We start from the raw sequence: 116513 nt of genomic DNA on the forward strand, positions 1-116513 counted from the left end.
AAATAATTAGATGTTTAAAAAAAAAAAAAGTTCTTTACTTACCAGCTTAGAACTGATGGCAGAAACGGTTTTAATTTTTTTTCAAAATTTTCTGGAATCAAATGATCTGATTTTGAGAATTAAAGTATTTTCAAAATTGTTCAAAGACCGTAACAAAGTTTGTTAATAAGGCTAAAGTACATATTCTGCTATGCTTGCTAACCTGCAATAGCCAATCTTCACATTAATGTTTACCTGTATTCTGCTGAAGACCGCTAAATGCAACAAATCCTGTAAAGTTTAACTCCTACTCTACTCTATTCTATTCTTTATACTCTAAAATAATAATAATAAAGTAACCAGGAAAGGTACATTCATATTCATCTGGTTTTCAAGTGTCTTAACCCAACATCCAGGGGTTGTTACTTTTACCCAAGTTAATGGTACTCATTTTACCTACCTCGGAAGGATGAAGGGCTGAGTTAACCTTGCCGGGAACCTAAGGGTTGAACAGATTCTACTGAGCTAACTCATCAGCATGTATGTTCTAGTTCTCAGTTGCATGACACGATTCTATACACACATTGTTTTATAAAGTGTGTGTGTGTGTATATATATTTATATTACACTGCTTTAGCATGTCACTACTTGATTTTATAGATGAGTATAGAACACAAATTTATTTTTTTCTCGTTTGGTGGCTGTCTGATTATATCCTATATTACAGTTTTCTGTTTGTCAGTAGAAATTATTACAGATCACTCTTAAGTTTGTGTAGATTTACGTTCTGCTTAAATTTATATACATACAGACAGACAGCAGGAGGGGAGGGAAGAGACATGATTTGTAATTATTTTTACCATTCCTGCACAGAGATATAAGGCCTGAGTGTATCATGCTCTCTATTGCGTGTCTATTAATCTCCCTGCCTAAAAAGGAATAAATGTGCAGTTACTGAAGTAAAAATGAGATATGATCCAAAGGTGCATGGCCTGAGCCTCAGAGGCAGACTGTCATGTCAAATCTCTACACCAAAAAAAAATTCCTAATAAATACGGTTACTGCATTACACCCTTGTTTTAGCAAACAATCACAATAAAGTAGAAGTAAAAATAATTTCTAAGTTGTTTATATGTACAGCAAAAAAATGCTTGCTGTTCAAGTGCAGATCCAGAACCCAATCTTGGGAAGGGCACTGGTAGATTTAAAGAAACAATACAGGCACAATAACCACTCCAGCACCTTGTAGAACAGTTTAACAACTTACCTGGGATCTGCTGGGATAAGGGCAGTAGTGTGTAGTGTGTATATGTGGGGCGGTTTGTGCGCAAGGGTACAGTGTGTTTTATGGGGGGGGGAGTTCTCATTCATAAATATTTATTTTTTTATTTTTCATACACCCCCCCCTTTCTGTGCACCTTTGCCTCGGAGGGGGGACAGTACTAATCCCTGGTGGTGAGAGTGAACTCTAGCAGCTTCAGGTTAGAGTTCACTCTCGCAAGATTAGAGCTCCATCAGGTCTTCTCTCCTACCCTGCCCACTGCAGCATTGCACTGCTAGCAGGCCGGAGTGGGAGATCTCTGATCTTTCCTCCGGTCTTCTACAGCCAGCAGGAGAGAGGGAAGCACAGTTCCCGGTGCTGTGGTCATAGCACCAGAAAAATATCTCCCAGGACATTGTGGCACACAGTTTGTCTGAGCCCTGATTCTGATGATGTGATCATGGAGTTTGCAAGCTTGATAAAGGCCTTATTTGCATATCAAAATGATTCCACCCACAAGGGCGATACAAATCCAAAATGCAGGTCAGCGACCTCTGGGCAAGAAATACAACCCCAGATGATCATTTCAGTTTTGTTGGGGCTCAGCAGTGAGGTATAGCCAATACTCTCTCTAGGCACAGTGAGAAAAGGGCCCACATCTGGATTACCCTTTAACCTTACAAAGAGAGCGAGAAACTGTGCAAGAGAATACTAAGAACAGGCAACAGCTCATGGACAGGCATAGTGAGCATGTGACTGTCACAGAGAAGCAGTTTCTGAACTACAGTAAAAATGTCCGATGCTCCATTGGTTGCCTGAGTGGCTCATAACATAGGAAGACTGCGTATATTTTGGAGTGACTTAAGCTACCAAAGGAAATTCACACATTTTGTTTTGATCTTTAAAGTGGTGCAGTTGTAACAGTGGATTATTCACCAATGGAAGACTGCTGTGGAATACACTTGTTTTCACTGTGTCACTCTGACTGCACACTTTTAGAAGTTTGCACCACTGCTCTTCTCCTACTCGTTCTGTCAAAGAGAGCTGAACTTCTAAGTGCTCCTATCAGTCATCGTATAGTAGTGCTGTTTAAATCAGAACATACAATTTAATCTTATTGTGTCAGTAACTGATTTCACAGTTTAGGTATTACAGGTGGTCCTCGTTTTGCAACCTAGCTGTTTTAGGATGGCTTGCACTTACCACCCTACGAGAGAGCTGGTAATTAGAGGGATTCCTTGATTTGCTGCATTCATCTATGTTCTGGGACATTTGCCCGAACATAGACAAACGCAACAGAGCAGGGAATCCCTCTAATCTATGTTCGGGGAAATATCTCTTGTGCGTTCGGCTTTGTTTGGGGAAATGTCCCTGAACACAGACATGCGCACCATAGCAGGGAATACCTTAAATCTATGTTTGAGGAAATTTGCCCGAACATAGATTAGAGGCATCCCCTGCTCTGGTGCGTTTGTCTATGTTCGGGGAAATTTCCCCGAACATAGACAATCGCACCAGAGCAGGGAATCCCTTAACTCCTCACTTACTGACCAATTAGTTCTTCAAGCAGGTCGTAGGAACGGAACCCGGTCGGTAAGTGAGGAGTACCTGTATTCAGAAATTACACAATAGCAGACGAGAAGAAAGTATTTGGAAATATACAAATACTTTATCGTTTTATAAATGATCGAACACATACTTTAATATATCTAGAGATAGTATTGATGTTTTACCTTTTCAAATGCTCTGCAATGGTTTGAAGTTATATCGTGGGATGTGACGGAATTGATCCAAAACAAAAGACAATAAATTTATGTAACCATCTTTAATACCACAGACACGTGGCATATCTAGATTGGATACAATCTGCAAAAACAGGTTCTTTTTTTTTTTTAAATAAATATATACTATTGTGGATTTCTCTTGTATTTTTCATAGGCAAACTCTTCGTCGTGCGCACGATCATTACATAATCCAATAAAATCTATTTCCAGTTGAAAAGGTCCATCTGCCTTGTCACCAAGAGTTAATCCCAGAGCTGAAATCTAAAACAAAGTAAAACTATGAAGCAAGATCTAAAAACAATTAAAATCTTTACAAACGTGGCATTTTAAAAAACAAAGTATAAAACGACAAGCTTTAAATGCTATCTTTAGCACTATACATAACAGAACATGTATTCCACTATTATTTCCCGTGTTTTTCTTTCCTTTTTCTCCTCTATTGTGCAACCTCAAGTATATATTTGTTTGTTTTTTTCCTCCTCTCTCTCTCTCCAGTCAATCCACACGTACACCTAACTTGGTTTACAGAAAATGTATTAGTACTTACAGTTATTTTCTTTTCCTGGTCATAAGCCATGGCAGCACAACAATGAGTAGCTCCTCCCTATCCCTAATGAGACAACAACCTAATAAAAAAAAAAAAAAAAATTTGTTTCCAGCTATATCCCTGAGCGGGATCTTTGTGCTACTATGACCTACGACCAAGAAAAATAAAATTACGGTAAGTAGGGATATGGCTTCTGTTTTACTGGCCATATACATGGCAGCACAACGGAAGGTAATGTCCAAACAATAACAAAGGGAGGGAGAATTAATACACAGACTCTGAAATTACCAAATCACAAAAAAAACCTATGTATTTCACCATTCAATAATGACGAACACTTGTACCAGAATAATCAAATAAATTACCAACTCTTAAATCTAATTGGTCATGTCTGATGAAGATAACAGAGGCCCAAAAAGCTGCTCTTTTTATCAATACTGAAGAAAACCTAGATGAGGCAGCGCATGAGGAAGAAAAGAACCTGGAAAATGAACAATTAGTCTATCAGGAACAAACACTCCTGAGCCCTGGTGAGCCTGACGAAAATGGTTGAAACAATACACTTAGCAATAACTAACTAAGATGCTGGAGGTCTACCCTTCCCCATAAGGGATAACAACGTTTTTGACAAAGTATAATAAAATGATCTGTCAAAGTAGAACTAAAACAGATCAAGACAAAGGTATTACATTCTCAACTTTCATCATTAAGAAAAAATGCAAATTGAAAACCACCTTGAGACAAAACTCAGGAAAACATCTGAAATAACATGATATATGAAAACAGAGATCCTTAGAAGAAAATACTCTAGAAAGAAAATATATGCCTGTCTGAAGTCAAAGTCCCCAGTAGAACCATGATGGTGAGAAGTACAGAGACATAGAATCCAAAGACTCAAAGTGATATGTCTTCAGAACCTGTACCATAGATTTTATCTTGAGTTTGTGTATACTCAAATATCTGTAGGGCCTGTGAAAAATTGAATTAGGTTTAGGTAAAGAAGCATTTCTGTGCAAGAAACAGATGGGAATAAATTCCGACAATTTTTCTGTCCTGGAACTCCCAGAACACCTTGTCCTGAAGGGTCAAAATAATGCTGGAAAAATAACTCTCGCTTGAAAGATAAGGTACCTATGGATTATCCTTCTCTGATAGAAGACTGATCTTTCAATTCTCTCCATGATTATAGTATCTGTTATCCCAAAAGGAAGGGTAGTTAAAATATTTTTGGCTTGAAATGCTCTTGGGGCAGAAAAGCTTTATTCCCTTCTGCTGCTCTTTGATGCATACATCCATGTTTGCCAAACAGCATATCACCTAAAATAGAAGAGGACAGTGACTGATCTTTGAAGATGCATCTGTGGACCAAGATCTAATCCAAGGAGCAGTTCAAGCAGTGGCAGAAAGAGCCATGTTACTAGGTCAAGTATAAATCATATCAACTGAAGCCTATGTGGTAGACACCAACACAGCTCAATCCAGCAACCTCGCGATGATGGGAGGACCTGCTTCTGCTATAACTGGTATCTTGCTAAAACTATACAATGATAGAAAACCAGAGGTTACTGCCACTGCAGGATGAAATCTTGTGCCAGCTGCCACAACAAGATTAAAATCCATACAGCCTCACAGAAAACCTGCAATATCCACAAGTAAAGCATGCTGGCTAACTTTACCACTGCAGTGTCCAATCAAGGTCGAAGTCCAATAAAAAACACCAACAGTGTTTAATAATGAAAACTTGAAATTATCCCTTGTGCGTAGAGCTTTTCCTCTGTATTAGACCATTTGTCTGGAATAAGGTCTTATCATATTATGAACAGGGAAAGCTGCTCTTTTGAAATTGAAGGCTCCTTTCCGAAGATTCCCATATAGTCAAACATTAACATGAATCGGAGATAAAATGATCCCCACAAACAGGATCAAGAGAATCAGTGGTAGACTAAACATTCAAGTCTGAAGAAGAAACCAGTTCCATGAATACATCTTCCAATAGATCTGTATGATGACTTACCTTGAGGACATACCAACAAATCATGGTACCTTGACCTCTGCACACTGCTAGAAGCAACACATCATGCCTCAAGTAGGGAAAGATGGGCAGGCTGCTCTCAAACAGTCTGCGTAGAGACGCTTTCCCTCCAAGGCTCTCTTACAACCAGAGCCATTAGCTCTTCCTTTAGAAGAACCGGACAATTTCTTTCCCAGAGAGCGATCATAATCAAACTCTTTTGTTAAAATGAAGACAGGACTCCTATAGTGTGACCGTCTGTTTAAAGCAGACTAATCTAATTCATATCGGCACTCCTGATGATAAAACGTTTGAGAATAAAACCAGCCTTAACCCCTTAAAGGGAAACTCCAGTGCCAGAAAAACGATCCGTTTTTCTGGCACTGGAGGGTCCCTCTCCCTCCCACCCCCCAATCCCCGGTTACTGAAGGGGTGAAAACCCCTTCAGTCACTTACCTGGGACAGCGGCGATGTCCCTCGCCGCTGTCTCCGCCTCCGCGACGCTCCTCCTAGTGATTACGTCAGCCGGTGGGCGAGACTAATCTCGCTCACCGGCCGAGGAGACCTAATGCGCATGCGCGGAAATGCCGCGCATGCGCATTACGTCTCCCCATAGGAAAGCATTGAAAAATCATTTCAATGCTTTCCTATGGGGTTTTGAGCGACGCTGGAGGTCCTCACACAACGTGAGGACGTCCAGCGACGCTCTAGCACAGGAAACCTGTGCTAGAAACTAGGAAGTGACCTCTAGTGGCTGTCTAGTAGACAGCCACTAGAGGTGGAGTTAACCCTGCAATGTAATTATTGCAGTTTATGAAAAACTGCAATAATTACACTTGCAGGGTTAAGGGTAGTGGGAGTTGGCACCCAGACCACTCCAATGAGCAGAAGTGGTCTGGGTGCCTAGAGTGTCCCTTTAAGGACCAAGCTTCTGGAATAAAAGGGAATCATGACATGTCACACATGTCAGGTGTCCTTAAGGGGTTAAAAGAGTCCAAATGAAAAAAAAAAAATTTAAGTAAAAAAAGGGGAATATGCCTTCGAAACCCTTACCAAAATGATGTAATTATAAAAAAAGCTTAAAAGTAACACCTAGAAGGAAATATTCAATTTTAGTGCTTAAAAAGGGCACTAATATGTAATAGATAACGTCATTGTGCTCGGAGGAGAAAACCCCAACTGCTCATGCACGCATCAGCCAGTCTTCCCAAAGCAATCCAGACGATGCCCACCCGAATGGCACCTTCTTAAATGCAGAACGTTCGCGATTCCGATTGGAAAGTGTCCACCTCACCCAGGTGACCTTGTTCTCGCACTTTTTGGAGTCACAGGGGAGACGTGGACCAACCAGGACTTGGGTAACTTTATAGCCCTATTGTGGTTTCTACCTTTATCCCCGAATAGTGCATTCCTAAGTCTATATGTACACTTGACCTAAGCTAGCTTCTTGAATATTTGAGTACCGCTGGAATACTGACCCAGCTTGTTTATTGTATTTCTGTCTGTTATCCTGACCTTGGCTAGATTTTTTTTTTAATTTTTTTTTTTCGTCTCTGTTTCTTATGTTAAGTCCAGCCACTCTTCGGCCTGGTAATACATCTATTTTGGTCTCTCTTTTTTGGGTTCCCATTTCCTGAGAGTTTGGATATCCTTCTCGTGACAGGTAGATTCTGTCTGAAACAGAATTTGATGATAGAAGTAAACTTTATCATAACACTATAGAACTGGTTCTGGGACAGGAGTTTTTTTTTTATTAATCTTTTTAATGATTTGCTTATTACTATTACATACCTTGTCTAGCAGTAATGGATACTGCTCATCTTGTACTCTCCCTCGACTTGATAGGAAGAATTTGGAGAACGGTATCTGCCAAAAAGATTGAATTAATGTGAATAACAAACAGGAAATGAAAGTACTCTTTCTGAACAACCATAAATAACGCAGCAGGCCTGATGTTCACGGAGCTCGAACACAGCTTCTCTTTGCGCAGATAGCCCCAGAATTTTAATGCCCTACAATACATTAAACCAGCAAGTTTGATCACTGCAACACATTTTACCCTATGGAGATGTGCAAGAAAGCTCTGCAATCAGTTTGTCGAGGTTGCGAGGTCGGAGCTTGATTGCAGGGGGCAGACTGCAATGTGGCTTAGCAGAGCAGGCAGGTGGTTGCTCTCCTGGCTTAGCAGGGACCTGGTATTACATTTGGAAGCATCACACATTTTCAATCTGTGCTGACTACCTGCCACAACCTAACAAGTCTAGCTTTCTACCTTAGAGGTTATTCTTGAACATCTTATACCGAAATCAATGAAGACTAACAAAGAGATGCAGGACTTGCCATGCCGATTAGGAGCTACCAATCATCCTCAACCATATGCAGAAAGAGCAAAATATTGCTCCCTATAAACATTACTATTCATTTTATGACATGCATCTCCCGCATAGGAACCAAGAATAAAACATTTACTTATACTGTACTCTTTTTATTCTACATTGTATTCATTTCACACATTCCAGTAGAATTTAGGACTCCGGTTCTTAAATAGTTTGTAGTATTTGCACAGTTTGTCTTCAGATATTGATAGTTTATAATAATAATAATAGACAGCCAAAGAATCCTATATCTTCACATTTACATGCCCTAGAGCAGGTCTAGGCAAAAGGTAGATCCCCAGATGTTGTAGAATTACAACTCCAATAATGCTTAGCCACAAATTAGAATATCAATGCACCATGGAAGTTGCAGTTCTACAAGACCTAGGGATACCTTTTGCCCACCCCTGCCTGGAGCATGGATGCATTTTCTAGTTACTATGGCAAGTTTACGGATTATTGTTGATATTTTGAATATGAACACAATACAAACAGCCAGGACCTAAGAATGGTTACAAGATTATTAAAATTATGTTTGGTAGCAGCTTTAAATACAGCTGCCCAAATTGACTTTGTTTAGTCAGTAAAAGCCCAGCTGGAGATATAATAATGATATGGAGATAAATTGATGGGCAATATAAAAGGCATTTATAAGGATCACAATATATATTATGATATTGCTTACATTGCATTTTTTTGGATACCACTGGAAATAGCATAGAGACAAAATAATATATGGTCACGTGCAGTAGTTGTGGTTACAAAAAACTGGTTAAGGTGTGTGGCTTGGAGGCCGAGAAACATGGCGGCATAAACCTGAAAAATGGGGAAAAACCCATTGTGCATCCCACGCTGCTAAGCCCGCCGACACAGCTACGGGGGCTCCGGGTTCTTCACCCCGCAATTACCTGCTAGGCCCCGGCGGACCTGGCTTCACATGCCTCCAATGAATCCAGGGCCTCAAGTACCTAGCACCCATCCTCCCAGAGCGCCAAGCAATAGAAGAGCCCCACATGGGGGCAGCTAATGCCACCACAGCGTATATGGAGACTTGATCCCACTGGATCCTATCCACTGCAGCAACAGACTTCACAAATCAATTACAATAGCAACTTCACCTGACGTCACCAGGCTTAGAAGGGGTAAAACAACCTTACCGGGTACTAAATAACTTCCACCCTGCACCCACTCTATGAGACTCCCCAAGCACTGGGGTCTGCAACCATTGATCTAAAGTCAACCTCCCTGTAAGAGCCACGAGAGATAAGCTGACCCAAAATTCTCACCATAACAAAGGGGCCATAAATGCCATATTCATCAGTTATTAGAGGGTACTGCCTACTAGTGTCTATATGCTATAGGACCTGCGAGTCCAACATGCCGATGTATGCCTATTAGAGCATACATTTTTCAGTATGATCGTTGATACACAAGATTAATTGGATCTGCGCGTCTTTACTGAAGTTTTCTTTCCCAAAATGTTTAAAAATATTCAATAAAAATATATTTACAAAAAAACAAAACAAAAAAAAAAAAAAGTGGTTAAAAGAGGTTTGGCGAAGGGGCGTGGCTAACCGCGGAGCAAGATGGCCGCTTGAAACCTTGCTCCGGCATCAGGGCACCTAATCTAATGCAATCCTAACCACACAAATAGCATCCACCACTATTTTCTAACAATGTCTCAGTCCAAGAACAAGAGGAGCTCGGCGAAACCGGACAAGCTAAATTTTTTTAACCAGAAATCATCTCCGGCGTCTCCGGCGGAGCAGGCCTCAATGGAGCCTGGGATCTCCGAAATGGATGATACCGCACAAGCTACTACTCGAGCGAAAACGCAAGACGCATCACAAATCACAAAAGCCGACTTAAATGCGGCCTTGGAACTTCTCTCTAACAAGCTCGTCACCACATGGCAGCACACGGCGGACTCCCTACGTAAGGACCTACAAGAGCTGGGTAAGCGGACGTCGCACATGGAGGATAAATGCGACGAATTCGCTACGGCCCACAATGACCTGGCCACAAATGTGGAACGGATGGCCACAGAAATCAGCAGACTGGAAGACAAGCTAGCGGACATGGAGGATCGTTCACGGCGAAACAATCTCCGTCTGCGCGGAGTACCAGAAAATATCGCGAATGACGAACTACAAGCCTATGTGAGAAACCTGTTGCACGCTCATGCCCCAGAGATACCGGCAGACATGCTGCTAGTGGACAGGGTACACCGCATACCAAAACCCCGGCACCTTCCACAAACCGTGCCTAGAGATATATTACTCCGAGCTCATTATTTCCATATCAAGGAACACATATTAAAGAATAGCAGAATGCGAGCAAAACCCCCAACGGAATACCCCACAGTCAGAATTTATGCAGACTTGTCGGCTGCCACTTTAAAGAAAAGGAGGGAATTCTCCCAAGTAACCAACACGCTGCGGTCGCAGGGCATTCGATACCGTTGGGGATTCCCCACTAAATTAATAGTCACAAAAGATGGCGCCACGACGGTGTTAAACAACCCTGCGGAAGGAGTGACGAAACTGCTGGCCTGGGCCCTGCCGGTGGAGCCGATGCCCACTACCACAAACCAAGCCGGCACGCTGAAACGGGACTGGGAAAAACCTCATGACAAGCTCTAAACCGGACGACTACTGGTCTAAGACCATTCATTCCCTTCTGAGCATGGACACTGAGAAGCAACGTAATAAAAGAACATTATGACATTCACCAGCTTCAAATACGAGTATAAGAGAGACCCATATGCACGGCGACTCGATGTGGAGTTAAGTTTTTTTTTTTTTTTTTTTTTTCCCCTTGTTACCTGGTCTTCCTTATGTGGCTGCGAGACTCCGGATCGGGTCTTCCCGCCATCACTGTGACGAAGCGTGCGCAGAGCAGTGACACATCGCGGGGGGGTCCGGTCTGGACTATTAGCCGAGGAGATATACCCTGAGTTCAGCTACTCGAGATCGCCTCCACAACCTCTGTTTTGGGCAACCGGACACCTGGAACATCACTCTCATTCGGAGAAGAAAGCAAAGCTTACCGGGCAAGTCACCCGCACCATGAACGGGACTTTGAACTTTGCTCTACAAAATGACAATGCTCACTGCTCCTGCCCTACGGGTTCTATATGTCCACAAGGTAAAGGGGACCTGTGACCCAGGCCCCTAGTTGAATGGATTATATTATATGGTAGGAATGTTATGTAGAGAGCTAAATGGAGGGGGGAGGATGTTAGTGATAGGAGTAGTACTTGGACCTCAAATGAGTAAAGTTACTTGCATATATGTTAATGTGAGGATGGGGAAACTGCATGACAAATTGTTTATAACAAGGTACGCCCAAACTGAGCCGAACACGAGTCGCCACCCAGCCGCGGAGGCAAAAGGTTAATTGGGGTTTCTTGACAAGACATATGAATCTCTGAGGACTATATGAGCCCTCTCCACACTGGTGTTAAATGTCAAATGAGACACTATATAACAAGGGTATATATTATGGTGGATACACCCCGATATGGTACAATAGGTGCCCAATAGCCACGTTATGGTAGAGAGTTCTCTCTTTCATCCCCCAGATGTGGTACACCCACATTTTGTCTCTACAAGAGACACTCTGTATATAGTTATAAATTCCCTCCCCAGTTCACACCCCCCTCCCCACATCTCTAGGGATCAGACACACAATCTACCAGGGTCAAATCTGAAACAAACCCAGGACCACTATTTCCTTATGTTCACAGGGCTAATATTAACTGGGCTAAGGCCCTGCCTCACTTGTCTGCCGAGGAAAATATTGCAAAGGCTCCACCACCAGTATGAAGGGGAAAAACAGTTAGATACCATACTATCAATACCGCAATGCTCTGTACCTAACTACAAATGTTGAAAATAATGTCTATTAATGCCCGAGGGATAAACACACCACACAAAAGGAGGCTCCTTCTAGAAGACGCAAAACGCACTAAATCAGATATACTGTGTGTGCAGGAAACACACTTTGTACATAACAGAGTTCCTGCATTTGCGAACAAAGAATACCCTATACAATATCACTCCACTAATTCATCCAAGTCAAGAGGAGTATCGTTACTCATTCATACCTCTATCACATTTGAACTCTTACATCTTAAAAAAGACACGCAAGGCCGTTTTTTAATTGTACATTGTAAAATTAATAATGCTTTATACACGTTGGTGGGGATATACAGCCCTAACTCAGACCACAGAAATTTTCTCCAGAAAGTATTACATAAAATTCCCCAGACATACCCCTCCTCCACAATTCTGTGCGGAGATTTAAATCACATCTTACAACCTAGACTGGATACCACGCAAACAGCTGACTCCTCAAGGTGCAAAACATTGAGCAAACAGGCCGCGACGTTAGTAAAAATTCTTATGGAACACAACCTATATGACGTGTGGAGAACGCAACACCCGAACGACCGGGAGTTCACCTTTTACTCCTCGGTACACAAAACATATTCTAGAATAGATTTTATATTTGTCTCAGGAGATCTATTGCCGACCGCATTAGGCAGCGAAATAGGTAACATAGTTTGGTCGGACCATGCACCGGTAATGGTGTCCCTACCAGACCAATTCCAGTCCCGAGTAACCTCGCCGTGGCGCTTAAATGAAGCTCTCCTACACGATCCTGAATTTGTCACTAAACTTACTGAGGAACTTGAAATGTTCTTCGATATAAACTACACTCCTGAGGCTTCCATAGCCACACCGTGGCTGACGCATAAAGCCTTTATTCGAGGTCTTCTGATCAGCCAAGCATCCTTTTTACATAAACAGGCGAAAACACACTACTTAACACTCATGAGACGCCTCAGGGAAGAAACGTACACACAAATAACAAACCCATCAACGTGCACTCAGCAGAGCATAGACCAAATTAAAAAACAGTTAAATGATATTCAAGTCCACACGTCAGCAACTATATCCCACAGACTAAGACTCCGCACATACACACAGGGGAATAGGGCAGGAAAGGCTCTTGCAACCCTCATGCGGCAGAAAAGACTGAACTCAAAAATACCGTTTCTCATCAACCCAATAGGAAATAGGGTATATAACCCCCAAGACATAAACGATATGTTAGCAGACTACTATGATAAATTATATAACCTCAAAAAAGATGGTCACACATATCAACCGCTCCCCTCGGACATTGACACCTTTTTAGCAAGCGCAAATACACCACAACTCTCACAGATAGACCGGTCCTTCTTAGAGAAACCCATTACTCAGACCGAAATAGCCGGAGTTATTAAGACCCTCCCGAAGGGGAAATCCCCAGGCCCAGATGGCTTTACCAACGCCTATTACAAAACCTTCTCTCATGTCATAACCCCCTTTTTAGAAACACTCTACAACGAAATCATCCAAACAGGCAAAATACCGCAAGAAATGTTGTTAGCTCATATAACCACTCTCCCTAAACCTGGGAAACCACCCCACAAATGCCAAAATTTAAGACCCATCTCGCTCTTAAATACAGATTTAAAAATACTGGCCAAGATCTATGCCAATAGATTAGGTACACTTATACCCAAACTAGTTGGGGATGATCAAGTGGGGTTCGTACGGGGCCGGCTGGGTTCAGACGGGACTAGGAAACTGATTAACATCCTCCACAACATTCAAATATCGGGAGAACCCAGTGTGGCATTGTCACTAGACGCGGAAAAAGCGTTTGACAGGCTACACTGGGGATACTTGACGGCAGCGCTGAGGAAGTTTGCCTTCCCGGAGAATCTAATAACACTGATATCTGCTTTGTACGACAGCCCCACAGCGAAAATAGCCAACGGTGGGTTCACTTCTAAATCCTTCCAGATCTCCAATGGGTCAAGACAGGGTTGCCCACTTTCCCCACTTCTGTACATATTGGCACTAGAACCATTAGCACAACGTATAAGAGACTCACCAGACATAAAGGGGATAACAATAGGGGGGAAGGAGCACAAAATCACACTGTTTGCCGATGATGTGATGCTTACCATATCGAACCCCGGAGAGTCCCTGCCTTCTCTTCAACACATGCTAACAAAGTTCGGACAATGCTCTTACTATAAGCTCAATGTTAGTAAGACGCAAGCCATGGGCATTAACCTCACGACAACCCAACTCACTAATCTACAAAATAGTTACTCCTATGACTGGAGACGGGACCACTTAACGTTCCTAGGACTTCACCTCACGCCAACGACTAAAAAACTGTATAAAGCAAATTATCTTCCGCTACTCAGTAATATCAAACAACAACTACAGGGGTGGAAAGGTAAATATGTTTCCTGGACAGGCAGAATAGCGGCAATAAAAATGATGATATTGCCCAAATTACAATACCTATTCAGGACACTCCAAATTTGCTTACCAAAGGTTTTTTTCACTGAAACCCAACGCTTGCTTAATAGTTATATTTGGGGAGGTAAGCGATCCAGAGTGGCAGCCACCACCATGTATAAGCCCTTTAAAGAAGGGGGGATGGGAGCTCCAGAAATATTAGGTTACTACACAGCAGCCCTCATGAGTACCCTCATAGGAACATTCCACCACATCACGATGCCACCATGGCACCAGATTGAAAGGGTAAACACCGGTGGATTGGCATTGCAAACCCTGGCTTGGATCCCCAAACATCAAAGACCAAAAGCCATTCATGTCTGTCCCACGACCTCAGCTACTCTCACAGTATGGGACAAATATGTACTAAAACACTACCCGGTATCATATATTTCCCCAGCATTGCAAATACAAGCACTCCAGGAACTTATCCCTGGATTTGACAGTGGCCTGTGGCAAAACCACAGAATTAAGTGTCTATCCCAGATCATGCCAGAAGGCCGCCTACTACCCTACGAATCGCTCTCTGAAACATTTAGTCTACCTAAAAGAGCATATTTTACATATTTACAACTGCACTCATGGGTGCGGAAACAGACCATGGAGGGCAAAACGCACAAACAGGGAACTCCCCTGCCACCACTAGAGAAAATTTGCGTAGCTAACCAGCAACCACAAAAGCTATTCTCTATTTTATATAAGCTAACCAGAATTCAAACACTACCTAAAACTTTACCCTTTGTGCGAGCCTGGGAACGTGACTTACACGTGAATATATCAAATGAAACCTGGTTAAAAATTATACAGGCCCATAAACATCTCACACTTAACACATCACATGTAGAGACGAGTAGGAAAGTACTCTATTGTTGGTACATAGTTCCACAAACGCTACACAAATATGATAAAAGAAAGTCCGGGAACTGCTGGAGGTGTTTTAAAGAACCCGGTACGATGCTCCACATATGGTGGACGTGTCCAAAATTACAACCCTTCTGGGAAGGCATCTCAAGCATTATTAGGAAATCCATAAGTTATAATATACAGTTTTCCCCGGAAACATTCCTATTATTAGCACTACCTCAAGACCTACAAAAAACAGACCTATATCTCCTTTACCATATCATTATTACAGCTCTCACATCCATAAGTAAAATGTGGCTAAATGCAAACACCCCAGATCTTGACAAGTGCTTAGATATGGTGGAAATCACCAAATCCTATGAAATTGCCGCACGGCAGATGAAGAAAGGGAAACAGTTCTGGCAGGACGCATGGGAGAAATGGGACGCCTGGAGACAGGCATCCAAAGGTGTAACTCACTAGGAGTCCCGACTGGAATACGTGTCCCTGATGGAAACTTGACCAACAACCCCTGATACTCTGGCCCTTCTTCTTTTACCCCCCTCCCTCCCCCCCCCCAACACCCCACTGTTACTTACTAGTTCATTTTATAATAGATAACAGAACACTATTAGAGTATATCATACAGTTCGCACAAAGTTATAGGAGAACGATTTGACTTTCTGTTGATCACAGACTTAAAACCCGGTAGCTGTTAGCTACTACAGTGTATGCGATATACCCTCTTGTGTAATTAAGTCTTGTAAGGAATGTGTGCATGTATTTTGAACCGATTTTATGCAAATTTGAGAAAACTGTTTCAAATTGTTCAAATATGTTCTGAAAATGTGTAAATTATTGAAAAACCTAATAAAAAATATTACACAAAAAAAAAAAAAAGAGGTTTGGCTATGATTTATTGTTTTTTTTGGGGGGGGGGGGGGGGGAAACTGATGACATTTAAGGATTGTGGATTTATAAAAATGTCACCAGAAAGCCACAGTTATGTCTGCAGTGGCAAAATGTTTAAGAGTGCATGCAAACTTGGGCTATAGGTTATTGTGTTAAGCATAAAGGACTACTAGTATTTAAAAATGGATACTATAGGCATATAATAGCATCAGGCTATTAACCCCTTAAAGACACATGCCATGTGTGACATGTCATGATTCCCTTTTATTCCAGAAGTTTGGTCCTTAAGGGGTTAAGCTACAGTTGTTTTTGTGCCTATAGCATCCCTTATGGGCTTATAGGTGTTGCCAAATAATTGTAAAAGTAGTTGCAGGCACTTCTGTGCCAGAAAGAGATCCGTTCAGAAATCTAAGCATTCGACTCAAGTATGCACAAAAGCTGACGTTACTTTTATCCCCTTTTTTTCTACTAGTACCTTAACATCCTCCCAGTATGGACCTCCTCTTGTGTACAAAAAGTAGCTGTACAGATCATCTTTCTGGTTGGTGAAGTAAGTGTCATGTATGACGTTTACCATCCAGGGACGTCCATCACCGCGAACACGCAAATGCAAGGTGTTAAAGTTTGACCAGTCGTAGCACAACTTCCGATAGAATGCTCCCTGTAACACAACCACATGAAGTTGGTCATTATGCTTCGCTAATACACAGAAATACCTCTAGTGTATAAATGCTAAGTGTTTAAAATGGGAGTGTTTTATATTGCAGTAGAAAATCACCAGGGGCATTGCACACAGACCAATTTATTGCGATATGAGTGCCTACAGTGTACTTTCAAAGTCAAGTATTATATATAGAGAAAAACCCTGTCTGTGTGCGTTTATATTATTGTAGAGCTCTCTGATACATAAATACACAAGCACTTAGCGTTGCTAGAAAAGAGGATATGACATAAGGATACACTTTCTAGTGAAGAATGGTCCCTCCACAAAAGAGAACACAAACAGGTAAGGAGGTATAAGAGCACACTTTAGTAACAAATGTAATGGACACTCACTCTCTCCCTATATCTATCTATCTATATATATAGTTGATAGTTAATACAATGTTAAACAAAAATCTGCACATCAGTCAATCCATAAGACTTCCCACAGAAATCCCAAATCTGCAGTGATGTTACTACCGCAAAGGATTCTGGGTGGGCATATGCAAATTAGTTTAACAATGAATCACATTTTTGCCTCATTCCATTTTAAACATGGATTCCTTGGCGTCTGTTTTTACTGTATACTACACACACACACACACACACACATTATGTCACACTGTGGAGCATTTTGTCAATTCCTGTGCAAAAATTAAATGTAAAAAATCCCCAATTCAATTACAGTTCCAACTCTGTGATTGCAGCCTAACATTTACAATTCCTTAATCAATTCCTAAAATTCCCTCTTTAACAAGTGAAACCTTCTAAGATCTGCAGATCCAAGTATTGGTTAAAGCTATAAAAGACTTTGGAAGGAATTAGAGAATTGTCTGTGTGAGTTAATGTGTGAAATGTTGCATTATTTTATGATAATTACATTTACATGAAATAACATTTCACAGATTTTTATTTGCGAATATGCAGTGAAAATGATTAATATTCTCCCAATCTCCCTAAAAATGTCATATGGAAAAATATATTTACATTTTTTTTTTAAACTACTTGTTTGCCATCCCCACCAGTTTTTTTTTTTTTTTTTTTTTTTTTTTAAAGGTTGTAAACCATACATACCATCAAAGGTTTAGACCTTAAGGCACAATAGCCACTGTATCTTGTTTCCCCATCTCGGGGCACTTCACTATTAAGGGTCCCATAAAAAAATGCAGTTTGGTTGTTCTTTCCAAGCTTTATGTATGTCCTGCTTTTTCCTCCTATCTCCATGTCTGAGGTCACCGACCATTTCTCCAGATCCTCTGGGCTTCTGAATTCCCACACCACGGTGGTTTGTTCTTCGAGCACTTCCTTCAAGGGTTTTCCACCAGGGCCGGTTGCAAGATCTACAATTTCTTTCTTCAGCAACCCAAACTGTTTCTTTAAATTCTGAACCCCCTTTTCAAAATTGAAATCGATTTTTTGCCAGGGAGGCTTGTTATCTGGTGGAAGACCAGGCCTACGGTAATTACTGCTGTGATGCTGTGTAATGTGACAATGAGAAGATGGGAGCAGCTTTAAGCAGATTGCTTTTGTCCAAGGGGATGTGCTATTGAAATTCAGCCTGTGAACCATCTTTAAGCTTGAAGACATTATGGTTGTGCTGCTGAGAGGATTTAAATCCTTCCCGTCAGTAAGAAACAGAAATCGGGTTTTAATGCATTCTCCTGCATGCAAAGCTGAAAGAAAGAGGACATTTTAAAAGATATACTAAGTATACATAAATAATAAAGGGGAAAAAAATAACACAAAACATATACAGGAAATCAAGTGACTGCTTAATAGTACTCTAAACGAGGGCTTGACAAATTTGCTTGGAATCTAGGAGCCAGCTAAAAAAAAAAAGCATAGGAGCAAGTTATTTTTTTTTTTTAAACTAACAATGCATTAATTTCAATTACAAAAATACAATTGTTAAAAAGATGCTATAGTCAACAGAACCACTACAACTTAATGTAATGGTTAGGTTGTTTATAGCCTGTCCCTGCAGGCTTTTCAATCTAAAACACTACATTTTCCGAGAAAAGGAAGTGTTTACATTGCTGTCTAGTAACACCTATAGGGACAGTCACTCAGACGGCCAATAGATGATTCCTAGATCAGCATCTCCACGCTCTGCATGAAGGCATTGAATGTTCCCAATAGACATGCATTGATTAAAGGAAAACTCCAGTGCCAGGATAACAATCCGTTTTCCTGGCACTGCAGGTTCCCTCTCCCTCCCACCAACCAATCCCCAGTTGCTGAAGGGGTGAAAACCCCTTCAGTCACTTACCTGAGGCAGCGACGATGTCCATCGTCGCTGCCTCCTCCTACGCGCCACTCCTCCAACTGACTCCGTCGGCCGGTGGGCGAGACTGATCCCGCCCACCGGCCAAGGAGACCTAATGCGCATGCGCAGCGATGCCGCGCATGCGCATTAGGTCTCCCCATAGGAAAGCATTGAAAAAAGATTTTCAATGCTTTCGTATGGGGAATTGAGCGACGCTGGAGGTCCTCACACAGCGTGAGGACGTCCAGCGACGCTCTAGCACAGATAATCTGTGCTATGAGTCAGGAAGTTCCCTCTAGTGGCTGTCTAGTAGACAGCCACTAGAGGTGGAGTTAACCCTGCAAGGTAATTATTGCAGTTTATAAAAAAAAAACTGCAAAATTACACTTGCAGGGTTAAGAGTAGTGGGAGTTGGCACCCAGACCACTCCAATGGGCAGAAGTGGTCTGGGTGCCTGGAGTGTCCCTTTAAATGCATATCTATGATGCTGATTGGCGCAGCCATGCTTGCTCAGTAGCCTCCCAATGCTGTCCTAGGGGAAAGCATAGGCTCAGCTGAAATTATCAAGATTGATATGTCCACAATAGAGGTGGGGCCAGTCACGGTGAGACCAGCATGGTGTGGGGGGAAGAGGTGAGTAAAAACACTTCCCATTCGATCGGAGGGCAGCCAGTCACATAAACAGACACACTCACTGACACACACTCACAGACAGACACACACTCTGATACTGACACACTCACAACACACAAATTATTGTGGGTTTTTTTTGTCCACCCTGCCTTCCTACCTTTGGAAGAGTTGGAGTGGAACCATTCTCTGGGGTCCAGTGTGGGGCTGGGCTGTAATCTTAGGGGTCTTCTCCCTCGTACGCTGTTTAGTGATGCTGGGGCCGGAGTTATGTCATATTCCGGCTCATAGCATCATTAAAAACAGAGAAAAGCAGGAACATTACAGCTCCCTTGCCGCCTCCATTCTCCCTCAGTTGGCTGAGTGCTGAACGGGCTGACAAACACCAGCTCCCTGGAAAAAATGCCAGGGCCACCTGGGATTTTTAGATCCCTGCGCTAAGCAGCATAACCAACTGGAGCCCACTGTAGTACAAAGCCAATGAAGAATGTGAAACTGCTCTAGCAATACTGATAAAACTGGTAAACCCGTAGGTACCAATGTAAGTGTCCAACCATTAAAGCAACACTCCAATTACCATAACCACTACAGCAGACATTTTAGAATGGTCTGACTTATTACCTAGCGTTCACCAGGAGCTTCTCACCGCCTCTGGTACACTTAATAGAAAGCTGCAAGCTACTGCTTAGGAGATTCATTTAGATCACCTGAGCTAAGGCCTGCAGTGCAGGGCTTGCTAACTGGCTGGGATGGTTAACTGATCCCTCTCAGTCAATAAGTTAAGCCCTGCACCACTGGGTTTAGCTCAGAAAGAGAACTTTTGGCTGTCTGTCACATTTAGTGGAGTAATTCTAAAACTGTTCAACTACTTACATAGGGGTGTGGGTGTCAGGGTAATGCTGTAGAACGCGTTGCAGTGGTGCTCTTTAAATCATTCACAACACTGACCTGGAAGAGCTTTATAATTTAATAAACACAATGAACCTAACCTCTGCGAATCAGACTTTTTCATAAGTTAGGGACCCATGCCAGGAGACTCTAGTCAACCTAATCAATACACTAGTCCAGGCATAGGCAACCTTCGGCACTCCAGATGTTTTGGACTACACCTCCCATGATGCTTTGCCAGCATTATGGATGTAAGAGCATTATGGGGGATGTAGTCCACAACATCTGGAGTGCCAAAGGTTGCCTATCCCGGCTAGTCTGTAGTGGTTGTGATGCTTAGACTGGCCCCTCTAAAAAGGGATCATCTCTTTTAAACCTGGGAGGATGCCATCCCCCCAATCCCATTTAGCTTACTAGTTTAAACGTGGTGTGACAGATCTTATAAACTGCAATTTTAACCATGTTTTGGAGTATGTTTGATGAACCCTGGTATCCCGAGAATCTGCAGAAGACATACGTTGCACCTTTTTCCTATTTCCATCAGCAGTTTAAATACTTAGCCTGAGTCTGACAGTGCCTATCTTTAAATTTGGTTCATACATTTGGAATGATTAATATTCTTTGACATCCATGTATGTAAACTGCTGCAAAAAAGGAGGCGGTTTGGAGGTAAAGAGAACCTGTCACTAACATGAGCTTTTACAACACAAATGTATGAAAACTCCCTTTAACTTTATGTTTATGAATCGTTTAGTTGAACAATTTTAACACTTGGCAGGGTTTATAGAAGATACACAATAGTTGGATTGAGAACATCAGGAGAGCAAGGACTGGCTACAAAATACTCAAAGAAAAGAAAAAAACACTTCCTGGTTTCCAGGGAAATGATTTGTTGCAACCATCCTGAATAACTGCATTTATTTACTTTTAATTTACTGCAGTCCCAATGTATTAACTCCCTGGCATTAAACAAGACTACAGTTACAGTTCCTCTTGTATATTAACAAGACATTAACTCAACAGGGAGGTCAACAAGAAATATAGATTTATAATCATTCTAACAAATGCATGTTAAGGTTTTTAAAACAATTTCCATTAACACCTGACTTGCCATGCACACAGAGACATACATACAGTAAAGTTCGCAATTTACATGCTTTCCAATGGCATTGAACTACTTGTCCTTCCGGTGCACCGTCTTAATCATTCCTCCTACCATTTCCGGCGCAGCAACTTTTAGTGTCCTCTGTCTCAATACCCTCCTCTCCAGTTCCACCTCTTTCAGTTCCGCTCAATGTGCCTCTATCAGTCATTGTGTGTACTGCATTGTAACGGGTCTGCCTACTGTCTATTATTAATTAGTGCTTAAAATATGCATTGAAACACTGTATTTTTAAGCATATGTTATATCCCTTAAAAAAATACTTGTTTTTTTTTGTTTTAAAGAGTAAAAGGGTATTTTTTTTTTAATTTTGTTATCCAGTTACAAATATCTGCAAAGCACAATACACATAGTACACATTTTATAGATAGTTCATAATTATCGTAGGAGGAAAAAGAGGGAAAATAAATCAGTTGGTATCACCACCAACAGTAAGTAGCAATGTCTTTAAAAAAAATAATAATAATAATTATGTATCTAGCACAGAGCTCCACAGAGCTAAATGTTATAGTTTATGTGGAGCTCTGTGTTTTATTGCTGCTACAGTGCCACCTCATTTCTCTTCCCATTATGCATCTCTCTCCTCATCACTAGCACCCGTCCCCCTCTTCCCATCACTAGCAGCCATCCCCCTCTTCCCCATCACTAGCAGCCATCCTCCCTCTCCCCATCACTAGCAGCCATCCTCCCTCTCCACCCATCACTAGCAGCCATCCCCCATCTTCCCATTACTAGCAGCCATCCCCTCTCTGTTACTAACAGACATCCTTCTCTCAAGCCTATCACTAGCAGCCATATCCTTCTCCCCCCCATCAGTAGCAGCCATCCCCCCTCTTCCCAATCACTAGCAGTAACCCTCTCTTCCCCATCAGTAGCAGCCATCCCCTCTCTCCCTCTCATTACTAGCAGCCATCCCTCTCTATCCCCCTATCACAAGCAGTCGCCAGCAGCCCCCCTCTCTCCGCATCACTAGCAGCCATCCCTCTCTCTCTCCCTCACATCACTAGCAGCCACCTCTCTCTCTCTCTCTCTCCCTCTCTCTCTCTCTCCCTCTCTCTCTCCCATCACTAGCAGGTATATCACTCTCTCAGCACTCTGTATGTCTGTTTCCAAATGTATCTGTATGCCTGTCTATATGTCTCAGTATGACAGTATTACTGTGTATGTATGTCTCTGTATGCTTTTGTTTGTATGTTTATTTATGTTCGTGTCTGTTTGTCTCTATATAACTGTGTCTGTATGTTTAAGACACACAAAGGGGCAAAAGGGGGTAAGACATTCAAAAGAGGGGATATGAAACACTAAATGGGTTAAGAAATTCAAAAGTGGGGTTACGAGACACACAGGTGAGGACACAATAATTTTTTTTGGAAGGGGGTGCAGAGGGGGGGAGCGCGGCATGTGTCTTCGTCTGTGTAGCCAAAAATTCTCGCCCCGGCCCTGAGTCCCTGCAAATTGCAGGTCTGGACTGATAGTGGGCCCTAATGTGCCTTTAACTTATTTTCCAGGCTGTTACAGTCTGAGGGGAATTCAGGAGGGAGGTGCTGGGGGCTGGAGATAGGTATTGGGGGCTGCTGCTGGGGGCCGGAAGGAGCACTGAATCTCCCTTTCCGAATTCCCAGCAGCTTTACGAAATACAAGCCAAGGTCAGGGTAACAGAGAGACAGCGAAAACGAGAACTAGCCAGAGTCAAGTACACGATAATAATCAGAAGGGCAAACAAGACAGGCAAGGGTTAAAGAGAAACTCAGAGTCAGGAAACAAAGCCAAGGTCAATACCAGAATACAATACTAATTACAAAGAACGCAATAAAGTGTACTTGGGACAGAAACCACAATAGTGTACAGTATCTAGGGCCAGGTAAGTTTAAATATGTTTATGTTTAATTTGGTTGGTCCACGTCATGCCTGCGACCCCAAAATATGTATGAATGGAGGTGCCGGAATGACGTGGATGGGAGCTGACCGCAAGGAACGTGCTCGGAACGTGCTCGGAACGTGAGCAGCGTTGTGGTGGAATCTCGGTAAAAATAAATTTAGTAGGCCGAGATTACCACGTGGCATGTGTACGTGCATATGCTGACGTATCGATCAGTTGGTTGCACGAGGCAAGATACGATCAGTAGTGTACGGAGCATGTGCAAGAATACAGGATATAGTATTCCCCTCCTCCATTGTGCTGGACAGGCCATGCGGTCAAGCAGGAAGTTAATTCTTATTTGTGTTGGTTGGTCAAGAGAATGTGCGGGTGGAGCTTAATATGGGAGGAGTTATGTGCCTATATAAGGAGCCTGCACTATTGTCCGGGGCTCAGAACTTGCTGTATTTTGGTGACATTAGTCCCTCTGAGTCCCGATCGGTGATCCAATAAAGAATCTCTTCCTTCCTGAAGAAACCTGTGTCCATCTCTCTGTGCTTCGCTTCCGTCAGTTTCTCCGGTATCATTTGGTGCATTGGCCGGGAAACTCATCGTTCAACGGTAGCTGAGAGGCAGAGGCGTGAGACGGTCTATCTTTGCCCACGTTCTCTACGGCTGCACCCCTGAACTTCTGCGTGGACCTCCCTTCGTCTCGGCGCCACTGGTCTGTTGTCCAGGAGATCATCGGCCTCTACGTAAGAAGTGCTGGGGTGTCCCCGTCGATGAGTGTGAACTCAGGTTCAGGAACGAGGAGCTAAGACAACTGCTGTTTTAGACGGCAGACCCACTAGGGGTATACCGATTGTGCGGTAGGCCCATAAGGGGTTATTTGTGTATGGAATCTGCCCCCTCTGTCGGAGGGAAGGAGCGAAGGCGCACCGCTCAATCGAACGCTCTTTAATCAGACCGTTTGATTTGGTTAGTCAGGCGGGGTCCTGTGTAAATAGCCCTAGCCGGACACCGGTGTCTTGTCTAGACTAGCGTTCTAGGGTGTATATTACGTTCGCTAGGTCGGAGGGACCGGGAGACTAAGCGGCGCCTGTGTAAATTCGGTTCGCTAGCTCTCAACCTATCTTGGCTAAGTGGGAAGGCGTGTAAATTTGGAACCCACTAGACTTTTGATAGTAATCGACTAAGAGGCACCTGTGTAAATTCGGTCCTCTAGCTCGCTATATGTGGTGCTTGGGCAGTGTGGCTAACCAAAACGGGTGTACATAGTTTTAGGTAGTCCATTCAAGGTACTGGCCAATAGTTTAGTTGGGAATTGTAAATGTGTTAACGATTGTTTAGTAAAGTGTATATCTTGTTAGATAGCGCGAGCTCAGCCGTCTAGCGAGAGTGTTAATAGTGTGTTGCTGTATTATAGTGCACGGTACCATAACCCTGTATATTTACTGACACTGTATATAAGTACTAATAATTGTCGTCCATTGCATGTTTAACACCATAACCACTAATAATTGTATTGTGACCTTAACTTGTGCTTTGACCTATGCTAACCGTACTGTAACCGCTATTTGTAAAAGACGATGTTACTGGGGTGTGTTATAGACGGGTAATTCGTATATAGAGAATTATAGCGTGGGTGACTGTATAGTTTCGCCAAAGGGCATAATATTGATTATCTAGTGACTGGTGTAACAGCTGTGTGTGTACGGGAATTCCCTGAGTGTTTATTGTGTTATTGTGTACGTTTCACTTGGTAACCGTACCACGTGGTGCTGTTGCCAGAGGAAACGGGTGTGACTGTTGAATAGTACGCGTGCATAGTATTCGTTGTCAATGACGTTCCATTGTTAAGTATGGGCGCGTCGCAGTCAACGATTCCGGATCCCTTAGGTTGTATGGTAAAGAATTTTAAAAAGGGATTCAAAACCTGTGATTTTGGGGTTAAAATGTCTCCTGTACGTTTGGTCACTTTGTGTACTAGGGAGTGGCCTACTTTGGTTGCGGCATGGCCGCCACGTGGCAGTTTGGATCCAACTCTGGTACAGCGCTTACACGTGGCTGTATCGGGTAGGCCAGAACTTTACGGACAGTTTCCTTATATTGACTGTTGGAGACAGGCCGTAAATGACTCGCCAAAATGGATCCAGACATGCCACGAGGAGCAATGTCGCCTCATGGTGGCTAGGACTTGTTTGTCCACTAGGACTGGTGTTAGGCCCATTTTGGACACGCCCCCTGAGTCCGAGATCCCTTTACCGCCCCCTTACTTTCCTTTAAGAGGAAGTGACGCAAATGCAGGAAGTCCTGCAACCCTCCCCTCATTGCCCTCATCCACTTCCGCTTCCTCCTCCAGTACAGAATCCACCCCCTCTCGTACTAAATCTCCCCTTCCGGAATCAGAGCCAACCCCCATTAGATCTGAATATCCTGATTTGGCGCCACTTCAGACTTCCGGTCAAGCTTCTTCTAGCTCGACCCGAAGTGTTTTATTCACTACCTTTTCCCAAAACCAAGCTCCCACATCCTCATGCCCTATCTCTCCCCGACCGGAACCTCTAACTGACGCCCCTCTACGTAGCCCCATACTAACCCGACAACTGACCGGTACCCAACAATTAAGACATTACCAGATGCCTCTTCGTCTGAATCCTGGGTCAGCCTATATCGATGCCGCAGGTCAAATGGCACATGCTGACCCAGTCTTCGTATATGTCCCGTTCACGACAACCGATCTCTTAAACTGGAAGACCCACAATTCCTCGTATACTGAGAAACCACAAGCTATGACTGATCTGTTCACCTCAATAGTTCAGACACATAACCCGACATGGGCTGATTGCCAGCAGTTATTAATGACTTTGTTTAACAATGAGGAAAGGACAAGAATTAATCAAGCAGCCATTAAAGCGCTAGAGGATAAAGCCCGTGCTTTGAATCAAGCTAATCCAGCAGCATGGGCCGCAACACATTATCCCAACACCGATCCCGACTGGAATGTAAACGGTGCTGATATGGTTCAACTCAGAGCCTATAGAGACGCTATAATTGCTGGCATGAAAGCCGGAGGAAAGAAAGCCATTAACATGTCGAAGACAGTTGAGGTGATTCAGAAAAGTGATGAAGCGCCCAGTGTCTTTTATGACCGATTATTGGAGGCATACCGCTTGTATACCCCCTTTAATCCGGAAGACGCAGATAATTCCCGAATGGTGAACTCCGCCTTTGTCAGCCAAGCTTACGGAGATATTAAGCGCAAGCTACAAAAGTTAGAAGGGTTTGCAGGAATGTCCATCACCCAACTAATGGAGGTAGCGCATAAAGTATATATGAACAGGGAAACAGAAAGTAAGAAAGAGGAAGAGCGCAAGATGCGTAAAAAGGCTGATATGCTAGCGGTAGCGATCGCAGGCGTAGATAGACGGGGCCCAGATAGAGGCGATAGTAGATGGAATAGGGAGCCTTTGAGTAGGAATCAGTGCGCGTATTGCAAGGAAGAAGGGCATTGGAGGAACGAGTGTCCGCAAAGAGAGCAGTACGAGAGAGACCAACCCAGGGCAGGTTACGGAAACTTTAGAGGCAGAGCGAGAGGTAGAGGAGGCCCCGGAGGGAGTAATGGTAATAGAGGGAGCAATGGGAACAGAGGAAGTGTTAGGGAAGATAGGTATTTCCCAGCAGCGCAAAGGTCCCGCGATAGAGAAGGTAGGGACTTTGTAGGATTGGCTGACACGGTCATGGAGGACTATTGATACCGACCGGGCTCCATCCCCCTTGGTCGAGCGGAGCCTATGGTCGATGTATCAATAGGGGGAAAAAGGAGTGCGTTCATGATCGACACTGGTGCTGAACATTCGGTGGTGACTAATCTAGTTGCTCCTCCATCTGGAAGGACTATTACTGTGATAGGAGCAACTGGAAGAAGTGCTGAAAAACCGGTTCTTAAAAGTCGACTCTGTACATTGGGAGGCCACGTAGTAAAACATCAATTCCTTTATATGCCTGAATGTCCAGTCCAATTGCTGGGACGTGATATGCTATCTAAATTACAAGCGCAGATTACGTTCCTACCAAACGGAACAACATCCTTAAAGTTTAATGGACCTTCAGGTATTATGACATTATCCGTACCAAAGGAAGAAGAGTGGCGACTTTATACAGCGTTGACTAGCCAAAACCCTAGGAGTGATGAGTCCTTATTCAACATACCAGGAGTTTGGGCAGAGAACAACCCACCAGGACTGGCCCGCAATATTCCACCTATTAAAATCGAACTAAAACTTGGGGTTTATCCAGTGAGCCTAAGACAATACCACATCCCGCAGAAGGCTAAGAAGAACATCCAATCTTATCTGGATAAGTTCATACGGTATGGTATCCTAAAATTCTGTACTTCCCCCTGGAACACCCCATTGCTGCCTGTTCAAAAGCCCGGTACAGATGAGTATCGACCTGTGCAGGACTTGAGAGCAGTCAATGATGCGGTTGTTAGTATACATCCAGTCGTGCCCAATCCATATAACCTGCTTGCTTTAATTCCGGGCGGGGCTACTTACTTCACAGTCTTAGATCTCAAAGATGCCTTCTTTTGCCTCCGAATTGCCGCAGAAAGTCAATGTATTTTCGCTTTCCAATGGGAGAACGCTGTAACGGGCTCAAAACGCCAAATGACCTGGACAAGACTGCCCCAAGGGTTTAAAAATTCACCTACCCTATTTGGTTCAGCTCTAAGTCAAGATCTACTGGATTTCGAGTCCATCCCAGGAGAGTGTGTATTGTTACAGTATGTAGATGACTTGTTGATAGCAGCAGTTACAAAGGAAATATGTCAGCAAGCAACGCACGATCTACTACACATTCTCTGGAAGGCAGGATACAAGGTGTCTAGAAAGAAGGCTCAGTTGTGTTTGCCAACTGTCAAATATCTGGGATTCCATATCTCTTAAGGTCAAAGAATTATGGGGCCAGAGAGAAAAGAAGCTGTGTGCCAAATACTGATACCCAAGAATAGAAGACAAGTGCGAGAATTCTTGGGGGCAGCAGGCTTCTGTAGGATATGGATTCCCAGCTACGCGATACTGGCAAAACCTCTGTATGCAGCTATCAAAGGTACAGAGCACGACCCCTTCTTATGGACTCAAGAACAGCAAACAGCATTTGAAGATGTGAAGAAGGCTTTGATGAGTGCCCCAGCATTAGGTCTACCTGATCACACACGACCATTCTACCTGTATGTACATGAGCAAAGAAGAATGGCTGTGGGAGTATTGACACAGTACTTGGGATCATGGCAAAGACCTGTTGCCTACATGTCTAAGCAACTGGATGCAGTGGCCAGCGGACTTCCACCTTGTCTAAGAGCCGTAGCTGCAGCCGCCCTGCTAGTAGCTGAAGCCGATAAACTCACTCTGGGTCAAGAACTTTATGTACGAGTCCCACATGCAGTACAGACGTTGTTGGATTACAAAGGAAATCATTGGTTTAGTAACAGCCGTATGACCAAGTATCAAGCAATGTTGTGTGAAAACCCAAGAGTGCATTTAGAGACTGTAAACACCTTAAATCCAGCTACCCTTTTGCCACAACCTACTGAAAGTCAACATGATTGTTTGGAAGTAATGGATGAAGTATTTTCAAGTAGACCAGATCTTCGTGATTTTCCCATCCAGAACCCCGATGTTCAATATTACACCGACGGCAGTAGTTATGTGAAAGAAGGGATCCGCTATGCTGGATATGCAGTAACAACAATAGACAAGGTGATAGAAGCTCGGCCACTGGCGAAAGGAACATCAGCACAAAAGGCAGAATTGATAGCACTGACACGAGCGTTACAATTGGCTGAAGGTTTAAGAGTGAACATCTACACGGACTCCAAGTATGCGTTTTTAACCACTCATGCCCACGGAGCTTTGTATAAAGAAAGAGGACTATTGAATTCAGAAGGCAAAGAAATCAAGTATGCAGCTGAAATCCTACAACTATTGGAAGCAGTGTGGGAGCCGAAAGAAGTCGGTATCATACATTGTCGAGCACATCTGAGAGGAGATGGTGATGTAACCAAGGGAAATCGGATGGCAGACAGTACAGCTAAGCGAGCCGCTGAATCAGGAAGACAGGAATATGTGGGGCATATAGCTGCTCTTATACCAACTCCACTGTCTCAATGGACTCCAGTTTATACAGCTCAAGAAGAGGAGTGGTTAAAGACTGAACCTGGAAAGTACTTGGAGAACAAATGGTATCAGTTAGAAGATGGAAGAATAGTCATTCCAGCATCACTAGCGGTAGAAATTGTCCAGAATTATCACAACGGGACACATTCTGGGAGAGACAGTACAGAAGAATCTCTCAGGAAACATTTCTACATACCAAGATTGTCCAACTTGACTCAGGCCATTGTACGAAGATGTGTAACGTGTGCTAAAAATAATGCAAGACAAGGACCAGTAAAGCCACCAGGAGTCCAGTTTATGGGGGGACTCCCCATGTCCGATCTACAAATTGACTTTACAGTGATGCCTAAATCGGGTGGACATCGTTACCTGCTGGTAATTGTGTGCACCTATTCAGGCTGGGTAGAAGCATGTCCTACTCGTACAGAGAAAGCAGGAGAAGTTGTGAGATTCCTGTTACGAGAAATAATACCCCGATATGGACTACCCTGCTCTATAGGATCGGACAATGGTCCAGCTTTTGTTCACCAGTGCCTACAACAACTGACTCATATGCTTGGTATAAAGTGGAGGCTTCATACTGCATATAGACCCCAGAGTTCTGGTAAGGTAGAGAGAATGAATAGAACTATTAAGAATCAGTTTGCTAAAATGTGTCAGGAAACCCAACTTAAGTGGAACGTTCTCTTACCCATAGCTCTATTGCGAATCCGCAGTACCCCTACCAGAAGGATGGGCCTCTCTCCTTTTGAAATCATGTATGGGCGACCACCTCCCGTACTTGGTAACTTAAGGGGGGACTTGAGTCAGTTGGGAGAAGGAATTACCCGGCAGCAGGTTGTAGAGTTGGGTAAGACTATGGAGGAGGTACAGAAATGGGTACAAGATAGATTACCTGTGAATATTTATCCCCCAGTTCATAGTTACCATCCAGGAGATCAAGTGTGGATTAAAGAGTGGAATAATGTGCCGTTAGGGCCCAAGTGGAGAGGTCCTTATGTTGTTCTTTTGTCTACCCCTACAGCGATAAAAGTAGCCGAAGTGACTCCGTGGATACATCACTCCAGGGTTAAACCAGCAGCAGTCGATTCTTGGCAAGTTACAGCAGATCCAGAGAATCCCTGCAAGATCCGGTTAAAACGCACTACTCAGTCGGAGTAACGAGGAACCTTGTGGATTATAAATTTTATTGTTACAGGGATTTGGTGAAGTGAGTGTTTTAGACGGCCATAATAAAGCCTGTCCGCTCACCGACATATAGTATATAAGCCAGGGAAAGTCTCGAAGGGACTCCTGTGAAGACGAGCAGAACTCCATTCCCTGCAGCCCTTACATCCTGGAAGCTGAGGTGCCTTCGCACGGACGAAGACTGAGGATGACGGCGAAAGATGTGTTTTTGATAATGTTTATTTATGTGTATTTTTATATTCAGGAAGGTAGAGGTACCGACACTCCTAGCTGTGAGGTATGCATTAAGACTACAAGAACAGGTAACCATATTTCCCAAACCCTAATTTGGCATTCACAATACGAGTGTAAAGGAGATGTATCCAGATGTAGATACCTTAATATAGAATATAGTGTGTGCCATTTAGGAGTAGGAGAACCTAAGTGCTTCAGTCCGGAGTATCAGCCTCGTACAATTTGGTTGACTCTCAGGAATGGAGATCCTCAGGGGACCCTAATTAACAAGACAGTATTAGAATCTGTATATTCTTCGGGTGTTCTGCTGTTTGATGCGTGTAAGGCGATGGTAGAAGTGGTAGAAAGCCGTGGAATGTATGTGGGGATCTTAGATGGGAGAGGACGTATGGGTCTAACGATAAATATATTTGTCCCAGTAGTAAAAATAAATATGTGAGTCCTAGATGCCCAAATAGAGAGTATAACTTTTGCCCATATTGGTCTTGTGTGGGGTGGGCAACTTGGGGACAGACAGTAGACAAGGACATGATAGTGACTAAGTTGCCTACTAGCCCATATTGTAAGTCTATGGAATGCAATCCAGTCCATATACTTATAAATAACCCCGACAAGTTCTTAGACAAGTATGGTAATTTATTTGGGTTTCAAATATATGGGACGGGTTTAGATCCTGGGACAGTATTGTTTATAGGGATAGAGACTGATACGGTATCCTCCCAGACTCATCAAGTATACCATTCCTTTTATGAAGAGATGAGCATAGATAATAAGATCCCCCATAATGCTAAAAACCTGTTCATTGACCTAGCTGAAAGTATTGCCGGTAGTCTTAATGTTACCAACTGCTATGTGTGTGGAGGTACTAACATGGGAGACCAATGGCCTTGGGAAGCAAAGGAGGTAATGTCCGGTTCTGAGGCAGTTGACCAACTAATATCTACACAAGCCGATTATCATATGAGTGTTAGAGGTAAATCTGAGTGGAGATTAAAGACCTCCATCATAGGTTATGTTTGCATAGCAAGGAAAGGAATAATGTATAATACGTCTGTAGGAGAATTAACTTGTCTAGGGCAAAAAGCTTATGATGATGATACAAAGAATACAACTTGGTGGTCGGCTTCAAATGTCTCAGAACCATCTAACCCGTTTGCTAGATACGCCAATTTAAAGGATGTGTGGTTTGATCTATCCATCACATCTACCTGGAGAGCCCCAGCAAATTTGTACTGGATCTGTGGTAAGAAAGCCTATTCGGAGTTGCCACAGGACTGGGAAGGGGCATGTGTGTTGGGTATGCTCAAACCATCCTTCTTCTTGTTACCTATTGAAACAGGTGAGACTTTAGGTGTTAAAGTGTATGATGTGAATCATAGGAAGAAAAGGGGACCCATAGAGATAGGCGCCTGGGAAGATGATGAATGGCCTCCCCAGCGTATTATAGATTATTATGGGCCAGCCACGTGGGCAGAAGATGGTACCTTTGGTTATAGAACCCCTATTTATATGCTCAACCGTATTATAAGATTACAGGCGGTGGTTGAGATTATTACTAACGAGACATCACAAGCGCTCAATCTTCTAGCGAAGCATAATACCAGGATGAGGACAGCAGTCTACCAAAATAGATTAGCCTTGGATTACCTTTTGGCAGTAGAGGGAGGTGTATGTGGGAAGTTTAACCTAAGCAATTGCTGTCTTCAAATAAATGACGAAGGGCAAGCAATAGCTGAGCTTACTAGCCATATGGTTAAACTAGCGCATGTGCCTACTCAGGTATGGAAAGGGTATAATCCAAGTAGTTGGTTTGGTAGCTGGTATGAGTGGTTTGGAGGGCTTAAGGCAGTGGTAGGTGGAGTCCTACTGATTTTAATGTTGTGTCTACTCCTACCGTGTCTTATACCCTTAGTAGTTAGGTCTGTGCAAAGTCTGATAGAAAATATAGCAGAGAGGAAGGCTGCTGCACAGATAATGGCAATTTATAAATATAAGGCTCTAGATCAGGGAGAACCAATGCAGGAAGATGAATGTTGAAGATTCACATTATAAGATAAGTCTGGTCTGGTTCAAGGTAACTTGATGTGTATGCAAACTAAGGTTAAGTGATGCCTCAAGTAATTGTAAAATATCAAGAGGCATCAAAGGGGGGAATGTGGTGGAATCTCGGTAAAAATAAATTTAGTAGGCCGAGATTACCACGTGGCATGTGTACGTGCATATGCTGACGTATCGATCAGTTGGTTGCACGAGGCAAGATACGATCAGTAGTGTACGGAGCATGTGCAAGAATACAGGATATAGTATTCCCCTCCTCCATTGTGCTGGACAGGCCATGCGGTCAAGCAGGAAGTTAATTCTTATTTGTGTTGGTTGGTCAAGAGAATGTGCGGGTGGAGCTTAATATGGGAGGAGTTATGTGCCTATATAAGGAGCCTGCACTATTGTCCGGGGCTCAGAACTTGCTGTATTTTGGTGACATTAGTCCCTCTGAGTCCCGATCGGTGATCCAATAAAGAATCTCTTCCTTCCTGAAGAAACCTGTGTCCATCTCTCTGTGCTTCGCTTCCGTCAGTTTCTCCGGTATCAGCGTTCCCAATACTGTACGCACTGCGCGCCCGATCAAACTGTTTGGCGCCCATCGGCCCGCCAGGAGTGCTCGAGCCCCATGCGGCTCGCATGGAGGCAGGAGTGCTTAATCAAGTATAACATTTTAACATGCTGTTATAGGACGCCCACTCATCTCAGATTGGTTTCCTGGTTATTCAGACATCTGTTGGAGGTTTTCCCAAGAAAGGGGCTCCATGATACTTACCTGGTGGAGCTACCCTGTATGCCAACAGGTCATTATTTGTTATTTAAATAAAATTAATGAAAAAAAATATTAATAAAAATAAATAAATATAATTAATAATACAGGTCGAAGTAACATTTTAAAAGAAGTACCGGTACTTCTCGTTAAAGTTTAACCCTAGATAACATTGCCTTATGGGGTCCTAATCTTCATTTCTTGCTATGTCTATTTGCAAATTATGCCTCCTTTGGTAGGCTAAAAAAAACTCTTTGATTCTTTTTTTTTATTATCATTCTTTATTTTTGTAGTGCATGAGAGGTCAGACATTCATATAGGAACAGTGTTTCATATACACGAGTATTGTAATATAGCATCAATGTGAATCCTCAGTTACTGCATTATTTTTATTTATTTTTTCGAAATAACATCATAGACACACATCCGAAATATAAACAATATTGATTAGGAAAGCAATTAGTAGAGACGTGGTAAAAAGATTCACAGTTGGAAGAGGTGTATAGACGAGTAATGCTAACTTGTTTGTGTTGTCCTCCATGTGTGGTGGAGGTGGTCTAAGAGTCGATGTGGTGGGTCGAGGTGACGAGTTCTAATGGGGTATAATAGATGATTATACTTCTAACCCCTAAGCTGTGGTGTCAGGTGAAGAGCGTGCCCATTAGGCGTGTCATCGTGAGAGATGGTATGTTTATGTGGTGTAGGTATATTCTCATGTCATAGGGCCCAATGTGAGTGAGTGCCTCTAACCAAGGTGGCGATTGGGGGGGAGGATATAGGCACCTTCTTGGCAGATAGTGCCTTGAGTGGCTTATTGCCATTTGGTCGCTGAGGACCCGTGTTAATCTGTGAAGCTTTGATTAATTTTAAAGCCTAGAGAAAGGATAAGTGCATGTAAAAGAAAACCAAACTTTGGACTTAAACATTAACATCACACAAAAGTAGATATGTGCCCTAAGACATGGCACACTCAAGTCCCTGAATCAGAGGCACGGTTCCATCCCAGGATGAAAGGGACAATATTGGTGGGGTCACAGTTTGGGGTGGTGTTGTGACCTGGGGGTCCCCGAGGCGTTGGAGTGAGTCCCAGTGTCCCTAACAGAGATGTAGCCTCCTGAGAAGAAGATATTTTTAGGGCAGTCCCGTTATGTGTAACGGATAAGAATCTTGGCACTGTCCAGTGGTAAGGTATACCAGCCTCTTGGAGTTTGATTCTAATCGTTTGCATGGATCTCCACCATTGTAGAGTTGCTCTGGTGAGGTCTTGATAGATGGTGATTTGTGCAGATTCAAAGGCGTATGGTGTCTTGACTTGTAAGGCCATCATGATGTTCTTCTTGTCTTGAGCGGAGGAGCATCTAGCTATGACATCTCTAGAGGCTGATGTCGGTGCCTGAGGCGATTTGTTGATGCGGTATACGCCATCAAAGTTAGTCTTCTTGGCTTGACTTGGTGGTAGGATGGAGGAGACCAGACGACGCAGGTAGTGTGGCAGTTCTTCAGTTGGAACAGCGTCAGGGATACCCCATAGTTTAATATTGCATCGTGTGCTTTTGTCTTCCAGTGTGGCCATCTGTACGGTTAGAGTATTGTGTGAGGTGCGCAGGTCTTGGAGTGAGTCCTTCAGGCAAGACATGCCTGTTCTTATATCCTGAATGTCTTCTTCTTAGACTTGGACCCTGTCTGTAACTGCCTGGATCTCGGTTTTAACAACTGCGATGTCTGCAGCCAATAGCTTTTGTAATTTTTTTCAAGAGGTTCTCAATGTCCTGCTTAGTAGTTGGGACAGAGTTTTCAGTAAACCCCTGTGCTGGACAGGGTAGTCCCTGTTTGTAAAGGTGCTGGTAGTGGGTCCAGCCTACAGCCTTCAGGGGACACATGGCTGGCCTCATGGCTGTCACTGGTGACCATCTTAGCGGGTGCCTGCCTTTACAGTATGGTGCCTGCCTTTGCAGCTTTGGCTCCCACAGCAGGTTTCTGGGATCTGCGTCCCATTTGTGTTGGATTGGGGCTGGGGTTAAAACTTTCTGCCCAGGAGAGTATATTGCTGTTTCACAGGGGGCTCCCAGTATCAATACGGTATTGGGACAGGCAGATCCCTACCTTGCAGCGCAGCCGTTTCGATCCGGATCCGTACACAAAGCGCATCGATCTTTAGGGGTTTATGCCCTGCAGCTGATATTTTGTGAGCTGAGCTCGATTTTTGCCCGGTTAGCCGCAGTGGTCACGGAGCTCCACAATATGACGTCTGCTCGAGTTTTCCGCTAAGCCCCGCCCCCAAATATTTGTTTTTTGCTAAGAAATATGTACTTCCATACACAGCAGTTAGCGGTTACAAGACTATTTTGTAATTTCACAGTTTAACATTCTCGTAGGTTCGTTATATTGCAGTTCTATAGTATGTTTGCTTAGTACCAGGTCAGTGGATATGTAATGTTAACAAATGTTTATTTTAGTTCTCATATCATGTTATAATTTATTAGGTCTCTTAACTTTTGTCCAGAAGGTCAATCAAATTCATTGGCGGCACACATGTTTTACTTTCAGGTTGGTATCATACTTGTTTTCTTTCGTTACTAGTCATAGTTCCCGCTTCAAAGAGTAATGTGATTCATACGTTATAATTGATAGGTCTCAACTTAAATTGACGTTCAGCAAAATTCCTTTACCAATCAAACTGCACTAATATTAGTTCAAGGTAGGTATTCTGATTTCTTTTAATTACATTTTTATTCCTATCCACATTACGTGATTTTCACTTTCATCATTCAGCATTTCAGGAGTCATACTCTGGTCTTTGATATATCATATTTAGGTAGATTTTACATATAAATCTTTTGCTTCAAATTTCACGGTATTTGTTGTTACTATGCCCTACTTAGTTAGGGTCAGCTGAACTGGCTTCTACAGTTGTAATCAAAGTTATTTAACACCCATTGTAGATCAGGTTTATTCTCAAAATATACAGACTTTCAGCTGTTTGCAATGAACAAATCAAACAAAAGCAATTGAAATAGCTCAACACAATGAATGCTTCAAGGGGTTTCCCCAAATTCAACTGAAAATGCAACTTGTAATTATTTTTCCAGTAACTAAATTATTCAACCCCTTGAACAGAATCCCTGACAACAGCACAAATATGCAAAACAGGAGTAGTCCCATTACTTACCTCCAACAAGCTGCGCAGACCCCTTCCTGACGCGCTGTCCGACCGCTCCACGCAGCCGTGCGGCACACTGAGGGGGTCTCACCTGATTTCTGGTAACCTGACCCCGGTTTCGTATTTGACTCCTGATATCTGGTATCCTGGTTTTTGTCCCGGTTTTGTCTTGGCTCTGAGTATTTCTGTAATCCTGACCTTAAATTATCTTGACCCTATTTCTTGTTGTATTATACGTTAAGTCCGGCCATTCTAAGTGCTTGGTAATACGTCTTTTGGATCCACCTTTTGTGGGTTTCCTCTTTACTGTGTGTTGGGGTAGGACTCCCGTGACAATGTTAGAAGGGAAATGGAGGGAACCATGAAATGAGCTCTTGGGCTGAAGCACCTATTTGTTTTGCCACTTAGCAACAGCATGGCCAGACTTCAGTGAGACCAGGTGTCTTACAATGCATACTGAATGCTGCTCTTTGTCTATCACCTTGTTTCTCCGTCTGTAGTGCACGTACCCCAGGGGGTACACCACCAAGGGCCTTACAGGCTGGCAACTATAAGGCCACCCAGGAGATGGCCAACTGGATGCTAAGACAGAATAGGCACCTACTTGCACGGACAGCAGGTGCCTACTCTGCCCATATACAGTGCCCAGGGGCAAGTCTGTAGCCAGGCAGCAAGGGTGCTGTTATCACTATGCTCTTTTAGCACTGCTCCCTCTTGCGCCCTTTGGTGATACTGGGGGACAAGTTATGATGGATCTCTGGCCCTGGCATCACTTAACAGTGTGCAAGGGAGTAGAGCGAGATGACAGCAGCCACACTGGACTCCAGGGAAAAATCCCCACTGGACCCCAGAGAAAGTATCCATTCCAGCTGTCCAAAGGTCAGGAGGCTGAGTGCACTTAAATAAAAAAAAAAAAAATATTCTGTGTATGTGTGTGTAAGAGACTGTGTATGTGTCTCTTAGTGAAAGGTCCCTCGTCATGTCAAATTATGGACTTTAGCAATCCCTGGTCTACTATAAAATGCCTGATAAGTTAAGCAAAGCATCAGCAAAGGAAACATTTACAATGACAGGTTATTATTTTGTCTCAAATAATAATTTTATTACTGATAATGGTGCTCTGCCAATCAAAAATAAATATCATAAGAAATGTCAAAATAGTAAAATAACATAATCGTGTTGGATAAATATTTTATATTTACATAGAAAGCAAACATATGAAATGTTATATAATACAGATATATATATATATAAACAGCAAATCGTATAAAGGAAATGTGATATAAAAAAACCAAAAAACATTAAACACTAGGTATAAACAGATCTATAGTTTTATTTAAAATGTATCTGTTAGTAGATTTTTCTGTATTTTCAGTAGACTGATGTCGCTACTTCAGCGTGGAAGCTGCCAGATTAGAACCGTATCACAATTTTAAAAGTGAAAGTTACTGATATAAAAATTAGGTTGCAGAGACAGGGCTGGCTCAAAACAGTGTCAGGATCCTATCCTGACAACCAAAGTTATGTTTCATTTTTGCTGTTTTATTTCTACAATTTCCAGTTTTCCACCACTCGTGAGTCGTGGCCTCCCTGGCCACTAGGCTAACCACAGTTCCTCTCACCTGCATACAGGGCCGGCGCGTCCATAAGGCGGCACAGGCGGCCGCCTTAGGGCGCAAAATTTCAGTGACCGGCAGGAGGGAAGCTATCCCTCCTGCCGGACACCATCTCCGCCCCCTGCGCGGCAGTGCTGCGATCAGGCGCTGCGAGGGAGCTCTAACCTCTCTGCTCTGCTCCCTCGCGCGCTGTCTGCTGATACTGCGGGAGCTGGAATATGACGTCATATTCCGGCTCCCGCGGCATCAGCAGACAGCCCGCGAGGGAGCAGAGCAGAGAGGTTAGAGCTCCCTCGCAGCGCCTGATCGCAGCACTTCCGCACGCCGCCCAGCAGCCCCACTGGACCCCAGGGAATGATCCACACCAGCTCTCCAGGTAGGGAGGCTGGGTGGATATTATTTATGTATTAAAATAATTTGTGAATGTATGTGATGTGTCTGTGTGTGAGAATGTCTGTCTGTGTGTCTGTGAGTGAGTGTGAGTGTCTGTGTGTATGTGTCTGTGAGTGAGTATGTGTCTCTGTGTGAGTGTGCATGTGTCTGTGTGTCTGTGAGTGTGTATGTGTCTCTGTGTGAGTGTCTGTGTGTGTGTGTGTGTGTGTGTGTGTGTGTGTGTGTGTGAGTGTGTGTGAGTGTCTGTGAGTATGTGTCTCTGTGTGAGTGAGTGTGTGCGTGAGTGAGTGACTGTGTGTCTGTGAGTGACTGTGTGTGAGTGTGTGAGTGAGTGTATGTGTGTCTGTGAGTGATTGTGAGTGAGTGTATGTGTGTCTGTGAGTGACTGTGAGTGTGTGCGTGAGTGAGTGTATGTGTGTCTGTGAGTGTGTGCGTGAGTGAGTGTATGTGTGTCTGTGAGTGACTGTGAGTGTGTGCGTGAGTGAGTGTATGTGTGTCTGTGAGTGACTGAGTGTGTGCGTGAGTGTATGTGTCTGTGAGTGACTGAGTGTGTGCGTGAGTGAGTGTATGTGTGTCTGTGAGTGTGTGCGTGAGTGAGTGTATGTGTGTCTGTGTGTGCGTGAGTGTATGTGTGTCTGTGAGTGACTGAGTGTGTGCGTGAGTGTATGTGTGTCTGTGAGTGACTGTGAGTGTGTGCGTGAGTGTATGTGTGACTGAGTGTGTGCGTGAGTGAGTGTATGTGTGTCTGTGAGTGACTGTGAGTGTGTGCGTGAGTGAGTGTATGTGTGTCTGTGAGTGACTGAGTGTGTGCGTGAGTGTATGTGTGTCTGTGAGTGACTGTGAGTGTGTGCGTGAGGGAGTGTATGTGTGTCTGTGAGTGTGTGCGTGAGTGAGTGTATGTGTGTCTGTGTGTGCGTGAGTGTATGTGTGTCTGTGAGTGACTGAGTGTGTGCGTGAGTGTATGTGTGTCTGTGAGTGACTGTGAGCGTGAGTGTATGTGTGACTGTGAGTGTGTGCGTGAGTGAGTGTATGTGTGTCTGTGAGTGTGTGCGTGAGTGATTGTATGAGTGTTGCATGTGAGTGTGTCAGTGTATGTGTGTGTCTGTCAGTGTGTGTTTGTGAGTGTCTGTCAAATCAGTGAGAGTATCTTTGTCATTGAGTCTGTGTGTGACTATCAGTGTGTCTGTCAATGAGTGTCAATCAGTGTGTGTGTGTCAGATCAGTGAGTCTCTGTGTTTGTCATTGAGTGTGTGTGACTGTCAGAAGAACACTAAGGGCAGGGAAGGGAGGGGACCAATAATGGACGGGGAGAGGGGCTGGTTAAGAGGCACATAGGTGAAGATGTTATTTTTGAATGGGGGGGGGGCGGAAAAATACATCTTCGCCTATGTACCCAAAAATACTTGCACCGGCCCTGCCTGCATAGCATGATTATTTCACCCTGCTGAACAAATGGGCTTTACATTGATTGAAGTTGTTCTGATCCTGATTAGACTTCTGATCCTAGCTCCTACTGAGAAACCCTGCTTTACTCTGAACTGCATTGAATCCATCCTGATTTATCCCATCAACCTGCTACATTTCCATCTGCTTACTACCAATAAGCTTGGGGACAAACCTGATGTACAAAAGCTGCCTGCTTAATTCCAAACTGGACTTTAATACCTTCTTGCATTGTTTCGTACCTACTTTACACCCCCTTATCTACGCAACCAACCTGGATAATACAAACATTCCTATTATTTGCAACTATCCTGAATGACCCGGTTACAACGATCTAAAATCTGCAGAACTCCATCCAAACCAAAGAGGCTGATCCCCTAAACATCTAACTAACCTGTATTTCTTAAATCTTTCTATTGTTTAGTTTTGTCTAGTTGTATTTTGTTTACACGTAACCTATATTTTCATTTATAGGTATTCTCTTTATTTACCTATAATTCCACTTATAGGTTTCTTTGTTAGCTTATAACCTGCCTGGGGCATATTGCCTAAACTCTTATCTCTCTTTATACTTCCCTATAATCTCGCTTATAGGTTCTCCTACCTTTTTGCCTATAATCTCGCTACAGCCTGTAATCTCATTTATAGGTTTTCCTAATAACCTGTCTGGGGCTTATTACCTAAACTCTCTATACTTTAATATCCCTCTTAGTACTTGCCTATAATCTCACTTCTAGTTTCTGCTTTCTCCCTTTGTCCTTTTATTTCCCTTTTTATAGGCTTTATTTTCTAATTAACTTTTTGGGGGCATATTCCCTAAACCTCTATTTTGTATTCTCATTGTTATCTTGTTCTTCTATATTATTTACACTTAACTTTAAGTCCTGCTGAACTTCCTCCCAACCATACCACCTCCCAACCATACCACCCCCAAATAATTCCTCCCAACAATACCACCCCCCAATAATGCCTCTTAAGCCTCCCTTTACCAAACGTAAATGTATTTCAAAACAAGATATCAGTGGTAGGAACAGGCTATCAATAGGCCTCCTCTTAATGTCTTAAAAGGCTATAGGCTCATGGTATCAGGCAAGAGCAGTAGCATTCAAAGGTATTTATTCTGGTGAAGGTAGCAATATGCCACCCACCTGTGAAATGAGGTCTGGGCTTCGGACACACAATAACCCCTGTAGGGCAAGTGCAATGTAGAAACCAGAAGCCAATCTCCGTCTGTGTTTTAAGTAGCTCTTAGATTCCTACTATGCAGGAAATGGGGAATGATAATTTTGTTGCTCTTACGATGCTGTATACCCAATGTGCTCAAGGAAAAACATTAGCTAGAAAATGTTCATTTGGACAGGTTGCTATATGGGAACAGGCCACTGGTATTAATACGGCATGGAGATGTTTTAAGGTCATGAGATGGTTTAACTAAATAGCAAGTTACACAAAATTAAAAAAAAAAATCTTAAATGTTTTTGCTATATTTTACAGCTCAGTTTTTGGCTCACCACAACTTACTGTTTGAAAAAGCCCAACTAAATTTCATATAGTTAAGACACAATATATTTTTAGAAGGTTGAAAATAACACTGGGAGTGGACAAATTTGGTCATTTATTTACTAAACCCCAATGTATGTTATGTATATATATGCTGCCAGCAGCACAAACAAAGATACTTAACACAAGTCTCAAACCGAAAGCTTTAAAGCAGGCTTCCCCAAACTCGGCCCTCCACACGTTGCTGAACTACAACTCCCATGATTCCATGAATGAAATAGATGGGCTAAGAATCATGGGAGTTGTAGTTAAGCAACATCTGGAGGGCCAGAGTTTGGGGAAGCCTGCTTTAATTGAACACTATAGTGTCAGGTATACAAACATGTATTCCTAACACTAAAATAACCTCCAGTGTAAAAGGTGAGTTAACTCACCTTTTTCCAGGGCCGAGCGGGTCTCTTTGCGGCTGACTCTGCCCACGCTCAGCCAGTCCAATGCTTTTCCAAAGAGGCTATGGTGCATGCACAGCAAAACGCCACACTGCGCCAATCAGCATCTCCTAATAGAGATGTATTGAATCAATGCAACTCTATGAGGAATTTTCAGCGCCTCCATGCAGAGCGTGGAGCACAGGAAGCACCTGTAGTAGCCATCTGAGTGACTACCACTAGAGGTATCCTCGTAGGCACTAATGTAAACAATGCATTTTCTCTGAAAAGGCAGTGTTTACATTAAAAAGCCTGCAGGGCCAGGCTATAGACACCATAACAACTACATTAAGCTAGAGTTGTTCTGGTTACTATAGTGTCCCTTTAAGTCAAATTCATGATAGGTTTACTTAAAGGGACACTTCAATGCCCAAATAAATAAGAATAACATACAAATCACTGTATAGTACCTATATCCCACAGTTAAAACATGAATGCATTTAATTATGCATTTCTTTTCATTGGAGGTATCTAAACACAGCTTCTAAAAAGCAACAAAAATCTTCTCTGCAGCTTTTGCACGCTCACCCCCCCACTCATTGAGAAGTCTTTTTCAATGCAGTTGTCTACCTTTTAGGTTTAACCCCACTGAGGAAATAACAGGACCTGTTGTCTGATTGACAGCTGGAGGGGGTGTAAAAAAGGTTAATTGTTATTATTATTATTTTATATAGCGCTGTTAATGTAAATTTCTATTGAAATCTGCACTATTTTTAAAATAAAAAAAATGACTATCTTCACAAGAGGACTTTTACTGTAGTTGCTGTGACAGAGAGTAAGCAAACTGGCCAGAGATGGGTTCTCCTGCTCTCTCTTGTCTATCAATACTCAGCAAAGCTGTAGACTATTTTTGCAGGTGTAAGAAGAGACATTATCTTTCTAAGGCAATATCATAAAATCTATACATTTGCTATGAATTCACGCTCAATGTATAGGTTTTATTTGTATGTTCTTTCATTTAATAGACCAACACACTTTAGCAAATATACAAGTTCTGTGGTTGTCAGCCACGGGTTTCTTGTTTTTAACACTTTCCCCGGGATCTTACTCTTTGTTAGATAACGGAGTCTATGATTGACACACTGCATTTGTTCCCATTGTTACGATGGAGTTGGCCTTCTTTGGTTCCTGAAGTTACATTCTTGATGCTGGTTTTTTTATATTTTATTGACGGATCGCTAGAATTAGTGATTAACGGTCCTGCCAGTTTTTCAATATGCATCTTTTCCAAAATGAACTCCTAAAACGTAAACAGAAAACATGGCTAGATGGCATAGCTAAAGGAATTTAACTCATGAGTGAAAGCAATCAAGCACGTGAGAAGTTTTCTAACCACATGGCTTATTTACTAAAATGGGACTAGAGTGGATTTGAAATCTTAGAACAATACATTTCAACGGTTACTCACTACAAAGTGTGCATTGTTGGGGATTCAAAGCAAATTTAAAGGGTTATCCAGCCACCATGTGCTAGAAGTATATATACTGGGTTATTGTTAATTGGGTGCAGGGAGCTAGTTGCACCCCTGCCCCTGGCACATGTGATTTAGGCAGCCTGGAACTCTGTAACGTAAAAATAATCCCTGAAGTCAGTGTGCATGCTCCCCATTTCCTCTGTCCTCTCGCCGACCCACAGCACCCACATGCCCTCTGAGCCAGGAAAACAGTTCAATCATAGGCTTCACTATGAGAATCCTGTGATTGTAATGCGTGAGGTCCCTGTAACATTGGGGGGGGGGGGGGGCGTGGAAGTCCGCACCAGGTGCTTTGCCCAGTGCTGGATTTAAAGTGAGTAAAAACTTATTTTATTTGCTGAAAGGTTTACTGCAAATCGAGAGGGAGGTTTTAGTATTACACATTAAAGGTCCCCTAAACCTCAAAAGGGTTGGAGTAACCCTTTAGACATTCAGCAAATCAGAACTCTACCAAACTGAAATGTAGGCTAAAATAGCTGATTTAGAAAATTTTTCCAGCCAAGCTATCGTGATATTTTGACTATTTAGCCTGAATTTTGCATTTTGGATTTCCGTTTGTTACAGTCTGGCATTTAGTGGATAGCCCTGACAGTGAAATTTGTAGCACAACACAGCTAAACTTGATACAAATCTCCAAGTAAGCTAAGTCTTCATTTTGGCCTAACATTTTCAATTTACTTTCAATTACCGAATTTAGTGAATAACCTATTTGGGAAAGACTAAAATAGCCAAGCAGGAAAAATATCTCAGGCGAAAATAGTTGAGCTAGCAAAATAGCTGTTTTGAAGAAATTCTCCAATTCACTAATTATGTTTTGAAATTTGCTGTTCCTTTCTCAATTCTCCAGAATCCTACAGTTCCAAAAAACTGCAAAATCTTCCCAGTTGCAACTCAGGGCACTATTTAGTCATTAAATCGGAGTAAAACCTGTGATCTAGCCTTTCCACACTCATACAAGTTCTGGTAGTGGATATTGATATTGTTGATATTAATTGGTCCATTTAATATTTTGTCCTAGAATTGGTCTATATATCCAACCCCAGAACCCCTAATTCATTTACCTTGATCATATCCATTTTCTGTAATAGCTCCACTTCGGCAATTGGTCCATAATGTTTTAGATGGCATGTCTCTGCCAAGTTAGTGACTGCCATCAGCAGGCTGCCAACTTCAACACTCTACCGTGGTAAGAGAGAAAAGTGAAATAGTCAGGAGGGTTTAACCATGGCCACGGATCCAGGCCAACATTCACAATAATTAATAATGACACTGTGATTAACAAAAATAACTACATTTAAATGTTGTTTATATTTTTAAACTTGTTTAGCAGTTTTAGAAAAATACAGTTTAATGAAACTTTTTAAACAAGTTACGTTCTTATGATTCTGGGCAGAAATCGTATTTACTTTGATTTGTTAAAATAGTATTATACATATGAAGGAACAGTGTAGCGGTGTGTATATGTGTACAATCGGGGTAGCAGCCAGTAAGCGTGTTGGGGCATATAGTTGGAATGTGCCATACAACAAACATTCTCAGACGTTTGTCCTAAAAAGCTGCACAGAAGTAATGAAATATTAAGCCACAAAAAGCCTGTGCTGGGGAAGAAGAGAACAGCTTGCAGTAGGTGCAATACTAAATCTGCAGCTATTTCATATACCTCAAAGGAAACCATGCAAAACAAAATAATATGCATATTTCTACTACATATTTTTAATAGAGTTTTCCTTTAACCTTTTCTTCATGAAATGTTCTGTTTTCTTTTAAACTTATATTAAAGGAACATAGAGAGTCAGGAATACAAAATTATACTTTTAATGCTACAGTAAGCCGCACCATGCTCATGAAATGGTTAAAAACATTCACCCTAATTCCAGTGCCAAACTCCCTCAGCGCTGGGTTGTTCTCCTCCAGCGATGTCACACAGATGGAGGAACCTAAGATGCATGCGCGGTGAGTGTCACAACCCATAGGAAAAAACTGATTCAATGCTTCCTATGGGAATATTGAAAATGCTGGACGTCTTCATGCAAAGCAGTGAGAAGCCAGTAAACGCCTCTAGTGGCTGTCTGGAAGAAGTCCACTAGAGGCTGTCTTAAGTTAAGGGGACAGGCACACGGCACCCAATGATACTGAAATATAGTTATGCGAGTGCCTCTAGTGTTCCTTTAAATATTTTTCAAACAACATCATAATCCAGTAAAGACAAGGGAAAGTCAGGGAAACATTGCAAATTAATAGAAGAAATTGAAACATTGTTTATTTTTTTTCCTCCTGTGTGTGGTTTCTCCATGCTGACTGCCATGTGCATAAGATAGAGCCTATAACAATGACTGACAGGGAGCTAAGATGGAAGTATCCAGGGGCAAAACTAGCGACTGATTGGAGCGGATGTGTTTCACAAGAGTTCCGTAGAGAACCTTGGAAATTGTGCACTTATCACTGAAATCCCTTCAATATTGGGGTCCTTAAATCTCCCTTATCAGTTTGTGAAGAATGGGGTGCAAATCTAAAAAATTGAGAACAGATGCGCACCTTAAAACTCAACACAAAGATGACTTGCTCCAGCAGCCAACTAGGCCGCATTCTACCAAAATGGTGCCACCAAGGGAGCCTTCCCCAAATACTCGGGAAGTAGCTCCGTAAAAGACAGTAATGGAGCTGGTAGAGATTGAAGGCCATATTCAATCCTGATCTCTCGATTGTCCTAGAAGAGGTCTACGGAATAGAGGGATGAATACGGGTGGTGGAGGGGGAGAAGGATGTGAACAAGGGCCAATATCAAGGACTAGCCGAAGAGATGGCACGTATGAGACAAGTCCAGCAACGGTTCACATCAAACTTGGCTCTGCTAAAGGATTTTCAGTGACGGCGGAACCTTCGGATCCGAGGTATCCCTTAATCTGTTACGCTGCAAGAGATCCCACGCTTACTACAAAGGGCATCCATGCAACCTCCATCGAGTGCGAAATTAATAGTGACTGACACACATTTGGGTGGCCAAATCGCCCAAAGCTTCTGCTACAGTTTTTCAAGACCTGATGGTGCAGTTCCATCCAGAATCTGATAGTGCCACGATTATGGCCGAGGCGTGGAAGGCCCCACATTATACATTCTAAACTTATCCCATCTTTTTTTATCTGGACTTTTCTTGCCCTACTGTCGAATGGCGACAATCACTAAGGTCACTTAACAAGCACCTGCGAGACAGAGCCATACCCTACAGATGGGGTCCGGGACATCAACAAAGCATAAAACATAATGGAAGCAGCTTCATCTCACTACTTCCTCAGAGTCGGCGGGTTTTCTCTCAGCCATGGGACTTGCACCACTACCCACAATGAAGAGTAACACCAATATGGGGCATTGATAACATCATTCCATTCCATTCCACCCTGCGAATCCTAATACCGCGAACAGGAGCCATACTACACTTACTGACACATGAGCTGATGTGGACTGGCATTCGTAACTTTTACTCTGAATGCAATGCAAAGATCATAATTCCTTTATTTCACTGAAAGATGTCTCCTTCCACGTGTAGTTTATTTTTCTCTATACAACCTGATACCTTGTTGTATGGTGACGACTCATTCTATTATTTGCTTATGTTCATGTGGTTGGAAATATAAATAACCAATAAAAAGAGATGGAGTTGCCCATCTGCAGGATAAACAGGTGTGTATTTCTACATGCAAACCTATTTTCCAAATAAAGGGATACGTTAATCCTGGGAAGTTCTCCCTTATATATTTGCAATGTCCACTCTGACTATGCAGAGAAAAAAAAAAGTTGTGGGGGACGGGGGGGGGACAATAGGTCCCCCCTTATGGATAATTTTAGGGCCCCCACCCGCCGCACAGGGGTGGGGGCCGGGGGAGCAGTATGTGCCCCCCTTATTTTTAATTTTAGGGCCCCCACCCGCCGCACAGGGGTGGGGGCCGGGGGAGACAGTAGGTCCCCCCCTTATTTTTAATTTTAGGGCCCCCACCCACCGCCCAGGGGTCGGGGGGGGGGAGGAGAGTAGGTCCCCCCTCCCCCCCTTCAACCACTATTGTGGCCAGACAGCATCCCTGTGGGTTCGGGCTTCAGCTGTCAGCTGAAGCCACGCCCACAGCAGTGCTGACAGGCTATCAGCACACAAAGCGCGTTCACAGTGCTTTGTGTGCTGATAGCCCGTCTAATGCATTCACCCAGAATGCATCGGACGAGAGGCCTTTTTAGGGCCTCTGAACTCGGAAGTCCCTCTGGTGGCCGTCTGATTGACTGCAACAAGAGGTGTTCCAAGCTTCCAATGTAAACACTGCATTTTCTCAGAAAATACAGTGCTTACAAGAAAAAGGCTCCGGGTAGCTGTAGCACTCACCTAAACAACCTCATTAAGCTGAAGTTGTTCAGGTGACTATAGTGTCCCTTTAAATTGTTGTATCTGTCATTCTCAAGATTTAAAGTATCAATGGTGCATCGCATGAAAATATATACCCTATTAGTTAGTATGGAAAGCTGTACAGACACTACATAAGCCAATGGCTATATTTCCCATGTTGCTGCATCAGCTTAGAGTACATAACAGGTTTTTAGGTAGCTAAAAATTAAAATTTTTCCAATATAAGAAAACTGCCTCCCATTTATTTAGGTTCGATTTTCTTACCTGGTTTCTGAAGTGACCTTTGTCTAAGTTAAAATTTAATTCCAATTGTTTGTTCTTTTCTCGGACTTGGTCGAATTTCAGCTGAAGCCGGGATAGGTCACTATTCATCGTCTGTAAAACAATGTATAAGGGCAATTTACACAAGACCATTCACTTTTCTTTACATAGAAACATAGAGTATATATGACGGCAGATAAAAACCTGTTTGGCCCATCTAGTTTGCCCAATTTTCTAAATACTTTCATTAGTCCCTGACATTATCTTATAGTTAGGATAGCCTTATGTCTGTCCCACGCATGCTTAAACTCCTTTACTGTGTTAACCTCTACCACTTTAACTGGAAGGCTATTCCATGCATCCACTACCCTCTCAGTAAAGTAATATTTCCTGATATTATTTTTAAACCTTTGCTCCTCTAATTTAAGACTATGTCCTCTTGTGGTAGTTTTTCTAGTTTACCTAAATCATTTGCCATTTGGCTTATCCCTTCTGGAACATCAACCCTGTTACATATCTTAGTATCATCAGCAAAAAGACATACCTTACCATCAAGACCTTCTGCAATACATGGCAGGCTGGTCTACTTTCTGCTCCATACACTGCAGGCACTGCCATTTTCTGCTATATATATATATATATTGCTGGCAGCACCACTTACTGTTCAATACACTGCAAAGGGACTTACTGCTCCATACACTGCAGGCAGCACCACTTACTGATAAATACACTGTAGGTAGTACCACTTACTTCTCAATACACTGGAAGTAGGACCACTTACTGCTCCATATACTGGAGTTAAGACCACTTACTGCTTCATGTACTGGAGGTAGGACCACTTACTGCTCCATACACTGTAGGTAGGACCACTTACTGCTCCATACACTGGAGGTAGGACCACCTACTGCTCCATGTACTGGAGGTAGGACCACTTACTGCTCCATAAACTGGAGGTAGGACCACTTACTGCTCCATATACTGGAGGTAGGACCACTTACTGCTCCGTACACTGTAGGTAGTACCACTTACTTCTCAATACACTGGAAGTAGGACCACTTACTGCTCCATATACTGGAGTTAAGACCACTTACTGCTTCATGTACTGGAGGTAGGACCACTTACTGCTCCATACACTGTAGGTAGGACCACTTACTGCTCCATACACTGGAGGTAGGACCACCTACTGCTCCATGTACTGGAGGTAGGACCACTTACTGCTCCATAAACTGGAGGTAGGACCACTTACTGCTCCATATACTGGAGGTAGGACCACTTACTGCTCCGTACACTGTAGGTAGGACCACTTACTGCTCCATACACTGGAGGTAGGACCACCTACTGCTCCATGTACTGGAGGTAGGACCACTTACTGCTCCATGTACTAGAGGTAGGACCACTTACTGCTCCATATACTGGAGGTAGGACCACTTACTGCTCCATATACTGGAGGTAGGACCACTTGTTGCTCCATACACTGTAGGTAGGACCACTTTACTGCTCCATACACTGTAGGTAGGACCACTTACTGCTCCATACACTGTAGGTAGGACCACTTACTGCTCCATACACTATAGGTAGGACCACTTACTGCTCCATACACTGTAGGTAGGACCACTTACTGCTCCATACTGCTCCATACACTGGAGGTATGACCACTTACTGCTCCATATACTGGAGGTAGGACAACTTACTGCTCCATATACTGGAGATAGGACCACTTGTTGCTCCATACACTGTAGGTAGGACCACTTGTTGCTCCATACACAGTAGGTAGGACCACTCACTGCTCCATACACTGGAGGTAGGACCACTCACTGCTCCATACACTGGAGGTAGGACCACGTACTGCTCCATATACTGGAGGTAGGACCACTCACTGCTAAACACAGCAGGCATTGTCACTTACTGCTCAATACACTTCAGCAGATCTTACTTTGCAGTACTTTAGAGGCATGACTATTTACTACTCAGTGCACTGTTAGCAGGTCTACTTACTGCTTCATACTCTGTACTGGTATGAACGATGGCCTCATTTGGCTCTTATCCAACTGACTGACTCACATTTCTAATGAATACCACATATCTCTAATAAAGATTGCTCTGATGCTGGGGACCGTCTGATAATGTAATTTTTTGCAGAAATGATTTCAATATGTATTATATTACAAGAGCAGAATAGGGAACTAGGAGTAATATTACAAATAAACCAAGCTAGTGCCATATACATCATCTGAGTGCCTTTCACAAAAGGAAGACACAGTTAACATTGAGACTGTGTCAATCTACTGATTGCAAGTTGCTAAAAATTCTCATTTACACTCTTTGGATCTAAACCTATATTATGACTGCCTATTGGACTTGTCAGTGATCATTATTGCAAAGCAAATGACAGCCGGAATAAATCAGCATAAAATCCTACCACTGGAGGTCAGCAGAGTCCTAAAACTTCCTCATTCAGACAAATTGCCAAATTTAGCTATGCAAGTCAACTGAGTTTCAAAATGTATGTTTGAAGGTAGGGAGCAATCACAGGGGAATCTATTTTTACAAAAAATTGCAAAGTGTTTACAATTACAAGTTGTATTCTGCAGCCTTTGCATTGTGATGATATAAATCAGTGTAACTTAGACCGTCCTGCAGATGAAGATTACAGAATTACTGCTACTGGAATGCTAACACTCTATACCAGTTAGATTTAATGCATAGGCTTTCCTTCTAAATTCAGCTCCACCTACCCCCACTATCCATGTTTCTAAATACCTGTATCCCCCTCCCCCGGCAGGGAGACTGGACTCTGCACAGAGGAATGCTCTTCACAAGACCTTTTTACCATATTTAGAGATTACCAACTAACTCTGATAACCTAACTTCATGTCTTATGTATTGGCAATATAGGAAGAAAGGAATGACACGAACGTTCAGAATTATACTGCACCATATACCAGGTGTGTACGGACCGAAGCCAGTACAATATAAAGGAGTATAATGACCGAAGCCTGTACAATATAAAGGAGTATAATGACCGATGCCTGTACAATATAAAGGTGTATAATGACCGAAGCCTGTACAATATAAAGGAGTATAATGACCGAAGCCTGAACATTATAGAGGAGTATAATGACTGAAGCCAGTACAATATAAAGGAGTATAATGACCGAAGCCTGAACATTATAAAGGAGTATAATGACCGAAGCCTGAACATTATAGAGGAGTATAATGACTGAAGCCAGTACAATATAAAGGAGTATAATGACCGAAGCCAGTACAATATAGAGGAGTATAATGGCCGAAGCCTGAACATTATAAAGGAGTATAATGACCGAAGCCTGTACAATATAAAGAAGTATAATGACCGAAGCCTGTACAATATAAAGGAGTATAATGACCAAAGCCTGTACAATATAAAGGTGTATAATGACCGAAGCCTGAACATTATAAAGGTGTATAATGACCGAAGCCTGTACAATATAAAGGAGTATAATGACCGAAGCCTGAACATGATAAAGGAGTATAATGACCGAAGCCTGTACAGTATAAAGGAGTATAATGACTGAAGCCAGTACAATATAATGGAGTATAATGACCGATGCCTGTACAATATAAAGGAGTATAATGACCGATGTCTGTACAGTATAAAGGTGTAAAATGACCGAAGCCTGGACAATATAAAGGTGTATAATGACCGATGCCTGTACAATATAAAGGAGTATAATGACCGAAGACTGGACAATATAAAGGAGTATAATGACCGATGCCTGTACAATATAAAGGAGTATAATGACCGATGCCTGTACAATATAAAGGTGTATAATGACCGAAGCCTGGACAATATAAAGGTGTATAATGACCGAAGACTGGACAATATAAAGGAGTATAATGACCGATGCCTGTACAATATAAAGGAGTATAATGACCGATACCTGTACAATATAATGGAGTATAATGACCGATGCCTGTACAATATAAAGGAGTATAATGACCGAAGCCAGTACAATATAAAGGAGTATAATGACCGATACCTGTACAATATAAAGGAGTATAATGACCGATACCTGTACAATATAAAGGAGTATAATGACCGAAGCCTGGACATTATAAAGGAGTATAATGACCGAAGCCTGTACAATATAAAGGAGTATAATGACCGATGCCTGTACAATATAAAGGTGTATAATGACCGAAGCCTGGACAATATAAAGGTGTATAATGACCCAAGCCTGAACATTATAAAGGAGTATAATGACCGAAGCCAGTACAATATAAAGGAGTATAATGACCGAAGCCTGGACAATATAAAGGAGTATAATGACCGAAGCCTGTACAATATAAGGGAGTATAATGACCGAATCCTGTACAATATAAAGGAGTATAATGACCGTAGCCTGTACAGTATAAAGGAGTATAATGACCGAAGCCTGTACAATATAAAGGAGTATAATGACCGTAGCCTGTACAATATAGAGGAGTATAATGACCGAAGCCTGTACAATATAAAGGAGTATAATGACCGAAGCCTGTACAATATAAAGGAGTATAATGACCGAATCCTGTACAATATAAAGGAGTATAATGACCGTAGCCTGAAATAGACACTATTTCTGCCACAAGATAAATCATAAGAACCTAGGGGCTCCCAGGCAGGGCCGGATTAAGAGCACACTGGGCCTGGTGCTGACAATTATGATGGGCCTAATTACGAAATCTAAACGACCAAAAACACTAAAACAGTCATTCCTCCCAAGCCTCATGTATCTGATGGAGATGGTGCTGGAGGTAAACTCATAGGATGCAGCTATAAGAAAAAACATACTCTATGCTAATCTCTCTCTAATTTTTGTTTTCATCTTTCAAGTAAATCCATAACCCCTAACAGCAGTGTCCAGTGAAGCAGGAAGTCAATGGGCGGGGTAAAAGGGTGGGCCACTGGTGCGAATCACGTGACCAGACCTGCCAAAAGGGGAGAACATGCCCAAAAAGGGGGCATGTCTGTCCAAAGAATTTGAAGGACAGCCTGGCATGAATGCATGTCAGGCTGCCTGTCAATCCTGCAGACTGTCAAACTAAGGGCATACTATGCAGGCAGCACCCTGAGCTTGACATAAATGCATCTAATGACGCGCTCACTCCATGCTTTCCAAGGACTGGCCCCTAGCACTCGCTGGTCCACTTGGCTCCTTACCTTCTTACTAGCAGGCAGAAGTTCCTGGTATATAGTCTGAGACAGAGAAAAGGTGTATGTAGTGAGTGTAGAAGAAAGGGGACATGCCACAGTGTTAGAGAGACTAAAGTCTGCATTACCTAAACTTATTTTAGTGTCAGCAAGTATGGGAAGTTTTGTTCACATACATCCCTCTTAAGCTTCCAAAATTAAAGGGACACTATAGTCAGCAGAACAACTACAGCTTATTGTATCTGTTCTGGTAAGTATAATCATTCCATTCAGGCCTTTTGCAGTAAACACTGTATTTTCAGAGAAAATAACTCCACTGGCCACTCCTTAGATGGCTGCTAGATGTGCTTCCTGCGGCAGCACTGCCTAGTGTGCAGCACTGCCATTTAGTGTCTCTACCCTCTGCATGCAGACACTGAACTTTCCTCATAGAGATGCATTGATTCAATTTATCTTTATGAGGAGATGCTGATTGGCCAGGGCTATGTTGGACTTGTGCTGGCTCTGCCCCTGACCTGCCTAGTTGACAGTCTCAGCCAATCTTATGGGGAAGTATTGTAATTTGCTCAGACCACCACTTCTGATGATGTCAGCAGACAGTCAGTTCAGAGGCAGAGCCAGCAGCAGACTTGAATACAAGTTATATTTTACTATACTTAGGGAGGCAAGAAGGGGCCAGGGTGGTGGTTTTAACATAATATGGTCAGAAATACATGATTGTGTTCCTGACCCTATAGTGCTCATTTAAGCAAGAGTATGTGAAGAGTAGTTAGGGTTGCCACATTTTTTGGAAAAAAATTACCAGCCTTAATCATTTGTATAATCACAAGAAGTGACATCAGAGAAAATTCTGTAAAATCACCAACAAACTACTCACAGTTTGATTCTGCTGTATAGATGGATTGCTCCCAGTGTCTCAGTCTCGCAAGTCACCCAGTGTCTCAGTGTCCCCATGTCGCCCAGTCCCCTAGTCTCCCAGTGTCTCAGTGTCCCCATTTCTCCCAGTGTCCCAATGTCTCAGTGTGTCCCCATGTCACTAGGATACTGGGGACACAGTGAGACATGGGGACACTGAGAGACATGGGGACAGTGAGAGACATGGGGACACTGAGAGACATGGGGACACTGAAAGACATGGGGACACTATGACAAATAGGGAAACTGGGAGAAATAGGGACACTGAGACACTAGGGACACAGACACTGGGAGACATGGGGACACTGAAACATTTGGGGACACTAAGACACTAGGGACACAGAGACATGGGAACACAGACACTGGGAGACTAGGGGACACTGGGGACACTGGCTGGGAGACACACTTGGGGACACTGGGAGACATGGAGACAGTTGTGGACATAGACATGGGGACACGGGGACATATAGGGACACTAGGCACACTGAGACACTAGGAACACAGACACTGGGAGACATGGGGACACTGAGACACTAGGGACACAGAGACATGGGAATACAGACACTGGGAGACTAGGGGACACTGGCTGGGAGACATGGGGACACTGGCTGGGAGACATGGGGACAGTTGTGGACATAGACATGGGGACACTGGGACATATAGGGACAGTGGGACACTAGGCACACTGAGAGACATGGGACACAGACACTGGGAGACTTGGGGACACAGACACCAGCGACACTGGATGGGGGAAATGGGAACACTGGGAGAAATCGGGACATAGTGTCTCCGTGTCCCAATGTCTCCCAATGTCCCTATGTCTCACAGCATCCCCATGTGTCTCAGCATCCCTATGTGTCCCAGTGTCCCCTAGTGTCTCAGTGTCCCCATGTTTTCCAGTGTCCCCATGTTTTCCAGTGTCCCCATGTTTTCCAGTGTCCCCAAGTGTCTCAGTGTCCTCATGTTTTCCAGTGTCCCCAAGTGTCTCAGTGTTTCCAGGTTTCCCAGTGTCTGTGTCCCCATGTGTCCCCTAGTGTCTGTGTCCCCTAGTGTCTCAGTGTCCCCATGTGTCTCAGTGTTCCCTAGTGTCTCAGTGTCCACATGTGTCCCTGCTGCCTTTCCCCCCATCCCTCACTTACCTGAGCTGTAGAGCTGCTGTCTGGACTCTCTGTGCTGTGTAGCTGCTCCCCCACAGATCAGTGAGTAGTAGAGAGAGGCAGGGATATGCTGTAACTTCCTATATCTGCCTCTCTCCACACACAGTGACCCCTACTGGCCGGTGCTGGTATTGCAGAGTAATCTCCATTTATTTTGAGAAAAATACGTGCATTTGTATTACTGCAATACCGGCACGGCCAGGCAGCTTCAAATACCGGTTGTGCAAGTAAAATACCAGTCAAATAGCAAACCTAAGAGTAGTGTGTAAAAAAAAAAAAAAAGGTTTTTTTTTTGTTTTGTTTTTTAAATGGGCCCATTCCATGGGCCTATTCCATGGGCCTGGGCCTGGAGCTGCAGCTCCATCAGCCCCTATGTTAATCCGGCCCTGCTCCCAGGTGGCGATAAACAGAAGAGCTGCTTCTTTGTCGCTGCATTCTTCTTCCCGCACATTAAGGCACAACGTTCATAACTGTAACCCTGTAAATTGATTTAGTTTTTTTGGGAATATACCCTTTATAATTGCAGGAAAACACACAGGAAATAGGATAGAGCAAACGAAAATGAACAATCAGACATACATAAGCGAAACACTGTGGGCTGACACTCGCCTTTAAAGGTTAGCCTGAAAACTCACATAGCACCTACAAATTGGATAGCAAGTGGGCCTGATGCACAGTTGCAACCATGCGATTTTCCTACATACTTCCCCATACCGACTATTAGTTATCTTTATAAGACATGCGCTACTAAGCCTGCTGTACTTATATTAGTATTCATTTAAATACTTAAAGTTAACACTGATAGACTTACATAAATAATATATTCGTTACTCTTAAGTTCATTAAGCACATCTTCATAAAAATGCCCACTTATTTTGTAATATCTGTCGGCAATGTCACAGTAGGTCATATTACATTCGCATCCTTTATTATAAACGCCTGTATACAGACATGGCACCTGTAGTACACTTCATGGACGCGTTGGTTTCCAGACTTGTAATTATATTATTGCTATCACGACTGACTTTACTGCACTGTAATGCTGCAATATTATTGTACAACAGCTTATATTGAAACAAGCCCACTGTTTATGTATGCAAAATGATGTGAATAAAAGCCTATCTTGAATTAAAAAAATAACTTGTAAAAAAAAAAAAGAGAGAGAGAGAAACACATAAAGTAACCTTTTTTTTTCCCATCGCCGAGGCCAAGTTCCCTGCTCAGCTTCCTCTTCCTTGGTCGATGTAACTCCCCCTCGTCGCAGCAAAACTCTTAAGATGGCAGAACATCCTTAGGTACACGTTGAGAGTTTTCAACATCACTTAAAAAAGTAATCCTATGCCTGCTGAGATCAGTGCTGCTTGTGTACTAAAAAAGCATCAATCGTCATTCATTTTGAAACTGTAATTCCTGAATTTGGTGGCATCAGTGCACAATAAGCCATTGTTAATTGAAACATCAACCGCCTGAAGTCAAATGAGCATCGCATAATCCCTTAATTGCGCAACTGTTTCCTATAACTGAAACGTCTAAATGGTGTTGGCAGAGCGCCATTGTAAAACCAGCACAGAATGGAGTAATATTCACAGGGCATTCTGAATTGAGTCCATATAGAAGAGACTTATTATTGAAATGTCTTAACTGTAGAGAAATGAATACCAAATCACAAAATTTTGACTAAAATAGCCAAACTGACTATATATGAGTTGCACGTTTTATTTTAAAATCATCATATTTTGCCTGAATGTTTCCAATTCTTGTTAACCTACTACAATTCTAGCAAATAAGTCTCAGTAGATTCTTCCCATCTGGAAATGCAGACACATGAGCACAATAAAGGTACATAGTATGATGATATAAAGATATAATATCATAGAATCTGCTTTATTGGTTAGGAGAGATGTGGTGAGTTGCAAAATTTAGGTTAAAATAGTTGGGGGAAAAAAAAAAAAAGCAAACCCAAGTGGTAAAAAATGTTCTTCAACTTTACTGTTCTATCCTAAACTTTGCAATTCTATTGTCAAGTCACCAAACCATGGTGTGTACAGAATAACTGACTAGGTAGGATGTAAATTTAAAGAGACAGTGCTATTCAAAACCAAGCAGGCCTTATATATGATAAACACAAATGTTGTGACTTATTTTATAAGGAGATTATTGTTTAGTAAACTAAACCGGGTTTAACCAATAACAGATGACTTACAGATGGATGATACAGGATGGCCCAAGAGCATTTTAACAAGGAATAATGCAGTAGACATTGCAATTTACATTCTATTCACAGAGACGGCAATTGAATCAAACTTCTTGCAAACAGCTTCAGGAAAACTCCAAGTGACTTGAATACATTTAGAGTCATCACAAACATAACCTTCAAGGACACAAACTCTCTCCATAACCTGTACCTTCATAGACCATAGACCCTTTAAATCACGACTTTAGGTCAAATTAAGTCAGGTACATAATACTAGTAAAAAGAATAGTTGCTATAGTAAATTTCATGAAGCTAAGGATATGAGGAAGGCTTTGATATTTTCACCTCATGTACAAATTCAGTTGCATGCATTAGAGGAATGGAACCAGTGCTGAACAATTTCTCCCGTAACCAGAAGCACCCACCAATCAACAAGAGTGACAACGTTTTCCCAGCCACTAAGGTTCCACAAAGAGCATCATCATCACCTGTACTAAATATCAACTGGACCCATATTTTCTTCTGCGTTCTATAGATAATGCATTTAAATAAAATTACACTCTGACGGACGTGCTCGATGAAAAAATGTTAAAAAAAATATATGAAATGAAAAGTCACACTACTTATCTTGAAAGTGTCCTCATATGCCCTAGATGCCCTCGCATGCCATGATGAGATCTCTGATCAAGAGCATCTAATTTTCTAATTTTGTTCCATAAACTCCCATACACCTGAGATTTAAGGGATTAGTAGTTTCTTCCCCATATGTTGGTTAAGGAACGGTTTAATGATGTAATGGAAGAAGAAGCAATTGAATGTGTGAGATATTTAGGTAAATACCAGCATAGATGTGTCATGACTCCTTTGTAGCATATCAAGCAAGTGCTGTTTGTTCTCCTGTTCGTCAGCGACGGCGGTCAGGTTGTTTATCAAACTCTCATTGGTCAGTGACAGCGTTTCATGGCGTCTGATTATTGCTTTGACTGGAGAGTCCATTCCATATTCCAGATAGTCTACAATAAGATTATCACAAATTGCTTACAGTTTGTGTTTTTTGCATACACTAATGGCCAACAATACAGTAAAAAATTAAATAAAATCTAGTTTATTAGCATTGTAAGGATTGTCAATAAACATTAGAAAAAACATGTGTCTGTCATGATTAGATCTATAGTTTCCATTCTCCCCTTTATTGATGATGGGAGATGCATTTCATTGGGTTTGGTGGGTGAAACCCAATAAGCTGGGGGAGTGGGAATGGTGGAGAGGAGGGGGTTGGCATCTCCTCAAAATTTTTAATTTCATTAGATGCCACCGCATGCAGGGTTGTTTACTATGCCTGACCCTATAGTGTTAAAACCACCATCTAGCTACCTCTCCCACACCCCCTCCCCCCACTCTCCCGATCCCTGTTGTCTCCCTAAATATAGTAAAGTCTTACTTGTATTCAAGACTGCAGCTGCTGCTTCTGCCCATGACCTGCCTGCTTACAGCTGACCTCATCAGAAGTGATTCTGTGAGCCAATCACAATGCTTTCCTATATGATTGAGTGAGACTGTCAATGAGGCAGATAAGGGGCAGAGCCAGCACAAGTCAAAACAGCCCTGGTCAATCAGCATCTCCTCATAGAGATGAATTAAATTAATGCATCTCTATGAGGAAAGTTCAGTGTCTACACCGTGCAGTACTGACCCAGGAAGCACCTCTAGTAGCCACCTGAGGAGTGGCCAGTGGAGTTAGCACTAGGCTGTAATGTAAACACTGCATTTTCTCTGAAAAGACTGTGTTTACTGCAAAAAGCCTGAAGGTAATGATTCTACTCACCAGAACAAATTCAATAAGCTGGAGTTGTTCTGGTGACTATAGTGGCCCTTTAATTTTATTTTTCATTCCTCAGAAACACATATTTGTTTACTACAGGAGATAGGCAAAAATAATATTAAAAATCCTGGTAAGTAACAGATTGTCTTTAAAAAGTTAAACATATAGTTTTGAGTTGTGCCATTTACAAAATAATCAAATAAAATTAATTTATTTATTCTTTGACTTACATTTTATTTTCATGCTGTCCTGGCACAGCCCGGCATAGGATACAGATAAACTTGACTCTCATGGGACAATGAACCCAGGCGCCGTGAGAGTAAATTTATGCATATGACATTATCAAAAAAATGAAAATGTACTCATTTAGCACTTCCTATGTAAATGCGTGAGCATGCAGGGAAACTTTATAAGCATTGTGGAAGATGTTAGGCTCATCACTCTAAAGTGCTGAAGAGTTATATGTTCCTTATACTCCAATACATACAATACACTGCTCACCCCAATAAAAACTTCAATAGCTTTAATACTGATGTGGGACTGGGACTAAGGAGCAGTCAGTTCCAGAGAAGTGACATTTCTTCGTTAAATTCACATTTCTATGTATAATTTTATACATTTTGTTAGATTTCAGAGATCACTTACTTTCTGGAACAATATCAACCATTTTCAATAAGAAATCTTCATAGATTTTGTTCTTTTTCACCATTTCATGTAGTTTAAGTTGCCTGTATAAATGCAATAAAAGTGAGAATTGCCATAGTAATTAATTGTAAATACAGAGGTTAATTCACTAAACAGTAAGTGGTGGTGAGTGGACAACTGGCCTGCTGTATTTAGACTAAATTTGCAGAGTTTTGTCAACAACCTGTTTACAATTTCCCTTAAATATTCTAGTATTTTAATAGCAAATATGAACTGATTGACTAGCCTGGCTGTTATAAATAAGGTGAACTTTCACCATATTTAAGAGGGTCAGGGGGGTCAATAGTATTTTTAACACTACAGGGTCAGGAATACATGTTTGTGTTCCTGACCATATGGCGTTCTTTTAAACTACAGTTTCTTTGGTGCTCAGTGTGTCCCCTTAAGGAGGAAGCAGCTCTAATGGCTGTCTGTCTGATAGCCACGAGAGGCATGGTTTCGAGGCATGGTTTTGGTCAAATGTAACTGTTTCAAATGTAAATGCTTATATGGCGGACCGCCACAAAAGCGCTAATCACACTTCCTAGTATCACTAAAGTACCATAAGCACTGCACCGGACACCATAAGCACTGTAGCCCCCCCTTAGCCGCCGCAGATTGGCTGGGGTCTCACTGTCCCTTCCCACCCTGGACCAACACCTGAATCCAGCTCCCAGTGGGTAGACCTCTCCTAATCCAGAGAGTATCGCAGGTATCGCCAGTATCGCCTCCCCTCCCACACATGAGTCAAGTCTTAATGCTGGGAAGTAATCTGTTTTATTCAGGGCCACACACAGCCTTTTATGCAAGGGATTTCTTACACAGAATCATAGGGTAATCCCTCCCCTGTGCCTGAGAGATAATTGAGTCAGGAACTGTACTAACTCAATTATCTCCAGGTACAGAAAACACACAATTTACAAACCCCCCAAAATACATTGAAACCCCACAAAAGTCACATCCCTGGGTAGCCCCAATCTAGGTGACCAGCATATCCAAAAATCACCCAGATCGGTTCAGGGGTTCGGGCTTTCCATGGAAGTCCCTTTTTTGATGGACCGCACATGTGGCTTAAGCTCAAAATAGTTGCATGAAATCAGTGCTAGCGGTCGGTCAACTTCGGTAACATAAAAACGAAAGAATTACAGGACGTAGTCTATATTTGAACCTTGGAGCTTGTTCCCCTCATCCAGACAAACAATTCCACTGAACAGTGTTCTTCTAAGATCTACAGAACTGAACGCAGGCGATGATGGAAGTCCTGCGGTGTTCAGAAGTTTCAGTGTCCGATTTTAGTTCCATGAACTCGACAACCAAACACTGCTGTCTGCGTTTATGCGAACAAGATGGCCGCCACCTCGTAGTCGCTGATATGAATTGCGGCCACCAAGACTAATAATTAGAACACTAATTGTGAGAACCGTTACAAGGTGTTAATAGGGTTTAACAAGCTCCCGGGTGGTCCATAGTTCGTACGTGTGATGGAACCCCGGTTGTTCGTGTATTCCCCCTGTCTGTATTATGTATACTACCCTGTGTGTTCGTGCAAAATGCCTGCTCCACGTTCGGGAGTGCCTCCACGAGGGGAATGCATTCGCCTCCCGAACGGTGACCACAATCCATTTAGAATGCTCATTAGAACGTTCTCACCTCGACCTGATGTCAAAACTGCAAGGGAAGCCTTGACCGTGCCGCCCCCGAGGGGCCACCAGTTCCTATAGATGAACGACATCCAGGGGGAGCATTCGTGAACTGCTTCCCACCCCAATCGATTCCCGAACGGGGACCTCCCCAGTGCCCCTTGGAATGTTCACACCAATCAATTAGAATGTTAATAACTTGCAACATAAGTGTGAAACCACAAGGGAAGTAATTAATGAGTGCTTCCCTGGGTGGCCGCCATTCGTATAGAGCATTTGTATCCCTAAAGGAGGCGCTTCCCTTGCCTTGTTTCACATAGGGACCCCCGTGAACGGAGGCTATTCGCATCAGGTACCGTTATGGGGATCCCTGGGGTTGGTGTGGACATCCTTTGGGGACAATGGCAGGGTTGGGCGGGCTTCCTGTAACTGGGAGTGAAAGAGGTGGGTGGTTTTCCCGCGCTGTGGCTCCCAGGTGCCGAGGCTCATGGGAAGAAGACCCCCGATCTTCGGAAGTGGGAAACCCTGTACTTGGGTGGTGGGAACAGGGGGCACAGGGAATCCTGGTGTCAGGATCGGGTCAGGGATCCAACACGCAGAGTACAAAGAGTAGCTGATACGTATACCGGTCCTTAGAATGGCCGGACTTAACGTATAACTACGATAGAATGGTCAGAGACAAGCCGAGGTCGAGGGAACGAGAAGACAGGTAAGCGAGAGACAAGCCGGGTCAAGGATAACAGAAAGACAGGAGAGTAAATACCAAAGCCGGGTCGGAACCAAAGGACAAGAGAATAACAAAGCACTGTGTGACTAGGGGGACTAGAACCACGACAGGGCAATGAGTGAATGAGAAAGCCACTGTTAAGTATCCTGGCTAGGGAGAGGAGACACGCCTCCGGTGAGTCCTGATTCGTCTCCCGAGATTTGAGTGACAGGACGTTCCGGGTTGGCGTCATGACGTCTACCTCCGGTCCTCCTGTTATAAAAGGAAGTGACTCCCTCGCGGCCGGCGTTAGCAAGACCGAGTGAACCGCGAGGGACCGAGGAGACATGCCGTCCGGACGGATAAACTTCTAAGTCTCTACCTCTCTCAGAGGTAGAGACCTCAGGTACCCTGACAGTACCCCCCCTCTCAGATACACCCACCGGGCGGAAGGAGCCGGGGCGAGATGGAAAGCGGGAGTGAAATGCCCTGCGAAGGCGAGGAGCATGAACATCCTCTTGTGGTACCCAACTCCTCTCCTCAGGACCATATCCCTTCCAGTCAACTAAATATTGTACTCTCCCCCGGGAGACACGAGAATCAATAATGGAGTTAACCTCATACTCCTCCTGACCCTCCACCTGAACAGGGCGCGGAGGGGCGATTGTGGAGGAGAATCTGTTACAGATTAGAGGTTTCAGCAATGACACGTGAAAGGAGTTCGGGATGCGTAAAGTAGCAGGGAGGGCTAGACGATACGCCACTGGGTTAATTCGAGTCAAGATCCTGTAGGGGCCAATATAACGAGGAGCGAATTTCATGGAAGGAACTTTAAGACGAATATTCCTAGTACTCAACCAAACTCTATCGCCTGGAACAAAATTCGGAGCCGCCCTTCTACGTTTGTCAGCATGTTTCTTAACCAGTACAGAATTGTGTAGAAGAATCTGTCGAGTCTGATCCCACAACTTCCTCAAATTGGCCACATGGACATCAACCGACGGCACTCCTTGGGAAGGAGAAACCGAGGGAAGAATAGATGGATGAAAGCCATAGTTCATGAAGAAGGGGCTTGAATGCGTAGAGTCACAAACGAGATTGTTGAGCGCAAACTCCGCCCAAGGAATCAAACCGACCCAATCGTCCTGGTGTTCGGAAACAAAACAACGTAAGTATTGCTCAATCTTCTGGTTGGTTCGTTCGGCAGCTCCGTTAGACTGAGGATGATAGGCGGACGAAAAATTCAATTTGATGCCTAATTGAGAACAGAACGACCTCCAAAAACGTGAAACAAATTGGGAGCCTCTATCAGAAGTGATCTCCGAGGGAATCCCATGCAAGCGAAAAATCTCTTTAGCAAAGATTTCCGCCAATTCAGGAGAAGTCGGGAGTTTAGGCAAAGGTACGAAATGTGCCATCTTGGTAAATCTATCGACTACGGTGAGGATAACCGTGTGCTTTTTAGAAACAGGCAAATCCACAATAAAGTCCATTGCCACACAGGACCAAGGTTTGTCAGGAATTTCCAGAGGTTGTAGAAGGCCACACGGAAGTGAATGCGGTAGTTTAGTTTTAGTACAGACCACACAAACTCCGATAAAATCCTTAATATCCCTCCGTAACGAAGGCCACCAGAAATCCTTGGAGATCAAAGAATACGTCTTGCGAACACCCGGATGGCCAGCCACCTTACTCTCGTGAAGACACTGTAAGAGCTCCAATTGGAGTTCAGGAGGAACGAAAAGTCTGGAAGCCGGAGTCAGTCTAGGTGCCAGATGCTGCAAGCTCCTTATCTGATCAAGAAGCAGAGAATGGACTTTGAGAGTAGTGTTAGCGATAATGTTACACCTGGGTACTATAGAGGACAAAACCGGCTCAGATACGGCAGCAGGTTCATATTGGCGAGATAAGGCGTCGGCTTTAGAATTCTTGGAACCTGGCCTATATGTGAGTACGTAGTTGAAGTGAGTGAGGAATATGGACCAACGAGCCTGTCTAGATGATAGATGTTTAGCCTCTCCAATATAGGATAAGTTTTTATGATCTGTCAAAATAGTAACAGGATGCAAAGTACCCTCCAATAAATGTCTCCATTCCTTCAAGGCCATTATAACCGCTAGTAGTTCCCTGTCACCAATGCCATATCTGCTTTCAGTACCTGACAATTTTTTGGAAAAGTATCCACAAGGATGTAAAGGCTTATCTACACCCAACCTTTGGGACAGAACAGCACCTATACCAGTCTCAGAAGCGTCAACTTCGAGTAGGAAAGGTAGTGTAGTATCAGGGTGAACTAAAATTGGTGCGGAAGCAAACAGCTCCTTGAGTGTCCTAAAAGCCAGAAGTGCTTCAGTAGACCAATTCTTAGTATCAGCCCCTTGTTTGGTCATATTGGTGATGGGAGCAATGATAGAGGAGTAACCCTTAATGAAACGTCTGTAGTAATTGGAGAAACCAATAAATCTCTGGATAGCCTTGAGTCCCTTAGGTAAAGGCCAATCCAATATGGATTGGAGCTTCTCTGGATCCATTTCAAACCCCTCCCCAGAAATTACATAACCAAGAAAGGTAGTTTGGGATTGGTCAAAGCTGCATTTCTCTAGTTTGCAGTATAAGCCATGCTGAAGAAGTTTATGTAAAACCCTTCTGACTTGTCCGTGGTGAGTTTCAATATCCCTGGAATGTATAAGTATATCATCAAGGTATACAATCACACAGTCATCTTGAAACTCCCTAAGAACCTCATTAATAAGGTCCTGAAATACCGCCGGGGCATTGCAGAGACCAAAAGGCATTACAGTATACTCATAGTGCCCATAACGAGTATTGAATGCAGTTTTCCACTCGTCACCGTCATGGATTCTCACCAAATTATAAGCACCTCTAAGGTCTAACTTAGTGAAAATTTTAGAACTTTTTAATCGATCAAAAAGCTCGGTGATCAAGGGAATCGGATATACATTTCTGATGGTTATCTTGTTAAGACCTCGGTAGTCAATGCAGGGTCTTAAAGAACCATCCTTCTTTTTAACAAAAAAAAATCCAGCCCCAGCAGGCGAGGAGGATCTTCTAATGAACCCCTTGTCTAGGTTTTCACGAATGTACTCCTCTAGAACTAGGTTTTCATTCGTAGACAAAGGGTATACATGACCCCTGGGGGGCATGGTACCAGAAAGTAAATTAATTTTGCAATCAAAAGGCCTATGTGGTGGCAAGGTATCAGCCTTTCCTTTGTCAAATACTGCCTTTAAATCTTGATACAAAGACGGTATCTGTACTTTGGTAGAGTCGGTAGCGTTATTAAGTGAGTTGACACTACAAAGAGGTGACACTTTCTTTAAACAATTCTCTTGACAATCCTGACCCCACGAAACTATTTCCCCTGATCTCCAATCTATAACGGGGTTGTGTCTTTTAAGCCAGGAGTATCCCAGGACTATGGGAACAGAAGGAGATGAAATGAGTAGTAGGGATATTTCCTCCTTGTGTAGAATGCCAGTAGTTAAGTAAAGAGGTGTGGTCTCCCGGAAAATCACAGGCTCAACTAAAGGTCTACCATCAATGGCTTCAACAGCTAAGGGTGTCTTCCTTAACTGGGAAGGGATAGTGTGTTTGTTGAGAAACTTTTGGTCGATAAAACTCTCAGCAGCGCCGGAGTCTATCAATGCCATAGTCTCTAAAGTTCCCTTCTCCCAAGTTAAAGAGACCGGTAATAGGAGTCTATGTTCTTTGTAGTTATGAGTAGAGGACAAAATCGAAACACCCAAGGTCTGCCCTCTAGAGAAACTTAGGTGCGAGCGTTTCCCGGACGACTGGGACAGCTCAAACGTACATGACCTCTGGACCCACAATACATACACAGTCCCTCCCTTCTCCTGTACTGTCTCTCCTCCTCTGAGAGACGAGTAAGGCCTAGCTGCATAGATTCTGAAACCTGTGGATTTTTGGTTTCAGAACTTTGAAATGATGGTGCTAGTCTAAAGGAAGATTTACCGGTTCTATCTCGAGTATTCTGTCTCTCCCTTAGACGTTCGTCAATACGAGAGATAAAAGAAATTAAGTCCTCCAGATTCTCGGGAAGCTCTCTTGTCGCTACCTCATCAAGTATTACATCAGATAAACCATTTAAGAATACGTCTATATAGGCCTGTTCATTCCATTTTACCTCTGCCGCCAAAGACCTGAACTCTAGTGCGTAATCCACAAGTGTTTGGTTGTCTTGTCTAAGGCGTAACAGTAATCTGGCTGCATTGACCCTCCTGCCAGGAGGATCAAAAGTTCTTTTAAAAGCAGCTACAAAGGAATTATAGTTATAGACTAATGGATTATCATTCTCCCACAACGGATTAGCCCATCTCAGAGCTTTCTCAATGAGTAAGGTAATAATAAATCCCACTTTTGCCCTATCCGTAGGGTATGAACGGGGCTGTAGCTCGAAATGAATACTGATCTGGTTCAAAAAGCCACGACACCTCTCAGGGGAACCAGCATAACGTACAGGTGGGGTAACTCGGGAAGAAGCACCTACAGTAGCTACCTCTAGCCCTGAACCCACAGAAGAAGCAGACATATTACGCATCTCCTCAGGTGGATTAATAGGACGAGACAGCAGCGCCTGTAGTGCTAGAGCCATCTGATCCATCCTATGATCCATGGCGTCAAACCTAGGATCAGGAGAACCAAGCTGACAATTTGTACCTGCAGGATCCAAGGCCCTGTCGTAATGTCAGGATCGGGTCAGGGATCCAACACGCAGAGTACAAAGAGTAGCTGATACGTATACCGGTCCTTAGAATGGCCGGACTTAACGTATAACTACGATAGAATGGTCAGAGACAAGCCGAGGTCGAGGGAACGAGAAGACAGGTAAGCGAGAGACAAGCCGGGTCAAGGATAACAGAAAGACAGGAGAGTAAATACCAAAGCCGGGTCGGAACCAAAGGACAAGAGAATAACAAAGCACTGTGTGACTAGGGGGACTAGAACCACGACAGGGCAATGAGTGAATGAGAAAGCCACTGTTAAGTATCCTGGCTAGGGAGAGGAGACACGCCTCCGGTGAGTCCTGATTCGTCTCCCGAGATTTGAGTGACAGGACGTTCCGGGTTGGCGTCATGACGTCTACCTCCGGTCCTCCTGTTATAAAAGGAAGTGACTCCCTCGCGGCCGGCGTTAGCAAGACCGAGTGAACCGCGAGGGACCGAGGAGACATGCCGTCCGGACGGATAAACTTCTAAGTCTCTACCTCTCTCAGAGGTAGAGACCTCAGGTACCCTGACACCTGGGAACAAGACTCCCTGTCACCGGAAGTGGGAAAACCTGTTCTTGGGTGGTGGGAACAGTGGACAAAGGGACTGGAACTCCTGTGTCACGCTAAAACCCCTGGGAGGGGGAGGATCCTGTGAGGGGACACTTTGACTGTGTGGTGTACACCCCTTGCATGGGGTTTTGTTTAAAAGCCGAGTGTGGTAAATAAAGTGTTTTTGTACCTCCAGAACTCCGTCTCGTCCAGTTACTGGGGGGAGGAAATGGCTCTCTGTACAGTTTACATGGTTCCTGGCTGGCTGAAGGAAGAAAACTAGCGGAGGTAACCGGTCGAGTTACCTGTGGTCCGCTACAGTGCGTCTGTTCGGTTCCCGAACAGTATGGGGAAATGGCACGAACATAGTCTTTTAACAGGGTTTTTGCAGGGCCCATAGTCTTTGGGCAGGAGGCTAACGAGCAGGCCCCTCCAGGAACAAGGCATTTCTGCCACAGCTTACATTGTCAAAAAGAAAAGGATCATGCATGCACCATATCCACTACAATTTTTTTAAGATTTCCCACATGTTGCCATTTCTATAGGCATTAAAAGCATTCACTAATCAGTTAATTTATTTCTTATTTTTCTATGAAATTCCAACATATTTCAAAGGCAGATCTCGATGAAATCTGGAAATGACAGGTAACTGTTAAAACCCCAGAGCTTCCAAAATAACACATCTAAGTGGACAACGGAAGGTTTATAGACCTCTGGCATCTGCAACATCTCTGTAGAAACATAGATTCAATATATTCCTCTCTATCAGATGTTGGAAGACTTCAAGCTCCTTATAGTGAAAGCAGCAGGCATTCTCCACATTCCACACACAGCTTCACTCTCTGTCTGATTCCCATTGAAAACTCCTCGGCACACGCTCATGACAGCTCACAGCAAACATGAGGGGATGGTTACAAATAGAAATAAAAACACGTCCTCTATTTTGACAGCAGCCTCACCTCCTACTCTCTCAGTGGATGCCCTGCTCTCCTTCACCTGCCCCAGCATGCCAAGTCCTCTCCCTCTCCTTCTTAATTGATTAACTGCATCCCACACATGACTTTCTTCTCTGCTTGACTCCAATGGCAAACTCCTCTACAAAGATTCAGGTGGGAAACCCGCTGGGACCATTAACCTCCTGTCTGCCTACTCAACTGTGTTCATGGTAATCCAAGGAACACTGACAGCTCAACAGTCGAGGAGGCAGACTGGAGACTAATGGACCTTTACAAAAGGCTCAAACTGTGATTTCACTGTAAACAGCTTTAACTTGGACACGGCCTGTAGCTGGAAGAGGATCTGTTGCCTTTGAATTTTTAGATTAAATTTGTCTAAAGAAGCAATGTGTATTTTGTGTTTTATTTTTACTATACTGTATGAGGAAGATAATAAGTAGTGATGTACCGAACGGTTCACTGGCGAATAGTTCCTGGCGAACATAGCGTGTTCGCGTTCGCCACGGCGGGCGAACATATGCGCGGTTCGATCCGCCCCCTATTCGTCATCATTGAGTAAACTTTGACCCTGTGCCTCACAGTCAGCAGACACATTCCAGCCAATCAGCAGCAGACCCTCCCTTCCAGACCCTCCCACCTCCTGTACAGCATCCATTTTAAATTCATTCTGAAGCTGCATTCTTAGTGAGAGGAGGGAAAGTGTAGCTGCTGCTGATTTGATAGGGAAATGGATAGCTAGGCTAGTGTATTCAGTGTCCACTACAGTCCTGAAGGACTCATCTGATCTCTGCTGTAAGGACAGCACCCAAAAAGCCCTTTTTAGGGCTAGAACATCAGTCTGCTTTTTTTTCCTGTGTGATCTAATTGCAGTTGCCTGCCTGCCAGCTTCTGTGTCAGGCTCACAGTGGATACTTTGCCCACTTGCCCAGTGCCACCACTCATATCTGGTGTCACAATAGCTTGCATTTAAAAACAAATTTTTTTTTTCACTGTAATAGATTGAATAGCAGTTAGTTGTCTGCAAGCGTCTGTGTGTCAGGCCTACAGCGTGTACTCTGCCAACCTCTGCCAGTGCACAGTGCCACTCATATCTGGTGTCACAATAGCTTGCATTTAAAAACAGAAAAAGTTGTTTCACTGTAATAGATTGAATAGCAGTTAGTTGTCTGCAAGCGTCTGTGTGTCAGGCCTACAGCTTGTACTCTGCCAACCTCTGCCAGTGCACAGTGCCACTCATATCTGGTGTCACAATAGCTTGCATTTAAAAACAGAAAAAGTTGTTTCACTGTAATAGATTGAATAGCAGTTAGTTGTCTGCAAGCGTCTGTGTGTCAGCCCTACAGCGTGTACTCTGCCAACCTCTGCCAGTGCACAGTGCCACTCATATCTGGTGTCACAATAGCGTGCATTTAAAAACAAATTTTTTTTTTAATGTTATAGATTGAATAGCAGTTAGTTGTCTTCAAGTGGGTGTGTCAGGCCCAAAGCGTCTACTCTGCCAACCTCTGCCAGTGCACAGTGCCACTCATAACTGGTGTCACAATAGCGTGCATTTAAAAACAATTTTTTTTTCTCACTGTTATAGATTGAATAGAAGTTAGTTGTCTTCAAGCGGGTGTGTCAGGCCCAAAGCGTCTACTCTGCCAACCTCTGCCAGTGCACAGTGCCACTCATATCTGGTATCGTCCATGGATGTCACGTGGGTGCCTGCTCGGCAAGAAGAAGAACAGGACGAAAGTTCAGATGGGGAGACAGAGAGGAGGAGGAGAGAAGTTGGAAGCAGGGGGAGGTCGTCGCAAGGAGCTAGTGGCACAGTCAGACTGCATGCATTGGCACCCGGGGTCAGCCCGACAGCACGCCAATCAACACATGCTGTGTCCACCACCAGAATGCCGTCATTGCAGAGCTCAGCAGTGTGGAATTTTTTTTGTGTGTCTGCCTCTGACAACAGCGATGCCATTTGCAACCTGTGCCAAAAGAAACGTGGGAAGTCCAACACCCACCTAGGTACAACTGCTTTGCGTAGGCACATGATCGCACATCACAAACGCCTATGGGATCAACACATGAGTACAAGCAGCACACAAACTCAAAGCCGCCATCCTCCTCCTGGTCCAGCATCTTCAGCCACATCAACCACTGCTTTCCTCCGTCCTCCTTGCCCCCTCTCAACCATCCGCCACTCCGTCTCTCACCTTGAGCAGTTCCCACTCATCTGCCCACAGTCAGGTGTCTGTCAAGGACATGTTTGAGCGTAAGAAGCCAATGTCAGAAAGTCACCCCCTTGCCCGGCGTCTGACAGCTGGCTTGTCTGAACTATTAGCCCGCCAGCTTTTACCATACAAGCTGGTGGAGTCTGAGGCGTTCAAAAAATTTGTAGCTATTGGGACACCGCAGTGGAAGGTACCCGGACAAAATTTATTTTCACAAAAGGCAATCCCCAACCTGTACTCGATTGTGCAAAAGGAAGTAATGGCATGTCTGGCACACAGTGTTGGGGCAAGGGTCCATCTGACCACTGATACCTGGTCTGCAAAGCATGGTCAGGGCAGGTATATCACCTACACTGCGCATTGGGTAAACCTGCTGACGGCTGCCAAGCATGGGTAAACCTGCTGATGGCTGCCAAGCATGGAATGCGTGGCTCTGCAGAGGAGTTGGTGACACCGCCACGACTTGCAGGCAGGCCTGCTGCCACCTCCTCTACTCCTCCTACTCCATCCTCTTCCATAACCTCCTCGGCTGAGTCCTTTTCTGCTGCTGCGTCTTGCTCCACATCAACGGCACCCCCCCCCCCCCCCCCCCCAGCTCCCCAGGTACTATTCCACATCCCGGATACGGCAGTGTCATGCCGTCTTGGGTTTGACTTGCTTGAAAGCAGAGAGTCACACCGGACAAGCACTCCTGTCCGCCCCGAACGCACAGGTGAAGTTGGGCAAGTTGACACATGTGCCGTGCATGGCACATGTGTGTAATCTGATCGTACAACGCTTTGTGCATAAGTACACAGGCTTACAGGACGTCCTGAAGCAGGCCAGGAAGGTGTGTGGCCATTTTAGGCGTTCCTACACGGCCATGGCGCACTTTGCAGATATCCAGCAGCGAAACAACATGCCAGTGAGGCGCTTGATTTGCGACAGCCCAACACGTTGGAATTCAACACTCCTAATGTTCGACCGCCTGCTCCAACAAGAAAAAGCCGTTAATGAATATTTGACAGGGGTGCTAGGACAGCCTCTGGGGAGCTGGGAATTTTTTTGCCACATTACTGGACGCTCATGCGCAATGCCTGTAGGCTCATGCGTCCTTTTGAGGAGGTGACAAACCTAGTCAGTCGTACCGAAGGCACCATCAGCGACATCATACCATTTGTTTTCTTCCTGAAGCGTGCCCTGCGAAGAGTGCTCGATCAGGCCGTAGGTGAGCGTGAAGAGGAAGAGGAAGAGTTGTGGTCACCATCACCACCAGAAACAGCCTTATCAGCATCGCTTTCTGGACCTGCGGCAACGCTGGAAGAGGATTGTGACGAAGAGGAGTCAGAGGAGGAATGTGGCTTTGAGGAGGAGTAGGAAGACCAACCACAACAGGCATCCCAGGGTGCTCGTTGTCACCTATCTGGTACATACCTTCATTGAGATCACTGAGGAGGAGGAACGGGAAATGAGTAGCTCGGCATCCAACCTTGTGCAAATGGGGTCTTTCATGCTGTCGTGCCTGTTGAGGGACCCTCGTATAAAAAGGCTGAAGGAGAACGACCTGTACTGGGTGTCCACGCTACTAGACCCCCGGTATAAGCAGAAAGTGGCTGAAATGTTACCAAATTACAACAAGTCGGAAAGGATGCAGCATTTGCAAAATAAATTAAAAAGTATGCTTTACACAGCGTATAAGGGTGATGTCACAGCACAACGGGAATCTAACAGGGGAAGAGGTGAAAGTAATCCTCCTCCTCCCATGACCACGCCGGCAAGGACAGGGCGCTTTACAGACGTGTTGTTGATGGAGTACATGCGGAGTTTTTCAAGTCCTACGCATCACCACAGCCCTTCGGGATCCACCCTCAGAGAACGACTCGACCGACAGGTAGCAGACTACCTCGCCTTAACTGCAGATATCGACACTCTGAGGAGCGATGAACCCTTTCACTACTGGGTGTGCAGGCTTGACCTGTGACCTGAGCTATCCCAATTTGCAATAGAACTTCTGGCCTGCCCCGCTTCAAGTGTCAGAAAGGACCTTCAGTGCAGCAGGAGGTATTGTCACTGAGAAGAGAAGTCGCCTAGGTCAAAAAAGTCTAGATTACCTCACCTTTATTAAGATGAATGAGGGATGGATCCCGAAGGGACTGACAGTGGGCGATACATTCGACTAAAAAAGGCCTGATGAGATGAGCTGCCTTGGGCTAAAAATGGTCCACACGCTGCTGTATTTTAGTTCTGAATGCCGGTTGACTTGCGTGACTTATCCGCCACCAACTAGGGTTCAAGCCGCAATGTTTTAGGGCACTTTCTGCCTGGGAAACAAACATCAATTTTTCTGGTACAATACCTAATTTTTCAGGCATGTGTACATGCCTAATTTTTCGGGCCTCTGGTGCTGCACTGTGGCTTCAAAAAGCAAAACCAAAAAAAAGGCACATATCAGGGATTAAACTGATAGGAATAGTACTACTTAACACACCACTCCTATCTGGTGGCACATTAGATTGCACGCGCAGTGCCCCAAATTTGAAGTAGGAGGACCGACCAAGCATCTTTTTCCATCTCCCGGTTCCTAAAATCGATGCCATATACACGTCCCCTGATAGGGCGCCAGCTCGTTATTCTCTTTTTCACTTCACTAGGGACACTTTACTGCACTATGGGCACTTAGACCCACTCTTTGTCTTGCAAAGTGTTATTCCTAGCCAGCATCTGTGATGGGAAATCACGCAGTCATCTAAACGTTTAGATTGAGCTTTAGCTTAGAACACCCTTGAAGGTGTTTAAGGAGATTAGGGCCAGTTTAAAGGATTCTTCTTAGACCTCTCTGAGTCTTTATAGCCCTTCTACCTATCCAGCATTTCTGGAAACTAGCTAAGAGAAAGGGTGGCTGTGTGCCTGTGATACATTTAACTTTATATCGCCTTATTGACACTTTTTATGACAGCATCACTCCGGTCTCCATACTCTCTGCCTATACCCATCTATTTAGAGGGAATTTCCTTGCCCCTGGCAATATTATATAATAGGTTATAGTATTACCATTATTACACAATTAGCCACTATAGGGGAATGAGTATAGTATCCCTTTGTTATTTATAAATGATACAATAAAGACTTTTGTCCATTACTCAATTAAATTTTTTTTTGGAATTCTTTATTTTTGTTGTGCATAAAGATATAACAACGCGTATGTGGTACCCCAACGGCATTCCACAAACTTTGCAATGACAATTATAACAGTGGGGTACATGGTAGTACTTGCACAATTTTATATTAACATGGGTGGTTCGTTCTAGTACTAATAGCTTGTATGTAGGTATATTACGTGAGACAATAGATGTAATCAAGGTCATGTATAGTGTTTATGGAGATACATCATAGTTTTATTAGTTAATAAGCTCACTTCTAGACTTAACGATAAGCGTTCAAGTGTTGCATGAGTCAAGTTCAGATTAAATAATCTAGCACTATCCTGATATTACAGTACAATTCATACTTTGTTGAGCCCCCAGCATAGACATAGGTTAACTAACTCGTCTAGGGTATATGTAAAGGCTTGCACTGTTAGGTAGTTAGACACAATGTTATGCATACACAAGTATTTTTGCGCTATCTGGATGCAGGAAAAAGCCTAACTTAAAGCCTAAATATAACTCATCCACTCTAAACTAAAATGCTAAGTCAATGCTCATGAGAAATAATTGGCAGTCATATATTACGTTGTGAGCTTGTTTAGTTTTAAGGGCTGCGTGTTGCATGTATATCGCTGTCTGCCTGCTGAGGTGTGGGCGGACTGTCCTGTTCCCAGGTATACTGTGGGTCCTTTGCGGGTGTGAGTGCTGGCTCTTCCCAGCTCTCATGGTTAGCTGCTTTGCCGGGACGGTGTGTGGTAGAGCCTTGCTGACGTGGGTAGGCAAGTCTGCGATGGTGCCGGGCTGTGGGTTGGATGTGCTGTGCCTTGTGCTGGGTTCTAGTCGCTGGTGTGCGTCTCCTCACCCGTGTTCTCTCCGGCGGGGGAGCGTGTCGTTTGAGGCGCCATTTTTTAGTGCGCCTGGTTTGGATGAGCGAGCCGCCTGGATGGGAACTGCAGGATAGAGCCATGGGTGCAATTGTAGCCTGAGTTTGTGAGTTGTTTAGTCTCTCTTCCAGCTTTTTCCAAAACGCTTCTGCAGTAGGGCGCGCATGTGGCTGGCATTCGGCGGCCATTTTGGGGGATTCCGTCGGAGAGTTCCTTGTAGCAGGGCAGTAGCTTCTTGGCCCCGCGTGTCGTGGCCTGACATGAGCCGCTGCGTGTGTGTGCAGACCGGGATGACCCCCCCGGTCCAGAGGGGGGGGTGAACGCCAGACCCCGGCCTGAGACCCGGGAGAGCGGCCGTCTCGTCCCGGCTCAAGCTCCTCACGCCTCGGGTCGTAGTCGGGTTACAGAAGGCTGCTTTAAGAGTATCCCCACGTTCCTCAGGATCTGGGGATCGGGGTGGGTGTTGTTGCGGGTAGATTTTGCCTTCAGTTTGCGCCGTTTTCCGACCCCAAAGCGGGAGCTCAGACAGACGCGTCTGATCCCGTCGGCGGTCCGGCCCCGCCCCCTACTCAATTTAATTTAACAAAGGGTACTAACCACGGTATTAGAAAGCATTACTCTGCTTTCCCTTTCTCCCTCTATTATACACCTATGCTCACTAGGATTTGTAGGTATCACTTTATTATAGTTGTCTAACCTTTTCCTATGCCAGTTTTAGATCTCCTTCTTGGGAGATTTTTTCTTTTTTCAGTTTATTAGCATACCTGGGTACAAGCCCTCGGTGGGGCTGGCACCACCACCTGACCACATTTCCTTGTTTCTTCCACTTTTTCCATCTTTGAAGGGGTTTGGCGAAACAAGGAAATAGTCCTCTACTCGTAACAGGGATTAAACTGATAAGACTAGTACTACTTAACACACCTTATAATAACGCAGAGAGAGGCAATGTAGAGAGAGGAGTCTGAAGAAGAGGAGTCAGAGGAGGAAGGTGGCTTTGAGGAGGTGGAAGACCAAACACAGCAGGCGTCCCAGGGGGCTTGTTGTCACCTTTCGGGGACCCTTGGTGTTGTACGTGGCTGGGTGGAGGAAGAGACCTTCAATGACATCAGTGAGGACAATGAACAGGACATGGCTAGCTTGGTATCCAACCTTGTGCAAATGGGGAATTTGCGGTTGTGCAAATGGACTGTTTGTGGTTGTTTGCGGTGCGTTAAACGGGGAGTTTGGTTTGTCACTGTGAAGCGGGCGTAACCCTTACACTACCTGATCGATACAACATCATACAGTAGGTCCCCTCCCTCATTATTTTTATGGCCCCCACCTACCGCTCACGGGTGGGGGCGGGCGGGAGGACAGTAGGTCCCCCCATTGTAATTTATGGCCCCCACCCACCGCGCAGGGGTGGGGGCCGGGGAGGAGGACTGTAGGTCCCCCCCCTATCCTTATTTACTGAATATTACCCTGTATAACAATGTTTGGCATTTAGTGAATATTCCCTATTCTGCTCTGTGTCAGTGTGTATCAGGGTCTCTGAGGACAGGTGTCAATCCATATCTGCCAAGTGACCCTATGTAGGAGGAACAGTCCCTATTCTGCTCTGTGTCAGTGTATCAGGGTCTCTGAGGACAGGTGTGCCAGAAGCACACATATTCTAAACTCCCTACTGGGATTGTCTCTAAAACAAGTCGTTGAGGAGCCAACTCGTAAAGAGGCCATACTAGATTTAGTGTTAACAAATGGAGATTTGGTATCAGGTATTACTGTAGGTGAAAGTTTAGGATCCAGTGATCATCAGTCAGTGTGGTTTAATATAAGAACAGTGACTGAGTCACACCACACAAAAACAAGTTTTAGACTTTAGAAAAACAGACTTTTCTAAAATTAGAATATGTGTAAAGGAGTCATTATCAGACTGGAGCAACTTAAATGGAGTCCAAAATAAATGGGATTATTTAAAAGCTGCACTACTGAAGGCAACAGAAAATTGCATTAGGCTTGTCAGTAAAAGCAAAAAATTCAAGAAACCACTGTGGTACTCCACAGATGTGGCCAAAATAGTAAAAAACAAAAAGTTAGCATTTAGTAATTATAAAAAAAACCAGAGTGAGGAAGACAGAATGACCTATAAGATTAGGCAGAAAGAGGCTAAGCAAGTTATAAGAGCTTCCAAATCACACACAGAAGAGAAAATAGCACAGTCAGTAAAAAAGGGGGACAAAACTTTTTTTAGATACATAAATGAGAAAAGAAAAGTAAAACAAGGATTAGTTAGATTAAAAACAAAAGAAGGAAGGTATGTAGATGAGGATAAAGGTCTAGCTGACTGCCTCAATGAATATTTTTGTTCGGTATTTACAGCTGAAAATGAAGGAAAGGGACCTCTGTTAAAAAAAAGGATAAATGAGTCATTTATTACATGTGAGTTTACAGAGGAAGAGGTTCTATTTCAACTGTCAAAAGTAAAGACAAGTCAATGGGACCTGATGGAATACACCCAAAGCTATTAAAAGAGCTTAGTGGTGTACTAGCAAAACCATTAACAGATTTATTTAACCAATCATTGTTAACAGGAGTAGTCCCAGAAGATTGGAAGTTAGCGAATGTTGTGCCCATTCACAAGAAAGGTAATAAGGAGGAGTCGGGCAACTATAGGCCAGTAAGCCTTACTTCAGTAGTGGGGAAAGTGATGGAAACCATGTTAAAGGATAGGATTGTTGAACATCTAAAAACACATGGATTTCAAGATCAGAGACAACATGGGTTTACTTCAGGGAGATCATGCCAAACTAATCTTATTGATTTTTTTGATTGGGTAACTAAAATTATAGATCAGGGTGGTGCAGTAGACATTGCTTACCTAGATTTCAGTAAGGCTTTTGACACTGTTGCATATAGAAGGCTTATCAATAAACTGCAATCTTTGAGTTTGGATTCCAATATTGTTGAATGGGTAAGGCAGTGGCTGAGTGACAGGCAACAGAGGGTTGTAGTCAATGGAGTATATTCAAAGCTTGGGCTTTTCACCAGTGGGGTACCTCAGGGATCTGTACTTGGACCCATTCTCTTTAATATTTTTATTAGTGATATTGCAGAAGGTCTTGATGGTAAGGTGTGTCTTTTTGCGGATGATACTAAGATATGTAACAGGGTTGATGTTCCAGGAGGGATAAGCCAAATGGCAAATGATTTAGGTAAACTAGAAAAATGGTCAGAGTTGTGGCAACTGACATTTAATGTGGATAAGTGCAAGATAATGCATCTTGGACGTAAAAACCCAAGGGCAGAGTACAGAATATTTGATAGAGTCCTAACCTCAACATCTGAGGAAAGGGATTTAGGGGTGATTATTTCTGAGGACTTAAAGGTAGGCAGACAATGTAATAGAGCAGCAGGAAATGCTAGCAGAATGCTTGGTTGTATAGGGAGAGGTATTAGCAGTAGAAAGAGGGAAGTGCTCATGCCATTGTACAGAACACTGGTGAGACCTCACTTGGAATACTGTACACAGTACTGGAGACCATATCTTCAGAAGGATATTGATACCTTAGAGAGAGTTCAAAGAAGGGCTACTAAACTGGTTCATGGATTGCAGGATAAAACTTACCAGGAAAGGTTAAAGGATCTTAACATGTATAGCTTGGAGGAAAGACGAGACAGGGGGGATATGATAGAAACATTTAAATACATACGAATCAACACAGTAAAGGAGGAGACTATATTTAAAAGAAGAAAAACTACCACAACCAGAGGACATAGTCTTAAATTAGAGGGACAAAGGTTTAAAAATAATATCAGGAAGTATTACTTTACTGAGAGGGTAGTGGATGCATGGAATAGCCTTCCAGCTGAAGTGGTAGAGGTTAACACAGTAAAGGAGTTTAAGCATGCGTGGGATAGGCATAAGGCTATCCTAACTATAAGATAATGCCAGGGACTAATGAAAGTATTTAGAAAACTGGGCAGACTAGATGGGCCGAATGGTTCTTATCTGCCGTCACATTCTATGTTTCTATGTTTCTATGTTAGGTGTCAATCCATATCTGCCAAGTGACCCTATGTAGGAGGAACAGTACCTATTCTGCTCTGTGTTAGTGTGTATCAGGGTCCCTCAGGACAGGTGTCAATCCATATCTGCCAAGTGACCCTATGTAGGAGGAACAGTCCCTATTCTGCTCTGTGTCAGTGTGTATCAGGGTCCCTCAGGACAGGTGTCAATCCATATCTGCCAAGTGACCCTATGTAGGGGGAACAGTCCCTATTCTGCTCTGTGTCAGTGTGTATCAGGGTCTCTGAGGACAGGTGTCAATACATATCTGCCAAGTGATCCTATGTAGGGGGAACAGTTCCTATTCTGCTCTGTGTCAGTGTGTATCAGGGTCCCTGAGGACAGGTGTCAATCCATATCTGCCAAGTGACCCTATGTAGGGGGAACAGTCCCTATTCTGCTCTGTGTCAGTGTGTATCAGGGTCTCTGAGGACAGGTGTCAATCCATATGTCAAGGTGTCAATATGTCATATGTCAGGTGTCAATCCATATCGATTGTGATTTAGGAATGTTAGGTGATTTATGCCCTTTATGGATTAAAACTAGACTCTGCATCAACTGTGTAATTTTCCATGGGAGTTTTGCCATGGATCCCCCTCTGGCATGCCACAGTCCAGGTGTTAGTCCCCTTGAAACAACTTTTCCATCACTATTGTGGCCAGAAAGAGTCCCTGTGGGTTTAAATATTTGCCTGCCCACTGAAGTCTATGGCGGTTCGCCCGGTTCGCGAACATTTGCGGAAGTTCGCGTTCGACGTTCGCAAACCGAAAATTTTAGTTCGCGACATCACTAATAACAAGTAGTAATTTCTTTAAATCTGCCAAATTCTGCCTTGTGCCTTAAGCTTCCTTTTCCGCAAATGTTGTGTAGTTGTCCACTGGACAGTCCTTCTCTCACTAATCCTTCTAAACGTTCTGTATTTATTTATTTAATGGTCCATTTATATAAAATACATTCCTTTGTTAAAGGGACACTATAGTCACCCAGACCACTTCAGCTCAATGAAGGGGTCTGGGTGCCAGGTCCCTCAGGTTTTAACCCTGCAGCTGTAAACATAGCAGTTTCAGAGAACCTGCTATGTTTACAATGCAGGGCTAATCCAGCCTCTAGTGGCTGTCTTCCTGACAGCCGCTGGAGGCGCATCTGCGAAGCTGGAGGCGAATTTTGCATCCATTGCGCAGAGCGCCCATAGAAAAGCATTGAAAAATGCTTTCCTATGGACTGTTTGAATGCGTGCGCGGCACTTGCCGCACATACGCATTCCGCTACACTCAGGAGCAGACGTCGGCGGGGGAGGAGAGGTCACCAGCGTCGAATAAAGGTAAACCGCCACATGCTTTGTTTTCCTTACAGTATAGTGATCCTTCAACAGTTTCCGTGTAATACCATAAAGGAACACTTTTTAAAACAGTTTAGTAGATATATCACCAATGAACATATACACACATTTATTGCTGGATTTTTTAAAATTGGGTGTGTATTTTAAAACAGCTTGCAAATGCTGGAGGGTCGAAACGCGTTGTGCTAGCTGCTGTGTCAGCAATTTCTGCTTTTATTATTTTATAACAAATAAATGTTTATTTTAACACTTCACCTTACCTGGTTCCTGCGTTCCAGCTAAGAAAACCATATTGCATACATGTAAGAGGAGGATCAGATCCAGTGTATCCCTTGGTGGATGAAATACCTTTACCTAACTTATGTGGCTCTGGAAAGTGTGAGTGAAAATTTTTTATTCTCCACATATTGTAAATAGGTTTCAACAGTATACACTATGTTCTTTTCTTGTATATATTATACAGGGAGTGCAGAATTATTAGGCAAATGAGTATTTTGACCACATCATCCTCTTTATGCATGTTGTCTTACTCCAAGCTGTATAGGCTCGAAAGCCTACTACCAATTAAGCATATTAGGTGATGTGCATCTCTGTAATGAGAAGGGGTGTGGTCTAATGACATCAACACCCTATATCAGGTGTGCATAATGTCAGGATCGGGACAGGAATCCAACACGCAGAGTACAAACAGGTGGTATGTACGTATACCGGACCTTAGAATGGCCGGACTTAACGTAAGGAGTAAGTAGAGAATGGTCTAGGAACAAGCCGAGGTCGAGGGAACGAGAGGACAGGTAAGCGAGAGACAAGCCGAGTCAAAGGGTAACAGAGATAAACAGGGTAGTACAAACAAGCCGGGTCAGAACCAAAGAGACAACTAGAATACAAGAGCACTGAGTGACTAGACAGGCTAGAACCACGACAGGGCAATGAGCAGATGCCGAAAGCCTTACTTTATACCTTGATTCTAGAGGGTAATCACGCCCCCGACGAGTCCTGATTAGTGCTCGGGACTTGACTGACAGGTCGACACGGGTTGGCGTCATGACGTCGACTACTGAGCGTCGCGTCATATAAGGAAGTGGATCCCTCGCGGTCGGCTTGTAAATGGCCGAGAGAACCGCGAGGAACGGAAGAAACAACCCCTCTGGGAGGATAAACGTCTAAGTCTCTCACCTCCTCTGAGGTAGAGACTACAGGTACCCTGACACATAATTATTAGGCAACTTCCTTTCCTGGAAGTGGCCATGGATATATTTTATTGGTACACCACTGGTGAGTACATCTCTATTTTTTAAACAGCCGGAGTATTTATCTCTGAGGGGCCATTGCAGTGTCTTAACACTTTATGTACCAATTCGGTGACATACTTTTACTACATGCTTACAGAGGCACCTCTGAGTTACACAGATGGGCCACAACAGAGAAATTACATAGATATGGTTTAAAAAACAGAGGATTTAATAAAGTGACTGTGTCCCTTTAAAAAGGATATGGAGTGGGTGTCGGCCATATCACTTTACAATAATAATAACGACCTATGTTCCTTACAGCATAATCTTTCCCCCTTTTTGGTCATTAACCATTCATAATTGTAAATATATAACAGATTAGTATTTTTATTTTAAGTTGTTTCCAACTTTAAACACATTTAAGGTTCTTTTGGATAGTTGGGAATGGTTTTGTGAGTTTTGTAGATATGTAAATATGTTAATAAAGTTATTTTGAGATTTTCGCTCTGTGGAGCACATTCATGTCGATTAGAGTGTGACGTCATCATAGCGCGACCCGCGAGAAAGGGCGGGCGCGCAATAGAGACATAAGCAGCTTCTCACACTCATTCCCGACAGGGCCATTGAAGGGATCATTGGATTCCGAGCGCGCAGCCCGTTATAGCACCCCACCGCCTGCTACAGCATTTCATCAAAGGTAAAGAGACCCTCTACGACAACGAGCAAGTAAGGAAGGAGCCTGGAGGACGCATTGCACAAAGGAGGACTGACTACATGTTCCTCTATCCTGGCACAGACCGGAGATAATCCCTTGGACGCAGATACAAACAACAAATGATACAGGGAATCCTCTGGCCTCTAACTGTGGTGAGATCTAACCATTTAACACTTGGAGTAATAACTACTTATAATCATCAGTGTACACACATTTGGACTGTAAATACTTTTTTCATTTTTTTCTCATTTTTTCTTATTTTTTCTTCTTTTTACTGTTTTATTTTTTGGACATTCTCTTTGTTTTTTCACATATATTTTTCTATATTACTGATGAATTTTTCTGTACAGTGTATATAAGAGATAGAGGGCTCTCTATCATATAGTGCCTCTGTGCACTTTACTTGATTATCTATTGCGGTTTATATTGGGGGCTTTCTGTATATATTAATTATTGTTTAGGTGCAATGGTAGGATTGTAGATATATTTTGTTAGTCATCAATTATACCTTTATGATATTCTATTCGCTTTGATTATTTAAATAAAACTATTTTTGCAAGAATTAGCTTCTTAGCAGTATTTATACAGAGTGCGGTATCCTTTTTTGTTGCATATATCATTGGGAGGTACCAGGAGTGGGTTACCCGGATATCCAGCACCTGTTAGATGGAAGAGTGCCTGTACATTTCTCTTCATTGACTGACAGGTCGACCCGGGTTGGCGTCATGACGTCGACTACTGAGCGTCGCGTCATATAAGGAAGTGGATCCCTCGCGGTCGGCTTGTAAATGGCAGAGAGAACCGCGAGGAACGGAAGAAACAACCCCTCTGGGAGGATAAACGTCTAAGTCTCTCACCTCCTCTGAGGTAGCGACTACAGGTACCCTGACAGTACCCCCCATCTCAGAAACGCCCACCGGGCGGAAGGAACCGGGACGAGATGGAAAACGGGAGTGAAAAGCCCTGCGGAGGCGAGGAGCATGTACATCCTCCTGAGGTACCCAAGTCCTCTCCTCAGGGCCATATCCCTTCCAGTCAATAAGATATTGTAACTTCCCCCGGGAGATTCGAGAATCGATGATGGAGTTGATTTCATACTCCTCCTGACCCTCCACCTGAACAGAGCGAGGAGAGGATATAGTGGAGGAAAATCTGTTACAGACTAGCGGTTTCAGTAAAGAAACATGAAAGGAGTTAGGAATGCGTAAGGCAGCTGGAAGAGCTAGGCGATACGCAACTGGGTTAATTCGAGTCAGAACCCTGTAAGGGCCAATGTAACGAGGAGCGAATTTCATAGAAGGAACCTTCAAACGAATGTTTCTAGTACTCAACCATACCCTATCACCTGGAACAAAAAACGGAGCCGCCCTTCTGTGCTTATCAGCGTGTTTCTTGAACAACATGGAATTATGTAGGAGAATTTGTCGAGTCTGATCCCACAACTTCCTCAAATTGGCAACATGAACATCAACCGACGGTACCCCTTGGGAAGGAGAAACCGAGGGAAGAATGGAAGGATGAAAGCCATAATTCATGAAGAAGGGACTGGAACGAGAAGAATCACAAACGAGATTATTGTGTGCAAACTCCGCCCAAGGAATCAAACCGACCCAATCGTCCTGGTGTTCAGAAACAAAACAACGCAAATATTGTTCAATCTTTTGATTGGTACGTTCAGCAGCTCCGTTAGACTGAGGGTGATAGGCAGAAGAAAAATTCAATTTGATGCCTAGTTGAGAACAGAAGGATCTCCAAAAACGTGAAACAAATTGGGAACCTCTATCGGAAACAATTTCGGAAGGTATCCCATGTAAGCGAAAAATCTCTCTCGCGAATATCTCCGCCAATTCAGGAGAAGTCGAGAGTTTAGTTAAGGGCACGAAATGAGCCATCTTAGTAAACCTATCAACCACCGTGAGGATCACAGTCTGTTTTTTAGAAACAGGCAAATCTACAATGAAGTCCATAGCCAAACAGGACCATGGTCTCTCTGGAATGTTCAAGGGATGTAACAACCCACATGGAAGCGTATGAGGTTGCTTAGTCTTCATACAGACCTCACATGCTCCGATGAAATCCCTAATATCCTTCCGTAAAGAAGGCCACCAGAAATCTTTAGAGATCAAGGAACATGTCTTGCGAATACCCGGATGCCCAGCCGCCTTACTGTTGTGAAAACACTGTAAGAGTTCCAGTTGGAGTTCAGGAGGAACGAAATGTCTTGCCCCAGGAGTCTGTCTAGGCGCCAGATGCTGCAACTTCATGATCTGACCAAGCAACGGAGAGTGAATCTTAAGACTCGTGTTGGCGATAATATTGCACCTGGGTACTATAGAAGACAAAACTGGCTCAGATATCGCAGAAGGTTCATATTGTCGAGACAAAGCATCGGCTTTAGAATTCTTAGAACCAGGTCTATAAGTGAGCACGTAATTGAAATGCGTGAGGAATAAAGACCAACGAGCTTGCCTGGAGGACAAGCGCTTGGCCTCCCCAATATAGGACAGGTTCTTGTGGTCTGTCAAAATAGTAACAGGATGTAAGGTGCCCTCCAATAAATGTCTCCACTCCTTTAAAGCCATGATAACTGCTAGTAGTTCCCTGTCACCAATGTCATATCTGCTCTCAGGGCCTGATAGTTTCTTGGAAAAAAAAACACATGGATGTAAGGGCTTATCCACACCTAACCTTTGGGACAGGATAGCACCTATACCTGTCTCTGAGGCGTCTACCTCGAGTAGGAAAGGCAGAGTCGTATCAGGGTGAACTAAAATTGGTGCAGAAGCAAACAGCTCCTTGAGTGTTTTGAAGGCAAGAAGGGCTTCAGTAGACCAGTTCTTAGTGTCAGCCCCCTGTCTGGTCATATTGGTAATAGGAGCTATAATTGAAGAGTAACCCTTAATGAAGCGCCTATAATAGTTGGAGAATCCAATAAACCTCTGAATGGCCTTGAGGCCCCTGGGTAAAGGCCAATCCAAAATGGACTGGAGCTTATCCGGGTCCATCTTAAACCCTTCCCCAGAAATCACATAACCAAGAAAGTTTAGCTGGGATTGGTCAAAGCTGCATTTCTCCAATTTGCAGTACAAGCCATGTTGAAGAAGCTTGCGCAATACCCTTCTGACTTGTCTGTGGTGAGTCTCAATCTCTCTAGAGTGTATAAGTATATCATCCAGATATACAATAACGCAGTCATGTTGAAATTCCCTAAGAACTTCATTGATCAGGTCCTGAAATACTGCCGGTGCATTACAGAGGCCAAAAGGCATTACTGTGTATTCATAGTGCCCATAACGGGTATTGAACGCCGTCATCCACTCGTGTCCCTGCTGAATTCTCACCAAGTTATACGCCCCTCTGAGATCTAACTTGGTGAAAATCTTGGAGCCTTTTAGACGATCAAAGAGCTCGGTAATCAAAGGAATTGGGTAGGCATTTCTAATGGTTATTTTGTTCAAACCTCGATAATCAATGCAAGGTCTTAGTGTACCATCCTTCTTTTTAACAAAAAAAAACCCAGCCCCGGCAGGAGAGGAGGATCTCCTAATGAATCCTTTTTCAAGGTTCTCACGAATATACTCCTCTAAGACTAAGTTCTCTTTAGTGGACAAAGGATATACATTACCCCTGGGGGGCATAGTACCAGGTAGTAGATTAATCTTACAATCAAAAGACCTGTGTGGAGGTAAAGTATCAGCATTCTTTTTGTCAAATACTGCCTTTAAATCCAGGTACAGGGGCGGTATTTGTACCTCTGTAGAGTAGGTAGAATTAATCGGTGTGTTAACTGCGCAAAGCGGTGACACTGTCCGTAAGCACCTGTCCTGACAACCCTGACCCCATGAGATTATCTCCCCTAATTCCCAATCAATAATAGGGTTATGTTTTTTTAACCAAGGGTACCCCAGGACTATGGGAACAGAAGGAGAAGAAATAAGCAATAAAGATATGTCTTCCTCGTGTAAGATACCAACAGTTAATTTAACGGGTATGGTTTCACGGAAAATAACAGGCTCAACTAAAGGTCTACCATCTATGGCCTCAACGGCCAAGGGTGTCTCCCTTAACTGGGATGGGATAGCGTGTTTGGTAACAAAAACTTGGTCGATAAAGCTCTCAGCAGCTCCGGAATCTATCAATGCCATAGTTTCTAGTACTCCCTTCTCCCAAGTTAAAGAAACGGGTAGCAGAAGCCTGTGATCTTTATAATTAAGATTAGAGGACAAAATAGAAACACCCAAGGCCTGTCCTCTAGAGAAACTTAGGTGCGAGCGTTTCCCGAGCGATTAGGACAATTTAGGCGTAAATGACCTCTGACTCCACAGTACATACACAACCCCTCCCTTCTCCTGTACTGTCTCTCCTCTTCTGAGAGGCGAGTATTGCCTATCTGCATAGGTTCTGGAAAAAGTGAGGTTGTGGATTCAGAACTTTGAAATGAAGGAGCTAGTTTAAAGGATGGTCTACGGTTTCTCTCTCGAGTGTTCTGCCTCTCTCTTAAACGTTCGTCAATGCGAGAAATAAAAGAAATTAAATCCTCCAAATTTTCAGGAAGCTCTCTAGTAGCAACCTCGTCAAGGATTATGTCTGATAACCCGTTTAAAAATACATCTATATAAGCCTGTTCATTCCACTTAACCTCTGCCGCCAAGGACCTGAACTCTAGTGCATAATCCACAAGTGTTCGGTTTTCTTGTCTAAGGCGCAACAGTAATCTAGCTGCATTGACCTTTCTACCTGGAGGGTCAAAAGTTCTTCTGAAAGCAGCTACAAAGGCATTATAATTATATACTAACGGATTATCATTTTCCCACAATGGATTGGCCCATCTCAAAGCTTTCTCAACAAGTAATGTGATAATAAATCCAACCTTCGCCCTATCTGTAGGATAGGAGCGGGGTTGTAATTCGAAATGGATACCTATTTGGTTTAAGAAACCACGACACTTCTCTGGAGAACCACCATAACGTACAGGTGGAGTGATACGGGAAGAAGCACCTACAGTGGCTACCTCTAGACCTGAACTCACAGGAGAGATAGAAGTATTACGCATCTCCTCTGGTTGATTACCAGAACGAGATAGTAACGCCTGTAGTGCTAGAGCCATCTGGTCCATTCTGTGATCCATGGCGTCGAACCTAGAGTCAGAAGGACCAACCTGAGTGTTTGTACCTGCAGGATCCATTGGCCCTGTCGTAATGTCAGGATCGGGACAGGGATCCAACACGCAGAGTACAAACAGGTGGTAGGTACGTATACCGGACCTTAGAATGGCCGGACTTAACGTAAGGAGTAAGTAGAGAATGGTCTAGGAACAAGCCGAGGTCGAGGGAACGAGAGGACAGGTAAGCGAGAGACAAGCCGAGTCAAAGGGTAACAGAGATAAACAGGGTAGTACAAACAAGCCGGGTCAGAACCAAAGAGACAACTAGAATACAAGAGCACTGAGTGACTAGACAGGCTAGAACCACGACAGGGCAATGAGCAGATGCCGAAAGCCTTACTTTATACCTTGATTCTAGAGGGTAATCACGCCCCCGACGAGTCCTGATTAGTGCTCGGGACTTGACTGACAGGTCGACCCGGGTTGGCGTCATGACGTCGACTACTGAGCGTCGCGTCATATAAGGAAGTGGATCCCTCGCGGTCGGCTTGTAAATGGCCGAGAGAACCGCGAGGAACGGAAGAAACAACCCCTCTGGGAGGATAAACGTCTAAGTCTCTCACCTCCTCTGAGGTAGAGACTACAGGTACCCTGACACATAATTATTAGGCAACTTCCTTTCCTTTGGCAAAATGGGTCAAAAGAAGGACTTGACAGGCTCAGAAAAGTCAAAAATAGTGAGATATCTTGCAGAGGGATGCAGCACTCTTAAAATTGCAAAGCTTCTGAAGCGTGATCATCGAACAATCAAGCGTTTCATTCAAAATAGTCAACAGGGTCGCAAGAAGCGTGTGGAAAAACCAAGGCGCAAAATAACTGCCCATGAACTGAGAAAAGTCAAGCGTGCAGCTGCCAAGATGCCACTTGCCACCAGTTTGGCCATATTTCAGAGCTGCAATATCACTGGAGTGCCCAAAAGCACAAGGTGTGCAATACTCAGAGACATGGCCAAGGTAAGAAAGGCTGAAAGACGACCACCACTGAACAAGACACACAAGCTGAAACGTCAAGACTGGGCCAAGAAATATCTCAAGACTGATTTTTCTAAGGTTTTATGGACTGATGAAATGAGAGTGAGTCTTGATGGGCCAGATGGATGGGCCCGTGGCTGGATTGGTAAAGGGCAGAGAGCTCCAGTCTGACTCAGACGCCAGCAAGGTGGAGGTGGAGTACTGGTTTGGGCTGGTATCATCAAAGATGAGCTTGTGGGGCCTTTTCGGGTTGAGGATGGAGTCAAGCTCAACTCCCAGTCCTACTGCCAGTTTCTGGAAGACACCTTCTTCAAACAGTGGTACAGGAAGAAGTCTGCATCCTTCAAGAAAAACATGATTTTCATGCAGGACAATGCTCCATCACACGCGTCCAAGTACTCCACAGCGTGGCTGGCAAGAAAGGGTATAAAAGAAGAAAATCTAATGACATGGCCTCCTTGTTCACCTGATCTGAACCCCATTGAGAACCTGTGGTCCATCATCAAATGTGAGATTTACAAGGAGGGAAAACAGTACACCTCTCTCAACAGTGTCTGGGAGGCTGTGGTTGCTTCTGCACGCAATGTTGATGGTGAACAGATCAAAACACTGACAGAATCCATGGATGGCAGGCTTTTGAGTGTCCTTGCAAAGAAAGGTGGCTATATTGGTCACTGATTTGTTTTTGTTTTGTTTTTGAATGTCAGCAATGTATATTTGTGGGGGGAGGAGCTAAGCACTGAAAGAGAACGGACGTGTATGCACATCACTCCGGGCCACAAAGCTCCAAAGCCAGATCACCCAGCGGAATTTAACCCCCAAAGAAGCAAAACACAGCCCTGACCATCATGGGGAGAAAACTTAAAAAGCAGAAACCTGACAAACCCAGACCGGGAATGAATATCGGGGACATGCTTCGCCAAGCGCATGGAGCGCTAAGGCCCAATATGGCGGCCGACATTACAGATTGCTCAGACTACTCAGATGACTTCTCACTGAATCTGAACAACACTACACCGCCGGCCCTGGTTAACCCACAACCAGTCCCACGGAGCGCTGATTCGGCCCCGGTGACAGAGGCAGCCCTGCGGGGGATGCTCACTGACCTGACGAAAACGATCCAGGCGGACGTGGCCTCGCTCCGGGCAGACCTCACAGGCCTCGTGGGCAGGCTGGGGGTTGTGGAAGCCTCGGCTGATACGCACTCCCAGAAGATTGCGGCCCTCGAACAAGAGGTCCAGGCCCTCAAACAGCAACAGACCATCACAGACCTGCGCTTCATGGATCTTGAAGACAGGAGAAGGAGCAAAAACCTCAAGATACGAGGAGTACCAGAGGACATACCAGAGGCCGAAATCCCGCATTTCCTGCGGAGACTAACGGCATCCCTGCTCACGCCACGTCAGGCCAAAAACATAGCCTTCACCGGAGTGTTCCGCATACCCAAGCCACGGAAGGCGCCGACCGCGGCACCCAGGGACCTGGTGGTCCAATTTCAAACCATTAAAGAGAAAACAACAGTCCAAGCCGCTGTACGAGGGACTCCCACTTACAAATTCGAGAACTTGGACATATCTTTCTTTGCTGATGTCTCTGGAACACACTAAAATGGTGAAAATCCCTGCAGCCTTTTACCACCCTCCTACGGGACCATAATATCAGGTACCGGTGGCGCCCTTCGCAGACCCTGCTGATCCTCCACGGGGACAACCCGCACTATGTCCACACTCTACAGGAGGCCGCTGCACTAATGGGGACTCTGGGCCTACAACAGACCACCCTGCAGTCACAAACACCGTACCCAGCTAAATCTGCCACACACGAGTGGAACCCTGCAACGGCCACCTCTTTCGTCCCTCGGAAGACCATAACAGGCACGCAAACAGCTGGCACAACCTGAGGCCTTTGCCCATATATCGGGACTCACACCTCAAGACTCCATGTAACAACATGGACCGGGACTGTGTATAGTTTAATTGCTTTATTCCAATGAATATATATCGTTTAATTTTTATTTTCTCATTTAACTATTCTTTTCTCTCATGTTAGTTTCCGCTCATATTACCCCTATGGCCCGCACATCTCACTACCCCAGGAGAGGGGATGTCCGCAAGGGGACATGACACTAACCACACTACACACTAGCGGACCAAATCACAAGGTGACATCTACTACTTCCCCCTCTTCTTCTTCTCCCCCCCCCCCCTCCCAGCTCGGGGATACAGAGCACCACACACAGCATGCTTGGATAGACGAGCCCTCTAGACACCTCACACACTCGACTTACCCTTACAGAGTTACAATGTCAATGTCATATATATTAGTTAAACTCATTGTATGTTCTTGTATACCGCAAAAAAAAAAAAAGGGCAAAATATTTGTATTTCCTTTACGCATTTTGAACTGTACGACTGTATACTGCCACTAAAGCAACTGTTTGAACATGTGCCCGCAAAAATAAAGAATTATTAAAAAAAAGAAATGTATATTTGTGAATGTTGAGATGTTATATTGGTTTCACTGGTAAAAATAAATAATTGAAATGGGTATATATTTGTTTTTTGTTAAGTTGCCTAATAATTATGCACAGTAATAGTCACCTGCACACACAGATATCCCCCTAAAATAGCTATAACTAAAAACAAACTAAAAACTACTTCCAAAAATATTCAGCTTTGATATTAATGAGTTTTTTGGGTTCATTGAGAACATGGTTGTTGTTCAATAATAAAATTAATCCTCAAAAATACAACTTGCCTAATAATTCTGCACTCCCTGTATATAGGGTCCACAGTTACTGTCTGTTGCTGAAAATAGGACCTATACAAGATTTTAAAGGTAAAATATTCCACTGTTTGTGCGCTTTCACCTTTTTTTTCTGTTCACTATATCTTTCATTTGGTGTATTAAGTGACTGTACACTGAGGTGTTTCTAAGCTGCACCAGTTGTAGTATTTTGTGTATAGTGCCCTTTTCCCTTCTATTGTGTATTTCTTGTATTTGTAAAGTCACTAAGGAGGTAGGGCTGCTCCCTTTTGTACAAGTATGTCTCTGTTTAAAAATAGACAGAATTGGCAAGAACATGCATGTGAAAGGTTTGGAAAAGACTATTACTATGTAGAACCTGAGATCACTATAAGCGATAATCTTGATGAAATGATGTACCAACTAGAAAGATTGTTAATTAGAGAAACAAAAATCAAGTGGGAAATTTTTACATTAGAAAAATACCTCTTAGACCAAATTACACCAAGAGGTCTGAGGTTTACTAAATTCCCTACATTTGATTTAGAGAAAGATAAGTTTATGAATATTTGGACTTCTGCTTTGGAATCCTTCTCAGTGAAGATGATTAATATCATCATGACTCAGAGAAAAGAGGACCTACAGAAGTCGACAAAATGATTAAAGAAATACAAACAAGATTAGAACCTTTTATTGGAACTTAAGATTTTGAAACTTTATCCAATACAGTGGAGTTAAATATAGAGAAGATTGAAAACACCATCATCCAAAACAAAAAGAAAAAATACAAAAGAGACTTAGAAGATTATGCACATAACAGGGTGGGAAAAATGCCCAGAGGTAACATGGATCAGAGGCCAGGGGAGATGTCCAAACATAAACCCACAATGAAACCATAAACTCCAAGAACCTACCAAAAAAGAACTAAACCAGATCCCTTACCCCAAAGACCTAGATATTCGACCGCCATCCAAGAGAGAAAACAAGGAGAATATAGACAAAAGAGAGATCACCAAAAAAATTCCCATTATTCATCTAATATAGACAAGAGAAAAGGAAGAGAGTCTAATTGGGAATATAATGGAAATAGAAATAAAAGAAAATAACAAGAATACCGTCCATTTCAGATCCCTCTAAGAAATAGGTATGATCGTCTAAACAGTGATAGAGAGGAGGAAGTTGTTTTAGGCCCAAGATGGGCACAGAGAAGTGCCGTACAAGAAACACCCAGGTAAAGGTTAAGAGGGTCAGACGAGGAACCAGAGCAGGGACATATATTCCTAGAGAAAAGGAAGAAATGACCCATAAAAAGACAAGTAATGAAATAAGAATATTTAACCTTTCAAAGAAACAATTGTCCCCAACCCAAATAAATGTTTTTAAAAAAGGTTTTAAATTCGCCCCCAGCTGCCCTGTAAATAAATTTGAGGCATATAGAGATATTAATCATTTTACCCGTAAGTTATGTCTAAAGAAATTATTTGATAGAGAAGATTACACCAGAGGAGACATTGTGTCCCCTAGTATTTTAACACAAGAATGTGACAATTTTAAACACAGAGATCTAAAGAAAAAGTCCAGTTTTTATCCCTATTTTTTTTTTAAATCCAACAGCATAAAAGTCTTTGAACAAGCCTGCCTAGATGAGATATATAAAATTAAACCCCTATCAAAATGGAACTACAATATCTCCATAAAAGAGAAACAAGCTATGGATATTCTGAAAAAAGATGATTCAATTGTTATAAAACCCGCCGATAAGGGTGGAGGAGTGGTTATTCTTGACAAGGATCTATATATACACAAGAAATTCACAATCAATTACAGGACATTAATACGTACCAAAAACTTAAAAAAGATTCAGTATGTGAGATAAAAGAGAAATATAAACTCTTTCTTAAGAGAAGAATCGATACTAAAATTTTAAACAAAGACGAATCCTCCTTCCTTTTTTTAGAACACCCAAGGATCCCAGTCATCTATGCTTTACCAAAATTGCACAAAAACCCTACCCACCCCCCGGGGAGACCCATAGTATCGGGAATCAATTCCATTTTATCCACACTTTCACAATATATTGATGCACATCTCCAACCACTAGTCAAGACAGGCCCATCTTATTTACAGGACTCTACGAGTCTTTTAAATATACTACAAGATTTTAAATGGGAAAAAGATTTTTATCTAATCACCTGCGATTTAACAAGCTTGTATACGATAATAGATCACAAAAAAGGCTGTGAAGCGGTGAAATATTTCCTGACAGAATCCCAACTATTTTTTGAACTACAGGTTGATTATATTGTGGCGGGGATTAAACTGATTTTAAACAATAACTATTTTTGGTTCGAGGGTGATTTTTATCTTCAAGTGAAAGGGAACGCTATGGGGACCAAGTTTGCGCCAAGCTACGCTAACCTTTTTATGGCCTTTTGGGAAAAGCACTTTATATATAATAACCATGAATACGGCGCGAACTTGGTCCTCTATAAGAGGTATATTGATGACATATTTTTAATTTGGAGAGGACCAATAGAACTTTTAGAATTTTTTTTGTTTTTTTTAAATTCTAATACATGGAGTATCAAGCTGACTAAAGAGAGCAGTAAAACAAATATATATTTTAAATAACGCAATAGAGACCAGAACTTATTTCAAACAGGTAGACGTCAACAGCTACATCCAAATGGATAGCGGTCACCATCATCCTTGGTTAGAAAATATACCGAAAGGTCAATTTTTAAGAATGCGTAGGAACTGCTCAAAGTTAACATCTTTTACTGATCAAGCAAATGTTTTAAAAGAACAATTTGAAGAAAAATTATATTCTGAAAAAGTCCTATCAAAAGATATTGACTATGTTCAAAACGACAGGTCCCAACTTTTAAAATATAAAGAGAAAAATACATCTAAAACAAATGATGAAATACCTCTTATTTTAAATTATGCAACCAATGTCAACTCTTTAAAGGGGATAATTAAGAAAAATTGACATATTTTAAGACAAGATCAAGATATTTTAAAGCATATAGGGTCAAAACCTAGGTTTGTTTTTAGGGGAGCAAAGAATTTTAAGCAGATCTTAACAAAAAGCTATATTGATAAAGAAAAAACAACAATTTTTTTTTAACAAATTGGGCAGAAATACAGAAAGGTTTTTACCATTGTGGTATGTGCAATGCATGCACAAACTCTGATTGCACTAATAAAACTAAAAAAAGTTTTGTATCAAACGTAACTGGAAAATCTTTTAAGATAAAATCCCCCATCACGTGCCAGTCAAAAGGAGTGATATATCTTTTAATATGCAAATGTGGATTACAATATATAGGAAAAACGACTAGGGCACTTAATATACGTATAAGTGAGCACATAAGGAATATTAAAAAGGGTTTTTTATTAACCATAGTGTATCCAAACACTTCCTTTAAAAACACAACTCCGATCCAAAAAAAACTAGAATTCCATGCATAGAAAAAGTTACTACGCATTGGAGAGGAGGGGATTTTAACCAAAAATTAAGTTTACAAGAAACCAAATGGATCTTTGAAATTTGCACTTTAACACCTAGAGGGCTCAGCATTGATTTTGAAATGAACTGTATTTTATGATTTTTTATGTATTTATATTTTTATGTATTTATTATTTACTTCATACGTTTGGGCAAAAGGATATAGTTCTTATTAAAATAGGTATCTACTAATACATTGTCTTTTTAATGAAATTATTTTTACTATATTTTTTCTCTCTTTTATGGTTAAATTAACATATACTGTGGACTAGCTGGCATCTAATTGGAGATTAATTGAATCTGGACGATATACATATTGCCAGATATATATTACATAAAAGACTGCCGTTCTTTGAACTAATATTTATGGAGAGGTGTAGTCTGAAGAAAGGAGGAGCCAACTACTTGGGAAAAACGTGACGAAAATACGCCGACCGGAAGTAGGCGCATGGCTATTTTGGAAAACAAGTCGACCGGAAGTAGACGCGCAGTCATTTTGGAACCCCGGAAGACGCTCACCGGAAGTAAAGTCATCGCCATCTTGGAATCCCACATATTAAAATGAACATGTGTTTTCTTTCTTCCCCCTTCCCTTCCCTCCCCCCCCCCTTTTTATTTATATATGTAAAAAACAGGAAGCATTTTTTTTTTCTCTTTATTTATTTATGTCAAAACAGGAATCTTTTTTTAAATTTATTTTTTCCTCTTTATTTCTATATGTAAAAACAGGAAGCATTTTTTCCCCCTCTCTTTATTTATGTATGTCAAAACAGGAAGCACCACCATCTTAGTGGTGGTGAGATGCTTCCTGCAATGACCAAATATGGACATTCATACCAAGGTAGGAGCCAGTAATCACTAGGCTCAATGTGTAGCTTTGATAGCATTTTTAGGGATCCTATTCCCTCTTCTATATCTTGTGGTAGTGGCTTTCCCTCTGGCTTCAAGTACAGATCCACCAACTTCCATTCGCAGTAACAACAATGCTGTATTGATAATAAAATGTAGGAAATTTTCGGTATGGGGGATAATCTTACCCCCTATACCGAATATTACCTATAGGGGGCAAGGAATCTCAAAAATGTATTAGTTAAAGGAACACTATAGTCACCTAAACAACTTTAGTTTAATGAAGCAGTTTTTTAGGTTAGATGGTGCCATGGACCTCATCACACCATAACAATGTCATTGTGATGAAGGTGTTATGGTGGCCAGAGTATCCCTTTAAAACCACAACCACAACTTGGAAAATTAAGTTGGTTATTTAGTAAAACTGACAACCTGAATTGGTGTATGTATTCCAGGAGCTAATCCACCTAAAATGGCTTTTGATGTATCACCAATAGGAAATTAATAGTTAGAAATAGACCAAGGCGTAATTCAATATTTCAGGGAAAAACAGTGCAGCAGTAATGTGTGGTGTGTACACCTTTAAATCTGCTACAGGCAGAATGATTGGAGTATACACCAAATGTTATACTTCATAGGTGAAGTTGTAAACCATATAAAATAGAGATATAGTATGTAGAACTATTCTCTATAATGTGATGGAATTTAAGTCACCTGATTTTGTGAAAAAATACAACCATATAAGGTGTGTACGTCTTCTAATCTGTTATATACAGACAGAGTGAAGTGTACACCTCTATGATATACTTTATAGTAAAAAGATGTAAACCATATGTAATATAGGGATGCAGTATAAGGAACTGCTTCCTATTTTGCAATAAAGTGAGGTATCGCTTTAAAATAGAAACCACTTATGTTCTAAAAGACTAGATGTAAAAATATATAATTTAAATGACAAAAAGTTCATTATAACAAATATACATTAAAATGTTAAAATATATAAAAAATGCAAGCCAGGAACGATGTGCAAGAATGTTACCAGCAAAAATGTAGTCCTTGTTTGAGCCTTGCCACAGGGACCGGCTAGGATGGATATGGATACTTTGTGTTGCAGTTGTTCTTTCTAGCGGTCGGCTGTCAGTGAGGTTGGCGTGCGTCTCAGACCTCACTCTGAGAGATGAGCGCCAAATGCCGATCGGTCCCCAATTCGTGGAAGGTACTTCTGGCACATACAATGTTCTTACTGCTGGATCTGCATACTGCACGCGTATCCTGCTTGGCTTGTTTCAATCGAAACGCGTCAGATTGAAACAAGCCAAGCAGGATACGCGTGCAGTATGTTTTTTTCCAGTTTTGAGCATTTTACCGAAAGTCAGACTCCCTCATCCCTGTGTGTTGCAATAGGCATACCAGAAAACCACATTTTTTAAGTTGGTTATTTGCCTGTCATTTAAATGCTATTTACATTTTCAATTTCATTTCATTTCCATAGACATCATGCAGTCAGCCATTTTTTTCTACATCATAGATCATCAGGTTCTATTGTGATGTCACTGAGCAGATAACACATTGTGATGTCACTGACCAGATAACAGATAACCCTGTTACTGCTGGTTACACTGGCATTTCACAAGCAGTTTCATTGCAGTGAGATTATTTACAGAGACAATGGGTAACGTTATTTCTATGATTGAACGTCCCCTGGTTTCATGGCTGGCGGGTACTCAACCCCCACCCAGGAATTCTACTAAAAAAGAATTCAGAAAACAGCCAAACATCCAGCCTTCTACGGACAGGTAAGTGGTCAGCGGCTGCATGTATATTAGAAGATGGGGTCAGAGTTTGATTAAGAGTAGAATAAAGGATGGTTTATTAATGGGCATCATTTCTATAAATAACATAGTTTTCCTGTAGAATAAATAGTCATTTTGAAATAAATGGGAGTAATATATGGGCTAAAATCCTTAAAATGTGAATTTGAGTTTCACCTTTTAGTTATTTTTCTTAACAAATGAGATAAAAAATGAACAAAACAAGGAATGTGTGTAGCCTAGCTCATTTGTAGTGATAGCTTTAAATGAGCCGACATGATATACAGGGGTGCAAAGAAAGTAACATTTATAGAAATTAATAAAGGTGTTTTGAGTCGATCAAAATTGTCTGAATGATCAGACAGCACCATCCTGAGATGAAAATGAGTGTCGAAGAGTTTCACAGGTTTTACACATTAAATCAAATTATTTAACAATTACAATACAACCCAAATAACAATTCATAATATATAATGACATATTTTATCATCTCCTAAACACACTCAGTTATTTCAAACACAAAACATCAAATGTGTGAAATATGAGACTTCACTAATCACTTTTTCTTTCCTAACTAGGCTACCTCTTAAATTAGAGCCCCAGACATTCCCCCAATTATCAACTAATCTGGATATTTCTCCAGAAACTGAGAAGGGGAAGAGATGGGAGCCACGGGAGCAGAATGGTGGGTTTGTGGAAGAAACTCTAAAATGTTGCCAACAAGGCACAGAGAGACGTCGCCTTCCCCCTTCTGTTTATTCTAAATTTGCTGTGCTTGACAAAAGGTAAATACTATATGATCACATTAACAAATTGCGATAATAACCTCTAGGCTGGGTGCTGTAAGAATTAGCCTGACCTTTTTTGTTTTTGTTTTTTTGTTCAAAAGCTTTAGACATTATGATACCTATGTCAGATATAGAAAAGAGGAGAAGAAACCCGATGTACCATACTATATTCGGGTGACTCCAAAAAAATCCAACTTGGAAATTCGTTATGCTCGACCACCTAGGTAAGTGTATCATGAGACACAGAATGACCAACCATAATCTTATAAGGTTATCCAAATAAAACTGCAGGGTCCTCAGTAATCCAATACCCTGGTTCTCTCACTGGCTGTCTGTGTACACAGGAAACCAATGAGAGAAGATCCACAGATAGAAAAAGATGTCAATGGTCTTTCTGAGCCAACATAACAAATTTCTGAGGAGTACTACAGCAACTTGACTTACCAGGAATTACCTAATTTCCATAAGATATGCATTTTAATATAAACAGAAGTTTTAATGGTACAAAGTAGACTATTTACTGAAATTACTGTAACCAGAATGAAATGTGCGTAACATAAATGATCTGATAGTGTCACTACAAGCTGTGCAATAATGACTGATAGATAACGAGTGAGCTGATGGACTGAAAGTGAGAGAAAAGCTAAAGAGGAATAAGATAAGTGACAAAATGGGCTGATGAATGGAAAGGGAGAAAAGGATATAATTGTTACAACTGTATTTTAACTTTTCCTATTTTAATTGCAGGGACCCATTCCTATTCTCTAAGGTGAAGCCTAAATTATTTCCAAAACAATACAAAACAACTAAAAAGGCTGAAAGTGGAAATTATTGTGCAGAGTGTCATAAACAGGATAATATTCTACAGCCTGAACCTGTCACAAATCTAAAGTATATTCCTTATCAGCCTTCTACGGACAGGTAAGTGGACAGTTGCTGCAGGTATATTAGATGGGGTTATTAAAAAAGGAGGTATAGACTATATACCAACAAGTGGAGCGCTATAGTTAAAGGGACACTCCAGGCACCCAGACCACTTCTGCTAATTGGAGTGGTCTGGGTGCCAACTCCCACTACTCTTAACCCTGCAAGTGTAATTATTGCAGTTTTTCATAAACTGCAATAATTACCTTGCAGGGTTAACTCCACCTCTAGTGGCTACTAGACAGCCACTAGAGGTCACTTCCTGGTCCATAGCACAGGAAACCTGTGCTAGAGCGTCGCTGGACATCCTCACGCTGTGTGAGGACCTCCAGAGTCGCTCAAAACCCCATAGGAAAGCATTTAATTTATTTTTCAATGCTTTCCTATGGGGAGACGTAATGCGCATGCGCATTAGGTCTCCTCGGCCGGTGGGCGGGATCAGTCTCGCCCACCCGCCGACGCAATGGACAGGAGGAGCGTTGCGGAGGAGGAGACAGCGGCGAGGGGCATCGCCGCTGCCTCAGGTAAGTAACTGAAGGGGTTTTCACCCCTTCAGTAACCGGGGATTGGTGGGTGGGAGGGAGAGGGACACTCCAGTGCCAGGAAAACGGATTGTTTTCCTGGCACTGGAGTTTCCCTTTAATGTGAATAATGTGGGGGTACACTCACCCCTCCAGTGCAATGACAGTCTTGGAAATATATGTCCAAAAATACATACAAAACAAAATAACAAATACAGATTATAGTGCAGATGGTAACAAAAAGACAGTGAATGTTGGTAAAAAATAGCTTAAACCACTCACATGGGTTGGAGCCTATATAACATTGGCTCCGTAGATAATTCCTTCTTGCTTATCTACGGATATATAGGCTCCAACCCATGTGAGTGGTTTAAGTTATTTTGTACCAACATTCACTGTTGTTTTGTTACCATCTGCACTATAATCTGTATTTGTTATTTTGTTTTGTATGTATTTTTGGACATATATTTCCAAGACTGTCATTGCACTGGAGGGGTGAGTGTACCCCCACATTATTCACATTAACTATAGCGCTCCACTTGTTGGTATATAGTCTATACCTCCTTTTTTGAATATTTGCACTTTATTGTGGATTAGGGTATTCCACTTTTTGTGTTGAGCTGCTTTCATTTCAGGCACTTTTAGAGTATCACTCACTATCTCCGTAAAGGGATAGTTGTTTTTGTGTGTGTCAATATTAGATGGGGCTATTGGAAGATGGGAATCAGAGTTCGATAGAGATTAAATTAAAGTTTGGTTTGTTAATGGGCATCATTTCTGTAAATAACAGAACTTTCCAGTAGATTTAATAATGTTATCTTTAAATGAATGGTAGTAATCTAAGCAGTAAAATGCTTAAAATTTAATTTGAGTTTCACCTTTTAGTTATTTTTCTAAACAGATGAGATAAAAAAAAATGATCAAATCCATGAATGTGTGCAGCCTAGCTCATTTGTAGTGATGGAAATTGAAATAAAATAAGCAGGCATGATATACAGGGGTGTAAAAAAATAAATAAAAGTCAAATATAAATGAATTACAGGGACATTATAGACACCATAAGAACTACAGCTTAATGTACAAAATGTGTTTACATTGCTCCCTAGGGACAGGGCCGCCATCAATTGTGGGGCCCCTAACACAGCTTAAGGTCTCGGCCCCTGGGTGCCCGCCCCACAGGAATATACACACACAGACACAAAAGGACACAGACACACACAGAGAAAGATACACACATACTAACAGACACAAATACTGAAGCAGACATACACACATATAGACACAGATACAGATACACACACACACACACATACTGACATACAGACACACACACTGACGTACATACATACTCACACACATACATACAGACATACATACATACTGACAAACATACATACATACAAACTGACATACAGACATACATACATACATAATGGCATACATACATACTGATATACATGCATACAGACATACACACACAGATAGATATATACATACACAGATATATACAGACATACTGACATTCACACACACAGACATACATGCATACAGAAATATATACATACTGACATACACACATACATACAGACATACTGACATACACACACAGACATACATGCATACTGACATACATACATACATACACACAGACATATATACATACTGACATACACACACAGACATACATACATACAGACATATACACATACTGACACACACAGACATACATACATACTGACACACACACACATACAGATAGACACATACACACATACATACATACTGACACACACACACAGACATACATACTGACACACACACAGACATATATACATACTGACACACAGACAAACATATATACATACTGACATACACACACACAGACATACATACTTGCAGACACATACGTATACACACACACACCTCATTTATCAGCCACCCTCCTCTTACCTTTAAGTTGCAGGAGGGTGGCTGGGGATAATGGGAGCGGATGCCTCTGGTGTCCTCTCCTTTCCTGTCCTCTGCTCTCCCTCTCCCCCTACGTGTAGTAAGCTGGGAGGAAGTGACCGGCCGTCACTTCCTCCCAACAGCACTTGCGGTGTAGCTGCAATTTATTTTAAAGGGGCCGGTTGCACAATTACACGGCCGCAGCGCTGACCGGGCCCCTGAAGATATAGGGCCCATCGGGTGGCCCTAAATGCATGGGCCACCTGATGGGCCCCGGTGAAGATGCACCTGCGGCAGTTTCGCCGCTCCACGTGGGGCCTGGGCCGCCAGGCCCATGAAAACCGTCATGGTTGTCACCCTCTGATGGCAGCCCTGCCTAGGGACACCTACAGTGGCAATCACTCAGACAGCCACTATAGGTGCTTCCTGTGACAATGCTGCGACATTCAGCATCTCCACGCTCTGCATGAAGACACTGAACATTCCTCTTCAAGATGCATCAATTTATGATTGTCCAGGGCAGCGTTGCCTCCACCCCCAGCATGCCTTCTTGGCTGGGATCATTAAAATTGACTAACTCAGTCAATCCAATGCTTTCTAAAGGTAAAGCATTGGATTGGCTGAGATCATCAATTCTGTTTATCAGCCAAGGAGGCAGTTTAGGGATGGAGCCCCGTGTGGCGCTGGAAAAAGGTGAGTTTAAACCCTTTTACTTTCCTGACAGGGGGGCTGAGGCCATAAATAGTAATATTAGAACTATAGTGTCAGAAATACATATTTGTTTTTCTGACACAATAATGCCCCATTTATTAAATGTGTTTTGAGACCCCAAATAGACAGCACCATCCTGGGATGAAATGCAGGATGTAATTAGTCCAGACGTGTCAAAGGTTTTACACATCAAATTGAATTATTTAATCATTACAATACAACCCAAATAGCAATGCATAATATCTAATGGCTTCTTGTATCATCTCCTAAACACACTCTGTTATTCCAGAGATATAACATCAATTTATTAATGAGCTCTTTGTTTTCTGGTGTGTTTTTCTTCAAAATCTTTAGACATTATAATAACTATGTCAGATGTGGAAAAGAGGAGAAGATTCCCGATGTACCATACTATATTCGGGTGACTCCAAGAGAAACTAACCAACTAATGACAAATGCTCGGCCACCTAGGTAAGTGTATCATGAGACACAGAATGACCGACCATAATCCTATAACGTTATCCAAATAAACCTTCAGTGTCCTCAGTAAACCAATACCCTGGTTCTCTCACTGGCTGTCTGTGTACACAGGAAACCAATGAGAGAAGAACCACAGATAGAGAAAGATGTCAATGGTCTTTCTGAGCCAACATCACAAATCTCAAATTGGAATATTTAATCATTACAATATGACCCAAATAATAACCTATAATATATAATGGCTTTTTCTATCATTTCCTAATCACATTCTGTTATTCCAGAGATATAACATCAGTTTATTAATGAGCTCTTTGTTTTCTGGTGTGGTTTTCTTCAAAATCTTTAGACATTATAATAACTATGTCAGATTTGGAAAAGAGGAGAAGATTCCCGATGTACCATACTATATTCGGGTGACTCCAAGAGAAACTAACCAACTAATGACAAATGCTCGGCCACCTAGGTAAGTGTATCATGAGACACAGAATGACCGACCATAATCCTATAACGTTATCCAAATAAACCTTCAGTGTCCTCAGTAAACCAATACCCTGGTTCTCTCACTGGCTGTCTGTGTACACAGGAAACCAATGAGAGAAGAACCACAGATAGAGAAAGATGTCAATGCTCTTTCTGAGCCAACATCACAAATCTCAGATTGGAATATTTAATAATTACAATATGACCCAAATAATAACCTATAATATATAATGGCTTTTTCTATCATTTCCTAAACACATTCTGTTATTCCAGAGATATAACATCAGTTTATTAATGAGCTCTTTGTTTTCTGGTGTGTTTTTCTTCAAAATCTTTAGACATTATAATAACTATGTCAGATTTGGAAAAGAGGAGAAGATTCCCGATGTACCATACTATATTCGGGTGACTCCAAGAGAAACTAACCAACTAATGACAAATGCTCGGCCACCTAGGTAAGTGTATCATGAGACACAGAATGACCGACCATAATCCTATAACGTTATCCAAATAAACCTTCAGTGTCCTCAGTAAACCAATACCCTGGTTCTCGCACTGGCTGTCTGTGTACACAGGAAACCAATGAGAGAAGAACCACAGATAGAGAAAGATGTCAATGCTCTTTCTGAGCCAACATCACAAATCTCAGATTGGAATATTTAATAATTACAATATGACCCAAATAATAACCTATAATATATAATGGCTTTTTCTATCATTTCCTAAACACATTCTGTTATTCCAGAGATATAACATCAGTTTATTAATGAGCTCTTTGTTTTCTGGTGTGTTTTTCTTCAAAATCTTTAGACATTATAATAACTATGTCAGATTTGGAAAAGAGGAGAAGATTCCCGATGTACCATACTATATTCGGGTGACTCCAAGAGAAACTAACCAACTAATGACAAATGCTCGGCCACCTAGGTAAGTGTATCATGAGACACAGAATGACCGACCATAATCCTATAACGTTATCCAAATAAACCTTCAGTGTCCTCAGTAAACCAATACCCTGGTTCTCGCACTGGCTGTCTGTGTACACAGGAAACCAATGAGAGAAGAACCACAGATAGAGAAAGATGTCAATGCTCTTTCTGAGCCAACATCACAAATCTCAAATTGGAATATTGTAAACTATTTACTGGAATTAGTGTAACCAGAATGTAATATATGTAACATAAATGATCTGATAGTGTCACTACAAGCTGTGCAATAATGACTGATAGGGTGATAGGGTAGCTGACGGACCGAAAGTAAGAGGAAAGCTGAAGAGGAATAAGATAAGTGACAGAATGGGCTGATGGATGGAAAGGGAGAAAAGGACATAATTGTTACAACCGTATTTTAACTTTTCCTATTTTTTAATTGCAGGGACCCATTCGTTTTCTCTAAGGTAAAGCCTACATTACGCCCAAAGCAATCTAAAACAACTAAAAAGGCTACAAATGTCCAAGAAAAAGAAGTGGACAAAAAAGAACTGGAAAATGAAAAAAAGTATTCTGCAGAGTATTATAAACACAATATTATTCCACAGCCTGAAGCGGTCACAAGTCTAGAGGGTATTCCCTGTCACTTGCTGCAGGCAAGGTCTCTAGAGCCTACAGAGATTATCACACATCTAGAAGACAACACTTCTCTAGAATGCCCTGTTTCTACTATTGAACCTCATACAAGTGGATTGCCAGAGGAGTTGCCAGTAAACCTTGGTCAGCCACAGTCCACTTTACATTGTCCACCTGAGCCTGCAAATCTATATTCTCAGAACCCAGTTACAGTTATTTTACTACAGCCTACCTCTCTAGAGCCTACAGAGGTTATCACACATCTAGAAGACAACACTTCTCTAGAATGCCCTGTTACTACTATCGAACCTCATACAAGTGGATTGACAGAGGAGTTGCCAGTAAACCTTGGTCAGCCACAGTCCACTTTAGATTTTCCACCTGAGCCTATGAATCTAGATTCTCAGAACCCAGTTACAGCTATTTTACTACAGCCTACCTTTCTAGAGCCTACAGAGGTTATCACACATCTAGAAGACAACACTTCTCTAGAATGCCCGGTTACTACTATCGAACCTCATACAAGTATATTGACAGAGGAGTTGCCAGTAAACCTTGGTCAGCCACAGCCCACTTTAGGTTGTCCACATGAGCCTGCAAATCTAGATTCTCAGAACCCAGTTACAGCTATTTTACTACAGCCTATCTCTCTAGAGCCTACAGTGGTTATCACACATCTAGAAGACAACACTACTCTAGAATATCCTGTTTCTACTATCGAACCTCATACAAGTGGATTGACAGAGGAGTTGCCAGTAAACCTTGGTCAGCCACAATCCACTTTGGATTGTCAACCTGAGCCTATGAATCTAGATTCTCGGGAGGCTGTCAAGGATCAAGATCCAGGTATTCTTCTAGTGGGCCCAGTTTGTCCTGCCAAATCAAGCACTGGTGAAATGTTAGAGGAGCTGCCAGTAAGCTCTGACACTGTGATTTATCACTCCGAAACTACTTTGGATTGCCCCACTGTTCAGCCAGAGGAGTTGCTTCTAATTATTCAAGAGGGCACCCCTGAGGAGGAACAAAATGAGATGAAGAATAATGAGCCAGGAACACATGCCAGTCTGAGCAGTGACCATGAAGAGCAGCCATTGTCAGAAGAAAAAGAAAAAGAACCTCCTGCTGAGGCTGATATAGTTCGAAAGAAAAGCCAAGACCTTCCAGTACCTGTACTCCAAGAGAAGACAAATATTAAAACAAAGGTTGAAAGGATACATTATGACAGGGATTCTTTACTTAAATTTAAATCTATTACACAGGAGCCAAGAGACTTGTCTGAAATTGCTAAACTCTACAAAGGAATGCTCATTAGACCTCACCTTCGACCACGATTTACCAGCAGCAAATGTACACCTCTAACTGGAAATTTATTCCACCCTGCTAAGGATAATTACAGATTGCCATGTGGAATGGGCCAAATGAGGTCTCAGCAGGGTCCTGGTAAGGAACCTCGCAAAATCCTTCATGTAAGTGAGAATGTAAAACCGCATACATCTGAAAAGGCTTGGAAACCTCCCATGAAAAGGACAAACGAAGATCCGACTATGGCCAAGGCTCAAGAATTGGTTCGCAAAGTTCGCAGTATTCTAAATAAAATTACACCTCAGACATTCCAGCACCTAATCAAGCAAGTGAAAGAGCTCTCTGTAGACACAGAGTATCAACTAAAAAGTGTTGTAGAAGTCATATTTGAAAAAGCCGTAGTAGAGCCACATTTTGCTGTTGTATACGCCAACATGTGCAACTGGCTAATGATGGTTGAGGTCCCAACAGAAGACAAGCCTGAAGAAAGCATTACATTCCGTAGGCTGCTAATAAGACTCTGCCAGAAGGAATTTGAGAGAGGTGAAAATGGAAATGAAAGAACTGAGAAACTGCAAAAGGAACTGGATGCTGCCACGTCACCGGGAGAAAAGACTCGACTAAAAGAAGAATTGAGTGATGCTTGTAGTAAAGCACGCAGGCGATACCAAGGAAACATCAAATTTATTGGGGAGCTATTTAAATTAAAATTGATCTCTGAAGACACCATGAAAGACTGCCTTATGAAACTACTGCACAGAAACAGCGAGGAGTCCATGGAATGTATTTGCCTTTTGCTCACTACAATTGGAAAATCCTTGGAAAATGGACAGTGTCGCTTGGACAACTATATCAGCAAGATTGACATCTTTATTAAAAAACAGAAAACCTCTTCGCGGATTCGATTTTTGGTGCAGGATGTGATGGAATTAAGAAGTAATAACTGGGTACCTCGACATAAACCTCAGGGACCACAAACAATAGATCAAATCCATAAAGAGGTAGAACTGGAATCTAGACGAAAAGAGCAGTGAAAAAAAAAAAAGACTACTCATTGCAAGGACACATGGATAAACACAACGTATGCACAGGGACAAGGCTGTAGATTCATTCCCATAAATGCATTCAAAATCATTCAGGCAGCAACACCAACTTTTATGCACAAAGAAACACATATGCACAAGCACAAACATTTTTCAAAGACAAATTCAGACAATCATGCAAAGTCAAACACATACAGTCATACACTGCCTATCGGCAGCTTTAACACTTGAGCAAACAAAATATTTATTCAGATACAAAGGCAATCCCATGTTATGAAACAAACACAATAATGGTGGCATAAAAACATGATTTAGAATTGCACTTAATAGTTTCATCATAGCCAAATAAAATACACAGTGAAACTCACATTAACAACATGCATGGTTCACTGGCCTTCACACTTGTCAGAACCACTATTGTTTTCCAACACACATATTTTGTATATTGTTAATTTTATTAGAACAATAAAGTATATTTTTTTAAATTTATCCTGTTATACTGATGTCGGTTTGTTCTTTGGAGTGTTTTATTTCCGTGGCCGTTGCTGGGTTTCAAATATAACTATAGATTCAGTCCGTAATATAACTATAGATTCAGTCCGTAATATAAATATAGATTCAGTCTCACAGACTTGCTGACAGGGGAGCCGACCGGAGGAGAGAGAAGGGAGCTGATAGGAGTTGCTGTGAAGGTAAGGTACAGCTCTCTGCCAGCCCCCAACAGGACCGCCGGGCTTGTAATGAGCCCGGCAGTCCTGTCTGTATTATGGCAATGTAAGTTGCCATAATACAGACACTGACTCGAGTATAAGACAAGTGGGGGTTTTTCAGCACAAAAAATGTGCTGAAAAACTCGTCTTATACTCGAGTATATACGGTACTATCACAGCAAGTTGCCCCACGTGTATTTGGAGAAACAATGAAAATCATAAATGTTTCAGGTGAAATCCCCTTTAATTATGTACAAAGCCGTTATTGTACTTTCATAAAGAATTATCAGAAAACATTTATGTTGCATATTGCTACTCCAAATAAACGTGGAGTGATACTAGTGCATCCTTAAAGGACCACTATAGGCACCCAGACCACTTTAGCTTAATGAAGTGGTCTGGGTGCCAGGTCCATCAAGTATTAACCCTGCAGCTGTAAACATAGCAGTTTCAGAGAAACTGCTATGTTTACACTGAGGGTTAATCCAGTCTCTATTAGCTGTCTCATTGACAGCCGCTAGAGGCGCTTCCGCGATTCTCACTGTGAAAATCACAGTGAGAAGATGCTGGACAACCATAGTCTATGGACTGATTGAATGCGCACGCGGCTCTTGCCGTGCATGCACATTCGGCGGATGATGTCGGAAGAGGGAGGAGAGTACTCAGCGCCGAGGGCGTACTCAGAAGTTGTGTCCTTAAGGGGTTATTATTTTATACCAAATAAATGTTTATTTTAACAATTCACCTTACCTGGCTCCTGAGTTCCTGCTAAGAAAAACTTATTGCATACATGTAAGAGGAGGATCAGATCCAGTGTATTTCTTGGTGGATGAAATACCTTTACAGTCCAGAGCCTAACTTATGTGGCTCTGGAAAGTGTGAGTGAACATTTTTTATTCTCCACATATTGTAAATAGGTTTCAACAGTATACACTATGTTCTTTTCTTGTATATATTATATATAGGGTCCACAGTTACTGTGTGTTGCTGAAAATAGGACCTATACAAGATTTTAAAGGTAAAATATTCCACTGTTTGTGCGCTTTCACCTTTTTTTTTTCTGTTCACTATTTCCAATGGACTGTTTGAATGCGTGCGCGGCACTTGCCGCACATGCGCATTACGCTCCACTCAGGAGCAGACGTCGGCGGGGGAGGAGAGGTCACCAGCGCCGAGGGAGCCCCCGCTGGATAAAGGTAAACCGCCACATGCTTTATTTTCCTTACAGTATAGTGATCCTTTAACAGTTTCCGTGTAAAACCATAAAGGAACACTTTTTTTTAAACAGTTTAGTAGATATATCCCCAATGAAAATATACACACATTTATTGCTGGATTTTTTAAAATTGGGTGTGTATACTAAAACAGCTTGGAAATGCTGCAGATCTGCTGCATGCAGGTGTTGCAAGCCATTTCCGATTTCCCCAGCACAGACCTCCAGGCTGCCATACAGGGAGTCCATGCAGGGCTAAAGTGTTCACTCTGTGGACATATATATATATACAGCATCTCATTGTGTCAGGTTGTTAAATGTTGGGTTTAACCTTGAGCTATGATCATGAATCGCTCTATCTAACCCCCGATTTGTCTTATTCCATTAGTGGAAGAAGGGGAAAAGTGTAGATCTTAACAGTATCTGATAATCATTCACCCACCGGATTTTGTGGATTCCCAGCTGCCTCGCCAGCTCCTCAATTTCTATTTTCCGTAATTCATTCTGCCTCGAATCTGTCTGGTATTTCACAATCGCTCGTCTTCTCTTGGCATCACTATCCTTCAGGAACTTATCAAACTTGACAGCCTGGTCAGAGCACTGTGGAGTTATCACATACATAAGTTCAGTGTCTATTCTCCGTTTTGTGAGTCAAGGGAGTGTCTCAAATTGCAAAAAAAAAAAAAAAAAAAGCTTTTTAGCTTTTTTTTTAGCTTTTTAAGTAGCCCACCTAGCTAGACTTTCCACGTCTAGCACCCTGTTTAGCAAAAAATCTTCTAACAAAACTGTACTTCCATCCATGATCTAAATTGAGTGACAGAGGTAAGTGGTGAAAGAATAGAATAGAATCAAACAGCTAATTATATCCCTTCCTCCAAACCACCCACAGACTATAATGCTGACTATTTTAATCACCACCAATGTAAGCTGATACAGGATATATAGAGTAGTTTGGATAGTTCATTGTTACCTGTAACTGTTTCTCTGCAAGCTCCTGTCTTCTGACGTCCAACACCAGCATACGTTCTTCAAACTCCTGCCTTTTATTCTGAAGTTCCTGGCTGACCTGGTCATATTCAACTTCTTTTTTCAGAATCAGAGTTTTCTGTAAGGTGCTTGAGGTTGTCTCGGGAATCCGGCCGGGGGTCTGTGAAACAAAGAGAAATCAATGGAACTTTGATCTCCAGTATATACTCTTGGCAATAGGGCATGTTAAGTATCATGGGATAAGTTGTTCTGAAAACATCTGGGATGCCAAAGTTAGCTATCACCGATCTAAAAACGATAAGGTTACTCTACAATGTATCCAAATGCAGCCCATCAGAGGTTGTTTTGCTATAGCTCTCGGAATTCTCTGCCGACCTCAATCTGGCAAAGGATCAATAGTGTTAAACGCTTTCATTCACACATAGCTTTTGGCTGCCATTTCACACCCAGAGGTTTATATACTACACACTGAATTGTTGTGTATTAAAGCAGGTCTGTCACCTCTGGTCACTGAGAATTTCATAAAGACATAATCTTTATGAAATATTCACGCTGACTTTATTGGAATTTCATTGACAGTAGGGATAGCTTTGTCTTACGGAAACAGTCCCTGTTGACAAAAGTTGGCAAAAAGGAAGAGCTTCTGCAGCTGTGGATCTATGGAGGGTCATGTGCTAATGTCCATAGATCTTAATAATACAATCTTGAGCATGTCCAACATTACATCAGTGATGTGGACTCCAGGCAGAAGAGCCAGGAACTGAAGAGAGAAGATGGGGAGCCCACGGTGGAGTGCTTCAGGTAAATAAAACTACTTTTAGATTCACCCACAGGCCCCGGCACACTGAGTTGGAAAGTCACATCTGAGGGTCTTGGCAAAATAAACCCCTGAAAGTGATAAACAGTTTTAAAAATGAACTGCAAAAATGAAAATGTATCCAAAAATAGCTGCTTTGGAAAAAACTCTTTAAATCAGCTATAGTCACATTTTCGCAATTTTAGCCTAAATATTGTAATTTGGGTTTCAATATTCTGCAATTTGGCGTTTAAGGGTTTGGAACAAGCATATGGAACTGTCAATTATAGAAGATCTATTTGCAGTTCATTGTTGTTTCTTCGGCTTTAATCTTGCATCACTGTACAGATTTATTGATTGTGTGGTTGAGGGCTAATAACAGGTTTCAACAGTAAAATACATTTAAAAACTGTTCTTTAAGGAGTTTGTTTTATAGATAAAATCAGAAATGTTAGTATTAGCAGCAGATGCTGTTCTGTTTGGGTAATAGACAGAACTATCCTCTTTACGACCAAGTGATAGGCAGCTTCCAGATTACTTTCTGTCTACGGATGTGAATTTACACATAGCAACAATCAAGAAAACGCTTGGAACCCCAACATACCCAACTGCATCATTTGAGAATTTAGCCAATTTATTTTTTGGCCTGGAAAATCTGCTGTTAACACATGGTTTTAACACTGCTTGTGAATGATATTTATTGCTCTTTGTTATAAACATTATAAAATCTACTTACCTCCTTTATCACGGGGGATTGTGTAAATATTTCTTCCTCTTCATTTCTGGAAGAAAAAGTCAAAATTTCAGAAAACTGGTTATTGCTTAGGTTGTTTTTGTACAGAAAAAAAAAGATATAAATCCAGATATAATGCTTGTCCAGTATTTTAAGATGTGAGCCAATTACCAAAAAGCAACGTTTGGTGTTCACACATTACACAATATAACCTATGGGATTTTCCAGCAATTTGGGAGTCACACAAAATCCTCTCAGGGTTCCAAGTGACCATCTGGTCTCCACTCCCAAGCATGCTGCAGGAGAATCAGCACTAATTTCATACTGGAAAAATTTGGTATTGATTTTACCCTCAAATCTAGGACCTCACTGAGTTTCATGGAAAACACTTGCTATAATCATCACCTGGTACGACCTGATATGTCACCCCAAGTGCTGATGAAACATCACAGCTGGCATTTAAGGCCAAGGAGACAAACTACACAGTGTTTTCAGCGTCTAGGCCAACAAGTCATCCACCCAGCATTTACAGTCTTTGAGCTACCATACTTACCGTAAAAAAGTAATTTCCATGATAAGGCTCATTTGAGTTATTACAGCAACACTGAGAGGCCATTAGATGGCCATATTGGCTTTATATCCTCTATTTGCTTCTTTTAGACAGTAAGATTTTTGGACAAGACCCTCCTAGCTCATATTTCAGTTCTCCTTATTCTGTTCATCATTTATGTATACAATAAGCTAACAGGGACAGACAATTAAACCCTAGAGCACTTAAATGACCATATGTTGCAGTAGCAGTAAGTGCGTGAGTGTTCTTTTAAGTGAAATAATATAGGCATTTAGTCATACCAAATGTTCACATTGTATTGTATTGGAGAGCTTTGTTTAGAAGAGCTAATGGAATTTCCTGCTTAGAAACTTCCAGCTCTCTGGAGACGGGTGGAGGAAGGGAACAGGATCTGACAGACACCCAGGTAAAAACTGTTAGATTGCTTCAAATTTGTGGGCACAAGGTCACATCAGGCACTACAGCGAGTTGTAGTGATTATAGTGCTTGCAATGTTTCTTTGAGCCTGCTACCATTTAAAAAGTACACAAATATTGGTGGGTCCTAAACTAATGTTAACAGAGGAGATACATTTTCCAACTGTAATATTTACTGCTTATTAGACTTAGAGAATCGTTTTATTATAAACTGAAATTTGTCTGAGTTTGCACTAATCTGCCGATCGTTCGAATTCCCAAACCCCGAACGGAAATGAAGCAGATTCACGAACTACACAAAAAAGCACAATGTCCAAGCATGTTCATTTAGATTAATGATTCTGAATTCAAACCGTGGTGCCAAAAAACATGTAGTCCCACAGGTCAAGTGAGAAGTGACCAATAGAGGGAAAAAGGATTCCTCTATTAAAAATAATATTAAAAATATTATGTATATATTTTGCAGTACACTGATTGGCCCAATTTCACGCCCTTATGGTTTTTCTGATTCGTTTTATCAAATTGGTTTTCGTTAACTTAATTTAGCCAAACGGAAATGCCTTATGCCTTATGGACGCAATTAGGCCATCCTGAAAATAAAGAAATTTTCGACACAAGAGATTTGGACAAAACTATATATTTTTTTAATTTTATTACATTGCATGTTCTTGAATAGAATGCTTAATGAATAATTATTTGCAGGTATGAGTGGACAGGTAGACTGGAGGTCGGTCACATCATTAGGATGCCTGCTTTGGTTTTGGAAAAGCAATACTATCTGACTGCCATAAAAAGCTGTATTTTATCCCAAAACCAAGCTTGGATTCCATATCAATTTTATCTGTATTTATTTTCACTTTATAATATTATAATCTTGATTCTTTTGTTGTGCATCTATCCAGCACTTTATTATATGGCATTTTATTTTTATATCCTATGTGAACTGCAACAAATAAAAACACAATACAATGTGTAAAGTGCAAGTTTAATGTAGCTCTAAGACTCTACTGAATGCTCTAGCAAAAATAAACAAATAGAACTCTAAACCTGTTAATACAATAGTAACTGGCAGCTGTGCTATGTTGTAACGATTTCTGTATATAATAGGTCAATGTCCTTGCACATTTACAACCATGCCCTCCAGCTGTTGTGGAACGGGCTGGCTGGACGTTATAAGAAGCGCAGTCCATAACAGGAGGAGTGCCCTGCTACATGCCACCACTGTGAATGGCACTGTGAATGGCACTGATACCTGAGGTATCAATAAATTGCATTCTATATCTCGCCTCATATTCTACTGATTATGTCTGCAACAGTAAAGGGGTTAATTAGTAAGGTTAATAGCACATTATGTCACCCACCTGCCATCCTCAAGCTGGGTCACAAAGACATTCCTCCCTCTGCCATTCACGTTCAATTCATATTTGGGATTATCCCCAATGTGCTGCACCTGCCCCCCGTCAGTCATTGTTTTGCTGGGGGAGGGTGCTGAGCACCTCTTAAAGTACAGCTAAGACCCCAAAGATCACAACCTGGGCGATGTGGGTCAGCATTCTGTTACCATAGCAACAGGAACGTGGACAGCAACATTCCGCCAATCACTTCCTCGCTGCCCTGGGCAACCTCCGGACCGCCTCCCACAGCCAGGACAAGTAACTGCTACAAGTTTACATTAACCTCTTAATTCCTGTATTAGTTCAAGGGCTGTATCAGGTCTGGTTACACCTTACTCTGTGACCTGCGGATTACTTGCTTTCTGTAATGATCGAACACCAAGCACTGACTATCTGCCTGATCACACAACAAATACTAATTCTCTGTTCTGGTCACACACCAAGCACTCACTGTCTGTCCTGATCACGCACCAAGCACTCACTGTCTGTCCTGATCACGCACCAAGCACTCACTGTCTATCCTGATCACACACCAAGCACTCACTGTCTATCCTGATCACACACCAAGCACTCACTGTCTATCCTTATCACACACCAAGCACTCACTGTCTATCCTGACCACACACCAAGCACTCACTGTCTATCCTGACCACACACCAAGCACTCACTGTCTATCCTGATCACACACCAAACACTCACTGTCTGTCCTGATCACACACCAAACACTCACTGTCTGTCCTGATCACACACCAAGCACTCACTGTCTATCCTGATCACACACCAAACACTCACTGTCTGTCCTGATCTCACACCAAGCACTCACTGTCTGTCCTGATCACACACCAAACACTCACTGTCTGTCCTGATCTCACACCAAGCACTCACTGTCTATCCTGATCACACACCAAACACTCACTGTCTGTCCTGATCACACACCAAGCACTCACTGTCTGTCCTGATCACACACCAAACACTCACTGCCTGTCCTGATCACACACCAAGCACTCACTGTCTGTCCTGAACACACACCAAGCACTCACTGTCTATCCTGATCACACACCAAACACTCACTGTCTGTCCTGATCACACACCAAGCACTCACTGTCTGTCCTGATCACACAGCAAACACTCACTGCCTGTCCTGATCACACACCAAGCACTCACTGTCTGTCCTGAACACACACCAAGCACTCACTGTCTATCCTGAACACACACCAAACGCTCACTTACTACTCTGTTTACACACCAAAATATAGAACAAGTGCATACAACTATCAAAGTCAGTCAAGTCAACTCAAATATAAATTCCAGAAAAAAAAAATTGTATGGCATTGTAAATTTCAAATGGAAGTACAACTTAATTTTTTGACCCCACCTGACCAAAATGCTATATATACATTGTGATATTTTGTACCATATTATTCTACATTTGATTTATTAATAATCTACTACTTCCAGATAATTATTTATTACATTATAACCGGTTTGTTTGTTGTATCAATATTTTACTTATCTCATATTGATTGTTTATTTTATTGTAAAATTTTAAATCTTTTAATAAAAACTATTTGAAAAGTACATTTTAAATGACAAATCAGGAGCTAAAATAGCAGATCTGGAACAAATCTCTAAATCAGCTATAGTTAATTTTTCAATTTTTAATATTTTAGTAAATAATCCTAAAAAAAATATTTCAAGTCTAGTCCTCTAATTTCATATCTTCCAAATATCCTGGGTTCAGGAAAACCATCCTAAACTTAGGTTTATGTCCCACTATCCAGGGTTTATTCTGTGGTGTCCAACATCTTTGAACACCATGGAATATAACCAACCAGTGCAATGTGAGAACACCAATAGACACCTCAGGGCACTAACACCATTATTTGGAGATATGTCCTTCTAATAAAGTTGACGCTGTATTAAGGAAGGTAACTTTGTGCCTCCACAATTAAAGGAACACCAAGCACCATCACTACTACAGAGCTCTACCAGATGCGACTTCCTACGTCTACTACAGCCAGAACCTTTCCAGCCTATTGGAGAAGTGAGCTGAAATGGAAAAACACT

At 42.5% G+C, this 116513-nt stretch overlaps 2 protein-coding genes across 3 annotated transcripts; both read right to left on the minus strand.

The window, feature by feature from the left end:
- Window positions 1-2887: 2887 nt before the first annotated feature.
- On the minus strand, window positions 2888-21794 carry NDUFAF1 (NADH:ubiquinone oxidoreductase complex assembly factor 1). Of its 2 annotated transcripts, none has more exons than XM_063440303.1 (5): window positions 21720-21794; window positions 17857-18455; window positions 16556-16741; window positions 7374-7448; window positions 2888-3285 (listed from the first exon to the last, which is right to left on the minus strand). In XM_063440303.1, exons 2-5 carry the CDS (start codon window positions 18367-18369, stop codon window positions 3148-3150), a joined length of 912 nt encoding a protein of 303 aa, XP_063296373.1. In that variant the 5' UTR covers window positions 18370-18455; window positions 21720-21794; the 3' UTR covers window positions 2888-3147. The 2 variants fall into 2 exon arrangements, with proteins under 2 accessions (XP_063296373.1, XP_063296372.1); XM_063440302.1 differs by having other exon boundaries at window positions 21701-21783.
- A 21856-nt stretch (window positions 21795-43650) lies between these two features.
- On the minus strand, window positions 43651-114760 carry CCDC197 (coiled-coil domain containing 197). The gene is made up of 9 exons (XM_063439288.1): window positions 114414-114760; window positions 112069-112114; window positions 110520-110696; window positions 109992-110149; window positions 60622-60704; window positions 58995-59167; window positions 48722-48832; window positions 45132-45248; window positions 43651-43836 (listed from the first exon to the last, which is right to left on the minus strand). The coding sequence occupies exons 1-9, from the start codon at window positions 114518-114520 to the stop codon at window positions 43651-43653; spliced, it is 1158 nt and encodes a 385-aa protein (XP_063295358.1). The 5' UTR covers window positions 114521-114760.
- Window positions 114761-116513: the final 1753 nt, after the last annotated feature.

The sequence above is a fragment of the Pelobates fuscus genome, chromosome 13, assembly GCF_036172605.1.
Source record: "Pelobates fuscus isolate aPelFus1 chromosome 13, aPelFus1.pri, whole genome shotgun sequence".
Lineage (NCBI taxonomy): Eukaryota > Metazoa > Chordata > Amphibia > Anura > Pelobatidae > Pelobates > Pelobates fuscus.

Coding starts and splice junctions, on each gene's coding strand:
- NDUFAF1 (XM_063440303.1), bottom strand. CDS start 18,369: ATGTCTTCAAGCTTAAAGATGGTTCACAGGCTGAATTTCAATAGCACA. Junction 16,742..17,856: donor TAAGGTCTAAACCTTTGATG/GTATGTATGGTT, acceptor GTTGTGTTACAG/GGAGCATTCTATCGGAAGTT. Junction 7,449..16,555: donor CATACTGGGAGGATGTTAAG/GTACTAGTAGAA, acceptor TCTTTTTGGCAG/ATACCGTTCTCCAAATTCTT.
- CCDC197 (XM_063439288.1), bottom strand. CDS start 114,520: ATGACTGACGGGGGGCAGGTGCAGCACATTGGGGATAATCCCAAATAT. Junction 112,115..114,413: donor ACCCAGCTTGAGGATGGCAG/GTGGGTGACATA, acceptor TTTTTCTTCCAG/AAATGAAGAGGAAGAAATAT. Junction 110,150..110,519: donor TTGCAGAGAAACAGTTACAG/GTAACAATGAAC, acceptor ATAACTCCACAG/TGCTCTGACCAGGCTGTCAA.